The 144,179-nt window shown below is 39.7% G+C and overlaps 3 protein-coding genes, 2 long non-coding RNA genes and 1 other non-coding gene across 7 annotated transcripts; 3 read left to right on the top strand and 3 right to left on the bottom strand.

The window, feature by feature from the left end:
* Positions 1-9,132: 9,132 nt before the first annotated feature.
* LOC110796536 (uncharacterized) lies at positions 9,133-11,845 on the bottom strand. The gene is made up of 3 exons (XM_056842021.1): positions 9,926-11,845; positions 9,459-9,847; positions 9,133-9,163 (listed from the first exon to the last, which is right to left on the bottom strand). Exons 1-3 carry the CDS (start codon positions 11,843-11,845, stop codon positions 9,133-9,135), a joined length of 2,340 nt encoding a protein of 779 aa, XP_056697999.1.
* A 17,518-nt stretch (positions 11,846-29,363) lies between these two features.
* LOC130460163 (small nucleolar RNA R71) lies at positions 29,364-29,470 on the top strand. Its single transcript, XR_008920107.1, has one exon. It is a non-coding gene; the product is annotated as a small nucleolar RNA R71 (small nucleolar RNA).
* A 12,502-nt stretch (positions 29,471-41,972) lies between these two features.
* On the bottom strand, positions 41,973-45,311 carry LOC110796528 (uncharacterized GPI-anchored protein At4g28100). The gene is made up of 2 exons (XM_022001587.2): positions 44,414-45,311; positions 41,973-42,699 (listed from the first exon to the last, which is right to left on the bottom strand). Exons 1-2 carry the CDS (start codon positions 45,053-45,055, stop codon positions 42,340-42,342), a joined length of 1,002 nt encoding a protein of 333 aa, XP_021857279.1. The 5' UTR covers positions 45,056-45,311; the 3' UTR covers positions 41,973-42,339.
* A 2,985-nt stretch (positions 45,312-48,296) lies between these two features.
* LOC130472462 (uncharacterized) lies at positions 48,297-51,308 on the top strand. Its single transcript, XR_008932811.1, has 3 exons — positions 48,297-48,395; positions 51,031-51,100; positions 51,202-51,308. It is a non-coding gene; the product is annotated as an uncharacterized lncRNA (long non-coding RNA).
* A 27,263-nt stretch (positions 51,309-78,571) lies between these two features.
* LOC130471738 (uncharacterized) lies at positions 78,572-84,923 on the top strand. Its single transcript, XM_056842020.1, has 3 exons — positions 78,572-78,766; positions 78,875-79,690; positions 84,765-84,923. Exons 1-3 carry the CDS (start codon positions 78,572-78,574, stop codon positions 84,921-84,923), a joined length of 1,170 nt encoding a protein of 389 aa, XP_056697998.1.
* Positions 84,924-92,228: 7,305 nt separating this feature from the next.
* On the bottom strand, positions 92,229-106,609 carry LOC110796527 (uncharacterized). 2 transcript variants are annotated; one of them, XR_008918743.1, is made up of 6 exons: positions 106,008-106,609; positions 98,920-98,988; positions 98,752-98,801; positions 98,523-98,657; positions 97,035-97,663; positions 92,229-92,458 (listed from the first exon to the last, which is right to left on the bottom strand). It is a non-coding gene; the product is annotated as an uncharacterized lncRNA (long non-coding RNA). The 2 variants fall into 2 exon arrangements; XR_002535613.2 differs by lacking the exon at positions 98,752-98,801 and having other exon boundaries at positions 106,008-106,607.
* Between the last annotated feature and the right edge of the window lie 37,570 nt (positions 106,610-144,179).

Below are 144,179 nucleotides of genomic sequence, written 5' to 3'. Positions count from 1 at the left end.
TTGGACTGCTGCCAAGAATATTCTGAAGTACCTGAAAAGGCACAAAGATGACTTCCTGGTCTATGGTGGAGATGATGAATTAATTGTTAAAGGCTACCGGGACGCAAGTTTCCAAACCAACAAAGATGATTTCAGATCACAGTCTGGGTTTGTCTTCTGCCTCAACGGAGGTGCAGTAAGCTGGAAAAGTGCTAAGCAAAGCACCATTGCGGATTCTACAACTGAAGCGGAGTACATTGCTGCACATGAAGCAGCAAAGGAAGCTATATGGCTAAGGAAGTTCATAGGTGAACTTGGTGTAGTCCCCTCCATTAAAGGACCAATAGCCCTATATTGTGATAATAATGGAGCTATTGCACAGGCAAAGGAGCCTAGATACCACCAAAGAGTCAAGCATGTACTTCGTAGATTTCACCTTCTACGAGAGTTCGTTGAAAGAAAAGATGTCGAGATAAGCAAGATTGGAACTAATGACAACATCTGAGATCCATTGACTAAACCTCTGCCGCAGGCGAAGCACAACTCGCACACTGCAGCTATGGGAATCAAGCATATTGGAGAATGGCTTTGATGTCCTTGTTTAATGTTTTAAAGTTTTAGAGTTTAATACTTTGTAAAACATTATTGGTTATTCATTCACAATAAATGAATAGAATTCATTTTCCATTTAATTTGTGGTTTATTAAATGATGAGTCCCTTCAATTTGACAAAATATTCAAGATAGACTGTCAGGACCAGTCCTGTGACTAAGAAATGTCTATCAAGTGAACTTGAATGTCAAAAGTTGAAAATGGTCCCTGGTCGGAGTTTTCTAAAAGATGGACGCATAGAAAATGTTAGACGACTAGAATACAAGATGACTAGTAGTTCTGTTTCTTGAACTATGTGGACATGGCAATGTCATAATCATTTGCATAGATACTTACTTTGGGAAGACTAGTATCGGACAGACCTATGAAACTTTACTGTAAGAGATGAAAATCTGTCATAAGTAAATTTCATTAAAATTATTTGACACTAAATCCTCAATACCTAAGTGATTTGAGATTACTTGTTTGTAAACTGCTTACTTTGATGTTGACCAACCGTCGCACCGTAAAAGGAGGCTATAAAGGCAACGCTCAGGTAATCACCTATCAAACGAAGTCTAATCTCAAGATCGCAAGATTGGGATTGTCCTCCCATAAATCGGGATGAGATGCTTAAAAGTTGTACAAGGCCCACTCGGAGAGCTAGAAACAGTAAAATGCATGGCCGTGCTCGGATGAATCATAGGCTATGATTATCTGGTTATTTGATCAGTTGAACTCTAAAACCGAGAAACACCTCTGGACGTAATAAGGATGACAACTCTTACCTTATGTTCAAGAGCAAGCATGGAGCGACAAAGGAATTAGGAAATGCACACTTGTCCCTAAGGACAAGTGGGAGACTGAAGGAAATAATTCCCTTGGTCCAAGTATGCATATAATGTTAAGTCTAATAAATGCGGTTCAGTATTAATTAACAAGTTAATAAATTCAGTGAGATCAAGTGAGCTGAATGCCTAGCTAGAGGCCGCTTCAGTTCAAGTGGAATTAATGATATTAATCCACAGCTTACTCTTGACTGAACCCGTAGGGTCACACAAATAGTACGTAAACGGATCAAGTATTTAATGGCATTAAATACTCCATCTATGGATATTCGGAATCGACGGATCTTGGTTTCAGTGGGAGCTGAGATCGTCAAAGGCAAACAAGTGAATACTCCGGAAACGGTGATATTGCCGGAAACGGAAATATGGATCGTATCGGAAATATAAATATTATCCAAGTCATAGATGTTGCCGGAAACGGAAACATGGTACGTATCGGAAAATATTATTGGAAATGGAAATATTGCCGGAATCGGAAATATTGCCGGAAACGGAAATATTGTCAGAATCGGAAATATTATCGAAATCGGAAAATAATTCTGGAAACGGAAATATTAAATATTTGTTCGAAACAGGAAATTAATTCCGGAATCGGAAATATTAAATATTGTTCGTATCGGAAATGAATTCCGGAATCGAGAATTTAATCGTAAGCGTATCGTACGAATTAGCATCGGACGAGGCCTGCCAAACGAAGGCCCAGCACGAAGCCGGGCCATCGCCCAGCAAGCCAAAGCGCAAACACACGCCAAAGCCAAGACCAGGCCTAGCGCGAAGGCCAGGCCCAGCCAAGGCCTTGGGCGCGCGCAGCAGCGAGCTGGGTCGTGCGCTGTGCGTGGGCCGTGCGCTGTGCAGTGCCACTCGTGTGTGTTACTCGGAATCCTACGGCTACCGGGATTCGTAATATGATTAAATCTAATCCTAATAGATAAAGTTTGTTTAATTAGAGTCCTAGTAGGATTATAATTAAATAGATTTGTATTCTAATAGGATTATAATTCCTTTCCATAAACTCTATAAATAGGTGCCTAGGGTCACATATTTACATCGAGAATTGAAGTATTCAAAGGTAAGATTTTGGAACAAAATCAGCCAAACACTTGTAGCCTATTAGCCGAAAATTCTTAGAACTTTAAGGGCGATTCTAGTTGGTCAAGCTTAAGGCGGATCCGGACGTGCGGTGGACTATCTACGGAGGGACGACACTTCGAGTCCTAAAGACTTGTTCTTGTTCGGTTTGGGCGCAGCTAGGGAGGGCACGCTACAAAGTGTATGCATCTGAATTATGCTAAATGATTATGTGTAAATAATATGTTTACTGGCATTAAGGTTTTCCGCATGATTTATGTTTTGTCATATGTATCATAACCTATCATAAAATTCCAAGTTCAAACCCACATAGTGTCATGACTAGGGTTATTCGAAAATGCTCTTTGCTATGTACCCGAATACAATTTTTAAGGCTCGCGGAATAAGCATCTCGTTCCCTTGCCCAGATCTACCCATCTGTTTCTAAGATTCAATGCCTTATCCACTAAAGAGTCAACTTTGGTCTTTCCAAACGGGACCCTTAAAATTGTTTAATGGCGACTCCTTCGAAATCCAAAAACATACAAAGTCCATTCCTCGTAGGGGAATCAAAGTGTACTAAAAAATACCCCCCTACAGGTATTTCATGAAAAATCGTTGTACGGAGTACAAATTATAGTATTGCGATACCTTTAGATTTTACCATAAAACGAGTTAATGGTATCAAGAATGAAAAAATGATACAAAAAAAACATTGGTATTAAAAAAAAATGAAACAATGGTATCATGTTATCTTCAATTGTATTATGATATATTTAAATGACATCAGAATGAAAAAATGGTACCAAAAAAAGACAATGATATCAAACAATGAAACAATGATATCTTCAATTGTATTTATGTTTTTGTCTATTTTTCTTCATCTTTCTTTTGCGCGGTTATAGAAATTTCTTTCTATCACGTTTATCCGCTTCTCCAACAGGCTTTGTGTTGTGGGAGTTTTTCCTTGGATGATGACGAGGAGGTATTAGGTTCCACGTAGTGTCGAGTCCAGTCCACGTCGGCGGCGTACCTACAAAACAAGAATATTCCCGAAGGAATATTCCCTCCGATGCTTAAGTAAGACACGGGTTTTAAGGAAGGTGTAATTAATAAACAGAAAGCATTAAAGTGAGTAGTATAATGTTTCTTAACCTAGAATTGTGTGTTCCTTTCTTGGGAATTGGGGGTATTTATAGTCTCCCCCCTTTTAGGGGAAAACCCTAGAATCATGTCACATGATTGGCTAGTTCATTAGATAATGACATGTGTCACTATCACAACATTCCTTTTGGGCCATGGGCCACAAAAGGGGCTCTTTTCATCAGCATAGGCTGATTCTTGGGTGGCAGCCAAGATATGCAGCTGACCAGTGATCGGGTGCCACGTGTCGCGTGACGTTGATGCCACGTAGGTGGGGTATTTTTACCCACATCATTTGCCCCTCAAGAAGGGTATTTAGGTAAGATGGCCTACCTAATGCCCGTTCTTGATCGCTGATCTTCTGATCAGATTCTTTGAACCAAGGAGAGTGCGCCACGTGGCGACTTTTCCTATTCTGTCCTCCCTATATATAGGTGAGGGGGGTAAAAATTTTCATTTTTCACTTTACAAAATTCACCTCTGTGCTTTTCTGGGAGAGAATCTACAGAGATTTCTGACGCAACCTTCTATTCGGCCCATATCCTAAGACGAAGGAAAGACTGTACGAGCCTTTCGTCTTCTTTTCGTGACGTTCACCTGTGACGCCATCATCTCCGTTATTTTTTGAGGTAAGGTCCTGATTTCAATAAGCTATTTTTGTATTTTTTTGTATTCGTCAATGTTGGTGTCGTCTATTTTTTCTTTTCGGAACAATGGTTCTTGGTTCTCGAGCCGTTAAGGTTGGAGCTCCTGGATATGGTGGTCTGATCTGCGCCGCACCAAAATCCCTCATTGTTTCCTTTTAAGCCCGTCGTTAAATTCGGCCTCCCATTGCGTCTTTATGCAGGACACGATGGCGAGGACGAAAAAGACGGCAAATATTGCTGACTTGCGGCTTAGAGGTCAGCAGATGGACCCTTCTTTCTCAAGGGGGAGATCCATCAAAGTGCCGGCGGGGGAAATAAGCCGGATCCCCCCAGGTGAGACTAGTAGTGCTCGTCATGGGGGTACTTACTTTGACGAGTTCTGGATGGAAGAGATGGAAGCCGGTCCATCGGAAAAGCCTGCCGCCTCGTTCGATGAGTCGGAGCCAGACGAGAGCGGCGGCGAGGCTGGGGATGAAGAAGCTTAAGAGATAGCTGGAGCGCCTCAGGTTGTTGTTGGGGGCGTCCAGGGTGAGAATGCTCAAATCGATGCAGGTTATATTGGGGCTGACCCGAAGTGGCTTAAATGGCTGGACAGGCATAAAGAAAATTATGCCGCTGGTATGAATACTGGTCCAGGCTACGAAATGAGATTTCCTGAAAGTGAGACGTCCACTATTTTTGACGTGGGCCCATGCGAGTTCCCTGTGTATGCCGGAGCTTTTAAGAGTGGATTACGCTTCCCCGTCCATCCTTTTGTGGAGGAGGTGTTGGATGGGTTCGGCATTGGTATCTGCCAACTGACCCCCAACTCTTGGACAAACCTACTTGGATATATTGCCAAGTGCGAGCTGTTGGGCCTTAAGCCATCTTTCAATCCCTTTCTTAGGCTGGTGCGCTTTCAGAAGGTGAAGGGAGCTGAAGGTTGGTTCCAGTTGGCTAACAAAGGGGAGTATGCCACCACCTTTGACAAGCCGTCAAAACACCATTTCTGGAGAATGAGGTGAGTGGTGATGTGGACCGCCGATGAGGAGGCGGAGCTGAAGTTTAGCCGTTGGCAGCTAAATCCACACTTTGCCGGCGGGAACGAGGAGTTGCCGGCCTTAACGGCGCAGGAATGGGATCAAATCACGGTCCATTTCCAGGCTGAGGCCGTGACGGCCCAAGCCAAGAACTTGAACATTCCCCTATCCTGGCTTCCGTCGAGTTATCAGCTCAGGGACTCTGTGTTCCTGGCGGCGGCTGGTCTAGACCATGGGTTGGACCAAGGTATCTTGGCCTTACTGTCTTTATGCATTGGATGTTATTTGTTTTCTAACTTCTATAAAATCGCCTTTTGCAGCCGTTGCCATGTCCAAGCTTCCGCCGCAAGAGAAGGGGGTCATTAGCACCAAGGAGTGGTTAACCCAGATGGTGGACCAGAAGCTGAGAGGACTCGGCGGGGGTGCCCCGGCGAAGGTAAATTGTCTTTCACTGAGGTTGGTCTTATTGGTTCGTCATTTTCTTTATGGTTCCTGTGTCTGTTTTTGCAGAAGGGTGAGAAGGGTCCGGCTGGCTCAAAGCGCAAGGCCGACGAGGGGGATGCTTCCGCAGCAGGGAAGCGTCCTAAAGTCAAGGCGGGGATCCGGCATCCCAAGAAGGAGGACGTGCCAGAGAAGTCTACGGATTCTCCGGTCGAGGTCGTCCCCATGGCTGTGACTCCTCTTCCACAGCACCCCCCTCCAGAAGGCTCGGCCAAACGGGGGGATGCTAGGGGAGGAGCTGGTCCCAGCAGGAGGGATGTGTCTCCTACGCCGGTTGAGATCCTCGACGGCGAGGAGGATCACCCAACGGCTCAGGCAGCCCAAGCCCCAGAAGCGCCTCGTCCTCCTCTGCAAGGTGGTGACGATCCAGGTATGCTCAGTATCCTTCTAGGCTTAGTTGTTTTCTGGGTTAAGGACTAGTGTAATACTCTTGCCTTTCTTGCGTACAGCTTTTGGCCGGCAGGCAGCTTTGGACGAGGAGGTCCGCAATATTCCTCCGTCTCGGCATTTCTCATCCCGAGATAAGGCTAAGATCATATCTTCAGTGATTAAGGCCGTGCCGAAGGAATATGTGGACCAATTCCCTCTGGCGGCGGATGCCCAGTTTGGGGCTATGCAGGCGGTTCTTTTGGATGTAAGCATCTTACTTTCTTCTTCATCCTTTTACTTAGCAATTTTATCCCTTCTTACCTGTATTTTTCTCGCAGCTGCTTATTAAGGCCGAGGGCTTTAAGCGCTGGCGAGCTGACGTCACCAGTCAGCTTCAGCGGCAGGTGCATAAGGCCACCAATGCTGGTGACTATGCCATGGCGACGGTAGAGAAGGTTCGGCTGGAGATGCAGGAGACCATTGAAGCTCAGAGTAAGGAGCTGGCCGTCCTGAGGAGTGACAAGAAGCAGTGCTTGGTCAAGATTAATGAACAAGTTCTAGCTATTGAGACCCTGAATGCCGAAGCACTTTCTACCCAGTCGTTCCTCCAGGAGGCCGAGGCCAAGGTGAAGGAAGCTGCAAGCTTGCGCCAGCAAGTGGCCAGTCTTGAAGAGATGGTCTCGGCTTCTCAGGCCGAGGTTTCTCAGGTGAAGGCCGAGGCCAAGTTGGCCGCGGAGGAGGTGAGAGAGAGAACTCGCCGAGCCTGGGACGCCTGCATGGAGGACTTCTCATTCGCCTGGTTTGAGCGGCAAATTCAAAAGCAGGGTGCAATTATTGAGGCCGAGAGACAAGGTCTTCCTCCTCCCGTTTTCGAGGATTCCGACGCCGAAAGTGAGGAGGTGAACTCACCGGCTCAGGAGGAGGAGATTTCAGCTCAGCCATCCTCAAAGCCTGCTGTCGACGGTCCAGATGGTGTGGGCACGTCGACTTCCGCTCATTCTGCCGCCGCTCGTCCTGCTGGGTCCTAACTCCACTCCCCCTTATCAAAATCATAGTTTTTATGGCGCCTAGAGCGTCTGTAATGAATAATTTTTAATTCTGTTTTAACGCCTAGGGCGTTTGTCTTGATAATTTTTAATTTTTTGTTCGAATTTGGCGCCGTTTTGAGCGCGAACCAGTGGTGATTCGTCACCTTTTTATATTATCTTTTTTAGTTTTGAGACTTATAAACGCCTTCTCTGTTATTAATGCCTTGTATGATTACCCGTCCATTTTATGCCCCAGAGCAGGTGTTTGCAAGTCTCTAGATCAGACTCCCATGCCCAAGTTTATTTTAGTTGATTGATTGACGCAAGTCAATCAATCAGTATGATTGCCGCTGAACTTGGGTATGGGGATTATTGTGCGGCTTTCTCATAGTTGGGATACTTTTAGTTTCGGCATATAGGAGTAATCCTATTTGCCTTAGAAAAATATTCGTTGTTCTAAGAAAACGACAAATTGTATGGGGTTTTCCCCCGTCACAAATTGGGCGCGGCATGTTTGATGCCGCAGCTTTTGAATTATGGGGGGGTTTGCCCCCGTCGAAAATTGGGCGCGGCATGTTTGATGTCGCAGCATATGACTTAGGTGGGGGTTTTGCCACCGTCGTCAATTGTGAAGCGGCATGTTTGTTGCCGCGGCATATAGGAATGAACCTATTTGCCTTGGATAATATTCTTGTTTTGTTTTTTTTTTTTTTTGAAAAAACAACAAATTATGAGGGGTTTGGCCCCGTCACAAATTGGGCGCGGCATGTTTGATGCCGCAGCATTTGAATTATGGAGGGGGGTTTGCCCCCGGCGAAAATTGGGCGCGGCATGTTTGATGCCGCAGCATATGACTTAGGTGGGGGTTTTGCCACCGTCGTCAATTGTGAAGCGGCATGTTTGTTGCCGCGGCATATAGGAATGAACCTATTTGCCTTGGATAATATTCTTGTTTTTTTGAAAAAACAACAAATTATGAGGGGTTTGGCCCCGTAACAAATTGGGCGCGGCATGTTTGATGCCGCAGCATTTGAATTATGGGGGGGGTTTGCCCCCGTCGAAAATTGGGCGCGGCATGTTTGATGCCGCAGCATATGACTTAGGTGGGGGTTTTGCCACCGTCGTCAATTGTGAAGCGGCATGTTTGTTGCCGCGGCATATAGGAATGAACCTATTTGCCTTGGATAATATTCTTGTTTTTTTGAAAAAACAACAAAGTATGAGGGGTTTGGCCCCGTCACAAATTGGGCGCGGCATGTTTGATGCCGCAACATTTGAATTATGGGGGGGGTTTGCCCCCGTCGAAAATTGGGCGCGGCATGTTTGATGCCGCAGCATATGACTTAGGTGGGGGTTTTGCCACCGTCGTCAATTGTGAAGCGGCATGTTTGTTGCCGCGGCATATAGGAATGAACCTATTTGCCTTGGATAATATTCTTGTTTTTTTGAAAAAACAACAAATTGTATGGGGTTTGCCCCCGTCACAAATTGGGCGCGGCATGTTTGATGCCGCAGCTTTTGAATTATGGGGGGGGTTTGCCCCCGTCGAAAATTGGGCGCGGCATGTTTGATGCCGCAGCGTATGACTTAGGTGGGGGTTTTGCCCCCGTCGTCAATGTGAAGCGGCATGTTTGTTGCCGCGGCATATAGGAATGAACCTATTTGCCTTAAAAAATTAAGACGCTCGTGTTTTCGGGAACGGTTTTTACAAATTAATAGGTGATCAGCCTATGTTGATGCTAATCTGGGCCACTTCTTAGGATTTAAACGATTAGGCTTGTAAATGTTGTGCTAATCTGGGGCCACTTCTTAGGCCCCTTATTCGATTAGGCTTTTTGCATGCATATGTTAGATTAGTAGAGAGTAATAAATAGGACGAAACAAGAGTAGTATTATTTATACTTTGTAAGGCAAATTTAGCCGGTTACAAGAGAGACTACTACTCCATTAGTACCATTAGCGACCGTTGTCTAGACCACAGATTCTTTCATAAAAGATAGTCAGAATAAACTCTAGAAAAAGTATTTTTTGAGATTGTCTGCATTCCAGGTGCGTAAAATGGGCCGTCCCTGCATGTCCTGAATGCGATAGGTTCCATATCTGACTTCGTCATAGATCTCATAGGGTCCTTCCCAAGTGGGCGTCAGTTTACCCTGTTCATTGGCTCGTCCCACATAATCCATTTTTCGGAGAACAAAGTCTCCTACCTTGAGCACTCTTTTAGAGACTTTCTTGTTGTATTCCCTTGCCATCCTTATCTTGTACAGCTGTTGCCTCAACGCTGCATTTCCTCGCACTTCAGGTAAAAAATCAAGGGCCAGCTTCATCATTTCCCAGTTGGCATTCTCGTCATATAACATGACTCTTAGTGTAGGTTCACACATTTCTATGGGCAACACGGCCTCTGCACCATAGGCTAGCAGGAATGGGGTTTCGCCGGTTGGGTTTTTGGCAGTGGTGCGGATGGACCACAAGACGTTTGGCAGCTCGTCAGCCCATAGACCCTTGGCCTCATCTAGTTTCTTCTTTATCCCCTCGGAGATGATTTTGTTAAATGCTTCGACTTGGCCATTGGCTTGAGGTCGTCCTACTGAGGCAAAACAGCTGTGTATGCCGTGATCTGCTAACCACTCCTTTAGTTTAGGCGTCTCAAACTGAGGCCCATTATCAAAGACGATAGCTTGTGGTATTCCAAAGCGAGTCATGATATTTTTCCAAATAAACGCCCTCACATCACTTGTCTTTATGTTTTTGAGAGCTTCTGCTTCAACCCACTTGGTGAAGTAATCAACAGCAACTATCACATAACGCCGGCCTCCAGGGGCCGCTGTATATGGTCTTAACAGATCCATCCCCCACTTGGCAAACGGAATGGGACTCATAATAGGAGTGAGTGGGCGGGCCGGCCTGTGGATGAGATGAGCAAACCGTTGGCACTTGTCACATTTTTGCACCATGACTAGGGCGTCTTCTCTCAGAGTGGGCCAATAATAACCAGTTCGCAAAGCTTTCTCTGCTAGGGCTCGTCCTCCAATGTGGGAACTACATAATCCTTGGTGCAAGTCGTCTAGAATTTCCTTTCCTTTCTCGGGAGTGACGCACCGCAGGAGAGGTCTGGAAAATGACTTTTTGTACAAAACTCCATTCCACCATTCAAACCAAGAACTCTTTTTTTGTATTTTGGCAGCCAAACTTGATTCTTCTGGAAGAGTACCGTCCATTTTGTAAGCAATGATAGGGTCCATCCATGTTGATGACCGATCCAGGACAGCTACCATAGGAGCGCACAATTCCTGTTCAATACTTCGCTTATCCTTTACTTCCCAAAACACGTGACGCGGAGTATCACAGGAAGCCGAGCTAGCCAGTTTCGACAGGGCATCGGCCTGATTGTTCTCCGTTCTGGGAATCTGCTTAGCTTCGAAGCTCTTTAGATGTTCTACTTCTTGATGCACAGCCTGCATATATTTGATCATGTTAGGGTCCCTTGCCTCATAGTCCCCATTCACTTGGCTCACAATGAGCTGAGAGTCAGAGAAGGCAAGTATCTCTTGAGCTCCAGCGGCTTTGCACATTTTTATACCGGCTAATAAAGCCTCATATTCTGCTTCATTGTTGGACGTTTGGAAGTTGAATCTCATGGCATATTCATACTTGTCTTCTTCAGGAGACTCACATATTATGCCGGCTCCACACCCGTTCTGGGTTGACGAGCCATCTACGTAGACTGTCCAGCGAGTCGCCACATTCTTTTCAAAACTCGGCCTCGTCATTTCTGCAATAAAATCAGCAAATGCTTGTCCCTTGATAGCTTTTCGAGGCTCATATGAGATATCGAATGCATTTAGCTCAATTGCCCATTTCAGCATTCGCCCAGCAGCGTCTAGTTTAGTAAGGGGTTGTTTCAAGGGTTGGTCTGTGTATACCACTAATTTGTGTGCCAGAAAATAAGGGCGCAACTTCTTGCTGGCCATAAACAGCGCAAGTGCGAACTTCTCAATTGGGGAATATCTTAATTCAGCGTTCTGCAGGACATGGCTCACAAAATAGACGGGGAGTTGCACTCCTTCCCTTTCAGTCAGCAGGACAGCACTCAAGGACCACTCGGAAATGGCCAAATATACATACAAAGTTTCCCCCTGGAGAGGACTGGCAAGCCGAGGTAAAGTATGGAGGTGTTCCTTTAATCGGACGAAGGCAGTTTCTGCCGCCTCAGTCCATTCAAATCTGCTCTTTTTCTTTATTGTGCCGAAGAAGTAATGACACTTGTCACCTGCCCTTGATAAAAACCGCCCTAGGGCTGCTAGACACCCCCTCAGGCGTTGGACTTCCTTGACTGATTTTGGCGACGTCATATCTATTACTGCTTGTACTTTGTCAGGATTGGCCTCGATTCCCCTTTCATCAATGAGAAATCCCAAGAACTTTCCAGCCGTTACCCCAAAAACACACTTCTTTGGATTCAACCTCATCTGGTATTTTCGAAGCGTCTCAAAAGTTTCTCTTAGGTCAGCCAAGTGTTCTTCACGTTGTTTGCTTTTCACTATCATATCATCAATGTAGGCTTCAATATTGCGCCCTAACTGACCAGAGAAGACAGTGTTGACCAGACGTTGAAATGTGGCCGGCGCATTCTTTAAGCCGAATGGCATCACTTTGTAGCAATAGAGGCCTTACTCAGTAACAAATGACGTTTTCTCTTGATCATCTGGCCACAAGGGAATTTGGTGAAAACCCGAGTATGCATCCATGAAGGACATCAAAGCATGACCTGCCGTTGAATCTACCAGCCGGTCTATCTTGGGCAAAGGGAAGCTGTCTTTTGGGCAAGCCTTGTTTAAATCTGTATAATCCACGCACATTCTCAAGGATTTGTTGGGTTTTGGCACCAACACTACGTTTGCCACCCAATCTGGATATTGACTTGGCCGAATGAACCCAGCCTCTAACAACTTCTGGACTTCTTCCGCTGCGGCTTTGTTTCTTGCTTCCCCATGATTTCTCTTCTTCTGACGAACAGGTTTTAAAGACTCATCTACATTGAGTTTGTGGACGGCTATGCTTGGATCGATGCCCGGCATTTCTTCCACGGCAAAGGCAAAAATGTCTTGGAATTCTCTCAGGAGAGTGACCAAATGTGCCCCAAGCTGGTCGTCAAGAGAGACCCCTACTGGCACCGTCCTATCTGGACGTGCTTCATCGAGGATGATTTCATAATGTCCACCAACCGGCTCAGGTCGTCTGGCTTCCATGTGCGCAGTGGCAATGGTGAAGGTTTCTTTCTTGACGTTCTCCTCTATCTCATCTAGCTTTCTTTTAGAGCTTGTTAGTGCTTCGTCGGTTTTTCCCCAAGCCTCGGGGCTTAGCGTAGTGAGATAACAGTCTCTTGCTAGCTGTTGATCACCATGAATAGTGCCGACCTGGCCTTTATCGCAAACATATTTCATAAGCATAAGATGAGTGACGACCACCGCTTTGGCCTGGTTTAAAGTTTGACGCCCTAATATGATATTATAGGCTGTGAGGTCTTTCACAATTAGAAATCGGACGTTCAGGTTCTTGCTCTGATGCCGACCTCCCACTCGTAGGGGCAAGGTGATTATCCCTTGGGGATGAATTATGCCGCCTCCAAATCCAATGATCGGGTAATGTATCTTTTCAATGGTCTTGGGGTCATGCTCAAGACGATTTAGACAAGCTGTGCTGATAATGTCAGATGAACTCCCCGTATCTACTAATATGCGTCTTACTTGAGGTTTGCTACCTTCAATTCAATAACTAGGGGATCGTCGTGCGGAGTGGCGATCTTGCCCCTGTCTGATTCACAAATCTCCACTTTAGGGAAGTGGTCCATTGGGGCTTTTCCAGACAACATGACCTGTCCCAATCGGCTTGCATAGTCCTTTTGACCTCTCATTGTTGGGCCACCAGCGGCCAGACCCCCAGAAATGAAGGCCACAATTTCTGGATCAGTATCATTGTCGTCACGGCGGTATGACGGTGACTTGCTTTTCTTGTAGAATTTCTTACCACTTCCTCCTGCACTTGCACTGAGATACGACTTCAAGAACCCTTTGGCAGCTAACCCATCAAGAGCCCTTCGCAAACTCTTGCAATCTTTTGTTTCGTGTCCTACATCACAGTGGAACTTACAATAAAGAGAGCTGTCCCTAGTTTCCACCGGCGACTTCATGGGAAACGGACGGTCAATCTCATATCTATCGCTGACATCCAGCAGTATTGTGTACAGGTCAGTGTTGTACTCGAATCTTTCTTTATCATAGGGACGTCCTCTCTTCAGTCCTTGAGACTGAGTCGCCTGATAACCTCTCTTTTCAATGGCCCATGTTCCATTTGGACGGCTGGTCTTCTTGTCCGATTTGTCCTTTCGCTGCGGATGGTCAGCGGTCTCTGTTCCCTTGGACTCTTTCGGGACGGAGCAGATTTCAGTGGCATGAATGAAGGACTCGGCATCATCTAGAGCGTCGGCCATAGTTCTAACGCTTTTCTTAACCAAGTCAAACTTAAAAGACCCCTTCTTAAGTCCCCTGAAGAAATTATCGAAGGCCACACCGTCAGGTAAGTCTGGAATCTGTCCAGACTCCAAATTTAAACGTCGAACATAGATTCGCAAGGACTCATCTTTCCCTTGCTGTATTCGGCCCAAATGCATGCTCGTCTTCTTCTCCTCCTTATAAGCCATAAATCTTGCAGAAAACAACATCTCTAACTCCGCATAAGTATTGATTGTTCCCGCGGGCAGCTTCTCGAACCATTTTGAGGCAACTCCTTTTAGAGTGGACGGGAAGTATTTTCACCAGGTTGCATCGATGGTTCCTTGTACATACATATGGTGCCGATAGGCAAAGAGATGCACATCCGGGTCAGACGTGCCGTCATAGGCGTCAATAGCTGGCGGCTTCACTTTAGGCTCCTTGGGAGCGTTCATGATATCAGTACAGAATGGAGTGGTGTAATCAAGGATAATGCCGGCCACTCCCTGTTGAATATGGCATATGGGATCCTGCCTCCTATTCTGGGATGTCCTACGCCGCTCGCTGTCCGCACGGCTGACATGAGTCCTGGTGAGACGGCGCGAAGGGGCAGCGAGGGGTGAATCTTGCATGACTGGAGTGGAACCAGTATCTGACAGCTCAGTTTCTTGAGGCCTATCCAGCTGAATGATCGGTACTCTTCTGGAAGGTTCAGGTTCAGGCCGAAACGTTGGTAGAATCCGACGAGGAGCTATGGGCTGGAAGGAAGTTCTGGTTCTATCAACGCGTCTGTCATGATCGTCATTTCGCGCTTGGTCTTGCCGCCAGACATTAGACCGAGTGAGTCCATTAAAGAATGGTATTCCCGTCCCCTGAGACTGAGAACGGATAATTTTGATCTCATCTTGCAGAGTGTCCATCTGCGCCTTGAATCCAGCGAGGATATCTTTAAGCTGCCCAGCAGACACCGGCAAGTCTGGGTTTTCTTCCATAACTGTGTCGGCATCACCTCTCAAATGGCCGCCTGGAGGAAGCAAAGGTTGACCCGTCTCATCGTCTACTTGAACCTGCTCAAGTTGCGGCTCAGGAGGAGGTTCAGGACGGCCACCTTGTCCTACAGACGGATTGCTTCTGTCGTCCCTCCCTCGAGAAGGACGATCACCATTGATTGCAGTTTCATCGTTTTCATTTTGACTGATGGGCCCGTCTCCGAAGTGCTGGACGTCTACCATGTTACCTTACCTCCCCACAGACGGCGCCAAATGTTGTGGGAGTTTTTCCTTGGATGATGACGAGGAGGTATTAGGTTCCACGTAGTTTCGAGTCCAGTCCACGTCGGCGGCGTACCTACAAAACAAGAATATTCCCGAAGGAATATTCCCTCCGATGCTTAAGTAAGACACGGGTTTTAAGGAAGGTGTAATTAATAAACAGAAAGCGTTAAAGTGAGTAGTAGAATGTTTCTTAACCTAGAATTGTGTGTTCCTTTCTTGGGAATTGGGGGTATTTATAGTCTCCCCCCTTTTAGGGGAAAACCCTAGAATCATGTCACATGATTGGCTAGTTCATTAGATAATGACATGTGTCACTATCACAACATTCCTTTTGGGCCATGGGCCTCAAAAGGGACTCTTTTCATCAGCATAGGCTGATTCTTGGGTGGCAGCCAAGATATGCAGCTGACCAGTGATCGGGTGCCACGTGTCGCGTGACGTTGATGCCACGTAGGTGGGGTATTTTTACCCACATCACTTTGCATACCAGAATATTAACATGAAATATTCCATATAAAATAATTTATAAACACTACACAGCCAAGTCTCCAACTTTAACAATAGTTAGACCTTAGACTCTTAGAGCATGTATCTAAGAGTTTAGACATCAACCTTACAAAATGTAATATTTTATGTTTTATCTCCTCTTACACCAAATTAAACAACAATGACATTTTTTAAAAAATCAAAAATATCATCTCGTAATTTTGCAAATGTATATCACTTTTCCACTAAATGTAAGTTACTTTTGAAATTAAAAAATAATAATTTAATATTGTAAACTAATATCATCTCGTAAATTACTTTTGTAACCAATTGCCTGTTGGTTCAGTCGTGATTGGGGCAGAATTTGGTAAGGAGAACCCCTGTTCGATCCCCAGCAACAACAATTGGGAGGGGACTGGAACCTATCCACCCAAAACTCGCCCTAAATTCGAATTAGCCCTAAAGATGAACCGGGTGCTAACACCAAAAAAAAATTAATATTGTTTTGGCCCTCATATAGTCATATGTAACATGTCAAAGATTCTTTACACAAAACTAATTTTCTAGTTGGTTTGCAGGATGTTTCTATCATGGTCATCATAAAAATGACCATGGTTTAGAATTAATTTGGGCTACACAAAATTCTTTTTTTTAATCTTTAAATTTAATGAAAATATTATTTTTTAATCAATTTATTTCTTTTATCTTTAAATTTAATTACACAATATCTTTTTATGAAAATACCTTTTGTAATTTCTGAATTTTCCAAAAATACCTTTTGTATTATCTGAAATTAATAAATTAAATAATTAGGAAACTTAATTAACAATTAAGTTTATTTCTCTCTCCTCTTGCTTAAGCTAACCCAAGGTTTCGCCGGAGTTCCGATAGCCGGAAAATCGGCCTGCAGTGAATCGGTGATGGACCTCACAAAGCTCGTTCGTCGTTCATCGTTCGCCGTTCATCGTTCATGGGTATCGCCGAAGTTCTTTTATATTCTCATAGTTTCGTCCTTGTATCTTACCACGAAATTCTGGTTTTTGGGTTGTTAGATCTGGAAATCAAAAGAGGGAGGTGTTAAAGAGCAATGAATTTCGGTGCTTGTTCCATAGAATTTGCAACAATTATCGGTAGCCATAGCCGTAAAAATGACAGACTTTGGTGGCCGCCGGAAACAATGGAGTGCCGACGGAAGTTTGGCAATTCGTCGGGAGTGTTAAATATGTTGAATAATAATAATGTTTTGGTGTTAAATCTGGAATTTCCGTCGATTTAATGATGGTTACCATGCCTGGAATTCGCTTGGCAAAAGTTGCAGGCCTGCCGCTGCCATAGGAGAAGGAAGGAACCGAGGTTTTTACTGAATATCCTAATGTTCTTTAACATCATTTACGGCTAGTATCCAAACACTTTTGTGGTTATTACCATCCTTATGTCTTTATGAATTTACTAACATCTGCAAGGATAGTATCCGTAAACATTGTTGGTAGCTACCTCTCTTAAGGTATTACAGAAATTGCCAACATCAATCAAGGGTAGTACCCAAACACAATTCAAAATGATGATTTAGTGAAACGTGTCCGTAATTTCCCCTTTTTTCTCCCAACAGTGAAACCCTTCTTCTCTGTTTCCCGCTTTCTCCCTACACTTTCTTGCTTTCTCCCAGAATTGTACATTCAAACCCTAAATTCTATTCTTCTTAAACCTAATTTCGGTCTCATCAACTCACTCCCAGAATTGTACATTAAAGGATAATCCTAAATTCTATTCTTCTAAAACCTAAATTCGCTCTCTTTAATTTCAATTTAAGCCCCTTCTCAGGTGAATTGGGCACTTAACCCTAAATGAATTGTACATATAATTTATAATTTGTAGAATTTATAATGATAATGGGTCCTTGTTTCTTTGTAAATGCAGGCGGAGGTATCCGGGTCACTTCCCAAATACAGGTTAGTAATGGCGAACTACGGTGTTGGTCAAGTCCGAAGGGATACAAGATACAAATGGAAAAGGTTCCCTTGAAATTGTTTTAGATGTAAGTAGATTAAATTTAGAATTACAAAAGTCTTTCATTTGTTTCTGTGTTTGGATAATTTCTTATTTGTTTTCTCTTCTCCTATGTCATGGTTGCTTGAATAGCGAATGAGTGTTATAGAAAACCATGTGAATCAACTCAATTGGAGGGTTGGAAACTTGGAGTATACATTGAATCAAGTGAAGGACCTCATAATTAAGTCGATGAAAACAGGGGATGGTAATCGAGGATGTTCTCCGAGTTCCTCATTCTTTATCAACGACGACAACCTAAAGGGTAATCGAGGACGTTCTCCGAATTCCCCATTCTCTATCAACGATAACAGCCTAAAGGGTAATCGAGGACATTCTCTATTCTTAACTCCAGTCGGGAATTCTGTGAAAAGGAAATTGATTATTAACCAGGATGAAAACGGAGTAGACCGGGATGATGATGATGGTCCAACAATCAACTTTAGAGATATTCGCTTCACGGCATCCCAGTTCCCTGATGGGATGGACACTTTAATGGAATTCCCAATTCTTGATGTGGTCAATAAAAATAAAAAAGATCCTGTGAGGAGTCCGGTGGAAAAGAAAACAACCGAGAAGGCTTCAACTAAGAAGAGTCCTGACAATACAGGCGGCATAACGTAAGATGCTAATCAGCCAGAGAGAAAAATTACAAAAAGAAGAGGAACTCGTCGTGGTAACAAAGATAAACAAATGGTAACTTACTCACTTGTGCACTATGTTCATCTTTCGTAGTTATAACAGGGTATTGGCCATCACTGAATATTTATATGCCAACCTATTATGAGGTGGATATGACCAAACGTTCTCTATGAATTACATTGTTGGCATTTGATTAATGTAAAAGCGAACTGACTCTTGGTCGTTTGATATGTGCGAAAGAACAGGAAGAGGAGACTAATGTTGGTTCAGAGCGATCAGGAGAAAATGAAGTCATTATGGAACGTATACCTCCAGAAAAACCAAAGAGGGGCAGACCACCCAAAAGTCCTGCAATTACGAAGAAAGGTCTACCTCTAGAAAAACCAAAGAGGGGAAGACCACCAAAAAATCCTGGTGTTATTAACCCTAGAGAGGAGGTATATCCCTGTTTTATTTTCACAGTAAACGTTGTGACTTTTTCTTGTCATTTTGATCACCACCTAATAGATAAGAACATTGTTTGGCCATTGGATGTGCTTCTTTTTTTAGCTATGCAGGATGGGCCACGACTTAGTGAAATATTCTCATCACCCCAGGTAGATTTGAGAGATCCAGATATGGTAATATCCTTGAACATACTTGGTCATCACCTAGACAATGTGGATTTTATTTAACAGTCTCTTTTTATACGCTTTGGTTGGGACAACAACAATGATGTGCAGGAAGCATCAACTCCCATTCAAACTCTGCAACAAATGAAGCAGGTGTACCAGGTTCTTCATACAAGTGATTACACCAACATATCAGCGGAAGGCCCAAGTCCTATCTACCTAGACTTCTTGAGTTCCCTAACTCCATTGGAAAGACAAATATGCCAACATATAGCTCGAGAGAACACCGGCTACCATACTGGCCCCAGGTTACTGACAGGCTAAATCGCACTCCTATCAAAGATAAACCTAACGTTCACCAACTAAAAATATAGCAAGGGAAGCAAGGATCGTATCCACAGGGAAACAATGTTCTTTCTACTATTAATCGGCAATTCTAGACTATTGGGAAACAAGAATATAGGTTGATTTGTATAATGAAACTAGGATGATAATAAAATAGGGAAAAATCAGATATTAAAAGGTCTAGGGCACAGGTTCACCGATGAACAACATTCCAGGATGACAACAATCAATAATAATCAATAAAACAGTTAATTAGACTAGCATGCTCTCTCGAATCGATACTAATCATAGACTTAGAATTAACGGGCTCTCGCTACGTATTAATCCCAATTCTACCTATTGAAACAAGCCTAAACATCAAATTGCATCTCTCGAATCTTAATTTGATATTGCGAAACTAATACAATCAAACCTGCGCAAATCTAATTGCAAAGTAGATAAGGGCAATCAATAGGAATTAACAGCTAAACCAACAATCAACAACAATTAATCATCCTTTCACATTCGTTCATGGATTCCCAAAACCCTAGAAAATCAACTACTCACACATATTAACAATAAGCAAAGCAATTGGCATGATTGAAAACATAATTAAAGCTTAAACAAAGAATTGAAATAAGGAATAATACCTAATTGAAGAACAATGGCAATTGAAAACTTCGATTTTTGATTGAAAATAATACTAAGTGTTTAGAACAAATTAGAGAGAGAAAATTAAGCTTAGAGAAATAAAACTAAGTGTTTTTAACACTAGGCTATGAGATAATGAAGTAATAAGATAATAATGATCTCCAACTAAATTCTAAGGGCTATATTTATAGTTTTGCCCAAAAAGCCCAACAAAAACCGGAAATACTAAAGTAAAACGCGCGCTAAAAGGCTCCTGGGTTGTCGTCGCCCGGTCGGGCGGCTCTCCGCCCGACGGGCATAAAGCTCGAAGTCCGCCCGACGGGCGCAGGGCTGCCCGACGGGCGTAAGGCGATTCTCTGAAAACCTTCTCCGCGCGCCCGGTCGGGCGGCTCTCGCCCGTCGGGCGGAGGGCGATTTCTTCTGCTGCTGCTTCTGATGGGCGCCCGGTGGGCACCGGGCGAAACTCCGCCCGTCGGGCGCCCTCTGACGAGCTGTTCCTCTGCTTGCTCGCCCGATGGGCGAGGGGCAATCCACCGGGCGGAGGGCTAAATGATCCGCCCTTCGCCCACAACACCTAGTCTAACTTCCGGGGCTCGATCATGAACATCCAGGGCTCCCGTAAGTCGACAAAAGTCGTCCCGAACTCCCTCGGGATCCTGTAGTGGCCTAAATCATCAAGAAACGGGCCTAACAAGACCAATTTCTCACTAAGTATTCCTGAAACTCACGGCACACTAAAATACACAGATTAGTACTAAAATGGCTCCTAGGAGCTCATTTGACGCATGAAATTACTAAGGGACGGGGGTGAAAATATTATATAAAACGCACATATCAAACTCCCCCAAGCTAGATCTTTGCTTGTCCCTAAGCAAAGAAATCATCGATGAACACAAAACCAACTTCACCCCAACATATTTCAAAATGAACACATGATTCAAGGTAAAATCTAACAAGTATGCATCAATGTCAACCAATCCGGTCCATTCAATTGCTAATACTCCTTAACAATCGTCACGCAAAGCGAACCACAAATGCACAATGGAATTCAAGACTAGTGCTCACACACTCGTCACTCATTTATGTGGCGGATAAAAGATGTACCCGTTCGCTCTCCTCCCAACATATAAGTGAACAATGCCCTCCCAAACTTACACACTCGTGTGTTTAGAAAAACATACACTCAACCTAGTAGTCGACTCGTAATGTGTCACGTCATAACTTGCATTGATAAACAACTACTTTCACATTAATACAACTCTATGCACAAAGGTCAGAAGGTCTTTCAAGCTTGTAATGATAGGCTTAGGTAAAGGTGCGGTAAATTTGGGTAAAACGTGAGCTTAAAGCCTTAGCTTTGGGGAGCTTAAATCCTAGTAAAACCATGGTCAACCACAAATGATGACCACAACCACAACTTCCCACTCAACACATGATGAAACAACAAACAAACCACACTATACTTTCTTGCCTTGATTTCACAATTGTAACCAATCACTCATGAAGATAAGAAATTGTAATACCGGAGTGACAAAAGCTTGATTCAATAACGATTTTTTTTTTTTTTTTTTTTTGATTTTTTTTTTTTTTTTTTATTTTTTTTTTTTTTTATTTTTTTTTTTTTGCTCAATCTCATTTTTTTCTTTCTTTTGGAACCTTCACACAATTTTTATTCTCCTCATCTCATTCATTTCATTTTTTTTTTCAACAACAATCATGATAAGAAGAACTTCCCTTTTCGATATTCAATATGCCCAAAATGTACAAAATGTATCACACTACAACTCCCTCACCTCACTACTATTAGCTCCCCCCAAGCTAGGCTTGGGACTAGTAACCAATGGGGAATTTACGGGCTTGTAATGTGGTTAGTCACCGAATAAATGGCACAAGCACAACATGGGTAGAAAAAGAGGGAACAAACGTATCTAATCTCATCTGAAGGCTACCTAAATAGAAAAATGCCTTCGTCCTTCACAATGTGCATGTATATGAGTCATAAAACACTACTAATAGTTGCAAATCAATACTCAAAATCAATGACACACCAGGAAGCTATCACACATCCTAACCAAGTCAACTAGTCAAGCACCAAGTCCACAAATAGTTAGTCGGAGTTGACTCATGTTAAGGCATCAAAGCAATCGAATATCAAATCATGGCTAACACATCTACATTGCCCATCATCACATACCAAGAATCAAAACAATTTTCGTTCAAGGGGCACAGGGAAGCATGATATTGTATTCATCGGAACGTATTTTTGTATTTTTGTTTTTATATATTTTTTTTTTTTTTCCGAAGCGATAAACTAATCTTAGAACGCATTAAACACACCAAAGAAACACACAAAAATAAAGAAATACGAAATGAAAAGAAAAACATACCTAGTATATACAGGTAATGTGAACCCCCCCAAACCAAATCAGACAATGTCCTCATTGGCTCAGGGGTACCGAACCATCATCATCATCAACAACATCACTGGTGATCTTGGCCATCATCACCATCACCACCATCATTATCATGGCCACCGTGGCCGCTGCTGCCTGCTCCAAACCCCCCGTAGTGGGTGGGCGTGAAGGTGCCCATGGAACCGGGCGCTCCGTACCCCTCTGTGGGGTAAGTGAACCAGGAAGGGTGCTGATGATCTGGGGCAATGTAGCCCTGCCTGGCGTACTGATCATAGAAGGGGAACATAGTCCTCTGGTGATCCGCGGCAAACTCGTGGAAACCGAGCTCAAGTCTGCCTAGCCTCTCATGAATGGCCCCTAACTCCTCTGAAGACCCATGCTCCCCCTGTGGAGCCGGGCTACCTCTCTGTCCCGACCCCCTCTCTCTACGCCCTCCCCTCCTGTGGTGGGTGCGAGGCGCGGCCTCGGGATGTGGCTGGGGCTGGGCTAAGGGTGCTGCCTGCTCACCCACATATATGTAATGGGGCTGACCCCTAGTAAAATTGGTGAGCCCGGTGGTGTCCGGGAGAGTAAAGAGAGTGTTCCTTTGGAACATCCATGACATCTGACCGGGGAGAAGTCCCCCGTACTCAGAGTGCACCCTGTAAAGGCTCCCTAAATACTCAATATCTAATAGGTTGTTCCCCCGGACCGCAGCATGGTCCCTCTCAACAAAGTTTGCCACTGCTACGGCAACGTGGGTGATCAGACCACCCAAAGCAATATCGGTCGAGTAGCGGTGGGTGGCGGTAGTAAGCAGTTGCATGGCCAAGTGATGGGCCAAATTCATCCTGTAACTGTCATCACCATCTAACAAATACCCCCCGAGCACCTCCAACTCCGTGCTCTTCACATTCTCCTTTTGGTCTCTCCCAAAGATTGTGAAAGCCATAAATCTGAACCAAACAAAGGGGACGGGGTGTTGCACGCTAGAGGCGTGCAAATGTTGCATGCTACCGGGATTAAAATCCCCGGTCAATTTCCCCCATACTTCACTATTGTTATGCCCCTCCCCGGGGAACCTGTTATACTCCACATTCAAACCAAAAATAGCACCAAAATCCTTGATAGACAAATCATAATCATTATTGAACAATCTAAAAGAAACTCTAGAGACATCTTTGTAACCATTCTTTCGGACATTAAACGAGCTAAGGAATTCAAGAGTAAGATCCCTAAATGTCAACCTAGTCATGAAAAACATATGTTTCATGCCCACCCCATGAAATAATCTCCTAACATCCCTCTCAATACCCATATCATTTAAAGTTTTCTGACAAATAAATCGAGTAGGGACTACCTTCCGTAGCTTGAGGTGTGCAATGCGGGTTTGTTGCTCCTCACTAGCGAGAATCATGTTCGGGAAAGCCGAATCCGGTGCAAATTGAGGTGGTGGTGGTGGACGGCTTGTGGAAGCCTCCTCTTGTCTCCTTGTTGCTCCCGTGCAAGTTCTTTTCGGCCTTGAACCCATTGTTGAAGGTGATTTTGAGTTTTCAAAATTTTTGGTGAAATTGGGTTTTTTGTAGAGAGTGAGGAAGAAGGAAAATTGGTTGGTGGAGGTTGAAGAAGATGTGATGAGGATGATTTTGGTGTGTAGCTTGATGAATTTGAGTGAGAGATGAGGGAGATATGGAGAGTTGAAGTTCTTAGGGTTTTGGGGTTTAATGGAGTTTGAGAGAGAATGAAGAAGATGATTGAGATGTGAAGTGAAAAAGAATAGAGGAGATCCGTGTTTTAATCCGCAATTTCTTCTCTCGCCCGACGGGCCAACACCCGCCCGACGGGCGAACAGCTCGTAAGCCGCCCGACGGGCACAGGTCCGCCCGTCGGGCGGAGGGAGATACCTGACCATTTGCAAATTTTTTCTCCGCGCGCCCGGTCGGGCGGCTATCGCCCGTCGGGCGTATGGCGACACTTCCAAAACTCTGCACACGCGCCCGGTCGGGCGCTCCTCGCCCGTCGGGCGAATGGCGACACTTCCAGCAGCTCCGTAGTGAGCCGCCCGTCGGGCGCTTGTCTGCCCGTCGGGCGTACAGAGACTTTCTGATTCTCTCTCCGCGCGCCCGGTCGGGCGGCTCTCGCCCGTCGGGCGGTTGGCGATTCTTGCTCCCACAGATTTTTCCTATCTTTTCGTGCTTTAGAAGTTGAACCTGTACATCATTAAACACCCAAGGACCGTAAAATGCTCTCTCCTCACCACTCATGAACAAAGAAACTAGACTACAAAACACACAAAACAAAACTAAACTATCGAAAGCAATGAAATACGGGTTGCCTCCCGCAAAGCGCTGGTTTATTCATAGGTCCCGCTCGACCCTGTTACCTTGAATATGCCGTCTATGAGGCGGAGGGGTTGAGGTGAAGGACCTCAACCACTCCTACGGTAGCCCCATCATGGTACAACTTCAGACGTTGCCCGTTAACCTTGAATCGTTCACCATTCTCATTCTCTACTTCAATAGACCCAAATTTGCTTACCATAGTCACGGTGAACGGCCCAGACCACCTAGACTTAAGTTTTCCAGGAAATAACTTAAGCCTAGAGTTAAAAAGTAGAACCTTGTCGCCCACCGCGAACTCTCTATGCAAAATGTGATTGTCGTGCCACTTCTTGGTCTTTTCCTTGTAAATCCGGGCACTATCATAGGCTTGTAGTCGGAATTCATCGAGCTCACCCAATTGAAGTAACCGCTTCTCACCGGCTAGCTTTGCATCCATGTTGAGCTGTTTGATTGCCCAATAAGCCTTGTACTCCATTTCTACTGGTAAGTGACACGCCTTGCCATACACCAACCGATACGGGGAGGTACCAATAGGTGTCTTAAAGGCGGTTTTGTATGCCCATAGAGTGTCATCTAGCTTATCGCTCCAATCCTTCCTAGACTTCGCCACTACTTTTTCAAGGATAGATTTGATCTCTCGGTTGGAGACCTCAACTTGACCACTCGTCTGAGGGTGGTAGGCTAGTCCAGTGCGGTGATAAACTCCATACTTGCGCAGGAGCGCATCCAGATGCTTCTCATGGAAGTGTGATCCTCCATCACTGATCAAAGCGCGCGGAACCCCAAATCTAGGAAAAATGATCTTCTTGAACAGGGAGATGACTGTCTTAGCATCGTTAGTAGGTGAGGCAACGGCTTCCACCCACTTTGACACATAATCTACAGCAACAAGGATATACAAGTTACCCTTGGACGATGGGAATGGTCCCATATAATCAATCCCCCATACATCAAAAATCTCAACCTCAAGGATTCCGTTCTGTGGCATCTCATACCTCCTCGAAATAGTGCCGGCCCTCTGGCACGCATCACAAGCCATAATAAAAGCCTGTGCATCCTTGAACATAGTAGGCCAGTAAAAACCACATTGTGACAACTTAGCGTTTGTTTTAGACGGTCCATGGTGACCACCATAAGGTGAAGAATGACACCTACTGATAACACCTTGAACTTCCCATTCTGGAATACAACGCTTGTACAACCCTTCAGCAGTCTCACGAAACAAATAAGGGTCGTCCCAAAAGTAGAATCGGACATCATGTAGGAATTTCTTCTTCTGTTGGTATGACAGATCGGCTGGAAGAATTCTTCCTACAATGTAGTTAGCAAAATCTGCGAACCACGGTGACTGACTGGCAAGTGCAAGTAAATGATCATCCGGGAATGAATCATCAATTGGTGTAGATCCCTTACCATCGTCATACCTCAATCTAGACAAGTGATCTGCAACCACATTCTCAGCCCCTTTCTTGTCGCGGATCTCTAGATCGAACTCCTGTAGCAATAGTATCCATCGAATAAGCCTAGGCTTGGCTTCCTTCTTAGAGAGCAGGTACTTAAGGGCCGCATGATCAGTATAGACTATCACCTTGGATCCAATCAGATAGGTGCGGAATTTATCCAAGGCATAGACTATAGCTAGAAGCTCCTTCTCAGTAGTTGCATAATTAACTTGAGCTTCATCCAAGGTCTTACTTGCATAATAGATGGCATGTAAAACCTTCTCCTTTATTTGACCCAGCACTGCCCCAACTGCATAATCACTTGCATCACACATTATCTCAAACGGAATATCCCATTCGGGAGAACGGATGATGGGAGCCGAAATCAGTGCCTGTTTAATCCTGTCAAAGGCTTCAAGACAAGCATCAGTAAACACAAACGGGGCATCCTTGAGAAGGAGCTGGGTAAGTGGTTTAACAATTTTAGAGAAATCTTTGATAAAGCGGCGATAAAACCCCGCATGACCAAGAAAACTTCTAACACCCTTCACATTAACTGGAGGGGGTAATTGTTCAATCACTTGCACCTTAGCTCGATCCACCTGAATGCCCTTATCAGATATCAAATGTCCCAAAACCACCCCTTCAGTAACCATGAAATGACACTTTTCCCAGTTCAAGACTAAATTGCACTCTTCACATCTTTTCAAAACTTTAGTCAGATTTAGTAAGCAAGAATCAAAAGAAGTACCATAGACGCTAAAATCATCCATAAACACTTCCATGATAGACTCAATAAAATCAGAAAAAATGCTCATCATGCAACGTTGGAAAGTAGCAGGCGCATTACACAGACCAAAAGGCATCCTACGATATGCAAAGGTACCATAGGGGCAGGTGAAGGTGGTCTTTTCCTGGTCGTCTGGATGTATGGGAATTTGAAAGAAACCAGAATAACCATCCAGATAACAGAAAAACTTGTGACAGGCTAGCCTTTCTAACATTTGATCAATGAAGGGAAGGGGAAAATGGTCCTTTTTAGTAGCAACATTAAGACGCCTATAATCAATGCACATGCGCCAACCTGTGACTACCCTAGTTGGTATCAACTCATTTTTTTCATTTCTCACCACAGTTGTCCCCCCTTTCTTAGGCACTACCTGAACGGGACTCACCCACTTAGAATCAGACACAGCATACACTATACCCGCATCAAGCAATTTCATAACTTCAGCTTTTACAACATCTTGCATGACAGGGTTCAAACGACGCTGGGGTTGAATGCATGGTTTATGATTTTCATCTAGATGTATCCTATGCATACAAAAGTCAGGGCTAATACCCTTTAAATCATCAATACTGTACCCAATGGCCTTTTTGTGCCTTTTCAACACAATAAGAAGTTGGGATAACTGGCCTGCATCAAGTGCAGTACTGACGATCACAGGGCAAAGTTGTTCATTATCTAAAAACGCATACTTAAGGTTAGCAGGAAGAGGTTTAAGTTCGGGTTTCTTTACCTCTTTAACAGAACAAACCGGCCAAACTAACCTCTTCAATTTGGTGCTCTCCGGCTCAGATTCTCCACCATTAAGAGCCAACTCCAGAGCATCCACTTCAGCACTCCAAGAACTGCTATCACCTGCAGAAGACTCACAACAAAGCACTGCCTCCAAAGGGTCTCTTTCGAGAACTTGGGAGACGTTATCACGAGTAATAAAATCGACTACATCTATGCGATAGCATTGTTCTTCCTCTAGCATGGGACTTTTTAAGGCACTATTCAGATTAAAAGTCACCTTATCATCCCCAACAGACAATGTCAATTTCCCACTTTTAACATCAATTACCGCCCCCGCCGTATGAAGGAAGGGTCTACCTAAGATTATGGGAATTTGAGAATCCTCCTGCATGTCTAATACTACAAAATCCACAGGTATATAGAATTTACCTACTCTAACAGGGACGTCCTCTAAAACACCTAAGGGGTATTTGACAGAACGGTCGGCCATTTGTAGAGTGATATTAGTAACCTTAAGCTCACCCATATTCAGTTTAGTACAGACAGACAAAGGCATGACAGACACACTAGCACCTAGATCACATAAAGCCTTATCAATAAATACGGTGCCAATGTTACATGGGATGGAAAAACTCCCGGGGTCCTTAAGTTTAGGTGGAGACTTGTTTTGCAAATAAGCACTACATTCCTCAGTGAAAGCTACAGTCTCTACCTCACAAAAAGCACGTTTTCTGGTCAAAATATCTTTCATGAATTTAGCATACGCAGGAACTTGTAAAATTAATTCAGTAAAAGGAACCGTTACCTGCAAATTTTTGACCACTTCCAAGAATCTGCCAAACTGCTTGTCTAGCTTATTCTTCAGTTGTCGGTTTGGGAAGGGGAGTGCAACAGGTGGTACTTGTATATCCGCCCCCTTCTTAACCGCAGTTGTAGCCTCATTCTCATTGACTACCTTTTCAGCTGGTTCCTTCTCACCCATATCTATCTTCGGGATTTCCTCACTGACCAGATCACTAGCAGACACCCCGGAATCAACCTCAACCGGCATAGAAGGACCATCATAATCCCTACCACTCCTCAATGTAATTGCATTAGCAGACTCCCTATTTTCGGGCTGTGAAGGAAGTTGGCCTGGTGGCCTCCCTGCAATAGTAGTAGCCATCTGTGCCAATTGTGTATCAATGATCTTGTTATGAGCAGTAAGAGCATCGATTTTTGCATCCTTTTCACTTAGAGATTTTTGCATTTGTAGCATCATGTTTCTCATCTCTACTAGCATAGGGTCAGGCTGTGTGGCTTGAGGTTGTGGTTGTGGGGGTGATGTGTGTTGTCTAGAGAACCCAGGTGGCCCACTAGACTGTTGGTTGTAGTTGTTTCGGGGTTGGTAAGATTGTTGGTGTGGGGGTTGATATGGTTGTGGTGGTGGATGTTGAACTTGGTGAGGGTTTTGGATGTTGTTGCTCCTGTAGGAAAGCAGAGGGTTATTTTTGTAGCCCTCATTGTAAGAGTTGGAGAATGGGTTGTTTTGTTTGTAGGATTGAAAAGCATTACATTGTTCAATAGAGCTTCTACATTCCTGTGCATAATGACCAGACATTCCACAACTTTCACAAATAGTAGTAGGTTGGGCACTCATAGCAGCTACACTAACAGGTTGGGCAGATTGAGCATTGGCCGCTTGCATATTATCGAATTTATAATGTAAAGCAGTCAATTGGGCAGTTAATTGTTCAATAGAATTTAAATCATGCTTACCACCCCTCTTAGATAGACCTCTAGGATTTCCATACTGGGCATTGTGAATGGTTATCTCCTCAATCACCTCCATAGCTCTAGGCACCTCAAGTTGCATGAACCTCCCACTGGCAGCTGAATCCAACAAACATCAAGACTCATTGCCCAGACCATTATAAAACTGCTGAATCAAGAACCAATCTTCCAAACCATGGTGCGGGCATTCTCTTTGCAAATCCTTGAATCTCTCCCAAACCTCGAACAAACTCTCATCCGCTTGTTGTGAGATACCTAATATCTGACCCCTCAGACGAGCCGTTTTCTCAGGTGGAAAATATTTAACATAAAAAGCAAGAGCCAAGGATTCCCAATTATTGATTTTCAAAGCCGCCCGATTCAACCCATTAATCCACAGTTTAGCTTTCCCACTCAAAGAGAACGGGAAAAGTATCTCCATAGTCTGCTCCGGAGTCAATCCCTTTTGCTTGATGGTGGAGCAATATTGGATAAAGGACTGAATGTGAAGATTCGGATCTTCACCTGGTTCCCCACCGTACTGGCGTCTCTCGATCATGTTAATCAATGCGGGCTCAATCTTGAAGGTCTCAGCTGCAATAGAAGGCATGATTGCCTTTGGCAGCACGGACAGACTTGGCTTAGAATAGTCCGTAAGCCGTGGGGTAGGTGGCGGTACCAGATTTTCGTCACCCATCTCTATCTCTGAAACTGAATCTGTATCTGAAGGAAAAAGATCGCCAATATTATGATCAGAGTCAGAGTAATTCCCACACTGTGCAATGAAAGTTCTTCGTCTACGAAAGGTTCTTTCGGGCTCAGGATCGAATGGAGTAAGATTACTAGTACCTACGGTCCTGGGCATAGACAAAGACTACAAAACAATGTGAGATCCGGTCTCAAGGAACGTGAGTTCCTTGAGTAGTAACAAACAATAATCTAGGATAATCAATCAATAACAGAAAATAAAACCGTCTCCCCGGCAACGGCGCCAAAATTTGACAGGCTAAATCGCACTCCTATCAAAGATAAACCTAACGTTCACCAACTAAAAATATAGCAAGGGAAGCAAGGATCGTATCCACAGGGAAACAATGTTCTTTCTACTATTAATCGGCAATTCTAGACTATTGGGAAACAAGAATATAGGTTGATTTGTATAATGAAACTAGGATGATAATAAAATAGGGAAAAATCAGATATTAAAAGGTCTAGGGCACAGGTTCACCGATGAACAACATTCCAGGATGACAACAATCAATAATAATCAATAAAACAGTTAATTAGACTAGCATGCTCTCTCGAATCGATACTAATCATAGACTTAGAATTAACGGGCTCTCGCTACGTATTAATCCCAATTCTACCTATTGAAACAAGCCTAAACATCAAATTGCATCTCTCGAATCTTAATTTGATATTGCGAAACTAATACAATCAAACCTGCGCAAATCTAATTGCAAAGTAGATAAGGGCAATCAATAGGAATTAACAGCTAAACCAACAATCAACAACAATTAATCATCCTTTCACATTCGTTCATGGATTCCCAAAACCCTAGAAAATCAACTACTCACACATATTAACAATAAGCAAAGCAATTGGCATGATTGAAAACATAATTAAAGCTTAAACAAAGAATTGAAATAAGGAATAATACCTAATTGAAGAACAATGGCAATTGAAAACTTCGATTTTTGATTGAAAATAATACTAAGTGTTTAGAACAAATTAGAGAGAGAAAATTAAGCTTAGAGAAATAAAACTAAGTGTTTTTAACACTAGGCTATGAGATAATGAAGTAATAAGATAATAATGATCTCCAACTAAATTCTAAGGGCTATATTTATAGTTTTGCCCAAAAAGCCCAACAAAAACCGGAAATACTAAAGTAAAACGCGCGCTAAAAGGCTCCTGGGCTGTCGTCGCCCGGTCGGGCGGCTCTCCGCCCGACGGGCGTAAAGCTCGAAGTCCGCCCGACGGGCGCAGGGCTGCCCGACGGGCGTAAGGCGATTCTCTGAAAACCTTCTCCGCGCGCCCGGTCGGGCGGCTCTCGCCCGTCGGGCGGAGGGCGATTTCTTCTGCTGCTGCTTCTGATGGGCGCCCGGTGGGCACCGGGCGAAACTCCGCCCGTCGGGCGCCCTCTGACGAGCTGTTCCTCTGCTTGCTCGCCCGATGGGCGAGGGGCAATCCACCGGGCGGAGGGCTAAATGATCCGCCCTTCGCCCACAACACCTAGTCTAACTTCCGGGGCTCGATCATGAACATCCAGGGCTCCCGTAAGTCGACAAAAGTCGTCCCGAACTCCCTCGGGATCCTGTAGTGGCCTAAATCATCAAGAAACGGGCCTAACAAGACCAATTTCTCACTAAGTATTCCTGAAACTCACGGCACACTAAAATACACAGATTAGTACTAAAATGGCTCCTAGGAGCTCATTTGACGCATGAAATTACTAAGGGACGGGGGTGAAAATATTATATAAAACGCACATATCAGTTACCCAATGTACCTCACATTTGGAGAATCGCATGTTGTGTACCCAGACTCAAGAGTTACAGGCCACGTACGTATTACTATTGGCGTTGAATAATCTAATAGTATCAAATTATTTGTTAACACAATTTTTCAATTGCAGTTTATTGACATGTACTTGTATGATCTGGAACGTCGCGCAGCGCATGAAGGGAATACGAAGTTGATTTTGCCGACTTTATTCCAGATAGTAAAATCTGTAAACAATCTATTAAGAATACTATATTTGGGTCGTTTTATTTAGGCGTCAGTTCTATTGACCAACAAACCAAACGTTTCTTATAGGTTGTTGTTCTGAAAAATGATGTACGTAACGCGTATATGGCTAACGAAAACTTCATTAAACATGCTTGGGAACGTATCGCTTCATATCTACCTGATGATTTGACCCAGATTAGCACGGTTTGTACAATTATTCGATGCCATTCCTTAAATTGCAACTAGTCATTGTAATAATTTTGTTTGTTTGGTGATTGTAGGTGTACATTCCTGCATATGATTTTCAAAATGAATCCAGTGAGCATTGGTTTTTGTTGGTCGTCAAAATACATGATAAAGAGGTGTGGATTGTGGATTCTATTGGTGTTTCGAGTTCACGATTCATTCTCGCATTAGATCTAGTCAGTAAAAAATAAATTTTGCCTTGTTTACATTTTTCTGTAGTCGTTTAGAACAATTGAAATTGTTTCTTTAGTGAGTGCATGGGATACTTTAGGAACTTACCAACCTAAATGTTGGTCCATGATCAAATCAACTCTAGTAAAATTGCTAAAAAATCAATGCTATATTGTAATAGATGAGGAAGGCGTCAGAAATATTCAAGAATTATAGGTTGAATGCACTTTTTCAAGATGTTCTACACTTTGCTTATCATAAACCTCAATGCAAGATCCAACCGAACGGTTATGACTTGTGATTTTCATATGTCACACTAGTCGTATCTTCTTTAATATTCTCACACTAATCAGTTAGTTGATGATGATTGATAATTTAATGTTTGTTTGTTCAGACATGATTGTGGCATGTATGTAATCAAGTATATCGAAGATGGAACCGTTGATGATATACCTAACATATCCTATACGGTAACAACTCTTTTTACGATATTATTCCTTGGAAATTTTAACTATATGAAAAACTGTAACTAAAAAAGTTCGAACTGTGTTTCCATTGATTAGTGTACAATTTAACCAAATTGCAGATGGCCGAGATGCGGGTGGAACGACTAAAATGTTTGGCCAAGCTCGTTTCAAGTAAGTTCAATGATCGCGCCATTGTCGAACGATTGTCTTCTGAAGTTTTCAAGTAATTCCAGTTCGCGAGTAAGAAAAATTGGACGTACATGTATATTTTGGACAGCAACGTACCATGTCATACTGTAACCGTTTTGGAATGATAGTTAAACCGAAACCTTTTGGATCCATAGTTAGATTAATGATACCTTTTGGAATGCAACATCTAGTTAAACCGATACCTTTTGGATCCATAGTTAGATTAATGATACCTTTTGGAATGCAACGTCCTTGTATGATTTGGAAACAATATAAACAAAGTAACTTACTGATCAATTTAATAGAAGTCAAGTACATGTTAATGTTTTATGGTGGTTACCACTGAAGGATTTGGTTATTACCAAGCACCTGCAATAATAAATATAGTTCTAATGTAGCAGTGTTAGTTGGCGAATTAATGATTGCTTTGAACAACCCCACCAACCAAGTGCTATTAAATATGTCGGCCCTCTGCTTCATTCGCTTCCTCTGTTTCTCAAAATTCTTTATTTTCATAAACTTAGATAAAACAAAGAGTATGGCAGGGGTGAACCCTAATTCTTTAGGATCGGGTTGTTCTTCAAACGTCAGGGGGTTATCGAATTCGCATATCAAGTGTGAGCATAACATAGATGCAGTCGTCCGGGTTGCAAAGAAAGGGCCAAACTCTGGGTGCAAATTTCTTGGTTGTTCTAAATGGTCTGTAAGTTTATTCTAGTTAACTAGGTTGTTGTACCTTCTTTTTATAATTACATACCGTTCTAGTATGACATTGTAATTTGTTTTTTTTTTATATTCACAGCGGGAAGACTACGGTTTTTTCGAGTGGATTCCAAATAGCGGTGGTATGGAAGAGCGTGAATATCAGATCTTGCAGATCTTGGAGAAGGACAAAATGATAGCTGATTTGGAGTTGGAAAAGAATCTTTTGGAAGAAAAAGTAAAGAAGCTGCAAATGAAGAAGGAGAATTTGGAGGAGGATGTTCAAGAAATAAAGAACGAGCTATGCCAAACACGAATTGAGCTGATAAACTGTGCAAGGAACGAGAAGAATTTTTCAATGGCACTTGTTTTTTCTTGGTTATTTTTTGCCATTCTTGTCTTTTATCTTAAGTAGATATATCAGAAACGAATTGTGTTGTTGTTGGTTAGTGGCTACCTTAAACAAAATTCAGTTCATCACATCACTAATTATCAATATGCATCCGCAAGACTATTAACATTATGTTATGTATTCCTGGCGATTACCACTTTTAGAACTGGTACATTATTTTTATTTTAGTCTTTCTTATATGAAATGTATAAGTATTGTCTTACCTCCCCTTTGTCATTTCAAATGATAACTTCCCCATCCCGGTAAAGTCACTCATAAATCACAAACAATCAAATCTTGATAAATGAACACGGAGTGAATGATGAGGCAAATAAATTTCAATAGTTGTGGTAAATATTGTCATTTTCTCCTAGTAGTAAATTTGTACAAAACGCAAATAATTTGAAATGTTACATGGTTGGTTAGTGGGTTATTTTGCCAAAGGTAGTTACCAGTATGTATCCAGGTAGTTACTAAAGGTAATTACCAGTGTATATATAGGAACGTACCAAGTTAACTTCTATAGACATTAAATATAGACTTAATCAACTCATTACTCAATTTCTTACACTAATTTTAAGTTGTCTTAGTCATTGTATTTTTCTTATCTCCATATCATACTACTTGTACATTTAAAATAAACATTAAAGATATCTTGTTCTTATTTAAGTAAGATTATAATACAGCTGAGTTTTCACTTGGAGATTGATCCCAGCCGCCCTCTCAATAACGTGTAAATATTAGATTAATGTGTTTTCTCTGTCAATTGTAGTTGATATAGAAAGAGGTTTTAAATAACACGTGTCACTTGTAGTTGTTCAATATCGAAAGAGGTTTTAAATAACTCGTCTATTTCCTCATCAACATTTAGTCTCACATTTATTGGGAATTATTATATGTGTTTTACCTATAGTCTACTTCCTCATCAACATTCACTCGCGCATTTATTGGGCATTGGATTTTATTACATGTGTGTTACCTATAGTCCATTTCCTCATCAACATTCACTCTCGCATTCATCGGGCATTGGTGTTTATTATATGTGTGTCACCTATAATAACAATATTCTAACACGTGGCGATTAAAACAACAATATCCAGTAAATTTTCAATTGTTGTCATTATTAGTAAAAACAAAAAACAACTACATATCTAGATAAATTAAATGTGTAACACCACTAAGTAGTATATTGATTTAAGTTTCACTATTAGTTTCATAGATGAACCCGCCGACCCCTTATTAATGTTAAACCAAATGTAAATACCCCTATGTCTCTAAGAGTTATTAGTTAGAGTTAAAGTAGCATCATAACTTACTACGTACACCTTACTCACTAGTAGCATTCTTACGGACCCAATAAGTACAACACACATATTCATTGCAATAGAAATGGATCTTAAAAATGTTTACCCATGAGAAAGCCCTCACCCTAACCAATACCCATTATTTTGGTGGGGAAAATACATATGGAGATCTATTTTATAGATAAAAATCTTTTAACTAAATCTCATACCCAACTACCACAAAATTTACCTTTCCACTTTGAGATTTATTATGTGGGTAGCTACCGGGAGATATCGTGGTCCTTACTGACAGATAATAACTTAAATTTAGAACCATGTTTTTCTCTACGGTAACTACTAACCGATTACTCGGTAACGACCAAATGAAAATACTTTAACTAAATCTCATACCCAACTACCACAAAATTTACCTTTCGACTCTGAGACTTATTTTTTGGGATGCTACCATGAGTGATCTTGGTAATTACTTAAAGATAATAACTTAAATATAGAACCATGTTTTAAGTCGGTAATGACCAATTGGTATACAAATATGGTGTTATCCATCCATGTGAATAGTTAGACCCAGACATGTTCACCAATTTATAATACTAATACAGAAAACTCATACTTTTTATTTTGAGAAAAATAATAATTGTTTTATTATTTTAACAAATAATACCTCCATTTCAAAATTACTAATAGTTTTTTAGTCCGTTTCATGATGTTAAGATTTATTTTATTTGTGAACATGGAAATAAACCATCTTATCTTTCTTCCCCACAACACGTATATATTTTTTCTCATGTTATCTCACTTTGTTCTTTTTTTTTCTACCACCAACCCACACGTATGTACTACACATTTATCCAAATTTATCAATATATATTTTTTGTTATTTAGCTACTTAGTGACACTCTAGTTATCTTACGTTTCTATTGTTCTGGGTAGTATCTGTATTTCGCATACGCCATTACTACACTACAGATACAACCAAGGATAAACATTTAGTCATTGGTACTCTATGCCATCGTTCCAGCAGTGGTGGTCCTGATAAATACATGCCAACGGAACTAGTTTTATCTGGTTACTGTTATTAAGAATAGTTACATTAGTGAACACTAAGCAAATACCAGTCAGATTACTAGCTGAAAATGTCATGCTTTGAATTTTCAGTGCTTCTGACTTAGTTATTGGGAAACGAAACAATGCAAGGCTACAAGACTTAGGTACCTACATGCATTCAATCAATGACATATGATTCAGGTACCTACCAAGCATGGAAACAGTGGGATACGACCACTCAATTCAAACAATGAACTTGTTGAAGACTTTAAATAAATTTTCAGTGCTTTATTTTAAAAGAAGTCAGGTATTGTTGGAAGACTAAGGTATGAAAATACATTGGTGATTACCATGCATGTATTTAAACCGTGGTAAATTACCCAGGTAACTACCATGAAAGCAGATTCCAATGCATGTTAAGTTGATAACACCTTTATAAATAGAGGTCTGTTTTTTATTTCCAATACCCATCACTTCCCTTTCTTTCTCATTTCAAACAACCATCCATATTTTTCTTTCCTTTTCCCCTCTTATTCTCGACGGAAATGGCTTCCAATGTTCCGTACGTTCATCCTTACACAATTGTCATGAAAAACTTGCTGATAGAGTTCATCGGAGGGAAGCCAACAAGCAGAAGTCTTTCTTGGCTGAAACATGAACTCATCGGCCTTGGGTTCAGGGTAACCTAGGTGAGTGGACAATGGGATGGGTCTGGTTTCTTAGGATATGCCTTCGTTGATTTTGGGGGGCGCCAAGAACAGTTTGAGTCTGCTGCACGGTTGGTTAGACAGTATGAGTTGGCAGGGCATGGCAGAACACATTACCTGTCTAATATGGAAGGCCCGACTGGAATTTATGCATGGCTGGCTACGAGGACAGATGCTCGTCTGTTTAGAGGTGCTCATCTGTGCTATCAGACTGTTGATATAGAAACAATAGCTGGAATCAACGCGGAAATGATAATGCATGAGAGCATTAGGACATATGAAGCAGTTTCAGCCGATTTTAACAAGATGTACAATCTTGTTTGAACGTCTGGTCCATGCAATGATGGTGGTGAAGCTGGTGGTGCTTCCATGGATGATGATGCAATCTCTGTTTCATGTACTAGTTGTATTTCCTGTTTTCTGTACCCCATTTTTAATTATCTAGTGGCAGCCAAGTTGAGCTATATATGCCTCTACATTTTGTGTTTTTTTGTTGTTTTTTACGTTACCCTAATAATATATATGCCTCTTAATTCGTAATCTGTTGAATCTATATGATTTACTTGTTTGTTCTCTTACACGTTTGATAAGTGTCCTAACTTATACACCTATTTGGTAATTTCACTCAGCTACTAGACTATTATAGTTCATCTTATATGGTTGGTGATGTCCATAAAGATACTTGGTAATGTCCTAGTGTGCGTGGTTATTTTAATCATCATTGTGCCTTGGTAGTGGCCACAAACTACTGTTCATCGTCTTCTTCCTTCAAACCCAAAACGCAATTTTCAACATCTTTTTCCTCGGACCCCCAATAGCTTACATGCACCCAAAGTGTCAATGTGTAACTTTGAATTCAACCAAACAACATTACAAAGTACACTGTCAACTAAATTTCTAGATCTAAAACATAATTTTGCAACACTGATCTGAAAAATTGAGAAACCATTTTTTTAATAATTCTTAACCAAACTTCGACAACCATTTCTCCATATCATCAAATTAATCTGCGTTCGGAAACGTTGTAGCTCTCGTTGACAACCTATGCCATTCAAATTTTTTTATTTTTTTCCTGTAGCATGAGCAGAGGTTGAAGATGATGGAAATCATCTTATGGTGTACTGAGAGAGTTGAGAAGGAGGAGTGGATGTCGGGGGCAAGAGATGGTGACAGCCGGTGAGTTTCGCCTCGATTTGGTTTCGCCGATGAGTTTTCCGGCGCCGGCAGAGGAGAGGGGGAGGAGAGAGAATTGAACTTAACCCATAAATTAACAACACTCAAAAGTTAATTATTTTCCTAATTATTTTTGGAAATTATTTATTGATTTTCACAAAATTAAATATATTGATTTTTCATATTTCTAAAAAATCACTTAAAAGATTTTTGGATAAAAAAAAAGATAAAAGAAAAAAAAAGATAAAAGAAAATCAATTTGTGTGGTCTATATTAATTCCCTACCATGGTCATCTTTATGATGACTATCTTAGAATTTTTATGGTTTGCAACTTTGCATGAAAGCATGGTTTCACTTTCTCTCTCTTTTCTCTATCTTCGCTCTACCTATTTTGTACTCTCTCCGTATTTCTTTAGCAGTTGTAATTACTACTTGTGGTTGTATTTTTTAAGCGTTATAATTCTGTTTTTGGTAACTGTTTTACATCCACTCCACCAATTGTTTATTATTTGCTACTTTCTTATGGGCCTTTATAATAAATAATTCTATTTTTTGTACCTCTTATACCCCATTTACTTGTTCTTCTATTTCTTTATTGTTAACTACCCCATTTCTATCATTTTTAAGTCAAAATTAATTAAAAAATTTCTTAATATTTATATCGATCAATATATAACTCATAAAAATTAATGAAAGGAGTATTTTATTATTCCATTCCTTTTATTGAAAATCAATTCTTAGATATTGCTAAACATGTTCTTAGAGAATAAATTCGAAACCTAGTAGCTTTTTGCAAAATGAAGCAAACAAGGAAACAAGAAGATAGGGGAAGAGAGATTTGGACAAAGGACTAATGTAAGATTCACTAATGTCAATGGTTCTCCTCCAGCTGCACATATACATAGAAGATACCCAAATAATGAGACAAAATAATGACTACAAAAATCCCAACTTGTTATCGATAAGAAAATTTACAGCGGGTTAAATGACAAAAATAGCCCCCCTGTAAACCGCGCCCAAAAAGTGAGGCCTTTTTAACGTTTAATGTCTAATCTTTGAGATTCAAGACTCCTCTTTTCAATATTCAAGTACAAGTTTCATTTTCAAGATTCCATGATGTTTAAGGTTGTTTGTAATCACTTCCTTAAACTAGAATCATTTCAAGTTATGGAGCACATCAAATGTGACACCTTTTTAACATTAAAAGGTCTAATCTTTGAGAATCAAGACTCCTCATTTCAATATTCAAGTGCAAGTTTCATTTTCAAGATTCTATGATGTTTAAGGTTGTTTGTAATCACTTCCTTAAACTAGAATCATTTCAAGTTATGGAGCATATCAAAGATGAAACCTTTTTAACATTAAAAAGGTCTAATCTTTGAGATTCAAGACTCCTTAGTTCAATATTCAAGTTCAATATTCAAGATTCAATATTTCAAGTTCAATTTCTATGCCCAAAATCTAAGACACTTTTGGATGAGCAACTTGTCCTAAAGTTGAGATTTTTAGACTTGAATCCGTGTCAGACGCACTTATTATTAAGTAGTCGTTTGGTGTTCGGATCTCAAATACAATAGTTCAATTTCAATATCGCATCTTTTCAATTATGCACTTCAATACCGCAATTTCAATAATGCCTTTCAATATCGCACTTCAATTTCGCACCTTTATTATTTTCTATTTCAATTCCGCATTCTTTACTCATCTCACTTTGAGATGATGTGGTTTTGTACGCACTTTCAATAATTCATTTATCTATTGTGATGTTGTCTTACTTGTTCATCTCTTTCATCGCCTCACATGCTAAATACAACAAAATGCAAAGTTACACCACGCTTAACAAAGATAATTTCTTGGACAAACCGGCCTTAGGTTCCCTTAAATTAACTTTAATTAAAGCGAAGTGGTCACAATACAAGTAGAAATTTCTATATGCTAAAATTCCAAGTTCAAACCCACATAGTTTCATGACTAGGGTTATTCGAAAATGCTCTTTGCTATGTACCCGAATACAATTTTTAAGGCTTGCGGAATAAGCATCTCGTTCCCTTGCCCGGATCTACCCATTCGTTTCTAAGATTCAATGCCTTATCCACTAAAGAGTCAACTTTGGTCTTTCCAAACGGGACCCTTAAAATTGTTTGGTGGCGGCTCCTTCGAAATCCAAAAACATACAAAGCCTATTCCTCGTAGGGGAATCAAAGAGTACGAAAAAATACTCCCCTACAAGTATTTCATGAAAATCGTTGTACAAATTATAGTATTGCGATACCTTTAGATTTTACCATAAAACGAGTTAATGGTATCAAGAATGAAAAAATGATACTAAAAAAACATTGGTATTAAAAAAATGAAACAATGGTATCATGTTATCTTCAATTGTATTATGATATATTATAATGACATCAGAATGAAAAAATGGTACAAAAAAAAGACAGTAATATCAAACAATGAAACAATGCTATCATGCTATCTTCAATGGTATTTATGTTTTTGTCTATTTTTCTTCTATCTTTCTTTTGCGCGGTTATAGAAATTTCTGTCTATCACGTTTATCTGCCTCTCCAACATGCTTTGCATACAGAATATTAACATGAAATATTCCATATAAAATAATTTATAAACACTACACAGCCAAGTCTCCAACTTTAACAATAGTTAGACCTTAGAGCATGTATCTAAGAGTTTAGACATCAACCTTACAAAATGTAATATTTTATATTTTATCTCCTCTTACACCAAACTAAACAACCATAACATTTTTTTAAAAAATCAAAAATATCATCTCGTAATTTTGCAAATTATATCACTTTTCCACTAAATGTAAGTTACTTTTGCAATTAAAAAAATTTAATATTGTAAACTAATATCATCTCGTAAATTACTTCTGTAACCAATTGTCTGTGGGCTCAGTGGTGATTGAGGCTGAATTCGGTAGTGAGAATCCGTGTTCGATCCCCAGCAACAACAATTGGGAGGGGACTGAAACCTATCCACACAGAACTCGCCCCGAATCCAAATTAGCCCTAAAGATAAACCGGGTGCTAACACCAAAAAAATAAATTAATATAGTTTTGGCCCTCATATAGTCATATGTAACATGTCAAAGATTCTTTACACGAAACTAATTTTCTAGTTGATTTGCAACTTTGCATGAAAGCATGGTTTCACTTTCTTTCTCTCTTTTCTCTATCTTCGCTCTACCAATTTTGTACTCTCTCCGTATTTCTTTAGCAGTTGTAATTACTACTTGTGGTTGTAATTTTTTAAGCTTTATAATTCCGTTTTTGGTAACTGTTTTACATCCACTCTTCCAATTGTTTATTATTTGCTATTTTCTTATGGGCCTTTATAATAAATAATTCTATTTCTTGTACCTCTTATACCTCATTTACTTGTTCTTCAATTTTTTTTATTGTTAACTACCCAATTTGTATCATTTTTAAGTCAAAAGTAATTAAAAAATTTCTTATATTTATATCGATAAACATATAACTCATAAAAAAATTAATGAAAGGAGTATTTTGTTATTCCATTCCTTTTGTTGAAAATCAATTCTTAGATATTGCTAAACATGTTCTTAGAGAATAAATTCGAAACCTAGTAGCTTTTTGCAAAATGAAGCAAACAAGGAAACAAGAAGATAGGGGAAGAGAGATTTGGACAAAGGACTAATGTAAGATTCACTAATGTGAATGGCTCTCCTCCAGCTGCACATATACATAGAAGATACCCAAATAATGAGACAAAATAATGACTACAAAAATCCCAACTTGTTATCGATAAGAAAATTTACAGCGGGTTAAATGACAAAAATAGCCGTGCCCAAAAAGTGTCCACTAGCTTCACGTGACCCTGACAACCCAAACAACAGAAGATACGACCAGTAGAAGGTGAAGCAGAAGAAGCGGACAACTACAGTCTACAGAAGAAAGAAAGAAAGACACAGTGTTTTACACAGAGAAAGTTGTACTCCGTATCATACTCCCTCTGAAGTCTGATCCCATCTGTTTCATTTTAACAGTTACAATTTTGTTAATCAGGGTAATAGAAACACAAGGTTGATGGCAATGACATGGATAAATAAGAGGGAGGAAATGGAACGGGAAAAATGCACGGAAAGCAGAGATGAAGCGGAAGAGTGGGATCTGCCAAACTGGAGAGAATCAACGGCGAGAGGCATGTTTTCTTGATCAGGGCTGCATTTTGATTGGTGAGGAGGGTGCGTGCTATACATGATAGCGCGCAGTACAGCTGAGACGGTTGGTATGTAAGCTGTCTTGTTCCGCGCTAGAAGCCATGTCAGCCCCATTAGCTGGCAGTCTCTATTGAACATCTTTGATGCTCTACTACTGCCTCCTCCTTCGCTCTTTGTTCCATTTTTGCCTCGCCCTTTTAACTGTATTTGTCAAAAGATTACGCTTGTCATGTTTGTCCATTTATCAGTAAAGACACAGATCATGAGTAAGTAATTACACATGACAACAACATGGCTTCATCACTAGAATAGGCACAAATTAACTAGTCACACAAACTATGGCCCCCAATTTTGTCCCTCCATTCTTATGTATGTAAACTAAGGAGTACAGTAATATAATCTGACTTATACTCTGTATGTATGTATACTATGGAGTACGGAGTACAGCCATGAATTCATGATATGTCATTGTCAACATTAGTTTCCATTCTTCTTACAATCAAAGCTTAATCAATTTCAAATAAACTGAGGGATCTTGTTAAGATGATAAAACAAGGGTAGGCCATAAAAATGTTGGAAATCTGCTAGAGCAATCGTAATCACATCACATATTGACATATTCATGTATTTTGATCCTTCGGGTTTTTTACTAAGTTGCATATTACACTCCCTTGTACAAATTTAGTTGTCGCAATCCTACATGTCGGATTCTAAATGGTACATATAGGCGTGTCGTAGATCATGTATCAAAATAATTTTACTATCAATGCAACATTTTTACTATAAAATTATGTAAATGATGTAATCGATACAAATAAATAAACAAATATATATTATATTTATAATAAATTAGAATATTAAGATTTTCCTACCTTTTTTTTTTTTTTGTAACATGTATATAGTTTATATGAAGTTAAATATCTTATTTTTCAATTACGTTAATCATACGTAAACATGTCATGTCATCATTGTGACACGCAGTCGCAATCTTTATCATTTTTGTAATTAATAACTATGGAGTAACATTTTTATCATAAGGGTATTCTTGATATTTTGCTCACTTTCTTAGTAAAAAAAAGGTGGAAGTAGTTTCCAATTTCCACCCATGTGCAATTTTCTTGGAGACTCACAAATTGATAATGAAATGGAAGCGGAAAAGGCAAATATAATTCAGGCAATTTACCTAATCCCATAAGAAAAAGACGACTCCACCACTCACACAGTCACACTAGCTTTTTCTCTCTTGTCTTTTCTGTTTTTGCATATACTCTTAAAAAGTTGTAACGTTATAAAACCCATTTTTTAAGGATTTTATAGTACGGAGTATTTTTTGTGCCAATGTCGAGCTTAAATTAACAGCAAATTTTACCTAGACTTAAGTATATAGTTAAGGGTTAACTTTTTGTAAAAGCCTACATTTACTTTAAAGCTCGTTGAAAACACACATTCACTTTTACCTTTTTGCATTTTGCTCGATGATTATCTTAAACTTTTTTGTTGTATTGAGAGCCGCATTCAACAAATTCGATCTTACCGTAATATATCACCTTCAAGATTTTACAGACTAACCATCTGAAATCCACGAGGATATCCTAATTAGTACTCCACATTTTATGTCGGAAATTAGTATTCACACATACTGGATAAACCCGACTGCAATTAGCGGTGGAGGGATGCTTTACATAAAATTAATGACAATTACTAAATCGGGTAGAAAAAGATCTACACTCAATTAAAAAAAACACATGAAAACCCACGAGTAAGAAATTTATTATAATTGGCTTATACCATTTATTATAGGGGAGCAAATATATACTTCAATAAATACAGTTGATAAAAAAAAAAAAAAAAAATTGAAGAATAATAAATGGGGAAATGATTGGAGAATTTGAAGAAAAGAACGTAATTAACATACCTTTTCGAGAGCACCAAGGCATTTCGTACAGCCACCATAAGTAGAATTTCGACAGTTTTTCTCCAAATACCTGACATTAGCAGTAGGCGTCGCATTCCGGTAATTCCCCGTCAAATTGAACGCCGCAGGGCAACTTAACGACGCAATTTGGTGAAGCCGAATGCCACAAAAGCACAAAATAGTGTCGCATGTGGCGTTTGGCTGAGGAAGCGTGATGTTCCGTTTTGCAAGCGAGTTCTGGAGCGAGTTAACGCATTTTTGCGAGTCAGATTCGGGCATCATGGGTAACTCGGAGTCTGAATCAGGGGAAACCGGGGGTCGAGCCGGAGGAATTTCGAGAGCAGAACGAGCGTGCGCCGCGTAAAGCCAAGCAGCAAGAACCGGACAGCAACGGCTCCGGTCGAGGTTATGACCACAAGCTTCATTAACCCCACCGAAAAGCTCGTCGGAGAGGTCAAGGTGGCAGGATTGTGAGTCGGTTTGAAGCGGGAACGCGGGTACTGTGTTTGGAGTGCTTGGGTAGTCCCCCGGTTTAATAGGTTGGACCGGTTCAGCAAGTAAACCGGCAAAAGTAAGGTGGGGGTAGTAGAGGAGAGAGATAATTAAGATGAAAGTGATGATGGTGTAATGATAAGAATCCATGGTGGGTTATTTTTTGGTTTAAGGACGTGTTCGGGAAGAAGGGAAGATTCAAAGAGATACTAATTGTTCAACTTTTATTTTGTTAAGGGAGTGTTTGGAGGAAAAGAGAAAGAAAAGGGAAGAGTGAAAGTCAGAAGAAAAGAAAGTGTTTGGTAACTTTAATTGATTTGGTGAATTTAGATAAAAAGACGGAGGAGAGAGAAAAAGAGATGCGAACAGAAGGTGAGGACGAGGAGAAATGGAGGACTAGGAAGAGGTAAAGAAAAAAGGTATGGGGACAAGTGAAGAGATGTTTAAATGTTAAGTTGTGCCTTGATCTTGATTCAATCATGCCCCACGCCTCCATCTTACGGAGTAACTTTTTACGGAGAATGCTTCATTCGTCTATAATGAAAACATTCACTCTATTTTTTAATTTATTTTTGTAAGGAAATAAAATTTACATTACCACGAAAATATGATTAATCAAACTCATTTTTTCGGATAATAGAGAGAACAAAGCATTAAAAGGATAATGATTCATGACCGTGATTAGCCATAAAATCCGCCGTATGACACTACAAGAAATTGTACTATTAACGACGGGAAATCCCGTCGCGAAAGGCCAATAATCGTTGATTAACGACGGGATTTCCTGTCGCGAATCCGTCATAAAAGGGGGTCGTTGTTAATAGAAATCCCGTCGTAAATTCGTCGTAAACCCGTCGTAAAAGACATTTGCGACGGTTATTCCCGTCATTGTTTGGTTGTTAGCCCCGTCGCAAAAGGCTTTTGCGACGGGATTTTTAACCCGTCGTAATTAGGTTGTCGTTAAAGATACAAATTCTTGTAGTGTGATTTGCCTCTTCAAAATAATGGTGAAAATATATTTAATCGAACTTCGAAATACATTTCTCCACATTGGCAATACATTAAGATTCGCCCAATTGACCTTCCATTGCCGCTTAATAACGTTGATAACGCAAATATTATCGGTTTCAACTAAAAGGTGTTTGATCTCGAAAAAAAGCGCTCCTTTGATCAAGCCCTTCTCGAAGTGCCAAAGCTTCCACATAATTTCCTATTGATAACCAATGAATTTGGTGACAGTTAGATTAAGGGTACCAAGATGGTTTTTAATAACGAAACTGAAATCCGAGTTCGCATTTGAATAAAGGGAACCATCAAAGTTTAATATGAACTAACTAGGAGAAGAAGGGGCTTGCCAAAAAAAAACTATTTAAGACACGTTTGTCTTTTAAATTAGACTCCGAATGAAGGATCGTTGGCCTAGAATATCTGGCCAAATCCACAATTGTTGGATGACCAATGTTTGTATAGTTTTGTAGTTAGCTCCGTCTCTTGACTAAGAGTCACTAGTAGAAAAACGCTTATTTGCATCCCCGCATTTGCCACGCCATTCTGAACATGTGACGCAAATGACAAATTTTAGCATAAAATTTAGTCATTTGCGTCGCAGCTTTGTTAAACTGCGAGGCAAATGACTCTAGGATTCCCCCCAGAGTCATTTGCATCGCAGATTAACAAAGCTGCGAGGCAAATAACTCAATCAAGTGCGTCGCACATTTGTTAATCTGCGAGGCAAATGACTCTGGGAGCCTCCTAGAGTCATTTCCTTCGCAGATTAACAAATGTGCGACGCAGATGTGTTAGAATTTTTTTTTTTTTTTTTTTTTTCAAATTTGCGCTCACTTAATATTTTCAAGCAATTTACTATCCTCGCTTAGGTTGCTCGAAACCACTGCTACTCCCCAAGGAAACCCATAAACCAACGCATCTACTCTGGAAACCCACGAACCAACGCTGTTCCCACCGGCGGCTTCACCGGCTTCAATTCGACGCTTCGCTGTCCTTGCTTCACTGCCGTCTCTGCCTTGCGCTGGCTGTCCTTCCTGCTTCACCCTCGCTCCTCACTGAGCTGCTTCACCCTCGCTCCCTGTTTAGAGCCGCCGCCCACGGCAATCGTCCACGGCACGGCAGCCTCCCACGCCGCCGCCCTCTCCGCCCCCCTTGTTCACTTTCTTCTCTCATCTCTTAGGTATTGAATTTTAATTTAGATATTTAGTTGAATTTTAATTGTGCATTTTAATTTTAATTGTGTATATTATGATTGAATTTTAATTGCATTCTAATTGAATTATAATTGTTGATATTATTTGTTGAATTTTAATTGGGTACATTTTAGGATTTAGGTTTTGTTGAATTTTAATTGGGTACATTTTAGGATTTAGGTTTTGTTACAAGCTTCATTTTCTAGACTTTCTTTATAAAATCCGGTAGCTAAAACCTACACGATTTTCAGGTGGTTAGATAGGAAATTTATGGATATGTACTTTTCAAGGAAATTAATCCATTATCTGAAGAACTACAGATGAAAATATGTTTTAGTAAATATCTTAGTTATGGTGCAAAGATTTATGTGCCTGTTAGTCTTGGGCTGTGTAATGAAAATTGAGGCCTTCTTAATCTGTGGTTCATATAGTAGGAAGAAAAGTAAACTCAATGCAATCATCTTTTTATTGTTAATTGAGGGCGAAGATGCCCCTCTTCCTAATTCATGGACCATCTATGTGATTCAGTGATTTACTACAAGAATTGTCAATGCTTGTGCAGGTTGTGCATTGTCTTTTCGTGACGGTTCACAGCACGTGTATGATGGATGCATTATAGCTCTCCATGCTCCAGATGCCATAAGAATATTAGGAAAAGAAGCAACATATGACGAAGTGAGAATACTGGGTGCTTTTCAATATGTCAACAGGTTCGTTTTTTTTCTTTTTCTTTTTTGGAGTATATCTTGGTTGTCTTAACTATATCTTGGTTGTCTTTAAGAAGTTATTGACAAGATAGCTTCAAACTAGGGATTTCCTGCTATGGGTTTCTGAAATTACATTTGAATATTTTGTATTGTAATATCAATTTCTTATTCTCCTTGACACATTTTCATCACTCATTAGTCTGTTGTACTAGAGAGGGTCGATACGTCATAAAAACAAGCATGAATATCCATTACATATTAATCAACATGTAATCTTGTCAAAGTTCTTTTTCATCTATCGTGAACAAAATTCAAAAGCTGCATATTGGCAGACGGCTATTATACCAAGGAGTACTATCGCCTTCTCCCACCTGACTTGTAAAATATTTATTGTAAATGTTAAAGCTATTGCATTTTTGTTTCACTTTTTTTCTTAACTGTATGCTTGCAGTGATATATTTCTTCACCGTGATACAAGTTTCATGCCTCAAGAGTCAAGACCCTGCTTTATGGAGTGCATGGAATTTTCTTGGTAGCACCGATGGTAAAGTGTGCTTAACATACTGGCTAAATGTGCTGCAGGTACATGCTCTATCCAAATTAGTTAAAATTCTAGCAGATAATTTTTAAGATTCTACGATATAAAGTTGCTCAATTGGTCAGTTTTGGACCTCTGTATTTTACTGCTTAATAATTTCTTATATTGTGGCTGTGCGACGTGTGTACCTCAGAACTGTGCAGATCAGTGCACAGAACTGATCAGAACTGACCAGTTCTGTGCACTGATCTGCACAGCTCAGATTAGAACTGTGCAGATCAGTGCACAGAACTGGTCAGTCTGATCAGTTCTGTGCACTGATCTGCATAGCTCATATCAGAACTGTGCAGATCAGTGCACAGAACTGGTAAGTTCTGATCAGTTCTGTGCATTGATCTGCACAGTTCTGATCTGAGCTGTGCACATAACTGATCAGAACTGACCAGTTCTGTGCATTGATCTGCACAACTCAGATCAGTTCTGTGCAGATCAGTGGACAGAACTGGTCAGAATTCAGAACTGATCAGTTCTTTATTTTTTTTAAAAATCCTGCTTTTGAAGGTAATTAATTTTGATGATTTTCCAAACTGCAGTAAATATGTCCTAGAACGATTCAAGTAGCCTTAAATGTGAAATAATAGATTGTAAAGAGCCTTAGAAAGTTGTAAATATGCATATTAAACGTGTAATAAGTTTGAAAACATTCCTTAGGTTCTTTAGTTAAAAGTTTGAGTTCGAAAACTTCATTTTTGCGTAAATATGTCATAGAACGACCCAATTAGCCTTAAATCTGAAATAATAGATTGTAAAGAGATTTAGAAAGTTGTAAATATGCATATTAAACGTGTAATAAGTTTGAAAACATTCCTTAGGTTCTTTAGTTAAAAGTTGGGTTCGAAAACGCCATTTTTGCCCAAATATGACCTAGAACGACCCAAGTAGCCTTAAATGTGAAATAATAGATTGTAAAGAGCCTTAGAAAGTTGTAAATATGCATATTAAACGTGTAATAAGTTTGAAAACATTCCTTAGGTTCTTTGGTTCAAAGTTGGGTTTGAAAACATCATTTTTGCCTAAAAATGACCTAGAACGACCCAATTAGCCTTAAATGTGAAATAATAGATTGTAAAGAGCCTTAGAAAGTTGTAAATAAGCATATTAAACGTAGAATAAGTTTGAAAACATTCCTTAGGTTCTTTGGTTCAAAGTTGGGTTCGAAAACATCATTTTTGCCTAAAAATGACCTAGAACGACCCAATAGCCTTAAATGTGAAATAATAGATTGTAAAGAGCCTTAGAAAGTTGTAAATAAGCATATTAAACGTAGAATAAGTTTGAAAACATTCCTTAGGTTCTTTGGTTCAAAGTTGGGTTCGAAAACATCATTTTTGCCTAAAAATGACCTAGAACGACCCAATTAGCCTTAAATGTGAAATAATAGATTGTAAAGAGCCTTAGAAAGTTATAACTATGCATATGAGACGTGTAATAAGTTTGAAAATATTCCTTAGGTTCTTTAGTTCAAAGTTGGGTTCGAAAACATCATTTTTGCCTAAAAATGACCTAGAACGACCCAATTAGCCTTAAATGTGAAATAATAGATTGTAAAGAGCCTTAGAAAGTTATAACTATGCATATGAGACGTGTAATAAGTTTGAAAACATTCCTTAGGTTCTTTAGTTCAAAGTTGGGTTCGAAAACATCATTTTTGCCTAAAAATGACCTAGAACGACTCAATTAGCCTTAAATGTGAAATAATAGATTGTAAAGAGTCTTAGAAAGTTATAACTATGCATATGAGACGTGTAATAAGTTTGAAAATATTCCTTAGGTTCTTTAGTTCAAAGTTGGGTTCGAAAACGCCATTTTTGCCCAAATATGACCTAGAACGACCCAAGTAGCCTTAAATGTGAAATAATAGATTGTAAAGAGCCTTAGAAAGTTGTAAATATGCATATTAAACGTGTAATAAGTTTGAAAACATTCCTTAGGTTCTTTGGTTCAAAGTTGGGTTTGAAAACATCATTTTTGCCTAAAAATGACCTAGAACGACCCAATTAGCCTTAAATGTGAAATAATAGATTGTAAAGAGCCTTAGAAAGTTGTAAATAAGCATATTAAACGTAGAATAAGTTTGAAAACATTCCTTAGGTTCTTTGGTTCAAAGTTGGGTTCGAAAACATCATTTTTGCCTAAAAATGACCTAGAACGACCCAATAGCCTTAAATGTGAAATAATAGATTGTAAAGAGCCTTAGAAAGTTGTAAATAAGCATATTAAACGTAGAATAAGTTTGAAAACATTCCTTAGGTTCTTTGGTTCAAAGTTGGGTTCGAAAACATCATTTTTGCCTAAAAATGACCTAGAACGACCCAATTAGCCTTAAATGTGAAATAATAGATTGTAAAGAGCCTTAGAAAGTTATAACTATGCATATGAGACGTGTAATAAGTTTGAAAACATTCCTTAGGTTCTTTAGTTCAAAGTTGGGTTCGAAAACATCATTTTTGCCTAAAAATGACCTAGAACGACTCAATTAGCCTTAAATGTGGCTACTACGTATATAATTGCATTTACATGTGTAAACAAAGTATATAATTGCACTTACATGTAAAATATTCTTTGCATTTACATGTGTAAACAAAGTATATATAATTGCATATTTTATCGAATGTGTAGTGCTTTTCGGAGTTACAAGAGACTAGGTGGACAATCTAAGGGAACTAAATTAACATGGATTCCAGCACAGGTATAATTAGTTTATTATTTACCTAAGAAGCAAGTTTTTCAAAATTATAACATACAATGTGATAGAAATTTTACTTGTGTTATTTATTTTAATGCATTTAGTGTGCTCAACAACCGGGATCACTAGATTGTGGCTACTACGTCATGCGTTTTATGTACGACATAATAATGAATCATGGTAATAGTCCATATCTTACTAAGGTATGTTCTCATAAACTACGTACTTTATATAATAAGTTGAAGTACACAAAACTATTATATTGATCAATCGTTGATAAATTGAATTATTTACACTTTTTTAGGATTTTTCAAGAACATTGCCTTATTCACCGGAGGAGATTAATGAGGTGAAAGATTTTTGGGCAGATTACTTCATGAACAATGTCGAATTTTTAGCTTAATTTGTAATATGAACTTGATCTCTAGCTAGCTAGCTACGTACCTTTGTTGTAATAATTTTATGTTTGTTGTAACATGTACGTTGGTTGATCTATGACGAATTTAATTGCCTTTTATTGGGAACGTTAATTACGTTGTAAACTTTTGTGACAGGTATTATTTATAAATGTATTCCCGGTATTGGGAATGAAGCGTCTAACTTCAAAGACGATCATGTCGGAATTTCCAACTAAAATATTAAAAAACGAATTTAAAAAAAAAAAAAAAATTCATTTGTAACGCACGTTAGCTTAATGTGCGAGGCAAATGACTTAGTTTTTTGGCGCTAAAATTGTCATTTGCGTCGCACATTAAGCTAATGTGCGTGGCAAATGACTTTTTTTTTGGCGTCTAAAAGTCATTTGCGTCGCACATTTAGCTAATGTGCGTGGCAAATGACTTTTCAACATGGTGCCTGAAAAGTCATTTGCCACGCACATTAGCTAAATGTGCGACGCAAATGACTCTTATTTGCGTCGCACATTTAGCTAATGTGCGTGGCAAATGACTTTTCAACATGGTGCCTGAAAAGTTATTTGCCACGCACATTTGCTAATTGTGCGACGCAAATAAGGGTCATTTGCGTCGCACAAATGTGCGACGCAAATGACTTTTAGTCATTTGCGTCGACAGCTTTTGCCACGCACGATGTGCGACGCAAATATGCTTAAAAGTGCGATGCAAATGACCCTTTTTCCACTAGTGAGTGAAACTATCATTTCTAAAATTTATACTATTATGTTTGAACCTGTTGCGATAATATGAAAAAAGAAAACAAACTTATTTGATTGATGAACGAGTTGATGGAACAATTATTGCGTCGTGGACACCCATTATCCTAAAAGACGATGTTGCGCTACCTCCCTGTGTAGCAGAACAGAAAGCGGTCACCCTCCAAGATTAGCGCACCTTTGAATCTGTGTGCACTCAATAAACTGAATGGGTTCAGAACATATGACCATAATCAAGAGCAATTTTAGAGAGAGAAATAATGTGTTTGATTTTATGGAAATTGTGTTTATTGTGTTTTTGGGATGCAACGGAAAGTTTGATTAAGCAATCAAACTTAGGAACTCAAACAGTAAAAAAATGGGCTGAATAATGAAGGCAGTAACGAACGCCATTAAAGCTAAAATCCAAAGATTACGTAATCAATTCAAGAGATTTCCGTAACAAACAACCAGGTACCAACAATAATAGGTAAGACCCACAAAATTCACCCCACGCCGCTGTGAGGGGGTCGAAAAAGCACGAGGCTAATGCGTGACCTTGTCCCTCGTGGGTGTGACGTTTCTTTTTGTCAAATCAAGTGTAATTGGATTTCCTGCGAGTTTACACCCAATTGACTAGTAATATAGGAGTCGCCATTCAGTTTTTAACGACAATGAGAAAAACTGACAAAACCCGGTTATCGTGACATAAAGGGAGTGCAATTATGTTTGACCACGACGGCCGTAGGTTCCCTTGTGATCCCTGGTGTGGGGATCTCTCAACATACACCCGCAAGGTAGAGGTTGAGGGTTCGGGGGACTGTAACTACCGAGAGGAGTACTCGCTCATCGATAACTCCAGAGGCAGGATATCCTTACTAGCTCAGCATAAATAATTGAAGGGACATGCGTTAACTATTAAACTAATCTGAGTTGATTTTAGCAATATGCAACATATAATACTAGATCGAACGCGATTATCTGATTTAGATTGTTTTAAGGGACCTAGCATGATAATCCAATTTCCCAAAAATATCATATTTATTAGGCGTGATCGAACAATCAGATTTAATTAGTTTAACAGTTCATAAAAGAGCGAGGAAAGCAATTAAATCATAGAAAAGGGACACATTACGACGCACCCTTGAGAGGTGCGTCACGGTTCTTAGAAAACTAACCACTTTGACTTTGCTATTTCTCCTTTTATTTAACGAATCTCAAATTATGGGACAAGATACGTTTTGTTCGATTTATGGATCAATTGCGACAGAACGCGTGATCAGTTTTGCAGCGTGAGGCTTAGGCTTAGGGGTTTAGAGTCAATACTCAGAATAATAATTGTGTGTTGTGTCCTCTTCACGTCGAACTTAAGGCCCTATTTATAGAAAAGAGTTCGTGGAAAGATAGAATTGTAGAGCTCTAATCCACGAGGAATTAGGAAAGAATACGTCCCAGGTAATTTCAGCGCCCAGAGCCAGGCGTTGAAAATAGTATCTGGGCTATATTCTTAGTCAGATTCGGATTCCTAGAATCCGGAGTATTTGAGACTTAATCGAGTCTTTTAGTGCGTATTAACCTTGTGACGGAATGCGTCTGGGCCTGTTACGAACTCTAGGCTCGTTAGGATTTTAATTAATACGTGACTCTTATTTTCGAATCATATTAGGAATAGGATTCTCTCGTAATTTCTATCTCATTTAGGATTTATGTTGGAGTGCAACACCTAATTCTGACAGGTTTCTATCTTTATGACTTGCCACTTTTAACAACTACCCATTACGACAGTTACTATTTTTAGCAGGTTTCCATAAATAGCAGGCTTCTATAAATAGCAGGTTTCGGGTGAAATGAAAAGGGGAATTGAGATTCGCTATTTTATAGGAGATGCTTTGTCAAGTGGAGATTTATGTTTTCATCATCGAACCTTCCCTTTCGGGAATGGGGACAAAAGTAGGTGTCTACAGTTAGCCCCCACTTTGACTGAGTCTTGGAGTAAGACGATGGTCAAAGTATTAGACGGAGTGCGTCGCACAAGCCATGGTGACCTGTTTTGGCGAGGGTCTCACGAGCCCCCGAGTGATAACATTTGACTTAAGGGTCATCACTTGAAGTGTCGACATATCCCTCACGTGTCATTGGGATTTGTCAACGGATAGTATAGAAACTTCCTCACTTTGTCATTGGAAGGATCTAAAGGTGCGTAGAAACTCCCTCACTTTGTCAACGGATAGTATAGAAGATGTTTTCGAAATCAAAGCTATAAAGTGTAATTGGGCCTGGCCAAGCCCAATCACGAGGTAAAAATGTTTTTAAAGATTCTCATTTTCAGGGTTAGCTAAACGAGAAAACCCCCTTGTTTTTTATGGGACGTAAAACGAAGGAAAATCCAGCACATCGTTCTTTTTTGGAAAAAACGGAAAACCATTTAAAAAAAAAGGAAAGCTACTCACATCGTTCTTTTTTTGGAAAAAACGGAAAACCAATCTTTGGAAAAAGGGAAAGCTACTCACATCGTTCTTTTTTGGAAAAAACGGAAAACCAAAAGCTACTCACATCGTTCTTTTTTGGAAAAACGGAAAACCAAAAAAAGTTATCGCTGCAGCGACTAAGGACCTGCGCGGTTAGTGACGCAGACCCCGCCGGCTAAAGATGGCGAGCCTGTCCGCTAAGGGTGGACACCCCGTCCGATAGAAGTGGACGAATCTATTTTGAAATTTGTTTTTATTTTTTGAAAATAAGGACCTACGTGGTTTGGGCCGTAGACCCCGCCGGCTGAAGATGGCGAGCCTGTTTCATTTTGTTTTTTGAAGATTCTATTTTTCGAAAACTGAGGATCTGCACGGCTAGTGACGCAGACCCCGCCCGCTGAGGGTGGGCGAACCCTGTCCGCTGAGGGTGGACGTCCCTGAATTCGTTTTTCGTTGTGGAACTCGCGTGGTTCGTGACGTGATCTTGCCAACTGAGATGGGCAAGTTTCCTATTTTTCATCGTGATTTCTTTTGTTCATTCTTGCAAGAGCGAATTCTTTTGAGGGATGCTCGAATTTAGTTGTGACCTGAACGTGGGTTGACAACGGGTTTAGACGGACCTTTGTCTTGCGACCATCTGCTTTCGTGGTTTTGAGCTAGTCTTTACGGCTCGATTTTTGCCACTACTTGGTCTTTAATCAGAGGACCATGTACAAATGTCAATGACGACCCTTTTCTGAGGTCGAACCTGTTCTTTTGCGATCATCCAAACATGGGACGGCGTATAGCGTAGCCCGGGAATGTGATTTTGATTGCGCACTCTCTGTTGGAGTATACTTTTCGCGTGCCCCCAAGCACTCGGGCTTTGGTGGTCATTTTTCGCATACTTCATAACGTCTTTTAATCATGTTTGGGGTCGAGCTCGTATGTGCGAGCGACCTTTCATAGTGGTGTGCTATTTTGGCGAAGTCATGGGGTGCGACTTCAGTCTTCGGGCGACAAGGTTTAATATCATCCGATTTAGCTTGGCCCGAGTTAATCTTTTGACAGACAAACATTTTTTATTTGAGAAACCAACGACTCAACAACATTTTTTGGTGTTTCGAAGAATGACCTTGATATTTTGCATTTGTTTTGAAAAGTGTACATATATGTTCCTTGAGACAAGTCTAAGGTTCGACCAAGTTTTACCATTCATTTTTGCTATTTGGGATCTTAAAGGTGCTTTTGGGCTTGATCTTAATTGCAATAGGGCCTCGTGTCTAGCAACACGGTTTTAAGTCTTTTCCTGTTCCGCGTTTTGTGAAATCTGGGCCTTGGGTTGCATTTTCGGCGCCCAAGGCTGGGCGTTAATTATTTCGGCGCCCAGCTTCGGGCGCTGAAAGTTCTTTCCTGGCGAATTTTGGCTTTCGGATTTCTTAACGCGTTTCCGAATGGGATCAGGATGTCACTTGATGCGTTCAGCTATATATAGGGGCTAGATATGTCCCTATTTTCCATCACTCTCAATTTCCTTCTTTCTTTGCTGTGTTTTGGTTACTCCTTACTTTCGTCATGTCGATTCCTACTTTCTCACTCCAACAGGCTGTTAGGCGTTGGCTACATGCCCTTACTCCTACAGAAAAGGCTTTGTTAAAAGAATACCACTTAGAGGCACTTTTAGGCTTACAACAAATTAATATTGACTATAATTTTCTGCATGCAGCCCTAAGCTTTTGGGATTCCGAACATCATGTTTTTGTCTTTCCGGGCAATGAAATATGTCCTTTGCCAGATGAATTTGCTGCGATCCTTGGTTATCCTACAAATGCTACCCCTGCCACTCCTGGCACTATTGAAGAGGGTAAAACAACCATAGGGGCTTTCCTAGGACTAGATGCTAATATGCTTGCTGAAATTGTTATAGGTGATGAGGTTAATTTGGCAAAACTTGTAAAACATCACTTTAGGCCTAGTAAGAATATGACCGAACAGAAATTGAATATTCGAGCCCTTGTATTTTGCTTGTTGAATCATTATTTGCTGTCGAATAACAATGGTGAGTTCGGTGACATAAGGTTGATCCCCTTGATTAGCCAGATGGAAAGTTGCTATTCTATTATGCCGTTGGTTGTTGCCGAGACTTTGCTGAGTGCGGATGAGCTAAAGAAGGATGCCAAATCTGAATATTTTAAGGGAAGCCCCCTATTATTGCAGGTAATCGATTTTTTTTCTTTGCGCACGTATACGTTTTTTTTTGCATATATATTTTTTATTCGTCCTGCCTTGGGGCTGAATTTCAGCGCCTAGGGCTGGGCGCTAGAATTTTCGGCGCCTGGTCCTGGGCGTTGAAACTGCGCCGAGGAACCGTTTTTTTTTTTGTTTATTTTTTTTTATCGTACCCGTTTTTTGCAGATTTGGCTCGTGGAACGGCTTAGGCTCTTGGAAACTCATGCCGATCCTAAACATTATCGCCCTATAGCCTTGGGTAACCGAAAATATTTGCACCGAGGCCAGGACGAGGCCGAGTGGGCCTCCTTTTTTACTCATGGTATCTGTTCTATTAAGTGGGTGGTACCGTGGTGGGGTTTGACTACAATGACGGGGGGTTCTGATGTATCGGTTTATGTTTCCTTGTTGGGGCTATCTCGGCCCATTTATATTTTCCCTTACCGAGTCATGCGTTAATACGGTTTAAGGCAGACTATCCCCTTTTCTGATACGGTACCACCTAAAGTAGCGGCCTTTTCACAAGCACGGGTTCAAGCGTGGGCTAAGTATTATGATGGTCTCCCGCATTGGGCCGTAGCTATAAATGGCTTTGTGGGTCTTTCTGAAAACTACAAGTTGTGGATGAGCTCCGATGATAAGGCCGTGAGGACCGAGGCTCGAAATGGGGAGCCGGCTGAGCTTTTGATACCTCGCATTCGGGTCAGATATGAGGGCCGTGATTCTGCCAATCCTCGCACCCATGGTATTAAGACTGTGAAAGCTCGTCCTGATCAAAAGCGAAAGAAAGTTCCTCCCCGTTCCAGTTCTAGGCCTAAAAAGGTGCCTAACATGAAGGGGCCTGTTGTTGTTAAAAGAAGTGCAGGCTCTCGCGGAGATCATCGCTGGAACAATGTATGGGTTAGGAAGGCTCAGCCGCCTGTAGAAACAGTGGCTAGTCTAGTTGATGATAATAATTCTTCTCCCACCATTGTCTGTGCCCTTGAGGCCGAGCGGGCTATAACCGAGAATGTTTCTAAAGCCTTGGCGTCTTTGGAAGTTAGTGTCCAGGAGCCGGTTCTTATGGAGATTGATATAGGGGCAGCGCAGAAGACTGTGGGGGTGGATCCTGCGAACATTGCCCTCTACAAGACTTTATTTGATGATCCGGAAGAACTAGAGTAGTGTAGTTCTTGCTAGGGTGTAGGTGCCCTTTATTTATTTCAGTTGTGTTTGTTTTTTCATTTCTTAGCACTTTGTTTTCCTTCTTATTATTTTTCAATAATGGCGTATTTTATTTTTCATTTTCATTTTTTGTTTCTCCTCTCTTTTTTTTTTATATTTTTATATGTCTAACACTTTTTGCACAATTTATATATGTTTTTTTTTTATTGGACCGAATCCTTGGTAAGGATTGCCTACGTATCTTATCAGAATCAGGTCGCGCGTAGTTCTAGCTAGAATAAATTCTAAGATGCCGGATTTTAATAGATGTGCCCTGAGGTGGAAACATATTACTTAACCGGTCAAATGAGTGAAGTATTATCATTATTTTCGTCTGCCGTTTTTTTTTGCCGTAAGTCTCGTAAAAAATGAAATTCGACTACTTTTTGTATGGCTATATTTTTTGGTGAGCCTATTTGGATACGTGCTGTACCCCCCAAGTGTTCGTTATTTTTCCGTTATGTGCGGATAAAATGACGAGCACTTCTAAAAAATTTAGGCATGCAAAGAGTTTCAACGCCCAGGCTGGGGCGTCAAAGATTTCGGCGCCCGGCCCTGGGCGCTGAAAATGATTTCTGGCGGTCGTTTTTGACGCTTTGCTTCACGTGTTCTTGCATTCTTTTTCTTTTTCTTCGTTTTAGTGCTTTGATTTTTGCTCGCATTTAAAATCAATTTTGAGGCTATTTCGGAGGCTTTTTTGACTATTAGCGTGAGATGCATTTTTGTCCGGATTAATTTTTTCTATTCGTGACTCGAAACGGCTTTGAAAATGGAGTTAGGGTGTGGAAGATATGAAGATCTTTGTGTAGTCTTTTGGGTGGGTTGAGGTGCGTGTCGTTTTTGAAGGGTATGGCGGGGTTACATTTTATTAATTCCCTTTTTAAGCAACATTTGCATTTGTTTTGGATTTTGATTTCCTTTGATTTATTTGGGTTGCATGGATTGACTTTTATGATGACACTGGTTGACCTTTATGTTTTGGGGATATGAAGGGGATGGTACGGTTTATTTTGTGGATTTCGGGAATTGGTTTCTATGACACGATTTCAAGACCGAGTGGGTCTCGTTTATTGGGCCTAGAGTGGACCGCCTCTTTATTTTTGTATTTTGCAAGTACATTTGGTGCTTACTTAGTGTTAGAATAAAATTTTAGGAGAGATATTACGCCTTTATTAATTTGGAAAGTAAGGAAAACACACTGAAATAAACTTGACCTATATTCTAAGGGGTCTTAGGACCATCTAAAGTCTTTATTATTTTTCTACCAATCTAAAGAACTATTAGGCGCTTTTTATTAAGGTGCTCTATGTGGCTCAAGCCTTGGGTTTACTCTCGTAAAACTTTGGTCCTTCACCGGTACTCATCTTGAATTCTATTCCTTTTGCATTGACCCACTGATATGTCTTCACCCATCCGTTCTCGATCTCTTCTAGTGTTGATGCAGGAGCGATTAACCGGGTTGGATCGAAACCTTCATCTTGTAAAGCTAGGGTAGTCATCACAGTCTCGTCCTCCATAGGCCTCGATTCGTTAAACAATGTCCATAAAGCCTGGTTGTCCAATACTTCAGCTGTTTTAGTCTTGGTGAGGTGGGGTGCCTCATCCAAGGTGTGGCAGTCATGGAAGATTTCGATTCCTGGTTTTAGCAAGCCATTCTGAACGAAGGGTTCAGGGAAATCACAGCATGGGTGTCCTTCTCCTTCCCGAACGAACATCCCGTTAAGGGTTCTTTGATACGGGGGAAGGAGGGTGGTTTGTTTGGCCTTGTTAAGGCGTAGCCCAGACAGGCGGTCAGCAATATCTTCCTCCGTTGGTTCATAGCCTAAGCCAAAGGGAGTAGATTTGTTGGGTAAAGGATGGAATGTGCATTCCTTCTTCCTTATGCCCAATGGGGTTCCAGGGAAATAACCTTGAGCTAACAGCATTCTAGGGATGACTCGGGATGCGTGCGGGTCTAGGAATGCTGGATCATAATCTTCGATGAACTGGATTGCTTCTTCCATTTGAAACCCGTAAAGGTCGTCTGCAGTTTCGGCCGTTCCAACCATAGTACAACTGACGTCGAGAGGAGGGGCGCGGATTTCTAGTATTACCCCGTTATGGTTAAGTTTAACCATTTGGTGCAAGGTAGAAGCCACACCTCCTAAGTCATGGAGCCCAGGTCGCCCCAAGAGGAGGTTGAAAGTGGGCTTGATGTCGATTATTTGAAACTCCGTGGTGCGTGCCACAGGCCCGGTTTGTATGGTAAGGTTGATTTTTCCCAACACAGGCCTTCGGGAGTTATCATAAGCTCGTACCCCTTGCGTGGAGGTTTGGAAGTCATCGTTTCCTAGCCCCAAGCAATGGGCGGTTCGCAATGGGCAGACATTAACCGCCGAACCATTATCTACGAGCGCTAGGGGGATGTTTTGTCCTTTGCATCCAACTACTAGATAGAGGGCTTTATTGTGAGCACTCCCCTCTTTGGGCAAGTCTTTGTCAGTGAAAACTATGGCCTTTTCTCCGGCATCTCTCGTGACATGGTTAACCAATGAGTCAGGTGTGATATCCGTAGGTACTGAGATGAGGTCGAGTGAGCGAATAAGCTTTTCACGATGTTCCTTTGAAGTACACATGAGATCCCAGATGGTAATTTCGGCTTTGGTTCTTTTTAGTTGTTTCAAGAGAGGATTTTCAATGACTTCTGCGACGATGGCGTGCCGTCCATTCTCAGGAGTTTGCCTAACTGGGATATCGTCCATAGGAGGTGGGCGAATATCCGGTTGGTATATCCTTCCGGATCGGGTGAGGTTGTCGACCTCGGGCTCCTGAGGGGTGGTGTCGATGTGAGCATACCCGGGCCAAGTTTCAGTAAAGAGGTCTTAGCCCGACACTTGAGATAGGTAAATATCTTCAGCATCATCATCCCACACACCGCACACTTCTCTCTCGATTCGTTCCATAGGGACCACAGCGAGTGGTGCACCTTGAGGCGTAATGTACACCGTAGGGTCGAAGTTCTCATTTTCTGGTTGGTCGAGAGAGATGTGACAAGAGCCGAGTGGGCTCTTGTTTTTGTTGGGTTTGCCAACGTTAGGGAGAGGTATCACTTCGTCCTCTATCATGTCCTGGATTGTATTTTTTAGGTTCCAGCATTTTTCAGTGTCATGCCCATTTCCTTGATGGAACTTGCAATAAGTACCTTCGACCCAGTATTTGCTCTTGACAGGAGGGTCACGGGTGGGGCCTATAGGTCTCAACTTTCCTTGATTGGTTAGTCTTTCGAAGGCTTGTACCAAAGTCGACCCGAGTGGGGCAAACTTTCGGTCTCGGACCCATCTTCCAGGGCTTCTTCGGGCGGGAGTCTCCTCTACGGCATGGACTTCTTGGGCTTGGGATGTGTTGCCCCTGTTGTAGGTGTTGCTTTTGTATGCGGGTTTACTTTGTATTGTTTTTGCGAGATCATCCTCGATCTGTATTCCCACATCATAAACTCTTTTGAAAGTGTCAAGTCCCAGGTACCTAAGGTGTTGTCTGTAAGCCGAGTCCAGGTTGTCAATGAATTTTTGGACCAATTCTATTTCGGGAGGCCTATTGATTAGTTGGGCCGCCTGATCCCTCCATCTAGCAAAGTAGGTTGTGAAATCCTCATTTTTCTTTTGGAAGAGAACTTCCAGCTCGCGCATGGTGACTTGAAAATCCATGTTCGACGAGTATTGCTTGATGAAGACATTGACAAAGTCTTCCCAAGTGGGGAAGAGCTTAGGGTCCTGGTGATAGGACCATTTGAGCGGCACAGGTTCCAAGGACAAAGGAAAGGCAGGTAAATACATGGACTTGTCCACGCCTTTCAAGTTCATGGCATTCACAAAGCTCAATAGATGATCACAGGGATTGTCCGTGGCTTTAAACTTTGGTAAGTCAAATGAACTAAACTTTTCTGGTAGTTTGCCAGGAAAAGGTTCAGGATCGAGAGAGAAGTACTTGCTCCCCATGGTTTGCTGTAGGACCATTTTTTCAATCCTTTTCTCGTTATCGAGGTCATTTTTGGCTTGTGCAGCCGCTAAGGCTTCGTTTTCCATTTTCAGTTGGCCCATGAGTTGGGTCATTTGAGCCATCTGGTCTCGCAATTCTTTGATGGACATGTTTGAGGGTGCGAATCGAGGTTGGGGAAGCCGAGATCCTTGAAATGAGGGGTGACGGACGGAGCTTGGAGTCACTAAACCTGGTGTTGGCGATGTATCTTCGAGACGTACTAACCTTTGATTTCCCGATCGGCACCAAGTGGCAGGACCAGTCCTATGCATAAGATAAGCTAAAGTTTAGGCCCCAAAGTTTCAAGCATTACTTAGTCTAGACTTTGACTCTCTCTATTGGTTTTTCGCTCTTTCTTTTGTTGGTACACTTTTAGTTCTTTCTTTTGGTCATTCTTTGGATTTTCGAAACACTTGCCCGTGTGACATTCATAGTTATTAGCATGTTCGGTTTCGGTGCCGAGCATTGTCGTCGTAGGAGGCCTAACAACGACACAAAGAGTTATTTATTTTTTATGAGTTGCTTTTAGAATCGAGTGCTTTTCTTACGCCCTCGTAGCAGATTTTTTTTTTACGAACGGTTTTTTGTGCTACGTATTTTTCCTTTTGCGCGGGCACCGAGGCTGCTGCGCCTGACCAGAAGGCCAAGCAGCAACTTCAGCGCCCAGCGTAGGTCGTGAGAAATTCTGGCGCCCAGCCAGGGGCGTTGAAAATGCGTCCCTGGCTGGTTCTCGTTTTCTGTTTGCGTCTACTTTTGTTTATGCGACTTCGATTTTGCGTGCTTGCCTAATAACGTCCTTTACGCGTCGTGCAACGTTTGTGGGATTCGTTACAGGCCGTCCCGAGCGTCGCTTATTTTTGTGGCGATCGTTCGGGTTTGCGGAACACGTATTTCGGTATAACTCTTTGGCAAATTGGTTTATGAATGTTTGGGCGAAATTTTTTTTTTAGGTCGTTGGTTTGCTAACTTTGTTTGTCACACAATCACATATTTCGCTACACATTACTAACATCACATCATGAAGCAATAATAATATGTCATGTAGTTTATGAGAGGCTTCTGTGGGTAGTTCTTGCGCCTGGCTTGGTACCGCTTCTATCGCAGATCCAACACATGCCCCGGTCGAGGTAGTGTCTTCAACAGACGAATTTCGCCCAAGAGGCCAATCACGATGTAAGCCAAGGGGGCATGCACCAATGAGAGGGACCTAATGGGCGAGCGATTGGGTTTGGGACGGGTGTACTACTAGCGAAAGTGCCGACTGGACAACATTCGAAGCGTATGCACCCCCCGGTTGGCGATGGGTATCCTTAGTCCCAACTCCCGAGATGAAACACCAAGGGAGCCAAGATTCGTTATGCAGTTCTGTCCGTTCACATTAATATGCTGATTTTCAGGTCGTCCCAACTTGATGGGGAAATAAACGCGGGGTAGGATCGTTTCACCCTTCGGCTATTTTGATTACCTACGAGCACGAGTATTTCCTTCACTATCCCCAGTGGAGTCGCCACTGTGAGGGGGTCGAAAAAGCACGAGGCTAATGCGTGACCTTGTCCCTCGTGGGTGTGACGTTTCTTTTTGTCAAATTAAGTGTAATTGGATTTCCTGTGAGTTTACACCCAATTGACTAGTAATATAGGAGTCGCCATTCAGTTTTTAACGACAATGAGAAAAACTGACAAAACCCGGTTATCGTGACATAAAGGGAGTGCAATTATGTTTGACCACGACGACCGTAGGTTCCCTTGTGATCCCTGGTGTGGGGATCTCTCAACATACACCCGCAAGGTAGAGATTGAGGGTTCGGGGGACTGTAACTACCGAGAGGAGTACTCGCTCATCGATAACTCCAGAGGCAGGATATCCTTACTAGCTCAGCATAAATAATTGAAGGGACATGCGTTAACTATTAAACTAATCTGAGTTGATTTTAGCAATATACAACATATAGTACTAGATCGAACACGATTATCTGATTAAGATTGTTTTAAGGGACCTATCATGATAATCCAATTTCCCAAAAATATCATATTTATTAGGCGTGATCGAACAATCAGATTTAATTAGTTTAACAGTTCATAAAAGGGCGAGGAAAGCAATTAAATCATAGAAAAGGGACACATTACGACGCACCCTTGAGAGGTGCGTCACGGTTCTCAGAAAACTAACCACTTTGACTTTGCTATTTCTCCTTTTATTTAACGAATCTCAAATTATGGGACAGGATACGTTCTATTCGATTTATGGATCGATTGCGACAGAACGCGTGATCAGTTTTGCAGCGTGAGGCTTAGGCTTAGGGGTTTAGAGTCAATACTCAGAATAATAATTGTGTGTTGTGTCCTCTTCACGTCGAACTTAAGGCCCTATTTATAGAAAAGAGTTCGTGGAAAGATAGAATTGTAGAGCTCTAATCCACGAGGAATTAGGAAAGAATACGTCCCAGGTAATTTCAGCGCCTAGACCTGGGCGCCGAAGATTTTGGCGCCCAGAGCCAGGCGTTGAAAATAGGATCTGGTCTATTTTCTTAGTCAGATTCGGATTCCTAGAATCCGGAGTATTTGAGACTTAATCGAGTCTTTTAGTGCGTATTAACCTTGTGACGGAATGCGTCTGGGCCCGTTACGAACTCTAGGCTCGTTAGGATTTTAATTAATACGTGACTCTTATTTTCGAATCATATTAGGAATAGGATTCTCTCGTAATCTCTATCTCATTTAGGATTTATGTTGGAGTGCAACACCTAATTCTGACAGGTTTCTATCTTTTATGACTTGCCACTTTTAACAACTACCCATTACGGCAGTTACTATTTTTAAAAGGTTTCCATAAATAGCAAGTTTCTATAAATAGCAGGTTTCGGGTGAAATGAAAAGGGGAATTGAGATTCGTTATTTTATAGGAGATGCGTTGTCAAGTGGAGATTTATGTTTTCATCATCGAACCTTCCCTTTCGGGAATGGGGACAAAAGTAGGTGTCTACAGCCGCACATCGCATTCCCCAAGATCTCGAAGCCCGAGTCTGAGCGCGACTGGCCAGTCGGCGCACGCTCCTATTTGTGTTATGTGTCCACCAGTACCACTCTCACACTCTCTCAAACAAGATTTATACCCTTAAGTCAATATATAAACAAGGAGAAATAGAAGAATTCTTTCAATGTGGGACAAAAACAATATTCACCTTTTGCACTCTTTTCTTTTGACTTTCTCAACCAAGAACTTCCAACAATCTCCCACTGGCCCGAAGGTGTGAAAATGAGAGAAAGAAAGAATGTGGTTTTGGACAAAACAAAACAATTGAATAGGTGTCAATGCATTTCGACTTGGATTAACACTTAGTGAAATTTGAGCTAGGTATGGTCCCTTTCCTACCAAGTGACTTTCATATTGAACTTGATAGGGAGTTAGAAACCAGTCACTCAAAGCACGCAACTGAATATTTATGAAATTTTGACTCCATGAATAAAAGTGATGCCTTATATTGGGCATACATCCGACCAGGATATGCTCTTAGGTGCTCTAGAGAATATCCCATATCACAATTCTCATAGGAAGTGGCCACACTTCCACACCTTCGTAGGTGAATCCCATCAAGTGTGACTATGTGAGCTACCATCACAGCACAAAAAATATGGATATGGGTTCATTAAGTGTCATATTCTTGATGTGATTGTAATTTGCACATCTTTATGAGCCAATTAAGATCTCTTTTGTGTACATATTAGTGTAGTTTAGTTACATATAGTTGCATTTAGAGTTATTCCTACTATATATTTTTTCTTTAATTGTTTTCTACGGAGAGCTCCTCTCTCCCTATTTTCAAGCCAAGCTAAAGCAACTCACAGAGTATGGATGCCTCGCTAATCCAAAAGAGAGATTGACAACACCGATAGGGTTCGAATGCAAGCTTCGTGGCATCCTCGTCATCCCACCTTATTACTATCATTAAAGGCTCTCACGAAGGAAGATAAGTATGGGTCAACAGATTCCACCAAGTCGAGTCTTTGAGCTTGAAAGAGACATCATATTTATGCATGGGAGAAGAGTAGAAGATAAGTGAAGCATCTAGGGGAATGCCCTTGCACGAATCATGCATCCCTTACGTCGCATCGGAAGAACGTTGACCATAGAAAACAGTTATGCACAGACCGTGCACGATTCGGCTTGGGTTCGTGTAGTATCTGGTTCACGACCTCTGCCTGGTTCATGCATATTTAACACGGATCGTGAAACACCTTCTACTCCATCCCAGCTTCGAGGTCGTGCAGTGCTGACGAAGACCGTGCATTGTCTGACGGCTACCCACTTTTTGGGCATATGTTCCCCTTAGTATAGTAGAATGTTACCCTAATTAAAGTCCACATGTGTGGAGTGTATTAGTCTTTATTTTCTGTCATTTTTGTTTTCACTTAGGTTTTACACACTCTCACCACTTTATTACTTTGTAGTTTAACTCTTTAATTACTTTAATTTGTCTTTGAATTCTGCACTTTTAGGAGCAATATATCCTCTTTCAATTCAAGTATATTTATTTGTTTACTTTATTAATTCCTTTTTAGCTTTTATCTTTTGCTTTCTTGCAATATTCTGAGTTTTTAGTTCATGATTTGTGATTGAAGTTCTTTACCCAATTTGGTATGTTCTTGGTGTTCATCCTCAAGTTTATCTTTTAGGTTGAGTTTCTTTACCGAAAATAGAATGTCATGTTTTTATGTATGGTTTGCTTTACTAGGTTTAAGTGCTACTATGTGTAAGTAGTTCTGTTAGGCCTAGGGGTTGGGTGACCCCTAGTAGAATTATGTCATGATTCCCCCCCCCTCTCTCTCTCTCTCTCTCTCTCTCTCTCTCTCTCTCTCTATTCTTTTGTATGTAATTTGCTAGTTGTTGTGGGATTATGTCCTTGCTTGAGATACGTGTATGAGCATGCTAGATAGACTTAGGTTGGTCTTGCTTGTTTTGTTACCTTGTTCCAAATTCCAAGGAAAAGTTGGGATTCATGTGCTATAGTTGTTCTCCTAGATAGACATTTATCTTAAAGAATTCAACGATTGTTTTGTTTAATTTGAATGTGAGTCTTTTTATGTCCAAACAGAAAATTGCTTATGTTGATTAATGGAACAAAATTCCATTTAAGTTCCAGCCTTTTGAAGGACATTAAAACAAACAAAATGGCCCTACATCTAGTGTAACACAATTTTGCTTCATTTCCTACTTATAGGTCAACAACCAGGCTTAGCTTCCAAAATTTGAGTTCTTAACAAAAGTTAAAACCTCAAGTGGTAATCCAATACCATAGAAGCTAGATCATTTCTAAGTTGTTTCTCACTAACACAAACATCTAGGTAGTAGTAGAATTTTGAATCCATTTCTTTTCTTCCCATTTCCTATCCTTTCTAACACCTTTTCTTATAGTCCAAAAGATTTAACTCGTTGCTTGATCTTCTTACTTTTGTATGCGTACAAAGTCCCTTTTCTTTTGTTCATTTTGAATGACCACATCCAATGAGTGTAGTTCATTATTGAATCAAAAGGCAATTGGTTGTTAACTATTGTAGTACATGAGACTTTAACGCAACACTTCATTATTTTAAAGCTACCCAGTATTTTGAATGAAGTCCAATTGGTCTACCATTCAACTTTTAGTTGAAAACAACCATGAAGAACACTATAAGAAATTTATCATCCAAGTTATGCTCCCATTCTCCTTTCTTTTGAAATTACTCTCAAAATTAGTTACCAATCGATCAAGGAAATTTTACAGTTCTATTATCCGAAAGCAATAAAATTGAAGATGTACAATAATATGAAGTACAATCATATTCTACAAAACAAAATAGCAAATAATAAACATTTATCGTACTTAAAAATTGAAACAAAAGCATACATGCATTAATTAAAGCTATTAAAACATTTCATTCATGCAAACTACTCTTGGTTGATAAGCTAATGGTATAACATATCCCTTTGCCACAACATATACCAATGTTGTTTGAGTTACAACCCCAATCTACATGTTCCTTTGGGATACCTTACTATTTAGGAATACTACATTAGAACATCGCTTTGGCGTAAACCTGCTACCTTTGGTTCGAAGATTTATGTAAGTGCTTAATTTGGAAGGCAATTTTAAACTCATATTTCTTTAGGACTTAGTTGTTTCTATGTTGGTTTGATTATGAAGTGAACTAATATATTACCTTAATCAAACCATAAAACAACAATCTCATGCACAATATACATGCACCAATATATAAAAGCACAAGAAATATGATCAAGTATTTCCCCCTTGACATGGTCTTGAAGTCTTCAATCTTCAAACTTCGTCTTGTTAGCTTGACAATGTCTTGAAAACCATTCAAAATGCTTACTTATACTGGAATTTTTTAAATGATTCTCTAGAAGTAATTGAAATAAATAATCTAATTATTATTAAAAAAAATACTCCATGGTACGCGGGCCATATTTAACAATTACATTCAAAGATAAAACAATTCGCAAACCATATTTTATCCTAGTTGGGCCATACTAGTCAGCAGCAAACCTGCAATGCAATATAATATAATATACATTCACCCATTCGTACTCCAAGACGAATGGCCCAAGAAATCTTACACAAAATTTATATGATTAATTAAAATCACATTCATGTACACGCGCTCTAAAAAGTTAATCAATTCCAAATTATTAATTTAATTATATTCTAATCAAGTATTTAATTTAATGAAAAGTAATAGTCCTACGAAAAATTAGTTAAAATAATTAATTTCCAATTTTCATTAAAAGGGCTCCCACTTAAACAAATGAACCGTGAACTTTTGATTTAAAATACGAAGTATTAAATTTATGGCCCAACCCAAGTAAAAAGAAAATCCAAGTCGTTAGCCCCTACGTGCAACTGCAAGCCCAAAACCCGAACAAGGGCCTTGGTTCGAAAAATAAAGCGAAAATGCACAAAATGATGTAATCAGGGTGTGGGATTGCGCCTAGCCCATTGCTGCGTTGTGCAGCGCGCCAACGCATGAGCAACGGGCCGCAAGGCCCATCGCTCATCGTTGTTGAGCGCCAGCGCATGAGCAAGGGCACAAGGCCCATCGCTCGCAAGCCTTGAAGCGCTTTCGCCCAGCTGCACCTGCATTGCTTCGTTTGCTGTGTGGCAAGGCAATGGGCGTTGGCCATAGCGGTGGCCCATTGATGCGCTTCGCCCAGCGCTTGCGCGTCCAAGCGCTTGCCCGCAAGCATCGCCAGCCAGCTTTCCCCTCCCCTTCATCTCGCACAGCGTGCGCGACATGACGCCCAATACCCAGCTCTGTTGCATGTGCTTGGACAACAACTGTATCCCAAGGGCGTTGGTTTTCTCGTCCATGAGAAACATCCATCCGATCTTGTTTCCGAAACGAAAAGTTACACGATTTTATATTTTCATAAATTTAACAAATCCAATCGTTAATACTATGAAAAATAATTAAAGTGGTTAATATTATTTAATACAATCCAATTCATGAAAATAATAAATCTAGGCTAACAATATTCGTAATTAATGAACGAATCTAATCAAAAAAAAATTGAATACTTAGATAAACCAATTCAAAAATTCAAACTATTCCAAACAATTAAATTTCAAATCCTAACACATATAAAGGCTTGAACATCTAGTACTATTCATGTAACAGTGGATTGACCATATTTCCCTTTGTTCTCCTTCATTTTACGGAGTATACCCCCCCTCTAGATATTGCCACGTACCTGATCTTATCACAACTTGCCACGCCCTAATTTCCTCCGATTCCTTCACCCTTCTTCCTCATTCAATCTCTGGTTTCTTCGCCCACTCTCCTCAACTCTCTCCCATAACGCTGCTTCTTTTTATGGTTCCTTAACCCTTGCCCCTCTCCTCTTATCTCCCATGTCATTTCTTCAACTGTCGTTCGTAATCTTCGTTGCAAGGTCTTTCAATAATACCTCTGATGCTTCTAAAGCAAAACCCACTTACGGGAAAATTATTTTTCTTAGAAGCATCGAAGGTATTATAGGGAGCCTATTGTAATATGGGGTCCTGTTCTTTGGATTCGGCCTTCTCCAGTTGCTCGGTGAGTCTCTTGTTTTTTCAATAATCTGATATCAGTCCTTATTTTCCTGTTTTAATTTATGCGTTCTTGTTTATTGTTCTTCAACGTTGCCAAAATCTTTGTTTTATTTCCTAATATCAGTCCTTATCCCCCAATTTTTTTGATTTATTTTCTTGATTGTGTTTGTTATTATGCTCTTCAAATTGGGCAATCCTCTTTTGTGTTCTTGATTGTGTTTGTGTTCTACAAAATGGGCAATCCTCTTTTATTTTTTATGTTTTCCCAGTTAGTGTTCTTAACTGTGCTCTTCAACTTAACAATAATCTTGTTATTTGATTAATTGCGGTTAGCCCTAATAAGGTGTTAATGAGATTATGAAACATATGTTATATTTCCTTTTTAATATTAATTTAAATTTAATTTTTTTCTATTCTTTCATAATTCCTGCTTCCCTTACCTTTATTGTGTTAGGATTTTTGTGGCCTTTAAACAAAGTTGGTCTTGTGGTTCAGATTGGAGGGTAGTGTAGTCAGTTTGAGGGCTATGGAGTAGACCTCATCTTTTAGTGAGCAGTACAGTTTTCTCACCAGTGTTTGTTGTACGACCTGTCATTTTCCTTGCTGTTTTTCTCGTTCTTTTAGACAAAAAACATGCTTCTATTTATGTTTTTTTTTGTACCAGCTATGCTAGGAGCCTTCTGTTTTAAAGGCCCAGGCCCAAATGTGGCTTCGTTTTTTACCCTTTTTTGTGCCCTAACCTCTGGTGTATATATAGGTAGGTTAGTCACTCTTGTTTCATTAGGTTTTCACTTGTTCTACTTTCCCCTCTGTCCATTATAGAAAGGAAACAAGAAAGGTAGTACCCTGTTACTTGGGTTTTTCCTCACTCACTTAATGTTGATATGTATGGAATCTTACTTCCCTCCATCTGATTATAACATACCTACTAACCTGAATTCCATGGACATAATTTACCCTAATGACTTTACCGTATGATCTACTTAACCCCTGTACAGAACTCCCATACTTTGATTCCCTAAAAGTACTCGCTTACCGATTTTGACATTAACTGATGCATATTTCGTTTGCTTCACTTACTCAGTCCTTTTTATTGCTGCCTTACTTAGTTTACCCTTAATGGTGCTTGTTTCGTTTGGTTCGTTCGCTCACGCCTTTTTTCCTGCTGCCTTATTTAGTTTAACCTTATTCCCTGAGCAGACCCTGTTTTTTGATAACATGGAGCCTTTTTTTGCGTATGGGTGTTTTGAGGGTTCCTGAATTTGGGTGCTAAATGACTACATGGGTATTTTTTGTTCTTTTTATATGTTTTTCCTGTGATTATCTTTGGTGAATTTTTGTGTGTAGCTAACCTTAAGGTCAATCTTATAATTCACGTTCTATAGTCACCACATGCACCTCGTGGTGCATACATATTTGTTGTTCTTACATGTTCGTTTATTGTAATGCACAGTTTGCATTGAACTGAACTATTGAGCTGACTGATGTCCAGTTCATTTTAATCCATGCTCTGCAGGTTTAAGTTGCCAGTTAGCATTCCACGGTTTTGCCGGTGTTTCAACATAGTCAAAGGAACTTCTTAGTCCATGGGTATTTCCATGTCCTCAGGTTCATTACTACATGTTTGTTTCTTTATACTGTTGTTCATATACGACTGCCCTTTTTTGTGCATACTCTGTGTTCCCTGCTAATCACTTGTGACCTCAATACAAGATCCTTTACCCACTATCTCCAGTCACACACCGAGCCACACGGCAACGTACTATTGAAAACACGGGCCACCTGACCTCGCCCAGGTAAGTTACCTGTCTAGGACAACCTTGCTCATTTGCATATGATCTCACAAACTAACACTATTTCTAGAATCAACAGCGAGCCTATTCAATGTACACATGAGTCCTCATATCAACCGAACATACGCTGTCCCCTGCCACCCTTAGGAAGTAAGCCACTTGTATATCATGCCTTGCCTTAATAGCGTTCGCTCTTTGATCCTCTCGAGCTTGACATCTTTTTTTTTTTTTTTTATCATAGCTGCTTCGGTTGTTTCACAAGCGTCACTGCTTTCTGCAAATGCTTTTCCATATTACTCATCAACCTCAGGGGAATGTAGTAGCAAGCGCTTCAGGGCTACCCAAGGGTTGTATACAAGTAGTACCGTGCCGACTATACAGCTCCTACCTCTCTCTAAGTCACAGAGGTAATCTTATCATCTTCCTTTCACTTATGTTGCTGCATTGCATGGTAGTGAGCTGCTCAAATGTATGAAATAGTGTTCTAATCCTTCTTTTGTTATGCACATTGAGGTGGGCGGGTCGGCCTCTAGTGAGCCTGATCTAGGAGCACCTAAAGTGTCACGGAAAGCGCGTCGGGTTGCACGTAAACAAAGTAATCTCCTTCTACCCCAATACTATTTAGGTTCGTTGCCCCTTTATGGAACAACCTGTTAACACTTACATTATGTCTAACCAGAGGTGCCCCCGACTGTTATCTGTCAGCCTTTACCCCATAAACCCTTGGAACTCCCTCTCCCTTAGTACTGCCCTAAATGCAACGCAAAGAAATTTTCTTACGAGTCCGTGAATTTTTGTTGTGGCGATGGAGAAGTGGATCTTGCTTCCAACGACTATCTTGATGAACTTGTGAGGCTATTCACATCTCAAGATGAAGATGCCTTGCATTTCAGAACTTATGCTCGCCTTTATAACAACCTCTTTGCATTTAGTTCCCTTGGAGGGGATCTTGATGCAAAGACTCATAAAGGAATTTATGTCTTTAAGTTGCATGGCCAGATTTATCACTATATCCCCGATTTGCTTCCCAATAATGACAACCGTACCCTAAATATCTACAACTTTATTTTTGTGATGCCCAACATGAAGCTGCAAATCGACTTGGTTGTTTCCTAGAATTAAGAGAAGATGTGATTAATATCCTAATGAATATTACCCAGAAAAACACGTACGCTAGGTTTTTCCGTTCCTTGAAAGAAATGGAAATTAGTGAAAATACACATATAGTTATTAATAAAAAATATAGTGCCTGACCAATGCATATATAATGCTCCTATCTCTGACGAGGTTGCTGTCATTTGGCCTGAAATCACCTCCTCTAGTGAGTCTAGGGGTCCGCACATCCTTGTTTCTGGCAAATTAAATGAGTCTAACCGTATTATGCACTATTATGGATGCTATGATCCACTGTAATACCCGCTTTTGTTCCCATGCGGTGACTGTGGTTGGAACCAGAGCCTAAAAAAATGTCAAGTGGTGGGCGTACACAGCTAAACTGCCAGCAGGACCTAGTCATGTCGTGCGCTGTGCACACTGCTGAAGATTTGTTGTCAGAGGAGGGACTCCGTATGTTCAGCCTTCTTTTCACTCTCAAATTGCATTACTCCATTAACATTACTAATTACAATTAAAAATGAGCTTATTCCTACCAATTGGTGCTTAGTTGCGTAGTTGCTTACTGTTACAGACGTCGTACTCTTCCCTTGAATTAGTTTAAGCTGTACTGGAATATTACGTATCCCTACATTTCTTGGGCTGTTGATGTACTGTATTGTTATTTGTATATTATCTTCATATTTTTATTACTTTTGAACCTAAATGTGTAAGCTGTGAATTTCCTTGCACTTGGGCGTGCAGTACACTGTTGGTTGCTCCTATTAGTAAATAATGCCGTTAGTTGTTTACTATGTGATTAGATGCTTTGGAGAACATTGTTGTGTTTCGTGGTGCTTAGTTCCATAGTTGTAGTATCTCATGTTCCTGGTCTTTCATTGATATGAATCTGCATTTAAAAGCCTAAGTTGCACCTCTTATTTGTATTCAAATTTGCATGCCTGCATTCTCTAATCAAGCTCCTTTGACGTCTGTTCAAATTGCAATGATACTTATGGATGATAACAATTCATGTGCAACTGCACTTAAGACACTTAAAATTGGTCTTACTGTACTTTTTTTTGTTCCCTTTTCCTTTCATAGAGTCAGATTTGCAGTTCTTTAGACTACCTATTATTTTTTATATGGCTCTTAGCACTGACAACTTTGTTGTTGAGCCAGAAGTGGTTCGAGCATGTCAATTTGGGGCTGTTATTTTAGAAAATGTCCAGCATCGATCTGCCTCCGTGACCTCGCACTGCACTCATCTATTTTGGTGTGAATTGTTAGTATATGGTAGTGTATGGTTACCACATTCACCTTTAAATGCTATTGTTCTGAACCTCATTACTTTGACAATACAATTTCTTATATTGGTTTCTACTATGAAGATCCTGTTAGGTTATGATACATATGACAATTCATAAATCATGCGGAAAAACCATAAAGCCAGGAAAGCATATTATTTACACATAATCATTTAGCATAGAATAGATGCATACGTGTTGTAGCGTGCCTTCCCTAGCTGCGCCCGAACCGAACAAGAACAAGTCTTTAGGACTCCAAATGTCGTCCCTCCGTAGATAGTCCACAGTACGTCCGGATCCGCCTCAAGTTAGACCAACTATAATCGCCCTTAAGGTGCTTAGGAATTTCGGTTATTATTGCAAGTGTATGGCTGATTTTATTTCAAAACTTACCCTTTGAATACTTCAATCGTACGCATAAATTGTGACCCTAGGCACCTATTTATAGGGGTATGGAAAAGGAATTGTAATCCTACTAGGATGTGGATTTGCTAGTTAGAACTTTATTAGGACTCTAAATAACAAAGCCAATCTAATAGGATTAGGATTTTAATCTTTGCACAAATCCTAATAGGATTAGGATTTCCCGCACAAGCGTTGCATGAGCCGTGCACCCGCGCAAGCCTTGCGGCCCACGACAGGCGCACATCGCTCGCCCACGCTGCTGTGCTCTCGCGCGCGCGCGCCCTTGGCTGGGCCTGGCCTTGCGCTGGGCCTGGTCGAGGCGTGCGTTGGTGCGTGCGGCTCGCTAGGTGATGGCCTGGCTTCGTGCTGGGCCTTCGTCTAGCGGGCCTCGTCCGATGCTAATTCGTACGATACGCTTCCGATTAAATTCCCAATTCCGGAATTCATTTCCGATACGAACAATATTTAATATTTCCGATTCCGGAATTAATTTCCGTTATGAACAAATATTTAATATTTCCGTTTCCGGAATTATTTTCCGATTCCGATAATATTTCCGATCTTGACCATATTTCCGTTTCCGGCAATATTTCCGATTCCGGCAATATTTCCATTTCCGATAATATTTTCCGATACGTACCATGTTTCCGTTTCCGGCAACATCTACAACTTGGATAATATTTATATTTCCGATACGATCCATATTTCCATTTCCGGCAATATCATCGTTTCCGGAGTATTCATTTCTTGCTCGTGACGATCTCAGCTCCCACTGAAACCAAGATCCGTCGATTCCGAATATCCATAGATAGAGTATTTAATGCCATTAAATACTTGATCCGTTTACGTACTATTTGTGTGACCCTACGGGTTCAGTCAAGAGTAAGCTGTGGATTAATATCATTAATTCCACTTGAATTGAAGCGGCCTCTAGCTAGGCATTCAGCTCACTTGATCTCACTGAATTATTAACTTGTTAATTAATACTGAACCGCATTTATTAGACTTAACATAGAATGCATACTTGGACCAAGGGCATTATTTCCTTCAGATCCTTATCATGAATACATGTTCTCCTTGTTTCAGGTGCGAGTGGAGGACATACTAAAGGGGATAAACATATCAAGGTTGAAGCTAGACACCCGCCTTGGCTTCTTCCGAAGAAATCAGGACACCATCAGGGCAGACCTTTACCAAGGAATTCTGGACACTGTTGAAAGTGGCGAAAATAGCGCGGCAAATGTGGGGCGTCGTGTTGTGCTACCACCAACCTTCATTAGAGGTCCTCGAGATCTAAAGAAAAGGTATCTAAACGTAATGTCTCTTGTGCATCGCTATCTTGTTCGTCACCATGACTTGCAACCATGCATGGCCTGAAATCAAACAAGAACTTGGTGTCGGGGAAGATGCACAGAACCGGCCTGATCTGGTGTCAAGAATTTTCCGGGAAAAATTGTTAGCCTAGAAAAACAAATCATGCAGAAACATGTGGTCGGCGAGGTTGCTGCACTGATTTATGTTGTCGAGTTCTAGAAACGGGGTTTGCCTCATGCACATTTCCTCATCATTCTCAAACCGAATTTCAAAATCAAGACTCCGGCTGATTATGACAAGTTCGTGTATGCTGAAATACCCTCCTTGGATAACCCAAGCCTCAGAAAAATCATCCTTAAGCATATGATGCATGGCCCCTGTGGCCAATTAAACCCTCAATATCCTTGCATGAAGCGTAAAGGAAACAAGGTGCGTTGTAAAAGTGGGTATCCAAAACAATTTTGAACCGAAACAACCAACAATACTGATGGTTTCCCTCTGTATAAGAGAAGAGACACCGGCAAAACAGTTTCCATTCGAAGGGCGAACTTGGATAACAGGTGGGTTATTCCATATAATCAATACTTGTCGTCCTTGTTTGACTGCCATATCAACGTTGAGGTTTGTTCGAGCATTTTGACAGTCAAATACTTATACAAATATATCTACAATGGCCATGATAGAATCTCGTTCAATGTCGTGCAAGACGGTGAACAAAGGACTGTTGATGAGATAGAGCAATACCAGTCAGGTCGATGGGTTTCACCATGCGAAGCTGCATGGCGGGTATTTTCCTTTGATTTGTACGAAACGCATCCAGTCGTCTTGCCACTCCAGGTCCACTTGCCTAACATGCAAATGGTTCAGATTAGGCCTCAAGAAAGGCTTGATTCGGTGCTTGCATCAGACAGACGACATTGTACTTCTCTAACAGAGTTCTTCAAAGAAAATGCTGCTACACCGAATGGCACGGGCTACATGTATGGTAGGTTTACAGAAAAGTATCGATGGGACGCTGGTTTAAAGCAGTAGTTTGCAAGGAAAAATAAAACTGTGGTTATTGGCAGGCTAGCATTTGTTTCTCCTTCTGAAGGAGAGCGTTACTTTTTTGCGCTTACTGCTCGTCCATGTGCCTAGCCCTAAGTCGTTTGAAGATATCTTGACAGTTGATGGATACAGATGTGCAACTTTTCAAGAAGAAACCCTAAAACGCAGATTTCTTAAAGAGGATGAGGCGGTTGACCTATGCTTAGAAGAAGCATGCAAGGTGCAAATGCCGTCCGCTCTACGCCGACTATTTGCAACAGTCCTCATTTTCTGCCAACCAAGTGACCTGAATGCACTGTAGTTGAAATACTATGCTGCTATGTCTGAAGATTTTAACCACCAGTTCCCAGGTTCAGAGAGCAAGGTAAAGCAGCTCACGGCCAGATCAGTCGAGCAATATTTGGAAGAAATTGGAAAATCACTGAAAACTTTTGGTCTGGGCTACTTGAATGAAGTTCAGGATGCCAAGGTCGCTCGAACACGGGACATCACTGACGCACTCGATACACCAATACCTGACCATTGTGTTGGATGTCGTGACAAGTTAAACCCAGCCCAACAAGATGCTTTCAACTGCATCATTGACCATGTGAAGCAGAAAAGGCCCGAAGCATTCTTTATTGATGGGCCTGGTGGGACAAGCAAAACATTCTTTTACAATGCCTTGTACGCAGAGGTTCGGCTCATGGGTAGGGGTGTAAATGAGCCGAGCTGAGCCGAGCTTTACCCTGTTCATGTTCATGTTCATTTAACTTATGCGAGCTCGAGCCCGAACCCGAGCTTTTAACCGAGCTCAAAAATTTGTTCAAGCTCGGTTCGTTTAAAATATTTTGTGTTCGCGAACTGTTCGTGAACGGCTCATTTATTAATCGAGCCGAGTTTATAAACGAGCTTTCTTAAACGAGCTTTAGAGTATAACCACATGAAAATCTAACAAATTATAATTATATCTAATAATAAAGATTAAAGTATACATTACTTTATTTGATAAACAAACTAATAATTTAGAAAGAGTCAAAGAGCAATAATTTAGCAATTAAAATTTTATTTCAAAATATTTTTATTCTATTATAGATTCCAAAAGTCAAAAACATGATTTTTATTTATATTTGAAAAATGTATATATGGTAAAATATGATACATAACATAACTAGACGAACTTGTTCACGAACATAATTGAACGAGTTGTTCATGAACATAAATGAACAAGTTGTTCATGACCTTAAATGAACGAGCATACATATGTTCATGTTCAAGCTCGTTTATTAAGCGAGCTTCAAAAGTTGTTCAAGCTCGGCTCGTTTAGTAAATGAACGAACATGAACGAGTTTTAAACGAGCCCGAGCCCGAGTAGTTTATTGACCGGCTCGGCTCATTTACACCCCTACTCATGGGTGAAATTGTACTCCTTACTGCTACGCCGGGTATTGCTGCAGCCAACATACCCTCGGGAAGAACAACATATTCCAGATTCAAAATCCCAATTGATACTGAAGCTTCCCTCGCCTGCGATGTCTCAAAGCAAGAAAGTTTGGCTGCATTGATACATGCAACAACTTTGATCATATGGGACGAGGATTTGATGGCACGGAAAGAGAATATTGAATTCTTGGATATGCTTCTCCGAGACTTATGTGATGAGAATTTGCTTTTTGGTGGCAAGCTCATTGTTTTTGGTGGGAATTTCTGCTAGGTTCTCCCTGTCCTTCCCCGTAAGACACAACTCGAAGCAGTCGCGGTCAGTTTAGTCAGTTCTTCCCTCTGGCCTAAACTCACTAAATCTCGCCTCACAGAAAACATACGTGCTAGAGAAGACCCGGGCTTCTATGAGTTTTTGCTAGCTCTGGGTAATGGAGAACTACAAACCCCCGACAATAGCCTTGTCCACTTGCCAAGTGAGGTTCTGAAACCTCTGGAAGATGGAAAAGATCCCATCACAGATCTCACAACGCTTACATTTCCTGAGTTAGACCTCAATAACTTCAGCTCTGACATATTTACAACAAGGGAAATTTTGACCCCAATGAATGATGATGTTTATTCCATCAACATGGATTTGATTAAAAAGTTCCTGGGCGTGTCTGTTGTGTACAGAAGCTTTAACACAATGCTTGATAAAAATTGTAATGTCTATCCTACAGAGTTTATAAATACACCGTGCCCTGGTGGAATGAGCCCCCATGAACTAACCTTAAAAATGGGGAGTCCAGTCATTTTGCTCCGAAATGTACTCCCATCTTCTGGTCTTTGCAATGGCACGAGACTAATATGCAAAGGTTTCTTCCCCAGCCTGATTCAATGTGTGATTATAACTGTCCATCGTAAAGGCAAGTATGTCTTCATACCACGTGTTAAGCTACGACCGACTGCCTCCTCTAAGTATCCAATTCTCTTTCAGAGGAAACAATTTCCTATCAAGCTCAATTTTGCAATGGCAATCAACAAGTCCCAGGGACAGAAACTTAGTCAAGTCAAGTTGATGTTTACCTTCCTCGTCCATTGTAGGACGGTTTTTTACTTCTTCCTACGGGGCTGTTCTTTTCTTGGAAACCTTTGTATTTTTGTACTTTGTAGGAATCGCCACCAAACATTGTTTAGGGTCTCGTTTGGAAAGACCGAAAAATGACTCTATTAGGATAAGGCTTTGAATCTTCGAAACGGATGGGTGAGATCCGAGCAAGGGAACAAGATGCTTATTCTGCGAGCTTTAGAAATAATTCAAGTGCGTGACACAACATTTTTGAAAATACCCTAGTTTAGACTATGTGGGTTTGAATTTAGTTAAATAGAATTTGTACTTTGTATGGTGGTCACTTTGCTTTAAAGTTAATTTAAGGGAACCTAAGATCGGTTTGTCCAAGAAATTATAGGGAGTAGGTCCACATTGCCTAGAAGGACTAGGCAAGTAAAGTTGCGGAATTGAAAGTGCGGAATTGAAATTGCTTAATTGAAAGGTGCGGAATTGAAATTGCGGAATTGGAAGGTGCGTAATTGAAAGGTGCATAATTGAAATTGCGGAATAGAAATTGCAATATTGAAATAGAATTTAAGCACATGAGGTCCGAACGCCAAACGACTACTTAAAAATAAGTGCATCCGACACGGAGTCAAAGCTAAAAAATCTCAACTTAGGATGGATTGTGCACCCAAAGTATCCTAGATTTTGCATATAGAACTTGAAAAGTTTGAAACTTGAAATGTTGAACTTTGAAATATTGAACTTGAACTTGAAATATTGAACTTGAACTTGAAATATTGAACTTGAACTTGAAATATTGAACTTGAAACTTGAAATATTGAACTTAAGAGACTTGAATCTCAAAGATAGGGCCTTTTAATGTTGAAAAGGTTAGATCTTTGATGAGCTCTTACTTTGAAATGATCCTAGTTTTAGGGAAGTGATTATGAACAACCCTAAACATCATTGGATCTTGAAACTTGAACTTGAAATTTGAAAAGTGGAGTCTTGAATCTCAAAGACTAAACCTTTAAACATTAGAAAGGTATCATCTTTGACTACTCCATATTTTGAAGGTGATTCTAGTTCAAGGAAGTGATTACAAACAACCATGAACATCATTGAATCTCGAAATTTTGTATTTTGTATCGCATAAAGTTTGGATTTTGAAAGAAATGTATGATTGTTGTAAGTGTCATTTTTATTGTTAAAAATGCCAACTTACTAATCATTTTTGAAATAGGAAAATCAAAGAAATATGATTGAATATGGTGAGATTCGGAATTACCTATTTAGGCTTAGGCAAGAATTCCTTTTAGAGCTCCCAATTGCTTAGAACTTGAAATGTTGTATGAGATTTTTGGAGGATTTTTTATTTTGATTTGAGGGGCAATTTTGTATTACGACGTTATGTTTCGATTTTGCCTCCCTTAATGCTTAGAATTAAGGGTATTTATAGGAGGATTTGCTACTAAACGCCAGCCAACGCCAGCGTCCAGCGCAGCACCAGCGCCAGGCGCTGCTGACGTGGCGGAGATGCTGCCAAAACAAGGACGCGGGCTCCGTCCTTGCTTTGTCTTGTATTGATGTACATTCGTACTATTTGTACTAAGTTGGCACGTAGTGATTTCTTGGGGATTAAGACTTGATTTGCGTCTAAAAACAAGCCGTTTCGGGTTTTTGAATTTTGGTTTTACGGGACGAGGCCCGGCTTGCTCGGTTTTGTGGGTCGGCGCCCGAATTTGGATTGCTTAGTGTTATTTTGACTGGAAAAGGCCTTGTAAAACCAATGGGATAGTCCATTGGGTGAGATTGTACTTGGATTTTGAAATTGATTTTTGAAAATTGCATTTTGTACCGAGTTCCGGAATGGGAACGACCTCGGGGATTGGATTTTGGCTCTTGGATTTTGGAAATGTTCTTAGCAATTGGGATTTCCGCACGGAGTTGCTCCAACCGCCCAATAAGGATAATGGTATCGTCATCATCCCAGTGGGGAGACACGAATTAGGTGTCTACAGAAGCCCCCACTAATTTAACTGATCGTTCAGTTAGGAAAGCGCAAGTCAAAGTTTTCGACTCGGGACGGAGAACGGTCAAGATGTTCTGCAATCAAGACCATTCTTTGTACGTCGGTACCTGCACAAAACTGGCGTTAGAAAAAGGATAGAGTCTACCTCCGCTCGGTTATGACGACTCTGACTTGTACTTGTACTGCACTTCCGCCTTTGGTTTAAGACGGAGCTTGGCATCGAAAATTTGAATCTTGAATTTTGAATTTTGAATACCCGGAATTGATCCGTTGGGGATGTGCTTCACTGGGGATAAGATCTTTTTATTGGCCCTTAGGATTTTGAAATTTCGGCTGACTTAACTGGAGCTTGGGTCCGTTGGGAGTCGAACACCTAAATTTTTGTATTTTTCGGACTTTGTATGCTTGAAATGCTCGTCCGTTTGTATTTGGAGATACAGGTGTATACCCGTATTTTCGGAGGATAGCACGATTCGACGTTTGATGCCTGGTGCAGAAAACCGTAGCAGCAAAGGACGTGCAATCAGCACGGGAGACCGCGCGCTGAAGATTCCTGCGCATGCTGCAGGCAGCGCTGGGCGCTGAGCTCGGCGTTCGACGCGGGGCTGTGCTATTGTTTACACAAATTTTATTGTCTAGGCAAATAAGATAGAAAATAATGCAACAAAGTAATTATATTGATATATGAATGTTTGGGTACAATCTCTGTATTTGAAAGTTTATAAGAAAATAAACTAAGTCATCCGATTATGTTCCTTGGATGACGGTGACACGTGTATGACACCTGGATTTGGTTTTAGGGTGGCAGTCGTTTGATGACGTCAACCTGAGTTTGAGTTTAGGGTGGCAGTCGTGTGATGACGTTAACCTGAGTTTGAGTTTAGGGTGACAATCGTCTGATGACGTCAACCTGAGTTTGAGTTTAGGGTGACAATCGTCTGATGACGTCAACCTGAGTTTGAGTTTAGGGTGACAATCGTCTGATGACGTCAACCTGAGTTTGAGTTTAGGGTGACCGTCGTCTGATCACGTCAACCTGGATTTGGTTTTAGGGTGACAGTCGTTTGATGACGTCAACCTGAGTTTGAGTTTAGGGTGACAGTCGTCTGATCACGTCAACCTGGATTTGGTTTTAGGGTGACAGTCGTTTGATGACGTCAACCTGAGTTTGAGTTTAGGGTGACAGTCGCCTTATGACGTCAACCTAAGTTTGAGTTTAGGGTGACAGTCGTCTGATGACGTCAACCTGAGTTTGAGTTTAGGGTGACAGTCGTCTGATGACGTCAACCTGAGTTTGAGTTTAGGGTGATGTCCGCTTGATGATGTCAACCTGAGTTTGAGTTTGACTAAGCAATCGACACAAAATTGATGTGTTTATTGACTACTTTCAAAGAGAATTCCAAGACAATTTTATGAGCTCTTGAGAATAATAAATTTCTGGTCCCCGCCACTGAAGTAGACAAATAGTATTTATAGGAGATGGAGACTCCTCTACTGGACTTGATAGGTTTGGGCTCGGGCCCATTTTGTGACTTGAGAGTCTTTAACATGGTCCATTTGATTTGTTTATTTTGGGCTAACAATGTGAACTAGCCTAAATGTTTATGACCCAAATTGTATTTGATTAATTCGGGTATTTAATTTGGGTGGGCTAAAATAATTAAAATGGATTAATATTATGATATCTGTCCAAATTAATAGATTTATTTAAATTGTAATACACTACAAATTTTTAGTGTCTACAAATTGCCCCCTCGGAACCATGTCACATACACGACTTAAAAGGTTTGAGCGTGACAGGGTCTAGAAGCCTCTTGACTTCACCGTTTCCACGAGTAGATCAAATTCCTACTTAACCGTCTTACACGATTTTAACTCTGGCTTGACTTGACAGTCTCCCTTGAATTTTAGTTGTACTAGGGTTTGCACTTTACATTGACAAATCAGCCGCAAGGCCCGCAACTTATAAAGTGAAGACTAAACTTTTTTCTCAATCGCTGACGGCTTGACGGGATCAAGGTAATTCATCTAATTCACTTATTTTTTAATCCCTCTTCGTCAATCCGTTTTATTTTCCTTGTTTGAAGTTTAGCATCAACATGTATGCATACCTAAAACGTTAGCATACCACCCAAGTGCTTAACTTTTTTCAGTAGAGAATAATTAGCCTTTTTTTAGTTGCATGATCACTAATTAGAACCCAGGAGTACAATCAAGTGTTGCCTCTTACGGGGTAATTATCAACATAGATTAATTACAACCGCATGATTACCGTGGTTGTTATGTAATTTGCAGCTTCAATACTTTGTTAGACCTTTCTTTATACTTCGTATACAATATACTGATTGATCATCATTTACAAAGGTGATCGAATAATCGACCCTGGTAATTCCGCATCAATTTCTCTTGCGTTCATCTATCAGTATCTTTACCCAATTTATTTGCATGCCCCCTTTGTATTTTTTTATCTTGAGATTACATGATGTACGTTGTCGTTGCTTGATTGCGAATTGCTCGATCACGTCCTACTTTTGCAGAAACCAATTAGCAAATCAAAGTGTTTTACTTCTTTATACAATTTGCAGAACACCTGATGAATAATTCTTCCGTGCGGTAGTCATCTTTGCTTGGTTTGGCTTGAGTTAATTTGTTTGCTTATGTCTTAGTTATGCACGTAGTAGAAACTGATTATCAATGTAGAACACCCTCTTCCTTATATAATTTGCTTTTATCATTTGTTCGTAGTAGAGAGTAAGATGCAAACTATAGGCAAGTAAAAAGGAATTTTTTTTATTGAAGCAAAGAAACATGTATCTAACATGCTTGATTTATTTTGCAGGTCTGATCCTTAATTTTGAAAGAGATACTTTTTTTTTCGTCATCGAGATATATCCGGGAATTTAGACTAAGGCAATTATTTTACGCCCTTTTAGACTATACTTTTTTTGTATGTGCGTATCTTTTTTTTCCAGCTTAGTGGAGGCTCAACAAGGAAAGAATGAGGATTTATCGTGATGGGTCATCGTGTTTGCACAGTGAACCCATCATGGATGTCAAGTTATCGTGTTTGCACAGTGAACTTGTCTTCCTCAGATGATCCGTTTGAAGACTTGGAGGCTTTTTGAAGGAGGACTTATCGTGATGAGTCATCGTGTTTGCACAGTGAACCCATCAGGGATGTCAGGTCATCGTGTTTTCACAGTGAACCTGTCATCTTCAGATGGTCCGTTTGAAGACTTGGATGCTTTTTAAAGGAGTATTTATCGTGATGGGTCATCGTGTTTGCACAGTGAACCCATCAGGGATGTCAGGTCATCGTGTTTTCACAGTGAACCTGTCATCTTCAGATGATCCGTTTGAAAACCTGGACGCTTTTTGAAGGAGGATTTATCGTGATGGGTCATCGTGTTTGCACAGTGAACCTGTCATCCTCAGATGATCCGTTTGAAGACCTAGATGCTTTTGAAGGAGGATTATTCGTGATGGGTCATCGTGTTTGCACAGTGAACCCATCAGGGGTGTCAGGTCATCGTGTTTGCACAGTGAACCTGACATCTTCAGATGATCCTTGGTCTCTAAAGGGGAGTCGCATTGCATGTCTTGACGGTATGTCTCCAAAACCCCATGTCATGTTGTCAATCTCCTTTTTTTTTGAAAGTGACTATTGATCAAACAATATATACTTTAATTTGATACTTGTTCAAAATCACTTAATACTTGTCCAACAAAACATGTTTGTTTTATTATTTTGCCGTTCACAGTTTAGACTCTTGCGAGCCAGGAGTGTAGTAATGAATAATTATTTTGTCGTTCACAGTTTAGACTCTTGCGGACCAGGAGTGTAGCAATGTTTGTGATATTTTTTGGTGTGTGTCTGCACTTGAATAGTTTTTTTTTTTGTTACTCAAGCTGCCTACGTACTTGCAAAATAATTGATAACTTAGTTTGCAAGATCAAGCCAACGTAGTTCAACATCCATCCTTTTTTTTTCGAGCGAGCAGTTTATCCTCTTACTTAGGAGTTTACAAAGATTTCACTTTTCCTTAGTAGTATCGCTTCAGAACTTGTCGTTGATAGGCCCCATGCGTCCTTCTGCTTCAACGAATCTTTAGGTCATCTAACTACAAGAACCATGTCTTTCGCTTGAAAAGAGCACGATTGAACTTTTTATTGAATACGCATGACAGACGAGCGCTTCTCTAGATCTCTAGGAATGAGTTAGTGCTTTTGAGCTTACTCCAATCTCCAAGCTTTGGTTTTTTGGGCGAAACTTCAGTGCTTGACAACTTTCTCCAAAATTTCGAGGAATGAGTTGGTGCTTTTAAGCTTACTCCAATCTCACAGAAGGTTGGTGCTTTGGAAGCTTATTCCAATCTCCACTCTCCCCTTTGTTTTTGTGAAACTTCGGTGCTTGACAACTTTTTCCAAAATTTCGAGGAATGAGTTGGTGCTTTTGAGCTTACTCCAATCTCATCGAATTTTAGTTGAAGGTTGGTGCTTGGAAGCTTTTTCCAATCTTCATGTTTACCATTTTCTCAAATCCCTGATGCTTGATAGCTTTCTCCAGGTCGTCGAATGAATGATGGATTTCATGCAATTCATTCTCCCAAGTTGATTTGCGAGGGAAAAGGGATATAATTTGAGTGTTTTCCCTTGCCCCCATCTTCTAGTATCTTGGGAGCCTCATTGATCTCCATTTTTTCATCGTATGTCTTATTTTGGTTGGTAAACACCAAAGTACGAACTATTGCTTTAAGAGGTTGTTGTTCAGTGATGTCTATGTCTTGAGTACGCTTCATGCGAGAGGGAAACACACTTCTTGCGTCTTTACTTTCCCTTGCGTCATCATTTTTCTTGCATCATTGTTTCTCTTCCTGATGCAACTAAGTGTCGACCGTCTTGGTTGGTCGTCAAGCATGGATGACGCGCCGACACGACTAAAGACGAATCCTTTCTTCTTTTTCTGAGGACTTGATGATATTTTCCTTGCATTATTATGTTCACCAAGCCTGTCGAATACAGATGACTGGTTCCTAGTTGCAGGCGGACGCAGTCGATAAAAAACAGAAATCTTTTCTGGCTGATCATCACTTTCAACTTCATTTTCTTCAACCTCTTCTGCAGTTATATACTATGACGATGAGGTGTTCACTTTTCGCCATATCGAGATTTTGACTGGTGTGGGGCGTTTAAATCCTACCCCCGTCTTGGATTCTTGAAACCCGTCACCATATTCAAGAAGCTTCTTTTGTGTGTCATTGAGACCATGAGGTTTAGAATCAATGACTTTACCAATAGGTGTTGGATTTTCAAAATCATATCCCAACTTCGCTAGGAGCTTATATGCATTCGGGTAAATTTTTTCTTTATTTAGCTCCTTGACTCCTGAAGGGTCTTCAACTGTAGGCGACTTGATGATTTGATTCCTCTTCCCTTTAGCCAGAGGAAATATTGTTTTACTCTTCAAGTCTTGGAGAGAAACTTCATCAACTTTCTTCCCCACCTTTTCTTCAAGCTTGGCGTCCTGACATTCAGCAAATGGTGACTCCCCTTCTTTGCGACGCGACTTTGGGATGTATCGCAGGACTCGGAAGGTAGGTGATGCTTTTGATTTTTGGATGGTTTTAGGGGCAATTTCTTTATTCGCCTTTTCTTTATGAAGTTCCTGCTTATGAATTGACAACTCCTTACGGATTAAAGATGACTCAACCTCCTTCTTGTCATCCTTCTTGCCTGTAGAGAGAATCTAAGACGGTAAAATCTCACTTGATGCTCCTTCATCTTCGAAGAATTTGGCGTCAGCAAAGTAGGAATCAGCCTTAGTGAAAGGTTTAGCATCCCCGTTTATTTTCTTTTCACCTCCACGATAGTATTTGAGAATTGATGGAGGGTTGATGCGACGACGCCATTTTCATGAAGCCAAGGGCGTCCAAGCAACATCTTATAAGACGTTTTTGTGTCAATCACATAGAAAAGGGTAGATGATGTCAATTCCCCCATGGTGAGTTCAAGGCGTATTATACCTATCGCCCGCTGACTGTCAAGGTTGAATCCTTGGATGACGATCCGACTGGTTGACATTTCACTTGTTTTGATCCCTAAATCAACCATCGTGGACTTTGGCATAATGTTGACAGCGGATCCGCCGTCGACTAAGATACGACCAACTTTTTGTTCACGGATATAGCCAGACACGAACAATGGTCTATTGTGGGGCTTCGACCCCATTAGCAAATCATCATCTGTAAAGGCTATAGCTGTACTACAGGACAGACACTTGGCCGAATTTTTTGCAGGCTCCCCAGCATCCTTTACCTTGTCAACATATAATTCCGGGTGTTGGAGCGCAAGGGCCACCTGTTGACACATTTCCTTAGGCAAATGGAAAATTTTCTTTCATCCCATACGTGATGGCAACGCTTCTAAGATAGCGGAAACTTTCGAGTCTACCACTGTTTCAGAATTTTGTAAGGTCAATCTTATAGACGTCTCCTCTTCACGGACTAGTTCTTCTTCACCCTCAATGAATGAGACTGTATTGACAGTCACTGCAGTAAAGTAATCTTCTGGAAAAAATTCTTCCAAATTTACAGGATCCAAAGGCTCTTGTTCAATCATATCGATAGGGAGCACAATCTGTTTGTTGGCACCCCTAAACTTCCTTTTTCCTTTCGAGCGCTTGACGCCCTTTTTTTCTTTTGTTGTTTCTTCTTGTGACGATGGGGTTGCGGTTGTGGCATGTGTACTTGTTTTCTCGGCCTCTTCCTTGTGACGACCGTCCACCCTTCGTCATCCTCCTCGTGTTCAACTGGCAACACATCATCTTGTTGAACTGCTGGTCTGATCACGTAAACAATTACTGGCTCCAAACTTCCAAATTGTAGGGTTTGAGCCTGTAGAAGTGATTCACAAACTACTAAAGCGTGATTAGTTGTAACCGCCTCATTTAGATCAAGAACAATCTTCCCATCTTTAGCAAGTTGCATAATCTTCTCCTTAAGAGTTATGCATTTTTCGATAGGATGACTCACCAACCTATGATATGGGCAGTATTTAGGATTGGAAGTTCTTCCCATTTGTTCAGGTCGCTTGGACTCAGGAATTTCTATGATTTTATTTTTAAGCAGGTCATCCAACATGCCCGGCAAGTCTGAGTCTGGGAAGGGGTACTTCTTAGCCCGCAACTCTTTTAAGGTAGGCTTGTCACACTTGAAAAATCTGGAAGATGAAGCTTTGTATTCCTCCTTTGCCTTTCCTGAAATCTTGATAGGCGTTGAACTAGTAGTTACTGACATAGTCTCCTTAGTCAGCCTCTTGAAAGGTTTCTCAACCTTAGTGTATTCCTTCTTCTCTTTCTTTGCTTCCGAAGAAGTCCCTTTTTTTTTTTTGAGGGAAATCTCCATATCATGAGCCCTCGTTGCCAGCTCTTGAAATGATCTCGACCTTATACCCTGTAAGATATAAAGAAGATCCCAGTCCATTCCATTGATGCACATTTCTACAGCAGAAGTTTCAGTCAGACGATCTTTGCATTCCAGACTCAAGGCGCGCCAACGGTTGATGTACTCTAGGACCGACTCATCCTTCCATTGTTCAGTTTGAGTTCGCTCTGTCAATCTAACTACACGTTGAGTGCTGAAGAACCTTTTGTAAAGTTCTGTCTCCATTTGATCCCAACTGTCAATGGATTGCGCGGGCAGACCAGTGTACCAATAAAAGGCAGTCCCTTTGAGAGAACGGACCAATTGCTTAATGAGCAAGTCGTCCGTTGTACCGCCATTGTTACATGTCTCTATGAAGTGTGCGACATGCTGCTTGGGATTACCTTTCCCATCAAATTGGTTGAATTTTGGTGGATGGTAGCCTGTTGGCATCCGCAGCTTGTCGATTCTCTTTGTATAAGGTTTCACGTGACGCTGATTGCCATGAGAGCCTCCTCCCAGTTCACTTTTGATAGCTTTGGCTATCATGTCTTGTATTTTTTGAGCAATGACTTTGACAGAGCCACTTGAGTGACTACTAGAGTCAGAGCTATCACCATCACCCTCAGAACTCCCGTGACTTGAAGTGGCGTATGTATGACGTTTGTTAAGCTTCTTAGTTAGATGCTTTATTTTAGCATCTTTTTCTGCTCTGTCTGCCTTTAACCGTTCGAGAAGAACCCTCATCTCAGCAAGTTGTTCTTCCACAGTTTTCGCATTAATCACCATTACAGGGGTCTTCGAAACCAGGTGCCTCTTCGAATGTCGCAGTTGGAGAAACACTACTAGTTTCAGAGTTTTTCTCTCCATCATAAAATTCGAAGAGTGGGCTATTGTGGATGACCATCTTGTCATGAGCCCCAATGAAGTTTTGCTTCAATTTAAGAGAAGCAACAGGATGTTGTTCCGGTGCAGCTGGAGACGTTGAACCGAATAGAGGGGTGTCATGCGACCTTTGAGAGGAAGGCGTGACAAACGTCTTAGGAACTGAGGGAAAAGCATGGTGTTTGCGCGCCTTGGTAGGCACGCATGCAGTTTGCAGATCTGCTACATCAGAGGCAGTATTCTTTTTCCTCATTCCTCTTGTAATGATACCAGTGTTTTGGAACATTGCAGCCAATGCTGTAGCTCGCTCCTGAACTGTGACAGTTGTCACGCCAACGGGTTGAGAGACAATTTTCTTTGGATCCATGGAAATAGATATGAGAGGCAGAGATTGTCCCACCGAGCTTGCCAAAATTTGTTTACACAAATTTTCTAGTCTAGGCAAATAAGATAGAAAATAATGTAACAAAAGAATTATATTGATATTTGAATGTTTGGGTACAATCTCTGTATTTGAAAGTTTATAAGAAAATAAACTAAGTCCTCCGATTATGTTCCGTGGATGACGGTGACATGTGTATGACACCTGGATTTAGTTTTAGGGTGACAGTCGTTTGATGACGTCAACCTGAGTTTGAGTTTAGGGTGACAGTCGTCTGATGACGTCAACATGAGTTTGAGTTTAGGGCGACAGTCGTCAACCTGATTTTGAGTTTAGGGTGACAATCGTCTGATGACGTCAACCTGAGTTTGAGTTTAGGGTGACAGTCGTCTGATGACGTCAACCTGGATTTGGTTTTAGGGTGACAGTCGTTTGATGACGTCAACCTGAGTTTGAGTTTAGAGTGACAGTCGCTTGATGACGTCAACCTAAGTTTGAGTTTAGGGTGACAGTCGTTTGATGACGTCAACCTGAGTTTGAGTTTAGGGTGACAGTCGCCTGATGACGTCAACCTGAGTTTGAGTTTAGGGTGACGTCCGCTTGATGATGTCAACCTGAGTTTGAGTTTGACTAAGCAGTCGACACAAAATTGATGTGTTTATTGACTATTTTCAGAGAGAATTCCAAGAGAATTTTATGAGCTCTTGAGAATAATAAATTTCTGGTCTGCGCCACTGATGTAGACGAATAGTATTTATAGGAGATGGAGACTCCTCTACTGGACTTGATAGGTTTGGGCTCGGTCCCATTTTGTGATTTGAGAGTCTTTAACCTGGTCCATTTGATTTTTTTATTTTGGGCTAACAATATGAACTAGCCCAAATGTTTGTGACCCAAATTGTATTTGATTAATTCGGGTATTTAATTTGGGTGTGCTAAAATAATTAAAATGGATTAATATTATGATATCGGTCCAAATTAATAGATTTATTTAAATTGCAATACACTACAATTTTTTAGTGTCTACAGCTATAAAAGCACCCTTTGCCGTGCCATTTGAAGAGCAATCACTTGTATTCTTTTGCTTCATTCTCTCTCAAAGGTCGAACACTCTTCCCTTGATCTTGTTCTTGCCTTGTCCATGTAAGTATTTCATGTTTTGAAATGATGATTGCATGATATTAGGCTTCTTGATTCGTATAGAAAATTCTTTGATAGCCACTTGGACTTGAACTGTTGGAACTTGTAGATTTGAATTTTTGAAATTTTCTTGAACTTGTATACCTGCTTCGGCATAGATAGCCTAGGCGTTGGTGTAGAACTCGTATTCCTGCTTCGGCATGGATAACCTAGGCGTTGGTGTAGAACTTTGTATACCTGCATCGGCATGGATCACTAGAGGAAAAAACCTCAAGTGCGGGCACATTTTAAGGGGTTTAGTGCGGGCTTTTACATGTGCAGCACATGGCCTGCCCGCACTTGATGTTTCTCAAGTGCTGCCAAAATATTGGCAGCACTTGATGTTTCAAGTGCTGCCAATTTGGAAAATAAGCCCGCACTTGACATATTTTGTGCTGCCAATTTTAGAATATGAGCCCGCACTTGATATATTAGGTGCTGCCAAATTTGAAAATGAGCCCGCACTTGACATATTTGGTGCTGCCAATATTGAAAATGAGCCCGCACTTGACATATTTGGTGCTGCCAAATATGAAAATGATCCCGCACTTGACATCAATGGGCAGCACAAGCATAAAAATGAGCCGCACTTGGCCTATAAATGAGCCGCACTTGATCTAGATTTTATGTATAATCGATTTCCCTGCTACATATTACAATTGGACCACGCCACTGATTAACCTCCATACGTCATATAAAAAGTATTCAATTATATAGATAATTAAATTAAATAGTATATAATTGTGAATATAAAAGTCGATTACATTACAATCATATTAAAAACTATCTAGCATCCATAATTTAAGATTCAGTACAAGAAAATATCAAAGACAATCACTGGTAATGAAATTTGTCAACATTTCTCGAACTTCATCTATCTCCTCAAATGTGAAAGGCCGCTCCCTCGGATTATTGAATACCTTAAAAAGATTGACCATCAAAAAATATATATACACTTTATTATATTATAAATATTGAATCGTACAATAAATTAAGACTTAATTTGTTCATAACAAAGAAATAATGAACCGTATAATAATAAAATTGGTTAATTTCGATCCCAACTTTCATCTAATGAACTTAAATAAATATTTTAAAGTCCTTCCATGTTTAATAAACTTAGTTTTATGTTTCAAAGACTCATTCTCACCCATTTTGGTGAAGTTATGTACATTTAAGCCTTGTTAGTTCATTATCGTCACATTTTGACTAAATTGGTTAATTTCGATCCCAACTTTCATCTAATGAACTTATGAGTATTATAAAGTCTTTCCATGTTTAATACATTTAGTTTTATGTTTCAAAGACTCATTCTCACCCATTTTGGTGAAGTTATGCACATTTAAACCTCGTTAGTTCATTATCGGTCACATTTTGACTAAAATGGCTAATTTCAGTCCCAACTTTCAACTAGTGTACTTAAATAATTATATTAAAGTCTTTATATGTTTGATACACTTAGGTTTATATTTCAAATACTAATTCTCACCCATTTTGGTGAAGTTATATACATTTAAGACTCATTAGATCATTATCGGCCACATTTTGACTAAAATGGCTAATTTCGGTCCCAACTTTCAACTAATGAACTTATATGAGTATTCTAAAGTCTTTATATGTTTGATAAACTTAGTTTTATATTTAAAATACTAATTCTCACCCATTTTGGTGAAGTTATGCACATTTAAGACTCATTAGATCATTATCGGCCACATTTTGACTAAAATGGCTAATTTGGGTCCCAACTTTCAACTAATGAACTTATATGAGTATTCTAAAGTCTTTACATGTTTAATACTCTTAGTTTTATGTTTCAAAAACTCATTCTCACCCATTTTGGTGAAGTTATGCACATTTAAGCCTCGTTAGTTCATTATCGGTCACATTTTGACTAAATTGGCTAATTTCGGTCCCAACTTTCATCTAATGATTTTAAATGAGTATTTAAAAGTCTTTCCATGTTTAATACACTTATTTTATGTTTCAAATACTCACTCTCACCCATTTGGTGAAATTATGCACATTTAAGCATCGTTAGTTCATTATCGGTCACGTTTTCACTAAAATGGCTAATTTCGGTCCTAACTTTCAACTAATGAACTTAAATGAGTATTTTAAAGTCTTTCCATGTTTAATACACTTAGTTTTATGTTAAAAAGAACCATTCTCACCATTTTGGTGAAGTTATGCACATTTAAGCTTCGTTAGTTCATTATCAAGCACGTTTTGACTAAAATGGCTAATTTCGGTCCCAACTTTCAACTAATGAACTTAAATGATTATTTTAAAGTCTTTCTATGTTTAATACACTTATTTTTATGTTTCAAAGACTCATTCTCACCATTTTCGTGAAGTTATGCACATTTAAGCTTCGTTAGTTCATTATCGGTCACGTTTTGACTAAAATGGGCTAATTTCGGTCCCAACTTTAAACTAATGAACTTAAATGAGTATTTTAAAGTCTTTCTATGTTTAATACTGTGAGGGGGTCGAAAAAGCGCGAGGCTAATGCGTGACCTCGTCCCTTGTGGGTGTGACGTTTCTTTTTGTCATATCAAGTGTAATTGGATTTCCTATGAGTTTACACCCACTTGACTAGTAATATAGGAGTCGCCATCCAGTTTTTAACGACAATGAGAAAAACTGACAAAACCCAGTTATCGTGACATAAAGGGAGTGCAATTATGTTTGACCACGACGGCCATAGGTTCCCTTGTGATCCCTGGTGTGGGGATCTCTCAACATACACCCGCAAGGTAGAGATTGAGGGTTCGGGGGACTGTAACTACCGAGAGGAGTACTCGCTCTTCGATAACTCCAGAGGCAGGATATCCTTACTAGCTCAGCATAAATAATTGAAGGGACATGCGTTAACCATTAAACTAATCTGAGTTGATTTTAGCAATATGCAACATATAATACTAGATCGATCGCGATTATCTGATTTAGATTGTTTTAAGGGACCTAGCATGATGATCCAATTTCCCAACATATTATCTTTATTAGGCGTGATAGAACAATCAAATTTGATTAGTTTAACAGTTCATAAAAGGGCGAGGAAAGCAATTAAACCATGGAAGAGGGACACATTACGACGCACCCTTGAGAGGTGCGTCACGGTTCTCAGAAAACTAACCACTTTGACTTTGCTATTTCTCCTTTTATTTAACGAATCTCAAATTATAGGACAGGATACGTTCTGTTCGATTTTTGGATCGATTGCGACAGAACGTGTGATCAGTTTTGCAGCGTGAGGCTTAGGCTTAGGGGTTTAGAGTCAATACTTAGAATAATAATTGTGTGTTGTGTCCTCTTCACGTCGAACTTAGGGCCCTATTTATAGAAAAGCGTTCGTGGAAAGATAGAATTGTAGAACTCTAATCCACGAGGAATTAGGAAAGAACACGTCCCAGGTAATTTCAGCGCCCAGGGCTGGGCGTCAAAGATTTCGGCGCCCAGAGCCAGGCGTTGAAAATAGGGTTTGGGTCGTTTCTTTGTCAGATTAGGATTCTTAGAATCCGGAGTGTATGAGACTTTAATCGTGTCTTTTAGTGCGTATTAATTTTATGATGGAATGCATCTGGGCCCGTTACGAACTCTAGGCTCGTTAGGATTTTAATTAATACGTAACTCTTATTTTCGAATCGTATTGGGAATAGGATTCCTCTTGTAATTTCTATCTTATTTAGGATTTATGTTGGAGTGCAACACCTAATTCTGACAGGTTTCTATCTTTTATGACTTGCCACTTTTAACAACTACCTATTATGGCAGTTACTATTTTTAGCAGGTTTCCATAAATAGCAGGTTTCTATAAATAGCAGGTTTCAGGTGAAATGAAAAAGGTGATTGAGATTCGTTATTTTATAGGAGATGCGTTGCCAAGTGGAGAATTATGTTCTCATCATCGAACCTTCCCTTTCGGGAATGGGGACAAAAGTAGGTGTCTACAAATACACTTAGATCCCAACTTTCAACTAATGAACTTAAATGAATATTTTAAAGTCTTTCCATGTTTAATACACTTAGTTTTATGTTTCAAAGACTCATTCTCACCATTTTAGTGAAGTTATGCACATTTAAGCTTCGTTAGTTCATTATCGGTCACGTTTTGACTAAAATGGTTAATTTCGGTCCTAACTTTCAACTAATGAACTTAAATGAGTATTTTAAAGTCTTTCCATGTATAATACATTTAGTTTTATGTTTGAAAGACTCATTCTCACCATTTTGGTGAAGTTATGCACATTTAAGCTTCGTTAGTTCATTATCGGTCACGTTTTGACTAAAATGGGCTAATTTCGGTCCCAACTTTCAACTAATGAACTTAAATGAGTATTTTAAAGTCTTTCTATATTTAATACACTTAGTTTTATGTTTCAAAGACTCATTCTCACCATTTTCGTGAAGTTATGCACATTTAAGCTTCGTTAGTTCATTATCGGTCACGTTTTGACTAAAATGGCTAATTTCGGTCCCAACTTTCAACTAATGAACTTAAATGAGTACTTAAAGTTTTTCTATGTTTAATACTCTTAGTTTTATGTTTCAAAGACTCATTCTCACCATTTTGGTGAAGTTATGCACATTTAAGCTTCGTTAGTTCATTATCGGTCACGTTTTACTTAAAATGGCTAATTTCGGTCCTAACTTTCAACTAATGAACTTAAATGAGTATTTTAAAGTATTTACATGTTTAATACACTTAGTTTTATGTTTCAAAGACTCATTCTCACCCATTTTGGTAAAGTTATGCACATTTAAGTCTCGTTAGTTCATTATCGGTCACATTTTGACTAAAATGGCTTATTTTGGTCCCAACTTTCAACTAATCAACTTCAATAAATATTTTAACCCTTTACAAGTTTAATACACTTATCTTTATGTTTAAAAGATTCATTTTCACCTACTTTGGTCAATTTATGCACATATAAGACTCGTTTGATCTTTATTGGTCAAATTTTCACTAAAATGGGTTATTTCGATCCCAACTTTCAACTAATGAACTTAAATGACTATTTAAAACCCTTTACAAGTTTAATACACTTAGATTTATGTTTCAAAGACTCATTCTCAACCACTTTGGTGAAGTTATGCACATTTAAGCTTCGTTAGTTCATTATCGGTCACATTTTGACTAAAATGGCTAATTTCGGTCCCAACTTTCAACTAATGAACTTAAATGAGTATCTTAAAGTCTTTCCATGTTTAATACACTTAGTTTTATGTTTCAAAGACTTATTCTCACCCATTTTGTAATTTTTTCTCGTTTGAATAGTTTTATCAAATTAAGAATTTCCACTCTTTAAGATTTTGTATAGTAGTTTCACTTACTCACTCTGATGTTTTCTGTTGATAAGATGTAAGCATTCGAGGAAAGACAAGTATCATATTCAAAAACAGAAAAAAAAATAAGTGAAGACCGGATATAACCAATAAACAATAAGATAAAGTCATAAAACAATCATTGAAATTAAATACAAAGACTACGTGTACCTTGAATAGTAGACCAAAGCCACTGAAACTGATGTGCACACTGAAGGGAGGAAGAAAGGAGACGTCATTGATATAACTAACATGACATTTTGCTGGCCACCAACCAGAATGTCAAGCATTACGAAACTTCCTGCAGCTTGCTTGTTTTCAGAAAAATATCCGAGATGTAGGCTAGGGATTCTTGTCACAATTTTAAGCACTTTATTTACATGAATATCTATACTTGCATCATTCAAAACATAGCAATGTTGCACATGTTGTTTATAAATAGTTGTTTGTAAATAAACAAGAGAGACATTTCTTGCTTTCCAAGAAGTATTATGAACTCATTGTTTCTCATTTCAGTATGACACAATTTCAGACAACTATCTTTGACGAACAAACTGAAACACCAAGAATTATTATTGCGCTCCAGTATCTACTAGGAAAAGTGTGATGTTTTTATTGACTAGTTGATAATATTGCAGCATGCAGGAATGTATCTAACTCTACACAAATAATCAGACACATCCAACACAAGTTATTCTGTATGCTAATGTTGCAAAAGGATACAAAGCATCAAAAGCTGATCCGAAGAACTCCAATGGTTTGAATGCAGTCATGACCTCCAATTCCACAAGTTATAAGAACTGCATGAAAACAAAAAGACAGTCAACATGAAGGCTTTATCCAAATGGGAAGCTCGAACAACAAATTGGAAGTAGCAGATCAGAAGAGGAGCAGATCAGATACATAACTGCTGATCTGATCTGCTGCTGCAGATTAGTTTCACAACTGATGTTCTGATCTGCTGCTGCTTCTGATCTGCTCGCAACAGATCTGCTCGCAACAGATCTGCAGCATCAGATCAGAAGCAGGAGCAGATCAGTTTCACAACTGTTGTTCTGATCTGCTGAACTGCTGATTTGTTTGAGAATGCAATTCTTATCATGAACAAAAACTTGGTTCGGCAATTACTATCAAGTTGTTAAACGATTAATTAATTCTTCACGGAAGATATAAATAGATGACCCCGGCTCAATGGCTATCATTATATTGTTCTAGACTTGTCACATTCACCAATCACCACCATAAATATCAGTTATCATCATCAAAGAACTGAATAGACACCATTAAATAATTTACCAGTACAACAATATCAATCGGACGGGCAATGGCTAGTTGGGGAAACACAACAAAAGAAATATCAGTGAAAATAGATGAATAACAACATTAGAACTTCCGTCATTTTGGTTGACAAGATGTCATGTATAAATGTATAATATACAGCTAAGGAATTACTTCTTGGTGTGTGTCATTTGATTAGCTAATCAAACAGGATACATAAAACTACTTTTTTACCTTTTCGACTGCACAATAATTCTATAATAATTCTGCCAGCATTGATACATAGTCAAGCGCGCAGTGCAAACAAAACAATAACATTGAGTTACAAATATAGCTAATATAGGATAGGAAATGAAAATTTAACTTTTGGGGTTGAGTTACCTCCATTTTCAAGTAAAAATAACACTTTGTAATTGGTTGAGATCCATAATTGCAACATCTGATCTCCCGCGGTCTGCTGCCTGACCTAATTCTCCTTAATTATCTTTTGTGTACTGTTTGTGATCTTTGTGTATCCTGCAAAATTCACAAGTTTCTTTTCTCTCAAATCTTCAGCCTACAAATTGCGTTAAGCTATTATAGCGGTAAATAAACACATTTGATTTCATACCTTGTCAGCAATAATACCCTAATCCTAATATCCATCTAGATAAGAGAAAACTGAAACCACAATTGCATAAGAGTAAATAAAGGAGGCGAACAGGAAATGATGGAGCACAATCAATATCCCTCATATCAAATCTCTAAAAAATCCTCTGAAAGAGTAGGAAGGATGTACCTGGTGTTCTGGGTTTGAACTGTCATATTGAACATCTATACGGCTCTGCAGCAGTTACAAGCACTCTTCCTGAAAGCACATGAACCAAAAACCAGAAACTCAGAGATCCTACAAGAATATCTAATGAGCATGTTTAACACACTTCAGATGAAACACACAGGGAACTAATCTACTAACTCAATGAAATGTATATCTAAAACACCTCTGGCATAAAACTAAATGTTAGGTTTGTTATAATCAGTACAAGAAATATAACTGCAAACTCACATAAGCAACCAAAAAAAACTCACATAATCAAATGGGATAAAAAAATCATGACTAGTGAAGAGGCTCCGCAAAAAATTCATACAAACATCAACTGAGAAGGGTGTCAAGTAAGGAACAACAAATCAATGGTATGAACGATTCTAATAAAAACAAAAAGGAGAAAACTAACTGGTTACACTACTACAAATCCCGCTCTTTTTCGACGATTTTTAACAATTTTGTGACGCTTTAAAGCGTCGGGAACTTTTTCCTCGACGAGAAAAAGTTAGTCGAGAATTTTCTCGACGCTTTTCACCGTCGATCTAGAAGACGCTTTTGTGTGTCTTCATTTTATTTTTGGCGTCCATATATATGTTTTTGGCGTCGAGACTATCCATTTTCCCGCCTAGTGAAACATTTACCTATTTAATATTCTCGACGCTTAAAAGCGCCCAGATAAAAATTAAAATTTGAATCTATCACAATATCAAAAGGCGTTCAAATTTATTCTGTATGTTTTTTTTCACCTATATATTTATATATAATATACTTTATTCATCACAAAATTAAAATTAAAGTAACCAGAACAATGAAACCTGAATTTTTAATAATTGGTCTTCAATCAACGTAACATTAAAAATATTTACAAAAATCTAGAAGTGTGTAGTACGTTAAAATCCATAGTACATGATAATGTTACTAATATATTACTAACTAAATAGTCCAAAACATAATAAAAAAACACAAATTGTATCTTCTAAACCGAAGAACTAAATCCTAGAAAAACTAGGATCTAATGGTGGTAGTAGCTTATAAGCGCAAGTATCATGGCCTTCATTCTCATGTCGTTCCTTATCACGTTGAACGATCTTCAAACAAAAAAAAAATGAAATAAGCATGAGTTGGAAATCCATATCACCCGTCGTTAGAAATCAACCAAAACAACAATTAAACAATAAATTCTAACTCTAATAAAAGACGAGGTTGATTCCCTTCTCATCAACTTATCAACTTCATAGTTCATACAGATAATAAAAATAAACCAGATAAGCCCCTGTAAATACATTATATAAACCTATTGTTTCAAATCCGAATGGTTGAATCTCCTTTGTATAAAAAAAACCCTGATCAAGCTATCATAAACATTTACTCTTTTCTACACAAATCATGAAATACCAGAAGATTTTACAACATAAAATTACAACACTCAGAAACTCGCATTTTCATTGCTTGACTGGTGTAGAGTTAGAGTCGAAATCAGTATCAGCTATACCAGTTTCATTTTTTCCTAGCTTCTGACATATATAACAACACTACAATGACAGCTATACTTGGGTATCCAGTCCCAAGAGCCAATAGTATACATTTCTTTGACTCTTAGATGATAAAGCTAAATTAATAATAAACTTAACAAAAGTTATCAAAGGCATGGGTATCGGGACAGTGATAGACTTGGATATTTGCGTTGGGATAAGGTGTAGATCAAAGAAGAGTGGAGGCCTAGGCGTCAGGAACCGGATAGCATGAACTAGATATTGGGAGATATTCACTAGACACAATCAAGGTGATTCTTGACAGTTGAAAGTGAAACGCACTGGCTAGTTGGGGGTGATTAGCCTATCAATGCCTACTAACCATAGTTTGTGTTGCAACAGTGTTTGAAGACTTTATGGGTGGGCTGAAATCACCTGGACACAAGACGAGATCGGCAAGGCTGACAAACTTTGGAGGTGTGTTTTCTTTGTTTTCTTACTAGTAACTAACCAAAACTAACATGTTCAGTATCTACTAAATATGACTTAGGTTAAGAACAGAGTAACAAAGAAAAAACACCACTTACACAATAAACATGTTAGCTAAAAGCTAAAGTAAGGAGTAGCATAAAGTTCAAGTTGCTAAATAAGGCGTGGGTCGTGTGGCTGCACAAATACTAGTATTAGTTAGGTAGAAGAATGGCCTTTTTAAGCTGCATTTCCCATTAAAGCATAGCTACAATCAGAACTGTTACCATAAGGAAATGTTACCATAAGTGTTAGTTTGTTACTATAGTTTTCTGAACCAGTACTAGGACACGTTGAGAAAACTAAAGTGCAAGGAACATCTAGTATTCATACATTTAAAGTTTCAACCCTCACCAGTCTTGATGGTTGGACTTATAGATGAACCCTATGTAAAACGTAGAGGAAGTCCGAATACATGCCAGGCATGTATTTCATATATGAAATACATATATGAAATACATGCCAACCCCAAATAAAAAGGTAAATGTAAATGTTAAATATTTTTGGGGGGAAATGTATAACGGAAATGTAAATGTGTAAAACGGGGTGGTGATGTGGCATTGCTGAGTTGGCAAATCATTTACCCCCTTTCCCTTAGTTCTTCTCTCACTTACTGGGTTCCAATTATTCGAACACCACCATTTTCGCACACCACCATTTTTATTCGAGAATTTTGAACACAGAAATTCCAAAAAAAAAAAATCAAACCCATTTTCATCTTCTTGTTCTCCTTTTCTTCTTCATCCACGTTTGGTGAGATTTTATGTGGGGGTTAGTATAAGTTGTTCCATAATGTTAATTTCGGAAATGGAGGGCAGTGGGGCTGAAATTGGTGACGAAATTGGTGACGAAAATGGTGAAGGTAGTCGCGAGGTTGAAGGAGAAGAAGAAGAAGAAGAAGACTGAAAATGGGTATGAATCTGGATCTGTTCTATAAATTATCCATTCGTTTTTTCCAAAAAAATACAGAAATGTTCATCTTCTTCTTCTGGTTCTCCTCTTCTTCTTCCTCGACATTTGATTAATTGGTGGATAAGCTTTATTTTTTCAGTTGGGGGTTAGCTTAAAAGTTATCCATTAATGTTAATTTCGGAAATGGATGAGGGCAGTGGGGCTGGCACAGGGGGGAGGCTGAAAATGGTGACGCCGGTTGTCGAGAGGTTGATGAAGAAGAAGAGTTCATATGGAGGATGAATGACACTCTATTGGCCAAAATGGTATTCATTTATATAAAAAAGGCACAAGTCATCCCAAAAATGACACTCATTTAGCCAAAATGGTATTCTTAAATATATCAAATGGCACTTAGTCACCTAAAAATTACACTTATTTATCCAAAATGGTATGTAAAATAGCACTTATTCACAAAAAAAGGTATTCATTTTTCAAATATGGTGTTAGTGTAACCAAAAATGGTATTCAGTTTTCAAATATGGTATTCTTTAATACACTTTGAAATGTTATGTTTGATATAAGGATTATTATCATAATCCACTAACAATATAAAAATTGTAATTGGAATGAATAACTTTAATTGAATCATAAACCAAATTTTACACCATGTTCCCTAAAAACTAAACCTAAACACCCTAAACCCTAACCCTAAAGCCTAACCCTAAACCCTAACACTATTAAGTGATTAACCATGATTCTTATGTCGAATCATAAATCAAATCATTGAATCAAATCATTAACCATATTTGATTGATTAAACTATGATGTCTAAGTCATTAACCATGTTCGATTGACTAACCATGATTCTTAAGTCGAATCATATATCGAATCATCAAATCGAATCATTAGAATGATTAACCCATCCAATTCAGATTCTTAAGCCGAATCATAAATCGGATCATCATCCTTATTCGAATGATTAACCATGAATCTTATGTCGAATCATAAATCGAATCTTTAAATCAAATCATCAATAACTATTAACCCTAGTTCATGGAATCGAATCGTCATTAATCAACCTTATTAATTTGAATCATTAACTTCAATTCATCGTAGAATCGAAACCTGAATCATAATTCATCCTATGATTCAAATTATTTAACTCTTAATTATAATTATTAACCCTAAATTCAAAATTAACCATATTTCACTCATAACCATTTTCCAAAATGGTATTTAAATAGATAAAAATGGTATTATTTTATGAAAAATGATATTCATTATTTTATAAAGGAAGCAAATTATGAAAAATGGTATTTAATATTCTAAACCGATACTAGTGTTCGAAAATGGTATTAAATTACCATTAAAATGGTTTTCGTTTTTCATAAATGGTACTCTTTAATTCACTTTGAAAAATCATGTTTATTTATTATCTTGAGAAGTGTTAGATTAATTTTTGTAAGAATTGAATAATTCGAAAATTCATGTTTTGGTCTAAGTAGTTCTTGATCATTAAGTGTACTTAGAATTGAGTCCAGACGAAATGAAACGAAACAAATCGTAACATTGAATCAACATAAATCGAACCCTAAATCGAATGATCACTTCAATTAGAATCATTATTAACCATGATTCTTAAGTCGAATGAGTAACCATAATATAGATCAAAACACTTGTAATTGGAACGAATAACCTATAAATTGAACCCTAAAACCATAAAAATTCTAATGACTAACTTAGAACCCTAAACCCTTTGTCTAATGACCTAAACGGCTAAACCCTAAACCCTAATCCTAATGAGTCGAATCTTATGTCGAATCATTGAAACGAATCATTATCCTTATTCGAATGATTAACCATGAATCATAAATCGAATCATTAAATCGAATCTTTAAATCGAATCATCATTAACCATACACCCTAGTTCATTGTGGAATCGATTCGTGAATCGTTCACCTTATGTCACTTTTAATTTGAATCATTAACTCCAATTCATAGTAGAATCGAATCATGAATCATAATTCATCCTACGATCGAATCATTAACCATTATGTTACTCTTAATTAAAATTATTAACCCTTAGTTCACTCTAAATACAAATTATTAACCATATTCCTCCATTTATATTTACCGTTTTCCAAAATGGTATTCAAATTGTTAAAAATGGTTTTAATATTCCAAATATGGTATTTTATTTTCCGGAATGGTATTCAGAGTAATCTAAAATGGTATCATATTTCAAAAATGGTAGAAATGTATAGTTTTCTTTTTACATAAATGATACTCATTTACCCAAAAATGATATTCATTTTTTAAAATTCATCATCATTTGAAAAAGTCACTTTTGTTAACAAAGTCACTTTTGTTTACATTGATTTTTTTTTTAATGAGAAATTTGAAAAGCCTAACCCTAAACCCTAAATCCTAAAGCCTAAAGCCTAAAGCCTAAAGCATAAGTCGAATCATAAATCGAATCATTATCCTAATTCGAATGATTAACCATGAATCTTATGTCGAATCATAAATCGAATCGTTAAATCGTATCGTTACATCGAATCATCAATAACCATTAACCCTAGTTCATTGTGGATCATCATTAACCATCCTCACTAGTTCATTGTGGAATCGAATCGTGAATCATTCACCTTATTTCACTCTCAATTTAAATCATTAACTCCAATGCATGAATCATTCACCTTAGTTCATTGTGGATCGAATCATGAATCATAATTCATCTAACCATTATTTACTCTTAATTATAATTATTAACCCTAAGTTCACTCTAAATACAAATTATTAACCATATTTTACTCTTATTTTCCAAAATTGATAAAAATGGTTTTATTATTAGAAAAATGGTATTGGTATTACAAAAATGGTACTAAACTTTTTCTAAATGAAATTCATTTTCCTTAAATGGTACTCGTTTTGTACTAAATTTTATAAAGTGGTATTAATATCACAAAAATAGTGCTAAATATTTTAAAATGGTATTCATATTACAAAATTGGTACTCAATTTTTCTATATGGTATTCATTTTAATGATTATTGATGGCACGTTGGCAAACACACCTCAGTAACGGGATCCAAGTTGGCAAATGAGGTTGACTATTCAAAAATTTCAAAATGGCTGGGAAATTACAAACAAGCCCATGGCATGTATTTCATAATACATGCCTGGCTGCAATTTTGCGCCCTCGTAAAACGTATAATATTACTCAAGAACATCTATAACATACACAAGGAAGACTGCTACTCATGTGAACAGGAAGACTTGAGCTGACATAGTGATTTGATGTTTACATCATGAAATTAAGTCCTCGTAGAGAGAAGTTTAAAGAAAATAAAGATACAGTACATAACAATCTATAGCTATCAGAAATTACTCAAAAACAACAATATGTCCAAAACTCAAAATTAGTTTCTTATGGTACTCGTCTCCTTAAAGCATCTATAGCTATCAGCATTAATGTGTGATTCATTGATTTTTGCATTCTCTAGGTCCCAAGTAGCATGGAAACACCAGGAATAAATTTTACTAAAATAGTCTCAATTCTAATCTTACATTTTTTATAGGAAGGCAGAAGAGGTTATCTAAAAGTAAAATATTTTTCCAGTAATATACTCAAAAAGTAGGATTGAACATGAAATCTAATTGAATTAAGAAAAACACCAAAGTTCAATATTTTAGAGAAGCAAAACAAGTACAATTCAAACAAAAACTTCTAATTTCTTATTGGAAGTTTGTTATAGACGGTAGCCTTTCGTAAAGCAAGTCATCATTTGGTTTCTTATTGAAGGACAATATCTTTTCTAATCAAGCAGCAGGACAACAATCATTCAACATTTACCAAGATAACTAGTAAGGAGCTCTTCATCAGATTATTACTCCCTTCCCTTTCAACCTAATGAGTTCCTTTATGACCTAAACAATAAAGACTCAATTGCGATAGGCCGAAAATCACCTCACTTTCAAGCAAGATTTAACAAAAATAAAATTACTCATATTAACCAACTAATTGAGAAACTGGAAAATGAGAAGAAGATAGAGAAAATAATATAGGAATCAATAACTAAAACAGAAACATCCGAAAATAAAATTGATTCAAGATGAATAATTAAATGAAAACCCTAGAAATTCCAACATAGAGGAAAGAAATAACCTGAAATTCATTATTCGAGCAAGTAACTCATCGATCTTGAAGGTTGGAGCAAGAAATCAAAGAGGGTTGAGAACTGGTGAGAGATTGAGGGTTTATTCGGCTGCAAACAGGAAGAAATACAAAAGTAGCGAGTTATCACCATCTCCTAGATCTGCAATTATTTTCCCATAATTAACTAAGCCGATCTCGACACCGTCTTAACTATCTCGTTGGTCATTTGTCGGAATTTTCAGCGAGATCTGCTCCGAAAAATGAAAAAAAAACTGAAACCAGAAGACGATTTGGAATGGAGTAGATTGATGCTTTCGATGATGGAGATTGGGTCAGTTTTGTACCTAGATAAGAATTGATAAGATTTGGACAAAGGAGAAGATGAAAAATGTGCGATGGTTAGGGTTGAGAACTGCGAGAGAGATAGTGAGAGTAGGCTTTTCCCCCCAAAAATGAACTCGCGGTTGAAGACCACACGTGCATGACATGTGCGGGTGAGTTAGCAATATGGCCAGTATCTCGACGCGGAAGACAGTCGAGATAATTGATGGCGCGTAAAAGCGTCGCCAAAACACGCGAAATGTATTATTGTGCTAACACCTTTACCCTGGCGTCGAGCACAAATCGTCCACAAAACATGGTTTTTGTAGTAGTGTTAGCTGCTGTAATCTAACATTAATTACATGAGTAGGAGTCAAATCAAATGATAGTCGAGCATCACTATCTCTTCTTTGAGCACAAACACAGGAAAGCCCTTTACCTAACCAAATTGTTGATCCTGCAACAACCTCAACTGCAAATCATAATCAATAGCTGATGTCAAACAATGCCAAAAAGTACCCAAGTCTAACCATACCCTCACAAACTGAAAACTAAACGCCTTAATTAAATAAACAGATAACTAAACTAACTCATTTTCTAAAACTAATTTAGAATCAACTTTACTTAGAGTTCCGAGCAATGGTACCACTTATATCATATCAAGCCCTCAACAGAATATCTAGCCTACATTTGATACGAAAATATGACAAAATTATAGACAACTAAACGTTTTCTTTTTAAATATAAAGAACAAATAATCACCATTTCTATAGAAGACTATAGGTGGGTGCAGTTGATCAATATTTTTCCTGCTCAAACTTCCTGACAAATTATCAGAAAAAACCATTACAAAAACCAGCAGTTCTTACTTTGCACTCAGTCAAATGTTATGAACATTAAACACTAAAGACTGGAAATCAAACAAAAACTTTGAGGCAGGTATAACACCTTCCACCGGGGCACCAATTCTACACCAGTTGTTCTGATTAATTTCAAATTTTAAAACCTTAATTAAATCCTCTGACAATTTTTAAAACCTAACAAGTTCATAGGAAACAAATAATTATATAAAAGTTAGGTTTTAAATTACAAACCTATAAGCGACAAGGAGAAGCGACGAGTGTGTGCTGCGGCGGCGGCAAAAAGAGGACGAATTCGGCGGTGGGGGAACATCAGCGGCGACACGGCTGTAGGGGAACAACAACGGCGACGCGACTAGTCGTCGGTTTATGTTGTGAATGTTGAATTTCGCGCCTTTGTTAGAAACTAGAGAAGGGAAGGAGCAAAGAACGAGAGAGGGGGAGTAGAGAACCAGAGAGGGGGACCAGAGAACCAGAGAATGAAAAGAACTTTTAGGGAATTGCAGTAACCAAAGAAGGGGAAGGAGGAAAGCGCGAAATGAAATGTTTTGGGGAAACATTTTTAGAAATATTTTGTGCGGCTCGTTTATAAAATGAGCCCGCACTTGAGTTTAAAGCCCGTACTTGAACTCAAGTGCTGCCAATTTTTCGAAATGAGTCCGCACTTGTGAAAATGTTTTTTTGGTGTGTTCTCAAGTGCTGCCAAATTACAAAATGAGCCGCACTTGAAGGGAAGCACATGACAATTTTTCTTCTAGTGGATAGCCTAGGTGTTGGTGTAGAACTTGTATTCTTGCTTCGGCATCAATAGCTTAGGCGTTGGTGTAGAACTTATATTCCTGCTTCGGCATGAATAGCCTAGGCGTTGGTGTGGAGGTCCGTGGCTGAGTCCGTGTTGCCACTGGGGATTTTTTTTGAATTTTGACTTTTGTACGGGGTAGTATAGGATAGCCTCTGAATCTTTGACTTTTGTACGGGTTAGTATAGGATAGCCCCCAGTTTAGAATCTTGACATTTTGTACTCTGCTTGATTTAGTATGCCTCTACATACTCGGAGGAAGGTCGCACAGTGTTCGGTGGTTCGAGCTGCTGAGGAGGATGCTTCGGAAGATGAAGCGACTGCCATAAACGTGCCGGAGGGAGGTATGGTTCCCCGTAGAGTACCCGCCTTCGTTGGCACTAGATGGAGTCCCTCCGATCTAGTGTTTCGACTGGAGTTTCACTTGTCTCAGCGGCCTCGCGCTGGTTTGGTGAGTCTTGTACTGTGTCTTATCTTTTGAACTTGTATAGGTTTTGAACTGACCGACTTATCCATAGGCTGATGGAGATCCGTTGCGCACCTATTGGTCCTTGGTGGACCTTCACATGGTTTTCCCGGCTGTACAGGCTGACGCGGAGGCTATGGAGATTTGGCTGCTGACGGGCCTAGTCGACTTCTGGCGTGCCATGGGAGATATACCGAGGAAGACGGGCAACAAACTCTAGTTACACGCTTTGCTGGAGCGGTGGTGGGATATCACCAACACTTTTCATATGGCATGGGGGGAGATTACCATCACCCCTTTTGAGTTTGCGATGATCACGAGTCTTCCTTTTTCAGAGAGGAACGTGACTTTTGATTCGGAGATGAAATGGCGCTCGGCCGTCGCCAGGGACTTGCTCGACCCTGTTGTTGACTTGGCGGACGATGACACCCATTCTTCTGTGACGGTGATCATGGCTGCGATCCGTAGCGTGGGTATATATGCAGAGCAGAGGGTTAGGCTCTTCCTCTTGGGTTTGATGAGTAGAGTGATGGCCCCGAGCAGGAACAGTCGGGTGCATATTAGCTTCCTGACAGCTTTGCAGGATTTGAGGGCCGTTTCGAGCTACAACTGGGGTGGTCTGGCATATAGCCACCTCTTGTATGAGATGAAGTGGGCCTCCCGAACTCCGCTAGAGAGTGAGCTCAGTATTGCTGCCTTGTGGAGTGTGCTGGAGGTATTTGAGACTCCTTGTACTTTGTATCTTGTATTTTGTACTTGTATGTTTGTATCTTGAACTTGATTGATGCTTTGTTTTCTTTTTGAAAGATTTGGATGTACGAGCACTTCCCGACTTTGGCGCCGGTTCGTACTCGGGATGCGGCTTACCCGTATGCTGCCTCTTGGATAGGAGCGGTGCACAGGAGGGTTCCTCTGGCGGCCTCCCGCAGAGCTTGGAGAGTTCTACCTGCTGATGAGGTAAACCTTTTGTACTGTTTTGTCTTTTTGTATTTGCACTTGTATAGTTGCCTGAATTGTCTCCTCTGTAAGTGATTTGGCGTCCTTTTGCCGACGCGCCTGTACCTGCCTCGGCTGCTCGTGCCCACTTCTTGTCCGGGCGGCGGGTCTTGCTCCCGGGGGTGTATCGCCAGATGTGGTTTCTGGGGGAGCGAGTGTCCTTTCAGCACAACACAGGGGACAAACTTGTCCCTAAGGACCCACCGGAGTCCATGTTGGCGCCAGACGAAGAACTCGCCCGACTCTATTTGAGTGCTAGGGGTGATGCTGTTTGTCTCCCCTGGAGGAACTTTGTAGATAGGAGGGGTTGCTATGAGGACTTCTTGAAGAGGCTTGCTCCACCAATACGCTTTGTACTGCCGGTGAGATTTTGAACTTGTATTCTTGAATTCTTGTAATCTTGTATTCTTGTATTCTTGAATCATTGTATGAATGTTTGTAGAAGGAGGAGGTCGACCCTGAGGACATTCCCTATGCTGATAGGGTCATCCGCTATGAGAACTCGGATGGGGAGCAGGTGGAGGTGACCGTCCCTATAGCTTCTCCTCCGCACCGGAGGTCGTATGATGCTGTACCGGAGCATTATGAAGCTGTGAGTACTGTTGTATTTGCGTGAAACTGATTGTAATCTTGTATCTGGAAATTGATCTTGAATTTTGTATGCAGGCGCCTCGGGTGAGAATGCGTCACTGGATGCTTTTGATTGATTCTTTGAAGAGGCATTGTGCCAAGCTGACCCAGAAGCTTTCTGGCCGGGACAGAGAGGTGCTTTCATTAACTGTGAGGTTTTGTACTCTAGAAATTCGAACTTGGATGTCTGATTCTTAAATTTGTATTTTGTATAGGAGCGCCGTCGAGGCCGCAGAGGTTCCGTTGATAGGGAGCCCCAGGTGGAGACCTCTTTGGGGCAGGAAGGACCGAGCTTGGACCTGTGACAGGGGTCCGGTGCTGGTACTTATCAGAGACATTCTGATGCTGATAGGGGAGCTGCCCCTTTTGTATATGCTGATCCCACCAGGCATTCCTTTGGGGATGCGAGCAGTTCGATGCCCTTTGTTCCTCCTCCTGGTTACTACTTCGGAGGGAGCGGTCCTCAGCCTTGGGCTTGCTGGCAGGAGATGGAGAGGATGCGTCAGGCCCAGATGTTTCATGCGCAACGCCGGTTCATGGCGATGCCGCAGCCTTATCAGTACCCTTCCTCTCAGCAGGGAACCTATCACTCTCCCGGTACTCTTCGTATCTCGGAGCAGGATCTTGGTACCCCTGGGACAGAGCTGGATCGGGATCTGGAGCGTTACAGGAGCCGAAACAGAGGCAAGGAGCCCGTGGTTGACATTACGGCTGGTGATGACTCGGACTGACTCTGCATGGTAGCGAGTTCCATCTTGCCTTGGTTGTATAGATTGTATTTGTATGGGTTTTGTATGGTTGGAAATTGGATTTTTGTATGGTTTGTATTGGAATTTTGGAATTTTTTGTATGGTTTGGAATTTTTGAATCTTATATGGTTGAAAATTGAATTTTGTATGGTAGAAAATTGAATTTTGTATGTGTTGTGTGTGTTTTGTAGCTATATGTGTGCATGCAAAATTGAAAAAAATTTGCCCATTTTTTCTGGTGTATATACCCACTATAAGCCCCCACTTTGACTGAGTTTTTGGTTAAGAAAAGCGCAAGTCAAAGTATATTCAACTTTTGCTAATGCATATGTAGACTCGACTTAGGACGCCGATTTAGGACTATAATGCTTGAATTTTGGACAGATTGACCCGAAATCGGCCCGAGGTGTTGACTCGGACTGCTTGAGATTGCGCGATTTGCGGCTTTGGAATCTTGAATAATTGAGATTGTACCCTGCTGTCCGAAGCACTAAAGAGTGCGTACTCGGAACCATAAAGGGGACGGTGGCCTCGTCCTTCGTTGCAGGCCCCTGCGCTTGGCGCAGGTCTCGGCGCCTGGCGCCAGGGTACTGTCTTAAGTGCCGATTCTTGTATAAATAGGGAGATTTTTGGATCATTCTTTGCATCAATCCTTCCCTCCTCTGCCTTGTATACTGCTTCCTCACGAAAAGAAAGAAGATGGCCCTGTCTTTTGAAAATGCCTTGAACTATTGGCTTGGTTCGTTAGGCAAGATGGAGAAAAGGGAGCTCGATGGCATACATCTTGGGGTGCTAGTCTCCTTCCGGTTTGTAAAGCTTGATGTGCACTTCATTCTTGCTGCTTTGGAGGCTTGGGATCCGAATCATCATGTCTTCCGCTTTTGGAATAATGAGGTATGTCCCCTCCCTGAAGAGTTTAGTGCCATGTTGGGGTGGCCCATTATGCCGGAGCCATGTATACCTAGTATTGAAGAACACTTTTTCTTGGGTTTTAAAAGATATTTGGGCTTGAAGCCCCCACTTTTGAGTGCTGTTGTATATGGCAGAGGGGTGGATTTGTCCCTCCTTGTCACCTATTTTGCTGGGTTTGATGTCCCCAAGGCTTTCCGCTTGAGGGCCTTGAGTTTTTGTATCTTTGCTCGATTCCTCTTTTCGAAACAGGGGTTTGGCAATGGTGATGCCTCCCTAATAGAGATTGTAGAGCAGTTTTCTGGTGGCTGGGACCCACTGCCGCTCGTGATTGGCGAAACATTGATGGGCCTTGATATATTGAAGTCGGACCCCTCTTCTTTGCCATCGGGAAGTCCAGTATTACTCCAAGTAAGGATCTGGAGCTCTCTTGTATATTGAATTTTTACTTGTATTGAATTTTGAATGTTGAATTTTGAAATGTTTTTCTTGTATATTCCCAAGGTCTGGCTTATGGAGAGGCTCATGTTGGTGGCACCACCGGAGAACATGGAGAGCTATAATAGAAAAGGGTTCACTGTGCGGCGCATGGTGTATGTGAAGGAAACAATGCCCTTAGTCCAAGTATGCATTTAATGATAAGTATAATAAATGCGGTTCAGTATTAATTAAACAAGTTAATAAATTCAGTGAGATCAAGTGAGCTGAATGCCTAGCTAGAGGCCGCTTCAGTTCAAGTGGAATTAATGATATTAATCCACAGCTTACTCTTGACTGAACCCGTAGGGTCACACAAATAGTACGTAAACGGATCAAGTATTTAATGGCATTAAATAGTCCATCTATGGATATTCGGAATCGACGGATCTTGGTTTCAGTGGGAGCTAAGATCGTCAAAGGCAAGTAAATGAATACTCCGGAAACGATGATGTTGCCGGAAACGGAAATATGGATCGTATCGGAAATATAAATATTATCCAAGTCGTAGATGTTGCCGGAAACGGAAACATGGTACGTATCGAAAATATTATCGGAAATGGAAATATTGCTGGAATCGGAAATATTGCCGGAAACGGAAATATTGTCAGAATCGGAAATATTATAGGAATCGGAAAATAATTCCGGAAACGAAAATTTAAATATTTGTTCGAAACGGAAATTAATTCCGGAATCAGAAAATATTAAATATTGTTCGTATCGGAAATGAATTCCGGAATCGGGAATTTAATCGGAAGCGTATCGTACGAATTAGCATCGGACGAGACTTGCTAGACGAAGGCCCAACATGAAGCCAGGCCCTCGCCCAACAATCCACACGCTTCAACACACACGCCAAAGCCTCGCCAGGCCAAGCGCAAGGCCAGGCCCAACAAGGCATGGCGCGCGCGGAACAAGTGGGCTGTGACGAACATGGGCTGCGAGCAAGAACAGCTTGCGTGGGCCGCGAGGCTTGCACGGGATGTGCTCGTGCTCGTGCTCGTGTGCGGTTGTGTGCAATACGAATCCTAAAGCTATTAGAATTCGTTCCATGATTAAATCCTAATCCTAGTAGATAGAATTTATTTAATAGAGTCCTAACAGGATTCTAATTAAACTAAATTGGTATTCTAATAGGATTCTAAGTCCTTTTCCATAATCCTATAAATATGTGCCTAGGGTCACAAATTTATACGGAAGTTTTTAACAAGTATTCATACAATAAAAGTTGTGATTTTTGCGCAAAAAATCAGTCACATTTCTTGCCCATATTAGCCGAAAATTATAGTACCTTAAGGGCGATTCTAGTTGGTCAATCTTAAGGCGGATCCGGACGTGCTGTGGACTATCTACGGAGGGACGACACTTGGAGTCCTAAAGACTTGTTCTTGTTCGGTTCGGGTGCAGCTAAGGAGGGCACGCTACAAAGTGTATGCATCTGAATTATGCTAACTGATTATATGTAAATAATATGTTTCCTGGCATTACGGTTTTTCCGCATGATTTATGTTTTTCATATGTATCATAATCTAACAGTGGTATCATGAGCCTCTTATTATTTTCATAATCTAAATTGCATGAATATGGTTAAATTTTACAAATTTGCAAGGAATTAAAAGGGGTGATTATTTTTCGTAATTGCAAATTGCGTTTATTTAATTATATGTACGCAGGTTTTCGGCAGAATATTCGTTACTCAACCAAATCGAGTGATTTTTGTGTCAATTCCGCATGTAAAAGGTATTTTTTTTTCGCCGAAACCCAGAATTCCCAAATTCGAAGCCTAACTATGACTTTGTGGAGGTTTTAGTTTTTCGAACGCAAAAGTTTGTAAATTATAGATGTTAAATTGAATATTTGCGATTCTTGTTGATAAATCTTGAGTTTTTGATTGACCTACAGTAGATGCTTAGCAATTATGAATGCCTAGACTTGTTAATTATACAACCTAATTTGTAATTATGATTAATTTGTTGAAATTCGAATAATTTAGAATTGATTTGTTTTTCACAATTAATTAATAATTTAATTAGGTATCCATGATTAAAATCCACCATAAAAATTGTTAATTTATGTTAAATTTTAAATTTTTATGACCTAGATTTGAATACATGTTAATCGGAAATTAATTGATTAATAAATTTTCGATTTTTGCCCTAAAATTATGAAATTAATATGTTTTATTAATTTGTCATTAATTTTAAATTAAAAATTTTAAATTTTTATGAAAACGCCCATAAATGTTGCACGCACAAAGCAATGGAAGCTACGTGTTACCCTTACGGGGTGTTGTATAGTGCGGGCACGAGACGACGAGCAAGGGAGCTCGTCGCCCGTGCGGTACGAATGCAGCGAGCAACGAGCGTGGCATGCACAAGGCAGTGTGCCTAAGGGCCGTGTGCTACGCGTGTGGGGCGATGGGGCAACGGGCGAGCAAGTGCAGCGAGCAAGGGAAGCACGCGTGGGCAGCGATGGATGCTGCGCCACACATGCGTTGCCTCGCCCAGCAGCACGCCAAGGCATGAGCCAAGGCAGCGACGAGCTGTCCAGCAAGCCATGCCCAGCAGCGCGCCAAGGCGATGGGCGAGTGGGCTGCGCGCAAGCGTGGCTCGCTGGGCCTGACGCATTGGTGTGTTGTTGCTTGGGCTTTGCGGTACGATCAATCTAGTGACAATGGGGTTTGTTGCTTGTTGGACTTGTCGAGGTATGGGCGCAAGCCCATGGCCTTGTCTTGACCCGATTGGTTCGTCTTAATTTTAATTTGGAATTTTCAGTTCGGAAATAATTTTAATTAATTTTAAAATTAATAATTTTAATTTTTTTCTCGGATTTTAATTTTGAATATTATAATTATTATAAATTTTTATTTATACTAATTATTTTACTAAAATTAAACCTTGAATTAATTTAAATTCATTTAATTCAACTGGAAAATAAATTAAATAAAATGGATTAAAATCTAAATTTATATGAGCTTTAAATTTTAATTAAATTTGTATGTTTCCGGTTAGACTAGAAATACATTTTTATGTTTAAAATTAGTAAAGCATATGAATTTATTGGTTTAAGTGGGAGCAATTTTAGTCAAAAACTCTTGATTAGGTCTACAAATCCTTTAAGGTTAAAACAACTTGATTAGAATTAATAAGGACTGAATAATTGGTAGATTATTGGTGCCCTTGATTAATTGCTGCAAATATTTATGTGATGCATACAATGTGTTTTTACTTACCAGCTATGTGGGCCATTCATGATAATGAATGGGTGAATGGTATATATTGTATATGTACTGTTTTGCAGGTTATGAAGTGACTAGTATGGCCCAAATAGGATAGAAAATATGGTCTGCGTACCATTAATTTGAATGTAATTGGTCTAATGTACCAAATTTGTTTTTCAATTCAAATATGGTATGCGTACCATCAAATAGTTGTAAGTAGTTCAATTATATCTGATCCTATTTTGAAGAAAATGGCGCCTCCCACGGTGAAATTCAAGACGAAGTTTCCAATCCATTTTCAAGACGGACTTTGAAGTTGAAGCTTCAAGATGAAGTCGGGCCATACTAGATCACATTTATGTTATGCATGCTTTAAGTTATTTATTGCTTTTAAATATGTCTTAAATATGCATGAGATTGTGGCTTAATTATGTTGCATGATTAAGGATTTTAGTTCACTTAAAATCTAACCAACATAGTAAGAGCCTTAAGTTCCAAACTTAAAAATTGAGTTAAAAGGTGCCATGCCAAAATAACACTTACTTGGATATCCTTTACATCGATCTTAGTAATAGGTTTCCTCCATAGCGAGGTGTTACTTATCGATACTAAAGGGGTAAGGTACACAAATAATTATGAGTACATGTTAGTTTTGGTGAAACTCAACGATATAAGTAAGGAGTCCTTTTATGTCGTGGCAAAATCGATAGGTTTACCTAATAAGTTCTTAGACGTACCTATCAACCAAGAGTAGTTTCTAGACTATTAGCAAAAGGCTTTTGCTTACCTATAATGTTTTAGAATTGAGTCAAAATACATAATGTGCGTAATTCTTCAATGGTTTTAGGGTCTTGGAATCATTTTACTCACACCTGCCGGAACAATAAAATCGAATAAAATGTTAATAACTTGTTTGAATTGCATGATTGCTTTAATTTTCAAGTTATTATTCATGATAAATGTTTATGCTTCAATGTATGTTTTAATTATTGTTTATAATTAAATATCTTGCACTGCAGTAAATCCTTTGAGAAAGGTAACAGTAAATTTCCTCGATTGGTAGTGAATCCAAGAACGATTCACGGAAATGAGAGAAGATGAGTAATTTAAAATGTGCGTTTCTTATAGCCACTTTTATGGTTGTTTTCGAGTATCAAAGTCGAATGGCAAACCAATTGGTGCTTGTGAATTCAAAATACAATGTAGTTTTGAGATCATAAAGCATTGAGTTTAAACGCTCAGCTTTACCAATGGTTAACAACCTAAAATATTTTTCCATTTAATTCTCGAATGAGTCTAGACCCTAGACATTCGAATAGATCGATGCTTAGAGAACTTTAGAAGCTTCTGGTAAGATCATCTAGTTGAAACAGAATATTCAACATAAATGGTAAGAACTTTGTTGGATTGACATTGGACATGTCTAAACAAAGTATAAAAGTCAACACTTGAGAATTCAATTCTTAAGACTATAAGAAAGGGTACAAGAAATAGGAAAACAAGGAACAAACGAAAAGAATTTACGATTCCGTTTCTACCTATAAGTTTATGTTTAAAAGATAAGTGACCTAGCAATCAAACTTCCTTGGTATCATATACCGCTTGAGGATCTTACTTCGGTAAAAACTCAAACAATGGAAGCTAGGCTACACTAATGGCCTACAAGTGGGAAATGAAGCATGGCAATGCTACATTAGTTGTAGGGTCATCTAGTTTGTTTTAAGTCCTTTCAAAGGCTGGAACTTAATGGCTATTTTGTTCCACAATCAGCATACCTAAATTTCTGTTTTCAAACACAGAAAGACTCACATTCAGAAGAACAATAACAATGTTTGTTTGTTTATTTGAATGAAATGGTCATTTACGGGTTGAGTCAATATGCTTGATTAAAACAAACAACTCTTTAACAATAAAAACTTTACTAGGTTCAAATCAAACTCTTGATTTGAGTTCCACAAATCTTTGGCATTGTTACTTAGACCATATCAACAAGTTAACATTCTAAAGCTCTATTTTGATGGACTCCACAACAAAAGCGAAGCCCACCCCTAAAACGCCTTCCTTCTTTTTTTGTTCTTCCTTTACTCTGATTGGGAGGGGAAATGAGGCTAAATGGGGCCTTGGATCCTTACTCGCTCTTGGGATAGGAATGAAGCTTGCCGGTATCAACAACGAAAAAAAAACCACATCCTCCACGGAAGACCTTCGGGAAGATGATTGATTTCTAGATCAATTCAAGACAAGCTAGTCTCACTTGTTGAAAGTAACAAAAGATATGAACTATTGTTAGAACGCTTAGACAATAGAGTTCAAAGCTAAAGAAAGATTTTATGACTTTATTATTTCACCTAGATTTGAGTGAATATTGGTTAATTTACTCAAAGTGATATAAGTTTGAATCCGTTTGCCTAGTTCAAAGATTCAGAAGTATAAAATCCACATGGCAAGAAATCATAAAGATCTAGCTTGGATCATGACGATGATTACTTTAAGACCAAAAATGATCATCAATGATTGTGTGTTGTAATTTCACGATCGAGCTCCATAAGATATGGTATATCTAAGTTGGAATGATCGAAGTCAATTAGTACTTGATTCGATCAATGATGAATCATAAAGACTTTTCCTATAATTTCTAAAACAAAATGGTCAACTACCACCAAACTAAACCAAATTCGTCAAAGCTATTGAAAAGTAATTTCAGAATATCTTTTCATAAATATATATATCTAAAGAGTTGCTAAACTCAGTAGGAGCTTAGTGTTTGTTATTCAACAAACTAAGGCCCAAGTATAGATATATGTTTCATTGTGATTTATTCAAATGAGACACAAGGGCATTGTTTCTACCACGAATTTTTGAGAACATAATGTTTGTTTGCTCGAAATAATGTCCTTTTGGAGATTCGTTTCCAAAATGACAAGTGGGAGAAAATAAACCTCGAAAGTCTTCGAGGCGAACAACAAACATAAACAGACATTCCGGAGGCTTTTCGAAGTGCTTCAGAAAATCCGAACTTATTCTTTAAGGACTTTAGAAGTGGCTTTAAAGAATAGACATCTCTTAGAAGACTTCACAAGTGCTTCAAGGAGAACAGAATATTCAAAGGACTTTCAAGTGGCTATTGATATTCTATTTGTTTGATGTTCTATACCCAAGTAGGCATAGAGTTCAAGTCACTGAAACTATGAGATTCTTCTATTAGATAGTGAAGGAACATGGAGTTCAGGTCATTGAAGCTATGCGATTCTTCTATTAGATAGTGAAAAAACCTACAACTTGCAGTCAAACTATTATCATGTAGATTAATGAGTTTGTGACTTGTAAGAAAGCTATGGCGAAACCCAGATTCCCTAAAATGGTTAGAGGCCATGTATAGACTTAATGTTTAATTGGTTAAAGGCCATAAAACATACTTAGTGTTTTGATGATAAAATTGATTTTTGTTGATTTGCAAGAATAGTTTCACACCTATTGGTTGCAAGTTTGTTTTAAGGATAAAAACCATCAAACATGGAATTGTGTTCACACACAAAGCTAGATTAGTTGCTAAAGGTTACAAGCAAATTCACGGCGTGGATTGTGTTGAAACCTCATGCATAATCGTAATGCTCAAGTCTATAATTCAAGCAATGATTGCATATTGGTAAATATGGCAATTGGATGACAAAACGTATTCCTCAATCAAATGTTGGAATAAACTATGTACATAGTATGTCATAGGATTTGTGGATCCAAATAAATGCTTGAAAAGGAAAGCTAGCTTATGAAATCTAAGTACAGATTTAAGTAAGCAATTGGGAATTGGAATTATATTTTAGTGTAACTAATAAGTATTTTAGTTTCATCAAATGTACATGATTCTTATGGATATATAAGAAGTTTAGTGGGAGTACATAAAAACTTAATTGGTCCTATGTGTATCACACACATATCTCTCTATTGTTAAATAAAATTCAAATGCTAATGACTTAGATTTGAAATTATTCATCAATGATGGACCATGACGAAACTTAGTACATACTGGGTATTAAGATCTATTTACAAAGATCTTATGATATTGTTCTGGATTAAGTAATGACATTTACTAAATCAAACACGAAAGACTCCATTGGAGATATTCGACCCATATGAATAAATCTAAGTACAAGATGTTTGAACTATGTATAAGCATTTATTAAGTTAAACATCAAATGATCTAAGTAAGATTCTTAACCTATATTATATGTCAAAGAATTTAGCTGGATTTAGTATCTACTGAAACTAGAATGAGCTAAAGTTACATGAATAGAATTCAATTGGGAATTATTCTGCAAAAGAATTTATCATGTATGATATAATATGAGGATCGCCAAAAACGTATCATATGACTTTAGGCATGACGAACATATACCAATCTCTATTGATCTAAGTGAAGATCAACTAGATTGAGATCAAGAATACTTATGGTACTTGAAAAGGTACATAGGAATAGTTCTTGATTCAAGGAAATAAAGATATGCTAAATATTGATGCTACACGCATAAACACTGGCAAAGGATCAAGCAAGATTCCTTTGGAGTTAACCATTGACAAGGACAAGCTATAGAGCATCGTGTTTTGAAATGGCAACATGGATCGGAGACTATGAGTTGTTGCGTGGGAAAATAAATATTAATTTCTATGTTCTAAGATACAGATGGAAAGTCTTCCACATATCTATGGACTGCTTGGATAAGTAAATCCAAACAAACCATCACTAGCAACCTAGACAGTTGAAGTAAAAGTAATCATTGCCTAAGAAGCAATAAAAACAGGGTTGTTTATATTGAAGAGTTCTTCACTGAACTTGGGTAGATCACATGTCCGCTGACTTGATGGTTCTTCATTGCAAAGTGCGTAGAACCACTCTTGAGGCTGGACAGACTAGATTACAAAATAAACATACTCAAAAGATCTTATCATCATATTTCGAAGAACATTAGATGAAAAGGATATTAAGATTGGCAAAGCATGATAACTAAACCTATGCAACAAGTGAGAAGCAACACTCACGTTATAGCACTGGACATCAAGCATAGCTTTGAATTCCATGAACTGTTTTAAAGATGGGTTTGAGGCCCATGGTTGTAAAACATTGTGGTTGAACATTTATCATATATGAAATGTATTTTTAATATTCCATTTAATCTTGGTTTAGTATTAAATGATGAGTCCCTTCAAATTGACGATATATTCAAGATAGACTGTCAGGACCAATCCTATGACTAAGAAATGTCTATCAAGTGAACTTGAATGTCAAAAGTTGAAAATGGTCCCTGGTCAGAGTTTTCTATAAAGATGGACGCATAGAAAACGTTAGACGACTAGAATGCAAGATGACTAGTAGTTCTGTTTCTTGAACTATGTGGACATGGCAATGTCGTAATCATTTGCATAGATACTTACTTTGGGAAGACTAGTATCGGACAGACCTATAAAACTTTACTGTAAGAGATGAAAATCTGTCATAAGTAAATTTCATTAAAATTATTAGACACTAATCCTCAATACCTGAGTGATTTGAGATTACTTGTTTGAGAACTTCTTACTTTGACGTTGTCAACCGTCGCACCGTAAAAGGAGGCTATAAAGGCAATGCTCAGGTAATCACCTATCAAACGAAGTCTAATCTCAAGATCGCAAGATTGGGATTGTCCTCCCATAAATCGGGATAAGATGCTGAAAGTTGTACAAGGCCACTCGGAGAGCTAGAAACTGTAAAATGCATGGCCGTGCTCAGATGAATCAAAGGCTATGATTATCTGTTTATTTGACCTGTTGAACTCTGAAACCGAGAAACACCTCTGGACATAATAAGGATGACAACTCTTACCTTATGTTCAAGAGCAAGCATCGAGCGACAAAGGAATTAGGAAATGCACACTTGTCCCTAAGGACAAGTGGGAGACTGAAGGAAATAGTTCCTTGGTCAAAATATGCATTTAATGATAAGTCTAATAAATGCGGTTCAGTATTAATTAAACAAGTTAATAAATTCAGTGAGATCAAGTGAGCTGAATGCCTAGCTAGAGGCCGCTTCAGTTCAAGTGGAATTAATGATATTAATCCACAGCTTACTCTTGACTGAACCCGTAGGGTCACACAAATAGTACGTAAACGGATCAAGTATTTAATGGCATTAAATAGTCCATCTATGGATATTCGGAATCGACGGATCTTGGTTTCAGTGGGAGCTAAGATCGTCAAAGGCAAGTAAATGAATACTCCGGAAACGATGATGTTGCCGGAAACGGAAATATGGATCGTATCGGATATATAAATATTATCCAAGTCGTAGATGTTGCCAGAAATGGAAACATGGTATGTATCGGAAAATATTATCGGAAATGGAAATATTGCCGGAATCGGAAATATTGCCGGAAACGGAAATATTGTCAGAATCGGAAATATTATCGGAATCGGAAAATATTTCCGGAAACAGAAATATTAAATATTTGTTCGAAACGGAAATTAATTCCGGAATCGGAAAATGTTAAATATTGTTCGTATCGGAAATGAATTCCGGAATCGGGAATTTAATCGGAAGCGTAGCGTACGAATTAGCATCGGACGAGACTTGCTAGACGAAGGCCCAACACGAAGCCAGGCCCTCGCCCAGCAATCCACACGCTTCAACACACACGCCAAAGCCTGGCCAGGCCCAGCGCAAAGCCAGGCCCAGCAAGGCATGGCGCGCGCGGAACAAGTGGGCTGCGACGGACATGGGCTGCGAGCAAGAGCAGCTCGCGTGGGCCGCGAGGCTTGCGCAGGCTGTGCTCGTGCTCGTGCTCGTGTGCGGTTGTGTGCAATACGAATCCTAAAGCTATTAGTATTCGTTCTATGATTAAATCCTAATCCTAGTAGATAGAATTTATTTAATAGAGTCCTAACAGGATTCTAATTAAACTAAATTGGTATTCTAATAGGATTCTAAGTCCTTTTCCATAATCCTATAAATATGTGCCGAGGGTCACAAATTTATACGGAAGTTTTTAACAAGTATTCATACAATAAAAGCTGTGATTTTTGAGCAAAAAATCAGTCACATTACTTTCCCATATTAGCCGAAAATTATAGTACCTTAAGGGCGATTCTAGTTGGTCAATCTTAAGGCGGATCCGGACGTGCTGTGGACTATCTACGGAGGGACGGCACTTGGAGTCCTAAAGACTTTTTCTTGTTCGGTTCGGGCGTAGCTAGGGAGGGCACGCTATAAAGTGTATGCATCTGAATTATGCTAACTGATTATGTGTAAATAATATGTTTCCTGGCATTAAGGTTTTTCCGCATGATTTATGTTTTTCATATGTATCATAATCTAACTGTATGGCCAACTTTCATTGGATGAGTGGCGATGTGCACTATCTGGGATTGAGTCTTGTATAAGGTGGGTAGTTCTTTGGTGGGGAATTGCTGCTATGAGACATGCCCCAGGTTCTACTGCTTTGAGGGTGCCAAGCCTCATAATGTTGGTCTTCTACTCGCCTGCCCGAGTGATGAGACAGTATGGTTTGAAACAAGAAGTTCCGGATTTTACTGAAGAGAACCCGAAACCTGTTGCTCTGAATGCAAATCGTATTGAAGTTTGGAGGCGGTATTGGGTCGCCAAACCATTCTTGAGTGTTCAATACCCACCTGAGCCAGTCACTCTGTCTACGGGTTATGTTGTATGGATGACTGGCCCAAGCCAGAGGGACATTTCTTTCTCCGAACCAGCTAGAGTCCGAGGTCCTAGAGCTAGACGCTCTGCATTAACTGATTATGAGGAAGGTGACGGGAGTGTGGCCCGTCCGGTGCTTGACCGATCGGAGTCCACTGGAGGTTCGTCATCCTCCCGTCTTGGAAGACTGGAAAGTTCCTTCTCCCGCTGCTTGGGCAAGGGGAAGATTGATGATTGATTGCGGGAAGAGCCAGGGGATAGTACTCAAGGTGCCAAGACTCAAGAGCATAGTCGCCCGACCCTAGATCTTTGTAGGCTAAGAAGTTGTATTGGAAGGAATTGTGTTTTAAGAATGTGTTTGGAAGGTGTGTTTAGAAAATGTGTTTTAGGAAGTGAAAAGGCTTTTGAACTTTGCTTCACTTGATCCGAACCTTGTATTCGAATTAGCTTTGAAGGCCTTAGAGCCAAATAAAGAGTTATTGTGTTAAATTCCGCTTGAATATGCTTTGCTTTGAATTGGCACATTTGGAATAAAGACAACAACAATTAAATTTTGAATTTTGAGTTTGATTTTTAGGATGCCATTAATTGAGGAAATTTTGAATTTGTTTGTATTAAAGTGGCTGGGCCTCGGAATGAGGTTGCCTACGTGTCCCGTTAAGGAATTAGGCCAAGCGTAGTTCTAACCCTTACAGGAGTTTTGAATTGGATTTTGAACTTGAACATAAAACTTAGGCATAGAACTTCATGAGTTGATCGAGGTTTGTGAGGGATCGGAATTCTATTCCGTCGACATCTGTTGACTCGACTGCTCTCCTGGAGAGGATTTTCTTGAAAATGTATGGGCCTGCCCAGTTGGGTTTGAATTTTCCCCTTGGGTCCATGGTGCTCTTGCGAAGGGCTTTCAGGACAAGCTCACCTTCCTTGATGTTTCGGGTTCTCACCCTTTTGTTGAAATGTCTGGCCACTCGGCGCTGATAGACTTGTACATGGTGAGCAGCTTGAAGTCGACGCTCATCGAGCATGATTAGCTCGTCATATCTTTCTTGTACCCATGCAGCTTCTGGGATTTTGCTTTCGAGAACTATTCTTAGAGAAGGTATCTCCAGCTCGATAGGTTGTACTGCCTCCATTCCATAGACTAATGAGAATGGGGTTGCACCAGTTGAAGTGCAAATTGAAGTTCGATACCCCCACAATGCGAAGTGCAGCTTCTGAGACCAGTCTTTGTAATTGGTTGTCATTTTCATGATGATGGTCTTGACATTCTTGTTGGCTGCTTCGACTGCCCCATTAGTTTGCGGGAGATAAGGTGAAGAACGGTGATGTTGAATTTTGTACTCGGTGAATAGATCTTCACACTCTCCTTGAAAATGGGTTCCCTGGTTACTGATGAACTCGTGAGGAACTCCGTATCTGCATATGATGTTTCTTGTATGAACTGGGCCACTTGCTTGGAACCCAACACTTTGAATGACCTGGCTTCGACCCATTTGGTGAAATAGTCGATGGCAACCAGTATGAACTCATGACCCCCAGTGCCTGTTGGAGTGATTTTGCCAATGACGGCGATACCCCAAACTGAGAATGGCCATGGTGATGACTGAGAATAAAGCAAGGATGGGGGAAATGTGCTCTAGATTTGCACATTTCTAGCAGGTAGGACATTTCTTGACATAGAAGTGGCAATCCCGTTCGAGGGTAGTCCAGTAATATCGAGCCCTAATGACTTTGATGGCCAACATCTTCCCATTCATGTGGGTGCCACAGACTCCGGCATGTACGGTGTCCATAACTGTTTGAGCTTCGTCTTTGTCAACACATCGGAGATTAAAGCCGCTAGGGGACCTCTTGTATAGAACACCGCCTTCCATGACGAAATTGGCTGATTGTAGTCGTAGAGCCCTTTGATGCTTGCTTGAAATGTGAGGGGGATATTCAGAATTTTGTAGATACCTTTGAATGTGTGTAAACCAAGGTTCCTCTCTGTCAGGCTCGATGTCGTCAATAGCATGGACATATGCTGCTTCTTGACGCGTTTCAATTGTAAGTGGCATTTCAGCCTTGCCGTTTGGAATGTTGATCATTGAGGCCAGCTTTGCCAGTGCGTCGGCAAATTGATTCTCCTCTCTCGGGAGGTATGTATAGCGAAGATCTTCTACCTGCTCAGATAGCTTCTCAAGATAGGATTGGTATGGAGCCAAGCTCTCGCTCCTTACTTTCCATTTGCCGGAAATTTGATTGATGATTAGGGAGGAATCCCCGTAGACTCGAAGTTTCTGGACACCCAGTGCTAAGGCGGCTTCCAGGCCCATAATGCATGCTTCATATTCTGCCCCATTGTTTGTGACGTTGTATTGTAGTTTTGCTGATATTGGAATGTGGGTGCCGTTCGGGGCTACTAGAATTACTCCAAATCCACATCCGTTCTGATTTGAAGCACCGTCAAAATGCATCGACCAACTTTCATCACTGGTCATTAAGATTTGCTCGTCGGGTAAGTCATAATCCTCCTCTTCTGCCTCGACAGGGCAGTCGGCTAGGAAGTCTGAGACTGCTGAACCCTTGATAGACATTTGGCAGGGTGTATTTGAGATCGAATTCTGCTAGCTTGACCAACCATCTGGATAATCGTCCGTTGAGAGCTGGTTTTTCAAACAAGTACTTGAGAGGATCTGCTTTGCTGATTACATGCACTGTGTGGGAGAGTATGTAGTGCCGTACTTTCTTTGTGGCCCAAACCAAGGCGATGCTGAGTTTCTCGAGCTGAGTGTAGCTGGTCTCGTACTCGATTAACTTTTTACTGATGTAGTATACGGCGTTCTCTTTGCCTTCAATCTCCTGGGCGAGCATGGCCCCAACCGCTGACTCTGTTGTCGTAAGATAAATCCTGAGGGGAATCCCTGGCATGGCTGGCTTTAGTACTGGCGGATTGGAAAGATAGTCTTTGATAGTATTGAATGCATGCTGGAAATCCTTGTCCCCGACCTTGGGTTCGCTTTTGCGGAGCTTTCGAAATACCGGTTCACAGATCATAGTGTGATTTGAAATGAACCTACTGATGTATTGCAGTTTGCCGAGAAACCCCCGAATCTCCTTTTCATTCGTTGGCGGCTTCATCTCTTGAATGGCCTTGATTTTCGAAGGATCAGCCTCGATGCCATGAGAGCTGATGACATATCCGAGTAACTTGCCTGACGTCACCCTGAACGCACACTTCTAAGGATTGAGCCTCATATTGTATTGCCTGAGGCTGTCAAAGAACTTTCGGAGTACTGAGGTATGCTCATGTTGCTCTTTGGACTTGAAAATCATGTCGTCGACATATACTTCAATCTCCCTATGTATCATATCGCTCATGATAGTTGTGGCTGTTATTTGATAGGTTGCCCCCGCGTTCTTTAATCCGAACGGCATGACTGTATAGCAATATGTACCCCACCGAGTGATGAAGGTTGTTTTCTCCATGTCTTCCTCTGCCATGGGAATCTGATTGTAGCCTGCATACCCGTCCATAAAAGAGAGTAAGGCATGATTTGCGGTGTTGTCGACTAGGATGTCGATGTGAGGCAATGGAAAGCCGTCTTTAGGGATGGCCCTGTTAAGATCTCTGTAATCCACACACATTCGTACTTTGCCGTCTTTCTTTGGAACTGGGACGACATTTGCAATCCATGCCGGATATTTGGCTTCTCGAATAAACCCGGCCTCTAGCTGCTTAGAGACCTCTTCTTGAATTTTGAGGGAAACGTCTGGTTTCATGCGACGGAGTTTCTGCTTGATGGGTTTTGAACCTGGAATGAGGGGAATTGTATGCTCACTGATGCTTGGATCAACCCCTGGCATATCATGATAGGACCATGTGAAGACGTCTATGTACTCTGAAAGTAGCCTCATAAGATCATCCCGCTCTGCTTGAGATAGAGTTAGGCCAATCTGAACTAGTTTTGAATCAATGTTGTTAGAAAGGTTCACTAGAGGAAAAATCCTTATAAGTGGCTCATCAAAAGTTGCCCTTATACAACAAGAGCAACTTTTAATGGTTAAAAAAAAGAAAAAATATTAAATCGTTAAAACTTACCCTCCTTTTGACATAAGCGCAACTTAACCTACTCCATAGTCCATACTCTCGCAACCAGCTTCTTCTCTTCTCCCAAGCTCGGAGTCACGTACTCCATAAGCCTCCTTCTTCTCTCGTGCAAGTCAGCCCCTCCGGCCACCATCACCGGCCACCATCACCACCGGCTCCTCTCCTCCAAAGTCTGGCCGTTCTTCTCCTCCAAAATTCGCAGTGCTGGCCTCCAGACTCCGGCCGTTCTTCTTCATCGGCCTAGCAGCGTCCTCCTCTGCGTCATCTTCACCGGCGACGAGGTTCTCCTCTTCACTTTTCTGGCCTTTGCTCAATTTGTTGTTTTTGGGTCAATTTGCAATGCCTTTATTTTGTTAATTTGATGTGGGTGTGTTTGATTTATGTATGGTGTTAATTGGGGCTTTAGAAAATTCAGTAGTTATTTGATTGATTGCTCAATTATACACATGAATTACATAAGCCAAATCGTTTTAACAAGAAAAACAACTGGTTTAAATACTATGGAGTGCTTCCTTGAGTTCGGTCATAATTCTTTTCCATGAGGTAACTTTCATGAAAGAAGGCGATACTAGATTACTCCTTTCAGCAGAAAATCAGGATATGAAATTCTTCACAACTTTAATCTCTCCCTTCTTTGGCTTCCCATACAAAATCCATCAAATTGCTAATTTTCTTATATAATTCTGGTGGGTTGTTCTTGTAATAATCCATACACTGATACACCCAATTCAATTGTGATTGTGAATGCTGGCTCAAATGCAATTGCAATGTTGTGGTCCCAAATTACCTGCAACTTCCTTCCGTAATTTCTCTTCTACCAGGTCCATATGTTCTACTCCCTCCCTCTCTCTATCAATTTCAATTGATTAATTTCTGGGATTTTAATTGCAAATCAATCAATTGTGTTTATGATTTGGCAAGTTTCAACTTTAATTTTCTAGATATATATTGCAATACATAGAGAGTTTTACTTCCGGGGTTTGAAATTAACGGTAATGTTGATAGTATAATTTGAACCAGTGATGTGCAACTAAATTTGGACGACTTGTGGTTTATCTGTCTTTGCTAGTAGGCCAAGATCTAATTGTGATTTGTGAGTACGGTTCTTGATCACACATCCCCTACGGAATAATTTCTGTTTTTTATTTATTTATTGCTTATTTTAAGCATTCTTTCGAATGATTTGGGGAAGTAAGTAAAGCTGGTTAGATCTGTTAAATAATGAATTGTTTATTAGAATGGCAAAGTATGAGTTAAAGGCTTAAAGCTGTTAAACCCAATGAGTTTTTTTATCTAATCAGATTGGTGAAAAACAGTCCCTTATTATGTTTGTATGTATGTTAATCACATTATAATAACTTTGTCTACTTGAACAAGCTAACTCAATTCAAAGTATTCTTTGCTGTATGTATTATATTTCTGTCAACCTTATACAAGTTTAATTATCACTCAAATTAAAGTAGCAGCAGCCAGTTTTTGACTGTTTCTGATAAACATGAAGGTAGTTAAACCTCATTAACCATGAGCTAACGCAAGTTTGAAAACTGTTGTGCGACAGCTTAGCTACTGTTTAGAGGTTTGAGAAAGAGACTGAATGGTGAAATTATTTGGTAGTTCTATTTTTACTGACGGTAAACAAAGATAAACTTCAGTCTCGTAGTCTATGATGCAGTTTCTGACAGTTTTAATGTTTGATTCTTCTCTGGTTTACTCAGAAAATGCTATCACTTAAGGAGTTTTGATTTCTTGTTTCATCAATTTGGCATTTTTCACACATTAATCCCATTATTCTTGCCACTTATTGCCACAAATACTTTGTTCTCCATAAGAATGAATTAGACTTTCAAATTAGGTTTGTTTTTCTCTTATTTTTTTCTCTTTGGTTAGATTGGGATGTTTATTTTCCAGCGTGATGTTCATTACTTATTAGATTTCTGGTCTCGATTTGGGTGTAATTTGAATTAGACTTTCAAATTAGGTTTATTTTTCTCTTATTTTTTTCTCTTTGGTTAGATTGGGATGTTTATTTTCCAGCGTCTGGTCTTGATTTTGTTGCTTCTATCTTGAACTCATGTTAATATTAATGTTTTTTTTGTTGGGTTTAGAGTGTATGATTTAGTAGAGGAGATTGTTAATAAAATTTATAACTTAGTTGCTATTTATAGCTGAATAAGTATAGAGTTGTTCTGTTTTGTCTGCACTACCTGGTGCAACTTCTTTTGTAGGTTGTTGGGTAGTTTTTGCTTCTAGTTTTAGCCTTTTGGCAACAGGTTTGAGTTGGCTTGGTTTTGATTGTAGATTTGTAGTTCTAGTTTGTAGGAGCTTGGAGGGTAGTAATAGATTAGAGCCTTTTTCTGTGGCTTGTCTCTCTCTTTTATTTGTGCAGCTTGTTCCTGCTTGTTCAGTGGCCTGTTAGCTAGTTTTTTGTTCTGGTTTCAGGCTTTTGGAAGTTGTTTTTGGTTTTGGTTTTGTTTTTGATTATGGATGGTATTTCAGTGTCAGCCATTATTCATGTCTTACACTTCGGTCAACTTATCTAAGATTTATTTACGCGAAAGAAATTCTTGTAGTACTATAGTAGTACTTCTTCTTTTAGTAGTTAATATTACCTTAATTTATTCTTTCGTATGCACTCATTCGCTTCATTAAAAATGTATTTCATCGGGGAATTCGGGAAGAAGCTTACTAATCTTGACTTGTTAGGGCCTTAGGGGTAAAATTATATGTATTTAACCTGTGCAGACGTTGACTGAAGTGTGATCAATATTGAGTGGTGTAACTGTAGGAACCACTCAAATACAGGAAAATATATACAGATTTCTTGTGCCTTTGATTGTTAATTTTGTGGGATGTAAGAGCATGAAGAGACATCTTTATATTGCTTAACCAGAATATATCATCTTTATATTTCTATCACATGTCAGGTGTGGCGTGAGAGGAACATTAAATCATCCTTGTAATGCAGTTGGATATGTGAGAAGAACTCAGTTCCTGCTTACACCACACAACAGTGTTCACACAAGAGAATAGAAGGAAGATTAATGATTTGATTGATAGAGCATAAAGCTGGTATTACAATGGTTGATAACTTTCGAGAGGTTCTCTTCTCTCCCTGGTTTCCACTCAATATTTCTCAAGATACCTTCTACTTATTTTTGGATGACGTACACAAAACCACTTGTATTTTATAACCATTTTCCTCAGACAACCGATTTGACTTGTGTGTTTAGAACAATACCCATAAGTTAAAAATAAAACCACACTCAGCTCTGCAAAACTTTGAACACTCAATGAGCACATTTTAGTTTTTCCCATTTTCATTGTTTTAGTAAGATGTTGTGCTAACAAGTGTATACTGTTTTTTACCCTTTTTTCCTCCTGATTTTAACCTTGCTATGATCTCCGAGAAGTTATACCAATTTCAGCAATTAAAGTTTTTCTTTGTATCATATTTACTCATGGAATGCAGCTCAATATCTGCCATACTTTCAGCAATTATTGGAGTTCATTTCGGCCATGTGCTTATTCATGTTAAGGTTGGCCGCCTAATATTAATATTCATGTCCAGATCAGTTATGTGCAGATCGGTTCTGTTCTGTGCAGATCGGTTGCTGTTCTGTTAAGTTCTATTCTGTACAGATCAGTTCAGTTTAGTTTTGTTCTGTTATGTGCAGTTGTTGTTCTGTTTAGATCAGGTCAATTCTATTATGTTCTGTGCAGATCTGTTATGTTCTATGCAGTTGTTGTTCTCACTACTTAGTGTATTTTAATTCCCGTTGTATTCATTTGTTGTTCCATCTGTTTCAGTGGATTAAATTGAAGGAATGATAACACCTTTTCTCCTCAACAACTACCCTACACACACTACCTAGATGAGGAGACTACCCCATCTGGTGCTCTAGCAAGAGGAGTTTACTTGACAAAGCTCGGGGTAAGATATCCATTGCATACTTGAGCATGAAATATGTTGACTTGTATATCTACATTATTATTATTAGGACTTGTGATCAGGCGAAAAATGCAAAACAAACTACAATAAACTCCCAGTAATATTTACCATACATTTCCTCTATCTAATATGCTTTATTTATAAATCTTGAACAATTGTACATACTCATTAAATCCAACAGGTTCTGTTTCTGAAGAGTTACAATTTCAATGTATTAGAAATAGATTTTCACCCAAACCAAGACTATTAGCAAAAGGCTTTTGCTTACCTAAAAGATTTTAGAATTGAGTCTAAATACATAATGTGCTTAATTCTTCAATGGTTTTTAGGATCTTGGAATCATTTTATTCACACCTGCCGGAACACATAACTTGAATAAAATGCTTAATGAACATTGAATTATGCATGTATGCTAGAATTTAAGTTTATTAAGATAAAATGTGAATGATTATTTATTTGTTTATTCTTTTTCAATTGTAGTTTTAATTATGGCAAACAACAATTCATTCAACATTCGATCAATTCTCGAAAAGGAGAAGCTGAGCGGGAAAAACTTCCTTGACTGGCAAAGGAACTTGCAAATAGTTCTTATGCAGGAAGAAAAGGAGTATGTCCTGGAAGAGGCGATGCCCGAAGCCGCAGGCGAAGGGGTCACTCAGGCATCCCTCAATCGTTGGATTGATGCCAACAAGGATGTGAAATATCTAATGCTTGCAACCATGAGTGCAGATCTACAGAAAACGTTCATCAACTCAGATGCTTTCACGATCATCAGTGAGTTAAAGAACATGATCCAAGATCTGGCTCGAGTGGAAAGATTCGAGACTCATAGGAAAATTCTTGAGACCAAGCTTAAGAAAGGCGAGCCCGTAAGTCCAAATGTTCTCAAAATGATTGGACTCATTGAGAATATGAGTCGGCTGGATCAGCAATTCTCTCAGGAAATGGCTGTAGACACCATCCTCCATTCTCTTCATAACGGGTATGATCAGTTCAAACTGAACTACAATATGAATAGTCTGGACAAAACGCTCACTAAGTTTCACGGTATGATGAAGACCGCTGAAAAGATGCTCAAAAGTGATAAGCAAGATGTGCTTATGGTGCGTGGGGGCAAGTTCAAGAAATCTGGAAAGAAGAGGAATGCTAAGAAAGGTGGCAACAAGGCCAGCCCAACTAAGAAAACTGGCGCCACGTCTGAAAAGAGGAAGGTTAGTCAACCCACTTCTGAATCCGAATGCTTCTACTGCAAGAAGAAGGGGCATTGGAAGAGAGATTGCTTGAAGCTAAAGGAAGATAAGAAGAACGGAACAGTCGTTCCATCTTCAGGTATTTTCGTTATAGACTGTACACTTGTTAATTCAACTTCTTGGGTATTAGATACAGGTTGTGGCTCACACTTATGTTCCAATTCACAGGGACTAAGAAGAAGTAGAAAGTTAAGCAAGGGTGAAGTCGACCTACGAGTGGGAAATGGAGCACGGATTGCTGCATTAGCCGTGGGAACTTATTATTTGTCGTTGCCCTCTGGGCTAGTTTTGGAACTGGAAGAATGTTTCCATGTTCCAAGTCTTACTAAAAACATCATTTCTGTTTCTTGCTTAGATGCTAAGGGATTTTCCTTTTTAATAAAAGACAATAGTTGTTCGTTTTATTTTAAAGAGATGTTTTATGGATCTGCTAGATTAGTCAATGGACTTTATTTATTAGATCACGACAAACAAGTTTATAACATAAATACCAAAAAGGCCAAAAAGGATGATTCAGATCTCACCTATCTGTGGCATTGTCGATTAGGCCATATTAACTTGAAACGCATGGAAAGACTTCAAAACGAAGGAATTCTAGAACCATTTGACTTAGAGGATTATGGTAAGTGTGAATCATGTTTACTTGGCAAAATGACAAAGTAACCTTTCTCTAAAGTTGGAGAAAGAGCAACTGAACTATTGGGTTTAATCCATACAGATGTATGTGGACCAATGAGTACAAATGCTAGGGGTGGTTTCAGCTACTTTATCACTTTCACTGATGACTTCAGTAGATATGGTTATGTCTACCTAATGAAGCATAAGTCTGAATCCTTAGACAAATTCAAGGAATTTCAGAGTGAAGTAGAGAATCAATTAGGCAAGAAGATTAAGGCACTGCGGTCTGATAGAGGCGATGAATATCTGAGCTATGAATTTGATGACCATCTGAAAGAATGTGGAATTCTATCAGAATTGACTCCTCCTGGAACACCACAATGGAACGGTGTGTCGGAACGGAGGAACAGAACCTTGCTAGACATGGTTAGATCAATGATGGGTCAGGCCGAACTTCCAATAGAATTTTGGGGACATGCACTAAATACAGCTGCACTCACTATAAATAGAGCTCCGTCTAAAGCTGTTGAAAAGATTCCATATGAGTTATGGTTTGGAAAGCCTCCAAAAGTGTCTTTTCTTAAGATTTGGGGATGTGAAGTATACGTCGAACGACTAATTTCAGACAAACTTCATCCAAAATCTGACAAATGTATCCTTGTGGGCTATCCAAAGGAAACAAAGGGGTATTACTTCTACAATACATCTGAGAACAAAGTGTTTGTTGCTCGAGATGGTATCTTTTTGGAAAAGGATCACATTTCCAAAATGACAAGTGGGAGAAAAGTAGACATCGAACAAATTCGAGTCGAACAACAAACTCTAGAGAATTCTCAAGATGACATTCAGGATGAAACTCAGAGATCTTTAGAAGTTTCTGGTGAGAATCATGGACAATCTAGAGATGTAACCCCGCGTAGATCGCAGAGATATAGATCTCAACCGGAAAGGTAGTTAGGTATTTTGACGAACGAGAGCTATGATGTTCTATTACTTGAAAGTAATACCTGCGACTTACAAACAAGCTATGACGAGCCCTAGCTCCAAGCAATGGCATGAAGCCATGCAATCTGAATTAAACTCCATGTTTGAAAACCAAGTATGTGATTTGGTCGATTTGCCAGATGGCTACCAAGCCATTGGAAGCAAATGGGTTTTTCAAACTGAAAAAGGACAAAGATGGGAAACTTGAAGTTTTCAAAGCTATATTGGTTGCAAAAGGTTACAGGCAAGTCCACGGTGTGGATTACGATGAAACCTTTTCACCAGTTACAATGCTAAAGTCTATTCGGATAATGTTAGCAATCGCTGCATATTACGATTACGAAATATGGCAGATGGATGTCAAAACCGCTTTCTTAAACGGCGTTTTAACAGAAACTGTGTTTATGACACAGCCTGAGGGTTTTGAGGATCCAAAGAATGCTAAAAATGTATGCAAGCTAAAGAAATCAATCTACGGATTGAAGCAAGCATCCAGGAGCTGGAATATACGTTTTGATGAAGCAGTCAGTGACTTTGGTTTCATCAAGAACGCAGACGAATCTTGTGTATACAAGAAGGTCAGTGGGAGCAAAATTTCTTTTCTAGTATTATATGTCGACGACATATTACTTATTGGAAATGACATTCCTATGTTGAACTCTGTCAAGATTTGGCTTGGGAAATATTTTTCGATGAAGGATCTAGGAGAAGCACAGTACATATTGGGCATCAAGATTTACAGAGATAGATCTAAAAGGATGATTGGACTTAGTCAAAGCACTTATATCAATAAAGTACTTGATAGGTTCAAGATGGCAGACTCCAAGCGAGGCTACCTACCCATGTCTCATGGAATGACTCTAAGCAAGACACAGTGCCCAAAAACACTTGATGAGCGTAGACGAATGAATGGGATTCCGTATGCATCATTGATTGGTTCAATAATGTATGCTATGATATGTACACGCCCGGATGTTGCGTACGCACTCAGTGCTACGAGAAGATACCAGTCAGACCCAGGAGAGGCACATTAGACTGCTGCCAAGAATATTCTGAAGTACCTGAAAAGGCACAAAGATGACTTCCTGGTCTATGGTGGAGATGATGAATTAATTGTTAAAGGCTATACGGACGCAAGTTTCCAAACCGACGAAGATGATTTCAGATCACATTCTGGGTTTGTCTTCTGCCTCAACGGAGGTGCAGTAAGCTGGAAAAGTGCTAAGCAAAGCACCATTGCGGATTCTACAACCATTGCACATGAAGCAACAAAGGAAGCTATATGGCTAAGGAAGTTCATAGGTGAACTTGGTGTAGTCCCCTCCATTAAAGGACCAATAGCCCTGTATTGTGATAATAACGGAGCTATTGCACAGGTAAAGGAGCCTAGATACCACCAAAGAGTTAAGCATGTACTTCGTAGATTTCACCTTCTACGAGAGTTCGTTGAAAGAAAAGAAGTCGAGATAAGCAAGATTGGAACTGATGACAACATATCAGATCCATTGACTAAACCTCTGCCGCAGGCGAAGCACAACTCGCACACTGCAGCTATGGGAATCAAGCATATTGGAGAATGGCTTTGATGTCCGTGTTTGATGTTTTAAAAGTTTTAGAGTTTAATACTTTGTAAAACATTATTGGTTAATCATTTACAATAAAGGAATAGAATTCATTTTTCCATTTAATTTGTGGTTTATTAAATGATGAGTCCCTTCAATTTGACGAAATATTCAAGATAGACTGTCAGGACCAGTCCTGTGACTAAGAAATGTCTATCAAGTGAACTTGAATGTCAAAGGTTGAAAATGGTCCCTGGTCGGAGTTTTCTATAAAATTGGACGCATAGAAAACGTTAGACGACTAGAATGCAAGATGACTAGTAATTCTGTTTCTTGAACTATGTGGACATGGCAATGTCATAATCATTTGCATAGATACTTACTTTGGGAAGACTAGTATCGGACATACCTATGAAACTTTACTGTAAGAGATGAAAATCTGTCATAAGTAAATTTCATTAAAATTATTAGACACTAAATCCTCAATACCTGAGTGATTTGAGATTAGTTGTTTGAGAACTGGTTACTTTAACGTTGACCAACCGTCACACCGTAAAAGGAGGCTATAAAGGCAACGCTCAGGTAATCACCTATCAAACGAAGTCTAATCTCAAGATCTCAAGATTGGGATTGTCCTCCCATAAATCGGGATGAGATGCTTAAAAGTTGTACAAGGCCACTCGGAGAGCTAGAAACTGTAAAATGCATGGTCGTGCTCGGATGAATCATAGGTTATGATTATCTGTTTATTTGATCAGTTGAACTCTGAAACCGAGAAACACCTCTGGACATAATAAGGATGACAACTCTTACCTTATGTTCAAGAGCAAGCATCGAGCGACAAAGGAATTAGGAAATGCACACTTGTCCCTAAGGACAAGTGGGAGACTGAAGGAAATAGTGCCCTTGGTCCAAGTATGCATATAATATTAAGTCTAATAAATGCGGTTCAGTATTAATTAACAAGTTAATAATTCAGTGAGATCAAGTGAGCTGAATGCCTAGCTAGAGGCCGCTTCAGTTCAAGTGGAATTAATTATATTAATCCACAACTTACTCTTGACTGAACCCGTAGGGTCACACAAATAGTACGTAAACGGATCAAGTATTTAATGGAATTAAATACTCCATCCATGGATATTCGGAATCGACGGATCTTGGTTTCAGTGGGAGCTGAGATCGTAATAAGCAAGAAATGAATACTCCGCAAACGATGATATTGCCGGAAACGGAAATATGGATCGTGTCGGAAATATGAATATTATCCAAGTCGTAGATATTGCCGGAAACGGAAACATGGTACGTATCGGAAAATATTATTGGAAATGGAAATATTGCCGGAATCGGAAATATTGCCGGAAACGGAAATATTGTCAGAATCGGAAATATTATCGGAATCGGAAAATAATTCCGGAAACGGAAATATTACATATTTGTTCAAAACGGAAATTAATTCCGGAATCGGAAATATTAAATATTGGTCGTATCGGAAATGAATTCCGGAACCGGGAATTTAATCGGAAGCGCATCGTACGAATTAGCATCGGATGAGGCTTGCCAGACGAAGGCCCAGCACGAAGCTAGACCCGCGCCCAGCAAGCCAAGCGCCCAACACGAAGGCCACATCCTCCCCAGGCCCAGCGCAAGGCCAGGCCCAGCAAGGCCGTAGGCGCGCGCGCTGGAGCGTGTGCTCGTGGGCTGCGAGGCAGCGCCCACTCGTGTGGGCCGCAAGGCCTGCGCGGGTGCGTGCGTCCCTCGTGGTCGTGCGACACTCGTGTTCGTAATGAATCCTAATCCTATCGGAATTCGTGCAATGATTAAATCCTAATCCTAATAGATTAAATTTATATTTAGAGTTCAAATAGGATTCTAATTAATAAATCCATATCCTAGTAGGATTATAATTCCTTTCCATAAACTCTATAAATATAGGCCTAGGGTCACATATTTAACAGAGGATTTTGAAGTATTCAAAGGTAAGATTTTTAAGCAAAAATCAGCCAAACACTTGCACCCAAATAGCCGAAAATCTAAGGAACCTTAAGGGCGATTCTAGTTGGTCAAGATTAAGGCGGATCCGGACATGCTGTGGACTATCTACGTAGGGATGACACTTGGAGTCCTAAAGACTTGTTCTTGTTCGGTTCGGGCGCAGCTAGGGAGGGCACGCTACAAAGTGTATGCATCTGAATTATGCTAAATGATTATTTGTTAATAATATGTTTCCTGGCTTTATGGTTTTTCCGCATAATTTATGTTTATTCATATGTATCATAACCTAACAAGAAATAGACTGACTCCCACTTGAAAACACGAGCAAAAGTGGGCAACGAGCCACTGTGAGCCACTGTCCTGGATGCAGGCAGTGGCGTTTGGCGCAGGTGGCTGTGCCTGGCTCCAGTGCTGGTATCCAGTACTTAAGCAGATCAGTGGCTTGATGCTCGAAGTCTGCTCGTATTTTTGAAGTTGAAATCAGGAACTCCCCACTGGAGTCGCCAGAATTGTAGGAAGGTTTTTTACTTCTTCCTACAGGGCGGTTCTTTTCTTGGAAAACTTTGTATTTTTGTACTTTGTAGGAGTCGCCACCAAACATTGTTTAGGGTCTCGTTTGGAAAGACCGAAAAATGACTCTATTAGGATAAGGCTTTGAATCTTCGAAACGGATGGGTGAGATCCGGGCAAGGGAACGAGATGCTTATTCCGCGAGCTTTAGAAATAATTCAAGTGTGTGACATAAGATTTTCGAAAATACCCTAGTTTAGACTATGTGGGTTTGAATTTAGAACAAATAGAATTTCTACTTTGTATGGTGGTCACTTTGCTTTAAAGTTAATTTAAGGGAACCTAAGATCGGTTTGTCCAAGAAATTACCTTTGTTAAGCGTGGTGGAACCTTGTATTTTGTTGAATTTAGCATGTGAGGTGATGAAAGCGATAAACAAGTAAAGCAACATCACAATTGAAAATAAGTGCGGAATTAGTAAAGTACAAGACCCCCTAGAAATGGACTAGGGAGTAGGTCCACATTGCCTAGAAGGACTAGGCAAGTAAACTTGCGGAATTGAAAGTGCGGAATTGAAATTGCGTAATTGAAAGGTGCGGAATTGAAATTGCGGAATTGAAAGGTGCGAAATTGAAAGGTGCATAATTGAAATTGCGGAATAGAAATTGCAATATTGAAATAGAATTTAAGAACATGAGGTCCGAACGCCAAACGACTACTTATAAATAAGTGTGTCTGACACGGAGTCAAAGCTAAAAAAACTAAACTTATGATGGATTTTTCACCAAAAGTATCCTAGATTTTGCATATAGAACTTGAACTTGAAAAGTTTGAAACATGAAATGTTGAACTTTGAAATATTGAACTTGTACTTGAAATATTGAACTTGAAATATTGAAGTTGAACTTGAAATATTGAACTTGAGAGACTTGAATCTCAAACATCGGGCCTTTTAATGTTGAAAAGGTTAGATCTTTGATGAGCTCTTACTTTGAAATGATCCTAGTTTTAGGAAAGTGATTATGAACAACCCTAAACATCATTGGATCTTGAAACTTGAACTTGAAATTTGAAAAGTGGAGTCTTGAATCTTAAAGACTAAACCTTTAAACATTAGAAAGGTATCATCTTTGACTACTCCATATTTTGAAGGTGATTCTGGTTCAGGAAGTGATTACAAAAAACCATGAACATCATTGATTCTCGAAAGTTTGTATTTTGTATCACATAAAGTTTGGATTTTGAAAGAAATGTATGATTGTTGTAAGTGTCATTTTTATTGTTAAAAATGCCAACTTACTAATCATTTTTGAAATAGGAAAATCAAAGAAACATGATTGAATATGGTGGGATTCGGAATTACCTATTTAGGCTTAGGCAAGAATTCCTTTTAGAGCTCCCAATTGCTTAGAACTTGAAATGTTGTATGAGATTTTTGGAGGATTTTTGGATTTTGTTTTGAGGGGCAATTTTTGTATTACTACGTTATGTTTTGATTTTGCCTCCCTTAATTCTTAGAATTAAGGGTATTTATAGGAGGATTTTCTACTAAACCCCAGCCAACGCCAGCGTCCAGCGCAGCACCAGCGCCAGGCGCTGCTGACGTGGCGCAGATGCTGCCAAAACAAGGACGCGGGCTCCGTCCTTGCTTCGTCTTGTATTGATGTACCTTCGTACTATTTGTACGAAGTTGGCACGTAGTGATTTCTTGGGGATTAAGACTTGATTTACGTCTAAAAACAAGCCGTTTCGGGTTTTTGAATTTTTGTTTTACGGGACGAGGCTCGATTTGCTCGGTTTTGTGGGTCGGCGCCCGAATTTGGATTGCTTAGTGTCATTTTGACTGGAAACGGCCTTGTAAAACCAATGGAATAGTCCATTGGGTGAGATTGTACTTGGATTTTGAAATTGATTTTTGAAAATTGCATTTTGTACCGAGTTCCGGAATGGGAACGACCTCGGGGATTGGATTTTGGCTCTTGGATTTTGGAAATGTTCTTAGCAATTGGGATTTCCGCACGGAGTTCCTCCAACCGCCTGATAAGGATAATGGTATCATCATCATCCCAGTGGGGAGACACGAATTAGGTGTCTACATCCATGTTTTTCACACGGGATGTTATATGTCGCCTTGTCACGTGCAAGACAAGCCAGCCAGGTTACAATCATTTCAAAGAACTCTCCACAGCAGCTCCCTGGTACGGAAGTTGAAAATGTCATTTCGTACGATGTGCTAAGGCTGGCTGGTATTATTTAGTCTCCTACATAAATATGTAAGTCTTATTCATGCTCTGGTTCTTTCTATGTTTCACAGTGTTCCTCTTTTTTTCATGATATCGTGTTACAAGTTTCTGTGTTTTCCCTAATGGTCGTACCTACTATCTAGCAATGTGCCTACTGTCTACCATGATAATTAGTCTTAAAAGTAAATGTATCGTTCAGGAGAAACTAAAAAAAAATCCACATCTGACATTATCCACTATGATCATTGTTGTACCACTAGGCTCGCTAAAATAAATAGGGTTTTTTTTAGGGCCTTTAGGCAGTACTTAGGTTTTTCTTTTTTTCCTTCTTTTTTTGGTTCCTGATTTTTCTTTTTTTGTTACTGTAGGGAGCGTGGAGGTCTTTTGACAAGGCAAGTCTTGTGTATGATCAAGTTTGTATTCTGAGCTACAAATGTAAGCTGCATAGATTTTAATTCTATAATTGTTCTTATTTGTTCACATGCTTTTTGTGAGATCACTGAGAGTTGGCTTCATCCATTTATTCCTGCTTGCCCGTATTTCCTTTAGGTTATGGTTAGGAGATTCAATCAGTATTAGCATTTGTTGGTCCTTTTCTTTCCAGGCATCATCATAGTAACATGTATGTGGTCAACTACAATAAGGCGGGGAGGACTTAAGCCACTGAACTAGATCATGATATCCAGTGATTTCCAAATTTTTTCCCCCGAACTAGATCATACTATCCAGTGCTGAAATTGCAATTTTTTGGTTTGTTATTGTTGCATATTTATACAAAGTCTTTAATTCACTGATAGAAATGGTAGGATGGCTGGCCGGAAGTTCCATTCCACTTGTATTGGTTCTTGTATTGGTCCTTTTCTTTTTGACACCTACGTTTCCTGCTAACCACCACTCTAACACAATTCCGTATTATCTGGTTTACATGGTGCAGGGCATACTGATTTTGCATCGGCGGTTTACAAAGAATCGTGTCGTCTATGGCAATAAGAGTGGTTGTCGGCTTCATGGAATTCATAGGATTTCGAAACCATTTTGTATGAAATCTTACGCGAGATCACACCACATGGCCTATTTGGGTTCACTACTTTTAAAAAGGCCCACTGCCTGGTAATGACCATTTGGATTATGGTTTACTACTTTTCATTTAATTTAAGTCATGTTTGAAAAAAATGGGGTGTGTAGGGTAGTGTACTTCATGATTGTATTTCTTGTATGTATTAATTATTCTAAGGTTAAGATATTTTACTAAGTAATGATAAACAATTATATAGTACTACTTGTACTTACCCCTTTTTTCCCTACAATTTGCTGAAGTTCTATGATGCATAAGTAAGAAAAACGAGTCCCCATAAACTGTCAACATAACTGTCGGATTCCTTTATCTATTTCTGTTGTACACCTATCTGAAGATTCCATATACATCTTATCTTTGACAGCTACCATGAATCCATGAATATAATATGTTTAAACTTGTGCTACCATAAGGATAACAGTTTGCTAAGAAGGGAAGTGTATGACATCTACTTTAATCCAGCTGCTTTGTTTCACTGTTTGTTAGTCCAGTTACTGTTCATACCTGTTTTTACTTGGCCCAGTTAATAAGTGTGAGGGGGTCGAAAAAGCGCGAGGCTAATGCGTGACCTGTCCCTCGTGGGTGTGACGATTCTTTTTATTCAATCAAGTGTAATTGGATTTCCTGTGAGTATACACCCAATTGACTAGTAATATAGGAGTCGCCATTCAGTTTTTAACGACAATGAGAAAAACTAACAAAACCCGGTTATCGTGACATAAAGGGAGTGCAATTATGTTTGACCACGACGGCCGTAGGTTCCCTTGTGATCCCTGGTGTGGGGATCTCTCAATATACACCCGCAAGGTAGAGATTGAGGGTTCGGGGGACTGTAACTACCGAGAGGAGTAATTCGCTCGTCGATAACTCCAGAGGCAGGATATCCTTACTAGCTCAGCATAAATAATTGAAGGGACATGCGTTAACTATTAAACTAATCTGAGTTGATTTTAGCAATATGCAACATATAATACTAATTCGATCGTGATTATCTGATTTAAATAGCATTAAGGGACCTAGCATGATAATCCGATTTCCCAAAAATATTATATTTGTTAGGCGTGATAGAACAATCAGATTAGGTTAGTTTAACAGTTCATAAAAAGGGCGAGGAAAGCAGTTAAATCATCGAAAAGGGACACATTACGACGCACCCTTGAGAGGTGCGTCAGGGTTCTCAGAAAACTAACCACTTTGACTTTGCTATTTCTCCTTTTTATTTAACGAATCTCGATTATGGGACAGGATACGTTCTGTTCGATTTATGGATCGATTGCGACAGAACGCGTGAACAGTTTCGCAGTGAGAGGCTTAGGCTAAGGGGTTTAGAGTCAGTACTCAGAATATATTATGTGTTGTTGTGTGTTGTTTCACGTCGAAACTAGGGGCCTATTTATAGGGAAGAGTTCGTGGAAAGATAGAATTGCAGAGTTCTAATCCGCAAAGAATTAGGAAAAGAAACGTACCCAGGTATTTTCAGCGCCCAGGCCTGGGCGCCGAAGATTTCGGCGCCCAGAGCCAGGCGTTGAAAATAGGGTCTGGGCAGTTTTTTGTTTAGTCAAATTCGGATTCCTAAAATCCGTAGAGTTTAAGATTAATTTGAGTCTTTTAGCGCGTATCAATTTGTGACGGAATGCGTCTGGGCCCGTTACGAACTCTAGGCTCGTTAGGATTTTAATTAATACGTAACTCTTATTTCCGAATCCTATTAGGAATAGGATTCTCGCAGTTTTTTATCTCATTTAGGATTTATGTTGGAATGCAACACCTAATTCTGACAGGTTTCTATCTTTTATGATTTGCCACTTTTAGAAGCTACCTTTTACGGCAGTTACTATTTTTTAGCAGGTTTCCATAAATAGCAGGTTTCGGGTAAAATGAAATGGGGAATCGAGATTCGTTTATTTTATAGGAGATGCGTTGTCAAGTGGAGTTTTTATGCTTTCATCATCGAACCTTTCCCTTGCGGGAATGGGGACAAAAGTAGGTGTCTACAGTTAGCCCCCACTTTGACTGAGTCTTGGAGTAATACGATGGTCAAAGTTTTAGACGGAGTGCGTCACACAAGCCATGGTGTATGTGACCTGTTTTGCGAGGGTCTCACGAGCCCCCGAGTGATAACATTTGACTTAAGGGTCATCACTTGAAGTGTCGACATATCCCTCACGTGTCATTGGGATTTGTCAACTGATAGTATAGAAACTTCCTCACTTTGTCATTGGAAGGATCTAAAGATGCGTAGAAACTCCCTCACTTTGTCATTGGGAGTAACTACAGATGTTTTCGAAATTAAAGCTGTAAAGTGTAATTGGGCCTGGCCAAGCCCAATCACGAGGTAAAACGTTTTTAAAGATTCTCATTTTCAGGGCTAGCTAAACGAGAAAACCCCCTTGTTTTTATAGGATGTAAAACGAAGGAAAATCCAGTACCCTTGTTTTTATAGGAAGTAAAACGAAGGAAAATCCAGTAAAAGTTATCGCTGCAGCGACTAAGGACCTGCGCTGTTAGTGACGCAGACCCCGCCCGCTGAAGGTGGGCGAGCCTGTCCTCTGAGGGGGACCCCCCGTCCGATACAAGTGGACGAATCTGTTTGATGTTTTTGAAAATAAGGACCTACGCGGTTTGTGACGTAGACCCCGCCCGCTGAAGGTGGCGAACCTTGTCCGCTGAGGGTGGACACCCCGTCCGATAGAAGTGGACGAATCTGTTTAAAATTTTTTGAAAATAAGGACCTACGCGGTCTGTGACGTAGACCCCGCCCGCTGAAGGTGGCGAACCTTGTCCGCTGAGGGTGGACACC

The sequence above is a fragment of the Spinacia oleracea genome, chromosome 4 (genome assembly GCF_020520425.1).
Source record: "Spinacia oleracea cultivar Varoflay chromosome 4, BTI_SOV_V1, whole genome shotgun sequence".
Taxonomy (NCBI): Eukaryota; Viridiplantae; Streptophyta; class Magnoliopsida; order Caryophyllales; family Amaranthaceae; genus Spinacia; species Spinacia oleracea.
The sequence above is the reverse complement of the archived record's forward strand: the minus strand, read 5'-3'. Positions and strand labels throughout refer to the sequence as shown.

What these genes read in the sequence shown, in the direction of transcription:
- LOC110796528 (XM_022001587.2), bottom strand. Translation starts at nt 45,055, where the DNA reads ATGGATTCTTATCATTACACCATCATCACTTTCATCTTAATTATCTCT. An exon ending in GCCTTGGTGCTCTCGAAAAG is followed by an intron (nt 42,700 to 44,413) that starts GTATGTTAATTA and finishes TGACAAATACAG; the next exon opens with TTAAAAGGGCGAGGCAAAAA.
- LOC110796536 (XM_056842021.1), bottom strand. Translation starts at nt 11,845, where the DNA reads ATGCCATTCGGCTTAAAGAATGCGCCGGCCACATTTCAACGTCTGGTC. An exon ending in AAAACATAAAGACAAGTGAT is followed by an intron (nt 9,848 to 9,925) that starts GTGAGGGCGTTT and finishes AATGGGCCTCAG; the next exon opens with TTTGAGACGCCTAAACTAAA. An exon ending in GCAGCGTTGAGGCAACAGCT is followed by an intron (nt 9,164 to 9,458) that starts GTACAAGATAAG and finishes TCTGTGGTCTAG; the next exon opens with ACAACGGTCGCTAATGGTAC.
- LOC130471738 (XM_056842020.1), top strand. Translation starts at nt 78,572, where the DNA reads ATGGGTGAAATTGTACTCCTTACTGCTACGCCGGGTATTGCTGCAGCC. An exon ending in TATGGGACGAGGATTTGATG is followed by an intron (nt 78,767 to 78,874) that starts GCACGGAAAGAG and finishes AATTTCTGCTAG; the next exon opens with GTTCTCCCTGTCCTTCCCCG. An exon ending in TCCTCGTCCATTGTAGGACG is followed by an intron (nt 79,691 to 84,764) that starts GTTTTTTACTTC and finishes TGTCTTCCTCAG; the next exon opens with ATGATCCGTTTGAAGACTTG.